The sequence below is a fragment of the Panthera leo genome, chromosome A3, assembly GCF_018350215.1.
Source record: "Panthera leo isolate Ple1 chromosome A3, P.leo_Ple1_pat1.1, whole genome shotgun sequence".
Lineage (NCBI taxonomy): Eukaryota > Metazoa > Chordata > Mammalia > Carnivora > Felidae > Panthera > Panthera leo.
In genome coordinates, this window is record NC_056681.1 from 60,313,079 (window position 1) to 60,457,257 (window position 144,179).

General features: G+C 37.3%; 2 protein-coding genes across 2 annotated transcripts; one reads left to right on the forward strand and one right to left on the reverse strand.

Annotated features, from left to right (window-relative positions):
- Positions 1-536: 536 nt before the first annotated feature.
- Positions 537-96,489, reverse strand: EIF5B (eukaryotic translation initiation factor 5B). The gene is made up of 24 exons (XM_042932012.1): positions 96,153-96,489; positions 63,654-63,779; positions 63,469-63,553; positions 62,151-62,817; positions 53,411-53,628; positions 52,691-52,841; positions 43,085-43,183; positions 42,313-42,402; positions 40,232-40,306; positions 35,105-35,391; positions 26,150-26,257; positions 25,860-25,970; positions 23,218-23,285; positions 22,533-22,674; positions 9,693-9,824; positions 9,099-9,281; positions 8,802-8,963; positions 7,291-7,422; positions 5,943-6,074; positions 5,759-5,835; positions 5,478-5,642; positions 3,500-3,638; positions 1,380-1,541; positions 537-1,007 (listed from the first exon to the last, which is right to left on the reverse strand). Exons 1-24 carry the CDS (start codon positions 96,185-96,187, stop codon positions 900-902), a joined length of 3,654 nt encoding a protein of 1,217 aa, XP_042787946.1. The 5' UTR covers positions 96,188-96,489; the 3' UTR covers positions 537-899.
- An 872-nt stretch (positions 96,490-97,361) lies between these two features.
- Positions 97,362-114,359, forward strand: TXNDC9 (thioredoxin domain containing 9). The gene is made up of 5 exons (XM_042932013.1): positions 97,362-97,541; positions 99,524-99,742; positions 107,607-107,725; positions 111,731-111,985; positions 114,213-114,359. Exons 2-5 carry the CDS (start codon positions 99,554-99,556, stop codon positions 114,328-114,330), a joined length of 681 nt encoding a protein of 226 aa, XP_042787947.1. The 5' UTR covers positions 97,362-97,541; positions 99,524-99,553; the 3' UTR covers positions 114,331-114,359.
- Positions 114,360-144,179: the final 29,820 nt, after the last annotated feature.

Genomic DNA, 144,179 nt, shown 5'->3' on the forward strand with positions numbered 1-144,179 from the left:
TTCCCACATGCTAAAATCCAGTAACTGATATGAACAAGTCAGTTTCTGCAACAACTTAGAAGCACTAAGCCCAAATAGTTCCCTACTTGATTGCCCCATCAGGAAATGTATGCATGGTAGAATTTTTATATCCATCTTGGTTCTAGTGTGTCCTAGAAAATCCTAATGTTAGCGTGTGTTGGTACACAAGGTAGTACACTGAGGCTGATGACTCACTCATGGAGAGAAGCTACGCTACCATGGAAGCCTAAGGGATGTCTGTTTTCTTTATTGGTAGTTCAGAATTGTGCTGATTACAGTGGACTCTCAGGACTATACAAGCAGTAAATAGCAGCCAGCTAGGCTTTACACCATGGTTTCACACAAAGCAGATAAAGAAATAGCAGAGTGCCTAAATTTCTATTTTAAAAAATTCCTAAGGGCATATGGCAGAAGAATGCTGGGGAAAAAAAAATCACTGTGGGAAGGATATGCATAAATAAAGTATTTCTTACATCAAAAGAGTCCCAAGAATCACAAAATCTGCAGAAGCCTGGTTAATCAAATACTGCAGTACTGATTTAATCAGTATAAAATTGAAAGAGCTTTAGATCTGTAATAAAAATCCAAATTTGGGTTAGGGCAAACTTTAAAACAGCAGCCAGTAGAGAAGGATTGGGAAAGGAGTGGGCAGGTGAACAGGCACGTTGGAACTGTGGGGACATGTAATCGACCACTGTCAAACCAGTGTAAGTTTCTTGGTTTCTCATGGAAAACATTTTATACACCTATTTTTTTCCTTCCATACTTAAGTTCATCAGTGTCCAGATACATCCGTTCCATTTTTTTGTCTTGTTTTTTCTTGGTGGTATTATGACATAATATTTCATTTATTCCAATTCCTGCCCCATGTGGAAAAATTAGATGATTTCAAATACTTTCTTCAGCTCCACAATAAGCTGCCAATCACTCTTCTGCATCTCATCTCTGAACCAGTCTTTGAGGGCATCGATGGACTGCCGGCTGATCTGCAAGCCCGAGGCACAAACAGGGTCAACAACAGTGCAACCACCACATGCCAAAAAAAGCACGTGGCCCAAGGCTGACACCAGCTACTGCTCATTAAAAAGAAACCTTGGCCAAAATAACGAATGCCGTACCTGTCTGCCTTTCAGAGTAGTAAATCTCTGCAAGTCCTAGCAGGCACTCTAACTCTGTTAGGAGGCCCCTTCCTCAACACAGAGAAGGCCGCGTTATAGGTCATGCCCTGAAGAAGAATCCAGTCCTGCTGGACTGTAAAAGTTCAAACATCCAGCCCTGAGAGCTACTGTGCAAAGGTAACCAGAGAAGAGTTGACCCCCAATTTCTCTAAAATGGGCCACTTCTATGAAGACACTTACCTTACTGACAAGAATGTCTGTAGCTTCAAAATGTCTTCCATACATTTTGGGAGATTCACCAGGGATAGGTTCTATTTTGACACAGACTTCTTGCCCTTTTTTTGCAACATCCACTTGTTTATGGTTTATTTCAATACTCGTTACTATTCCAATGTCAACAAACTGTAAAATAAGAACTGCAATATAAGCAGAGGAATCATGCCAGTCACAGGCACTGCAACCTGGACAGCGAAAATAAAAACTGGAGCCAAAGAGCCAGTTTAAAAGCCTTGGCTCTGTGACCCTTCTTCATCCCTCATCACAGTGTGTTTCACTGGTAAAGTAGGGATGACCCCACCACACCCCCTGTGCCCTTCACAAGATGACTGCTGTAAACAACTTGACAAGTACCCTATCAATTCAATGTGGTTTATTATCTCTGCTCTACCCTTTCTTATGACAAGTGCCATAATAAGAACTGGCAGGCCTAAAACTTGAATCAGGAATGAGTTTGGAGTGCTCGGTATGGTGAGCAAAGGGATTATGTCAGAGCAGCAGCCAGGGATACATCTTGTGGGGCCAAGTGGGCCGAGGTTAGAGCCTTGGCATTTCATTCTGAGGATGAGAGCTGTGAGCAACCTGATCTCAGTTACAGTACAGGAGAAAACCACTCTGCTGCCTGCTTATGAAGGGACAGAGGAAAGTGAGAATGTGTGACCAAAGCCACAGAGGAGATAATCACTGCAAATAAATGTCCTTCCTCAGTCCACTGAACTGGTATAAAAGCAACAACTCCTAGAAGCAACAAGTCCTAGTGCTCAGATGACTTCTAGGTGCCATCTCCCACTAAAGGAACCAGGTCTGGGGCAGGGAAAATACTAGATGAGCCTAGAGCATCTCACTGCACCAGAAAGGAAGAAGATGCTCCAAGAGTTATGTGTCCAGGGCAGTCTGCAGTAGCTAGTTTGAATGGGGTCCCACTGACCAGAATGGACAAATGGGTATTGGGGGGGATCTCAAAAATACTGGTAATGGATTAGAACATCAGATTTTTAAAAAAGCTAACCGAGTGTGTATGACATAATGAAAAGCTCAGGGGAGAGAGAGATTCTTTACAGAAGTGTTGGTGGGGGGAATCACAGTTTTATAAACTTAGGCAAGGATTACCAATTATTAAATCTACAGGAATAAAAGTTGTTGAAACAGGATATTCACAAGTACTCAAAGTGCCCCAGAGATTACTTAATAATCCAAAGGCAGAAAGATGTGGTTCTAATGGCTATCCTCAGCCAACAGCACCTTACTCAGTAAACGAAGGTGCTGCCACAGTAAGGAAGCCTGTGTGGTGAGGCTCGAGGCACACGGGAGCATCTTTGCATGCAGTATCTGTTCTAATTGTAACTTCCCTCTAACGAGGAGGAAACGGATAGATCCAAGTTGAGAAATGATCTGCAAAAGAACAGGGCTCTCCCCAAAGGATGGGGGTGCTGTTCCTATTGAGACTAAAACCCATAATAACCAATTGCAGTGCACCTTGAAGGAATCCTGGACCAGGTCAGCAGATGGCAGTATTAAAGACACTTGGGACAGAGCACCTGGGGGGCTCAGTCAAGTGTGTGATTCTTGATTTGGGCTCAGGCTGTGATCTCATGGTTCATGAGATTGAGCCCTGCGTTGAGCTCTGTGCTGATGGAAGGAGGCTGCTTGGGATTCTCTCTCCCTGCCTCGTGTGTGCATGCACATGCACTTTCTCTCTCAATAATGAAAAAAGGCCCTCAGGACAACTGGTGAAATGTGAATGAGGACTATAAATTATAGGACATTATTGAGTTAATGTTAATTTTTCTTAGGTATGATGCTAATTTAGGGAAAGGGAATGTGGGCATTCATTACTCTGTTCTTTATTTTCCCCTAGGCTTGAAACTTCAAAAAGTTTTCAAAAGGGCAGTAAGTTAAAGTACCTTGCAACTTTCTTTTGCTGAAGCACCGATAAGAATTAACACTGATTAAGGAACACTCGTAGTTAAGGGATAAATCACAGAAGGTGACAAACTCTTCTGCTTGTTGTCACCACTCCTGGCCTCCCCATTTTACTGATTTTAAGAGACCACACTTGATTTGAAAGTACAACGAGAACTTACATTTTTGCTAGGGACGCACATGGGTGTCCCCTGTTTCACCTGACCTGCTTCCACAGTCACTCCCATCACTATTGGGTCTCGAGAATTAAAAATATACTGGGGGAGGATTTTCATCTTGCAGGGAAATACTGCTATGTGCCTAAAAGGAGGAGGAAAAAAAAAAACACTAAATTTTGAAGCAGACAAAAATCACTTAAACCTAAAAATAAGAATATGAGGCTTCCCCTGTCAGATAAAAGCACTTCCAGGTGGTGCCAGAAAAGCAGGAAGGATGCTGCAGAATGACCTTGGTGGTGTCCACAATGGTCCAGTCTCCGGTCCTGGGTGCATCATCCCCTCGCCATCCCCTTCCCCTCCTTCCCTCTGTGCTGTCACTTCCCAAGTCTTGAAGAAGCTGCATCACAGGAGCATGCGAAGTCTCTGCCCCAAAATTTAGATGGAGCTGAGAACCTCAATAGGACCCACGGTCAGGCACACAGGCAGTTGGCTCTGGGGACCACACAGGCATCAAACCAGCCACCTTCTCTCTACCATGTTCCCAAATCAGGTGACCCAAAGGCCACTTACTGAGCATGAGCTTCAAGTCTTTCACAGTGTCTAGTAGTTTTCTTAACCAAAGTCTTTTCACTTGTGGTTTCATGATTTCAAGGGAGCATATCCCAGTCTAAATCCCAATACTCACCTGGCAGTTCACTTTAAATATGTACCCCAAATTGAGCCATTCTCAGGTCTTGCCTGGAATACTGGGAGCCTGATAAAACTCCTTGCTGCCTCCCTAAAATCCTCCAAGGGGCCTACTGAGTCCCACAACTTCTCTGACCTCATCTCCTACTGTTCTCTGCCAGATTCGATGTGGCTGCCTCCCAGTGCTGTCCTTCTGCCTGGACAACTCCTTGTGTGTCTGGGAGGCTCAAGTCATTCCCTTCAGATCTCTGCTTGAACAAGAGACCCTATGGAGGGAAGCTGTCCCCAACCACACTGCTTGTCACACTGCTCTTCTTCCTGATTTAGGCCTTCCCTGCTCTGTTCTGCTTTTCAGCACTTCACCCTACTTCTCGTGAGTTCATGGCTGTCTCTCTGAGGTGCAAGAGGAGGGAACCCGGTCAAGGTTACTGCTGCCTCCTCAATCACCTGCAGCAAAGCCACCTATACCAGGCAAGCTGTGAGGTCTGCTGGAGGAACAAGCTCTCTTCCCATGGAACACCTCACCTTATTTCATTTCCTCACCTCCCACGTTCTAATTTTGTTCCTTCCTTCCCATGTAATCCCAGATAAGGAACTCCAGCAAGATAATTTTAGCAACTGCTAATCAATAATGAGACCCAGACCTGCCAATTTAAAAATTAAAAAATAAAAGGCTACACAGAGGATTGTTAACACTGCTGGAATGCCTCAGATGGGCATTTATGGTTTATAACACATCATTTCAGGATGCTGCCTCTTCCAGATGAGCAAATGCCATGCTTCCACTGTCCACACACCTTCCCGATACAGGTATCCCCTACATTTTGAAAGGCCACATGACACCACTTTGCTTTTATAAAGACCTATGTTAGTACCTGCTTTCCCTAACCAAAAGAGGAGGATTTGTGCTTTTATGAAAAAAGGCGAAAAGGAAAAATGTTTAGCATTTGTTTTGCAGTGAACCGTTAAAGAGGCGGTGGGCACCCCAGAGTGGCCCCACCAAACTTCTTCCCAAGAACCACACTCAGCATCTCAGTATCATGCTGCCAGGGCTGTGAGCAAGGTCTGTGAGCATCTGGGCTTCATTTCGATTTTATCTGTTATCAAGATGTGTCCTAAGGTATCAGAAGGGAGTGCTCAAAAAATTTTCCATATAAATTAACAGTAATTACTTCTTCACTATATGCCAATTCGGCTTACAGAAGGTTTCACAGGAATGCTCTACTTTCAGATAGTGGGAGAAACCTGTATTTGGCAATTCGAAGACCCAAAATAAGTAAAATCACGAACTTACTTAAATTCTTCTTGTTTCTGTTTCTTGTAGTCTTGTCTATATTTCGTAAAGGCATCAAATAAATGATAAATAATTTCTGCACTAAAAATTCTAACTCCTAAACTATCAGCCATTTCTTGTGCATCCCGTTCAATTCTCACATCAAAGGCCAAAATCACTGCATACCTGAAAGGTTCAAACACATTAAAGATCATTCGATTAAACACAGAATATGTCAGGTAGGACAGGTTGAAGAAAATAGGTAATATTAAAGCCTTCACAGCAGGAGAGAAATTACTTACTGAGGATCATGTTCCAACATCACTGAAGCCTTCATGACATCTTTTTTATGGACTGGACCAATATTAATTCCTGCATACTGTACAAAGGGAGTTTCTGAGCTTAATGGCCTGTGTCAGGTAAAGGAAATAGCACTACAAACCATGACTACCACGGACTCCCGTGGAGTCAGGTAGGATTACTTACGGGCACTTCTGATGTTTTCAGAAATTCAAGTAGAGCTTCCAAAGATCCCAGTGTAGAGGCCTGGACATAGACTCCTTTTTCTTCCAACTTGATAGCATTTAGCGTCTGCTTCAACTCATGGATCAACTCATCCTTGAAAAGAAATTAGATTTGACAAGGTTGTAAATATATCTCTATCAGCAGCTTACAGTAAGGCTGTGTTTCTCTTTTTAATTAAATATTTACCTGAAAACATAAAAGCAAGCCTAAGAAAAAGTAACGCATAGCAGAACCTGTACTGGAATGGAGGAGATTCAGGGCCCATATCTGAAATGTGTCCCATACATCTGTCTTTAGATTACTAATGTTGAAATCTATTTAACCTCTGCTGTACTTGGCAAATAAGGTAGATGGGTGAGCTGAATGAAATGAGAATCTTTTCAAAGTTAAAAAGCATTACATAAATGTAATGTGTTGTGCTAGCCTAAAGGGTCTGCTGGACTGCCTTAAGCCTTAACTGAAATACCCTAACCTCAGCACCCTTTTCCTCAGTCACTGCTCCTTTAGGGATGAAGACATTCTCCCCAGAAATAACTACAACAGCTATGTTCATGCCATAGTTGGGACTGGCCAAAGAGGAATGTGTGCCCTGTTCTCACTGGCTCTAAGGTGGCCACTTCCTTGACGGTGGTGAACTGGTGCTGCCTGAAGAATAACAGTGGTCTCAGCGTAGTAGATGAGCTGTGTGCTCGGAACAGTGCCATCTTCTCTCTGGCAAGCGAGTACATAAACTCAAAGTTTGACTCTGTGTAACTATGCTAGACTCCAGTGGACATCTGCTCCTACAGATAGGCAAATTTTAAAATGACTTCAAGATTATCTTGAGTTCTGTCTGCATATTCTGGTATCTAAAGTTTGTTTATTTTTGAGAGAGCGTGTGGGAGGGGCAGAGAGAGAAAGTGCCAAGCAGGCTCTGCACTGTCAGCGTGGAGCCCGATGCAGGGCTCAAACCCGTGAACTGCGAGATCATGACTTGAGCCGGAATCCAGAGCTGGATGCTCAACTGACTGAGCCACCCAGGCACCCCTGCATATTCTGATCTTAAAAAACATGAACAGCTTCTAGCTTTTGTTTCATTTTTTATTTAAATAAAATGTGTACCTTAAAATTCTAGTCTATATAATATTAATGTTCATTCACAGGGCTGTGTAAACTGAAGTAATCTAAAAGCATCAACTGTTTGCTATGAGCCACCAAGTAAGGCTTCACAAAGACAAAGGTGCCCACTTCATTCATCATTACCAGCATGTGCCCTACTGACACACCAGCAGAACTCAAATAGCTTTGGAGGTTTAAAAAAGTAATTTACTTTAAGAACCGGGATTTCATCTTCTTTATAAGCCACCAGGAGGGGTAAGCCAGCCAATGTCTTCTCCAGGTCTTTTCCAAGAATCTTTACCCCCTGAGCTGCTTCTACTTCTTTATGCTTTTCATACTGGTTCTACAAAGACCAAAATATTTGTTACCACATTTATTTGAAAGTGGTTAATAGTAGAAGATGATGTGAGAGACAGTATTTTCATGACATTGGGATAGGGAAATTTTTCTTAAACATAAAAAGCAATAAACAAACATTTGTTTCATAAGATTCCACAGAAAAGGTAAAAAGACAAGTCACAGAGTAGAAGACGGTACAATACATACAAGCCACTAACAGACTAGTATCCTGACTACATAGACAAATCCCATGACTCTGTAATAAAGACAGACAATGCTGGAACACAGGGACATTTCACAAAGGAGTGAATTTAAATGGCTAATAAACATACAAAATAATAGCCAACCATATTTCAATCAGGCAAGTACCAAATGAAACAACAATGAGCTACCAGACGGGAAAAAATTTTAAACTCTGACAGCATCAAAGAGCTGACAAGACGTGACATAACGAAAATTCTAATATACTGCAGTTGAAAGTATAACTTGTTAGACTTACTGTGGACAACAATATGGCCTTATCCAGTAAAACTGGAGCTAAGTGTAAGTGAGGACTCAGCAATTCACTCCTAGGCATACACCCTGGAGAAACTTGCACAACTACACCAAGAGATAATACAAGAATATTCGTAGGAATGACACTGCTAGTAATAATAGAAGTTTTAAAACTGGAGATAGCCTACACTTTCCATCAACAGAAGAACAGATAAACCATAATATATTCATTCAGTAGAATACTACACAACAACAAAAATCAACAATAGCTATATGCAACAACATGGATAAATCTTAAAAGTATTTTTTGACCAAAAGAAGCCAGATACAAAGGAATGGAAAAGGACTCCACATATATAAAGTCCATACAGATTTTTGAGAACCCCACACTCACGTATTGTTTAAAAAGGATATTAATTACTATCATGGAAATGGAAGCAGTTAACTTTTAGGAATGTGGGGGACTGGGGTGAGGGGTGGGGAGAGGGGAGGGACTAACATCAGTAAGAAGCACACAGGCTTCCGGGATATCAGCAATGTTCTGATTCTTTACCTGTTTGCTTCCTAAAAATTGGTTAAACTTGTCTTCTATGCTTATGGAATTTTGTGTATTAATGTTTTGTTTCATAATAAAAAATGTTAGTAAGAGACTACTTAGCAGTGTAGAACCAAAATAATACACTTCAGTTTTCATGGAAAGCTTAGGTGGTAAATAAAAACTTGCACACATCTCCACTCGGTCAGATGATCCTGTATGCGGGATTCAAAATAAGACAAGGAGCGAGAGCATATTAAGCCAACCAACTCTCGAAGTCAAGAAAGGACCTCAGCAGAACTTATACACAATGTACACATCCCCGTGTGTCAACACTTGCCACCCAGGCTTACCTTCACCCGTAATTCCTTCATAGGAGGAGGTAATAGGAGGCCTCGAATCTGAGTTACAATGGGCCCTTCTACTCCAGGAACGATAATTGTATCTCCTTCCTTCAAACGCCCATTGATCAGTATCACATCTATGGTGGTGCCCATTCCTGGGAGAGCCTTAACCTAAGAGACATAATCGCAAAGGGAGTGAAATATATGCTGCACTATATTGACTGAATCTAAGAGTAGGAAACATCCCCATCCAAGGCCTCCATGTTAAAAACAAAAGGGAAAATAAACTGAAAAGCTGATCATTACCTCCATAACCTGTGCTCTTAGCTCCTCACAATGTGCAAGTCTCTTGCTCAACATGGTCTGAGTTAACTCGACAAGAAGGTAGATCAAACTTCCCATGCCATCACCAGTATGTGCAGAGGTAGGTACCAAGGACACAAAAGTACGGGGATCCTTGTTCTCATAAAACAAAGCTGCATTCAAACCCTAGAGACAGAAAAAGCAAAATCATTCCAAAAGGCCAAACTGGAAGAAGTATCCAGAACAGCATGACTGACTAGCTAATAGATAAGCAAATGACTCATCTTTCTGAAACTCCTCAAAAACACTCCAGATCATGTATAACCTGTAGGTATTAGTTGTATCACAGAAAGTAGTGGCTTTCCCAGTCAACTTTATTTTTAAAATTTAAACATTCAGACTTTACAAAGACAGATCTTTGAAATATCAGCTTTCTAACTTAAAAAGGGATAAGGGAAAAGAATGGAGATCATTACTTGCCATTGATAGGGGAACAGAACCAGTATGAAAATGCTAGCTTTATTATAAGGACAATATAACAAAAGGAAAAATATTCTATAATATAGGCTCTTCACTAAGAAGGGAAAGTTTTCTTACCTGCTGTGCAAATTCTACAATAATAGCCTTTGCTCGCTCCTCAAATTCATCTTTTGTGTTCTTTTTCTGCTTCTTTAAAGTAGCAGCCACATCAGAGTCAGGGCTCTTTTTCCAATCATACAACCTATCAATCTGGACAAAAATTTTTCATAAGAAACATCCTGAAAACATTCAGATTGCTAAGGAACTTAATTAAGTTCCTAAATTAAAGTTCCTAAAAACTCCTAGTATATATTATACATATTCAGAAGAGTGTGAATTACTCAAATATTTTATTATACCAAAAAGCCCATACAACCTGCTTAACTGCAATCCCTTAATTTACTTTCATTTTTAAATTTTTTGTAATGTTTATTTATTTTTGAGAGAGAGAGAACATGAGTGGAGGAGGGGCAGAAAGCGAGAGGGAGACACAGAATCTGAAGCAGGCTCCAGGCTCGGAGCTGTCAACACAGCTCGAATATGGAGCTCAAACTCACAGACTGCGAGATCATAACCTGAGCTGAAGTCAGATGCTTAACTGACTGAGCCACGCAGGTGCCCCTAACTGCAGCCCTTCTTCAATTAGAAACTTCTGAGGTAACAAGCTGCCCATGAGCCTCCAAACCAGTTCATGAGAGGCTGTCATTTGTTTGCAAAAGATGAGATCCTAGAATTATCCTGACACTATTAGCATATGTTGCTGGAATTCCAAAATGGTTTTGTTTAGTAAATAAAAATAAGAAATATAGCAAATATCATCACCAGGAAAATTACAGCAAAAAAAAAAAAAAAAATAGTAATAATTGCATCCTATTTCAGAGAACAGTCCATTTTAATTGTTTTATTGCTCACATTAGATTTACTCTGTTAAATAAATCATGTATTTTCTTTCACTTTTCAAAAGTGTGATAAATGGGTATAGACAGGAAAACTAATTAGTAGGAAAAAGAAACGAGCAAAATCCATTTCCTAAGTCTAGGGTTACAATATAAAGAAGCTTCCTCAATCTGAATGCTACAAAGGAGAAACATTAGTAAGTAGAAACAGATCCAGAAATGACAAAGTTGATATAATTAGCATACGAGATCCTTAAAACAATTATTATAAAATATGTGACTTTAAAGAAAAAATATGAAGAGCTTTAAAAAACACATAATATGAAATAAAAATTTACTAGATAAGCTTAACAGTAAATTACATATTACAAAAGAAAAGACTGAAGGCCTTGAAGATATAGCAATAAAAACTCCCAGCTGAAGCAAAGAAAAAAGAATGAAAGAAAACCTTAGTCACTCATGAAAAATCTCTGAATAACCTAATTTTTGTAAACAGATGAAGACTATAAATCCACAGATCTAAGAAAATCATTACAAAATCTCACTGATGAACCTTTAAAAGGAAAGTTCTTAAAAACAATCACAGAAAAGGATATATTATATACAAGGAAACGAAGGACTATTAGAGATAAAAGCCATAAAGCAGTAATGATGAAGGAAAAAAATATTTTTTAAACCTGGAATTCCATATTCAGAAAATTATTTGATCTAAATAATAAAAGCATAAAATATGTAAGCAGTGCTTGTAACAGTGAGCTAAACTTACCCTCAAATATTTCTAATAGATAAGAAAAAATATCTGAAATCAACAATCTAAGATTCCACCTTAAGAAGTTAGAAAGGAAGAGGACAGGAAAATCAAAGCAGAAAGAAGCAAATGATAACATTAACACTGGAAATCAATGAGATATAAAATAAAACAATAGAGAATATCAATAGAATAAAGAGCTGGTTCTCTGAAATACAAATTTCTATACTGATAAGAGACAAATAAAAAACCTAAATAACCTGTACCTGTTTAAGAGATTCTATGCAGATATGGCTTCCTAGTGAATTCCATCAAACATTTAAAAAGATTCTATCATTTCTATACAAACTCTTTCAGATCATAAAGGAGGAAATACCTTTCAACTCATCCTACAAAGCCAACATTACGCTAATATCGAAACCAGACAAAAGACAGTAAAGCAAAACTATAAAGCAAAGTCACTCATGAATACAGACACAAAAATCATCAACAAAAACTTATCAAATCAAATCAGGCAATACATGAAAAAGATAATGCATCATGACCAAGTAAGTGGGGTTTATTCTAGTAATGCAAGGCTGGTTTAACATTTAAAAATCCAAAAGTAATCAACAAATAGTGAACAACTGAACATGCACATGTTAAAAAAAACAACTTAGACACAATACAGGCCTTCCACTCTTCACAAAAATTAACTGAGAATAATCACAGACCAAAATGTAATACATAAAACTCTAAAACTTCTGGAAGATAAAACTGGAGAAAATGTGATGACCTTGGCTATGGTGAGGACTATTTAGACACCACAACCAAAGGCATAATCCATGAAAGAAAGAATATGATAAGCTAAACTTTGTTAAAATGATAAGTTTCTGTGAAAATGAGTCTAGGGAATCAAACAAGAAGCCAGACTGGGAGAAAACATTTGCCGAAGACCCATCTGATAAAGAACCTATATCCAAAATACAGAAAGAACTCTTAAAACTCAAAAATAAGAATATAAAGAATCCAATTTAACAATGGGCGAAAGAATTTGACAACTCAGAGATGGCAAATAAGCATATGAAGAGATGTTCCACATCTTATGGAAACACAAATTAAAACAACAACGAGATACCACTACATACCTACTAGAATGACTAAAATCCAAAATTCAACATCAAATGTTGGTAAAGATGTAGCAACCCTCATTCACTGCTGGCGGGATAGCAAACCGTTACAGCTACTTGGCCAGTTTGTTCCAAAACTTAAAACTCTTACCATAACAATCCACCATCACACTCTTTGATATTCACCCAGAGAACCAGAAAACATATGTTTATACACAAAACCTGCACAAAGAGGTTCATGGCAGCTTTTATTCCTAACTGCAAAACCTGAAAGCAACCAAGATGTCCTTCAATGGGTAATGAATAAACAGTAAGTAGTGTATCCAGACAACGGAATGAATTATTAAGCAAAATAAATGATCTTAAAACTAAAAAATGAGCTACCAAGCCATGACAATACATGGAGGAAACTTTAATTCTTATTTTTAAGTGAAAGATGGCAATCTGAAAAAGCTTACTGTAAAATCCTATATGATTCCACCTATGACACTCCGGAGAAGGCAAAACTATGCAGACAGTACAAAGATCAGAGATCTTTTTGCCAGGGACTGAGAGATGGGGTGAGAAACAGGAAAAGTGGAAAGGATTTTTAAAGCAGTGAAAATAACATGATACCAAAATGTTGGATACATGTCATTATACATCTGTCCAAACCCACAGAATGTACAACACCAAGAATGAACCCTAAACTATAGACTTTGGGTGATAATGATGTGTCAATGTAAGTTCATCAATTACAACAAATGTACCACTCTGGTGTGGGAGGGAGGGTGCTGATATTGGGAGGCTATGCATACGTGTATGTGGGAAATCTCTACCTTCCTGTCAACACTGCTATGAAATCTTAAATGGCTCTATAAAAAAAAAAAAGTTTTCATAATAAAATGTTAGTAAAGTCTCCTCAAAATATCAACAGTAACTCATGTTACAGAATAAAGAGGAAAAGCCACATGAATATCTTAAGAGAAGCAGAATAAGCCATCTGACAAATTTTAACATCTCATGACTTAAACAAGAGTAACACTTTAAGCAACCTACTGCTGACATCACATGTAATGGTGAAAGATCAAGTACTTCCCCCTAAGGTAGGGCAGAAAGCAAGAAGTCTGTCATTACTTCTATTCATTGTTCCAGAAGGTCTAGTTAGTGCAGTCAGGAAGAAGAAAATTTACAGAGCACACGCATGAAGGGAAAAAGTAAAACACACCCTTTATTTGCAGATAACATAATCATATAGATGGAAAATCCCACATGATCTACAAAAGAAGCTTCTAGGCCTAATCAGTGAAATTAGTAACATCACAAGATTTAAAAATAAATACATAAAAATCAACTATATTCCTATATAAATTACAAACCCCAAAATTTTAAATGTTATTCACAACAGCATCAAAACCATGAAAATACTATGGATAAATTTAGAAAAATATGTCCAACACATGGACAATAAAGGTACAAAATATCACCAAGAAGAAATAAAAAACTAAGTAAATAAATATAGAGATGTCATGTTCACTTATCAGAAGACTCAATTTTGATAAAATGTCAACTCTCACAGAATTTACCTACAAATTAAATACAATCCCAAACAAAATTCCAAAAGTCCTTTTGTAAAAACTAAGCAGATTCTGAACTTTATATGAAAATTCAAGAACCCTAAAATAACCAGAACAATTCTGAGAAACAAAAAGTTAAAATTACCAATACCTGCTTTCAAGACATTACTATAAATTATAATAACCAAAACAGGGTAGTAGTGGCATAAGGATAGATATACAGGTCAATGGAAGAGAAGATAAATACCAAAAAGGGACATATGTACATGGTCAATTAGTAGTCAACAAAGATTCAAAAGTAATTCAGTGGAGAACTGCTGGTCCAAGATGGCAATATATAGGGAGACACTGACCTCACCACCTCCAGGGACACACTAAAACTATACCTATTTACAGAACAATTCATCCTGAAGAAGAACGGAGAGCTAACAGCTTCTGTACAACAAAGACCATGTAGAGAATGGCAAGAGAGACAGAGACATAGAAACGAAGAGGACCCCCATCAACACTGCAAACTTCTGTGTGGAAGGATAGTACTGAAGGACTGTGAGTAGATTCATCTGCCCTGGGGTGCAGAAAAAAAGCTGTGGTTTGCGAAGACATCTAGAATATAAAGGAACCAGCTCCAGAACCCTGCCTAACAGCAGGGGAACTGCTGAAACTCTCTCCAGGTCAAGAGGAACTGTCAAGTGCCTCCACCCTGGCAGCATGGACAGGAGCAAGGTCCAGGCATTCTAGATGGCCTAACACCTCAGTCAGCCCTGAGTCCCTAGCCCACACCCGACCCAAGCCATTCCATCAAGATGGCTCCTGTGCGGTGCAGCATACCAGGACATGCCTAGCCAGCCTCACTGCATGCCTCACTACAGCTGCAGCTGTCCGTCAAAGTGACACAAACACAAAGCACCCTAGAACACTCAGGCCCACACCACTGCAGCTCCAGACAACTTGCCAGGACTCCCCTGGCTCAGAGCATATTAGAACCTCCCAACCCACACCAGCTTATACTCCAGACAACTCGCCGGGGAATCTCCTTCATGGAGTGCCCAAGGCACCCCCAGTCTGTACCCACCTTGGTTCTAGCCGCCCTGCCAGGACACCCCTGTGTGCAGTGACCCAGGACAATCCTTGCCCATACCTGCCTTGGCTTTAGTCACCCTACCCTGCGTGGAGAGCCCCAGGAGCCCTAGCTCGCATCCACTTCAGATTCAGCTGTACTCAGAGTGCCTTCAATGCAGAGTGCCACAGTACTGCCCCAGCCTGTGTCCACTCAGTTTCAGCTATCCTGTCAGTGTTCTCTGCAAGGAGAGCCCCAGAATCCCCTTGGTTATACCCACTTCAGCTCTAGCTGTGATGCTAGGGTGCCCTCCATAAAGAGAGCCCTGGGACCCCCTGGCTTTCACCCATTTCAACTCCAGCTGTGCTGCCCTCTGGGTGAAGAGCCCCAGGAACACCTGGTTTGAACCCACTTCATTTCTGACTATCACACCAGGGTGGCCCTAGCATGGAGAATGCTAGGATCCACAGTCCATAAACACAACAGTCCAGATAGCCACCCCAACTCACCAAGCACATTCTACACAGGAACCCACACTCAAGATCATTCCCTCTAGTTAAGGAAAAATAGCCGTTCCACCTAATCCATAGAAATAAACAGAAGAAGTAAATCAAAATGACAAAAAGAATATACTCCAAACAAAGAAAAAGATAAAACTTCAGAAAAAGAATTAAATGAAATGGAGATCAGCAGTATGCCTGATCAAGAGTTCAAAGTAATAGTAATGAAGATGCTTACTGGACTGGAGAGAACCATGAATGAAGTCAGGCAGAACTTCAAAAAAGACATATAAAATATAAAAAAGAAGGAATCAGAGTTGAAGAATAGCAGATGAAAAACACATTAAAGGGATTCGACAGACTTGAGGATGAGAAGAATGGATCAGTGATTTGGAAAGCAGGGGAATGGAAAGCACCAAAGGGGGGAAAAAAGAATTTAAAAATAATTATAGAGTAAGGGATCTGGTGGATAACAGGGTAACATCAAGCAAACAAACATTCATGTTATAAAGGCCTGATAAGGAGAAGACTTAAAAAAAAAAAAGGGGGGGGCAGAGAACTTATCCTAAGAAGTAATAGCTGAAAAACGTCCCTACCCCTGGAGAGGAAACACATTCAGATTCAGGAGGCACAGAAAGCTCCAAACGAGATGAAGCCTCACAAGGCAATCAGCTGATACTTCAGCAGAAATTTGCTGGCCAGAAAGGAGTAGAAAAGAACCACAATCAAGAACACTACCCAGCAAGATTATCATTCAGAAATGAAGGACAGCTAAAGAGTTTCCCAAACAAAAAGGAGTTCTTTGCCACTACAACAGCCTTATAAGAAATGTCAAAGAGACTTCTGTAAATGGAAAAGAAAAGGCCATGAGAGAACAAAATTATGAAAGAAAAGAAGCCTGACAAAATAAAAAAGATGCAAAATATAACAATATATATTTAATATGTAGAGGAGGTAAATAAAAATGAAGTTCTTCTAGACGATGCTCAAACATAAGTGACCATTAACAGACTGCTACATACTTGGGATGTTATATACATGAACTTCATGATAACCACAAAACCATTAATAGACACACCAAAAAAATCCAATCATGACACTAAAGAAAATCATTAATCACAAAAAAAGAGAGCAAGAGAAGAAAGGGAGAATTACAAAAACAACCAGAGAACAATTGAAAAATGGCAATAAGTACATCCTTATCAATAATTACTTTAAAGGTAAATGGTCTGAATGTTCCGATCAAAAAACATAGGGTGACAGAATGGTTAAGAAAACAGAACCATTTGGGGCACCTACGTGGCTCAGTCAGTTAAGCGTTCAAACTCTTGATCTTGGCTCAGGTCATCATGATCTCACAGTTCATGGAGTTCGAGCCCCACATGGGGCTCTGTGCTGATGGCACAGAGCCTGCTTAGGATTCTGTCTCTCCTTCTCTCTGCCCCTCCCCTGCCTGTGGAGTGCTTGCTCTATCTCTCAAAATATATAACTAAGCTTAAAAAAAAAAAAAAGGAAAGAAAATAGAACCATTTGCTGCCTACACTTTAGCCCTGAACATATACAGAGTAAAAGAAAGGGGATAGAAAAAGCTATTCCACGTACATGAAAGTAGAAAGAAAACAATAGCCAGGGCAGCAATGCTAATATCAGACAAGAGACTTTAAAGCAAAGACTATGACAAGAGACAAAGAAGGACACTACAGAATAATGAAGAAATCAATCCAACAAGAAGATACCACAATTGTAAATATTTATGCACCTAAATAAATAAAGCAATTATTAACAGATGTAAAAGGAGAAACTGCAAGTAATACAAGAATAGTAGGGGGCTTTAATACCCCACTTACCTGAATGGACAGATCATCCAGGTACAAAATCAATAAAGAAACAGTATCTCTGAATGACACATTTGACTAAATGGACTTAACGGACATGCACAGTACATGCCATGCACACACAAAAGAATACATTCTTTTCAAGTGCACATGGAACATTCTTCAGGAAAGATCATGTTAGGCCACAAAATAAGTTTCAATAAATTTAAGAAGACTGAAATAATATCAATCTTTTAGAATCACAACAGTATAAAAATATAAATCAATTACATTTTTCTAGAAAAAAGAAAAAAAACTGAAAACAAACAAACATGTGGAAGCTAAACAACATGGTACTAAACAACCAGTAGGTCAACGAAGACATCAAAGAGGAAACTTTAAACATAACTTGACAAGGGGCACCTGCGTGGCTCAGATGGTTCACTGCCCAACTTTGGCTCAGGTCATGATCTTGCTGGTTCAGAGTTCGAGTCCTGCCTGGAGCCTATTTCAGATTCTGTGTCTCCCTCCCTCTCTCTCTGCCCCTCCCCAGCTTGTGCTCTGTCTCTCTCTCAAAAATAACATTCAAAAAACTTTTTTTTAATTAAAAAAAAATATCTTGAGACAAATGAAAACAAAAACACAACAGTCCAATATCTTTGTGATAACAGTGAAAGCAGTTCTAAGAGGAAAATTCATAGCAATACAGGCATATCTCAAGAAGCAGAAAAATCTCTGATGGGTACTGAGGAGGGCATCTTTTGGGATGAGCACTGGGTGTTGTATGGAAACCAATTTGACAATAAATTTCAAAACAAGAAGTAGAAAAACCTCAAGTAAACAATCTAACCTTATACCTAAAAATGGAAAAACAAAAACAAAAAAAGCCCCAAGTTAGTAGAAGGAAGGAAATAATAAACATCAGAGAAGAAGTGAATGAAAGAGACTATAAAAAAAAATAGGAAAAGTCAATGAAACCAACAGCTCATTTTTTGAAACGAAAAACAAAATTAATAAACCTTTAGCTAGACTCATTGACAAAAAAGAAGACTCAAAATCAGAAATTAAAGAGAAGTAACTGACACCACAGAAATACAAAAGACTATGAGTTTATTACAAAAAAATTATATGCCAACAACTTTGACAACTTAGAAGAAATAATAATGGAAAACATACAGTCTTCTAAGACAGAATCAGGAGGAAACAGAAACTCTAAACAGACCAATTACTAGTAACAAAATTGAACCAATAATGAAAACAGTCCCAATAAACAAAACTCTAGGACTTCTGAAACCAAATGGCTTCAAAGATGAATTCTACCTAACATTTAAAAAACGGTTAATAGCTATTCTGCTCAAACTATTTCAGAAAATAGAAGAGGAAGGAAAATTTGCAAATACATTCTATGATGCTAGGATTACCCCAATTCCAAAACCAGACAAAGACATTACAAAAAAAGAAAACTGCATGCCAATGTCTAATGAACACAGATGAAAAAATCCTCAAAATATGAGCAAGTTGAATTCAACAATACACTGAAAAGGATCATTCACCACAACCAAGTGGGATTTATTCTAGGGATGCAAAGATGGTTCAATATCCACAAATCAATCAAGCTGATACACCACATTAACAAAATGAAGGACAAAAATCATAAGATCATCTCAACAGATTCAGAAAAGGCATCTGACAAAAGCCAATATCCATTCATGATAAAAACTCAACAAAGTGGGTTTAGAGGGAACATACTGCAACATAATGAAGGCCATATACGACAAACCTTCAGCTAACATCATATTCAGTGGTGAAAAACAGAACTTTTCTTCTTAGATCAGGAACAGGGCAAGAATGTCTGCTTTTGCCACTTTTATTCAATATAGCATGGGAAGTCTCAGCAGTAGCAATCAGACAACAAAAGGCATCCAAATTGGTTAGGAAGAGGTAAAAGTGTCATTATCAGTACATGACAGGATAATACATACAGAAACCCCTAAAGATTCCACCAAAAAATTATTAAACTACATTATTTCAATAAAGTTGGAGGATACAAAATTAATATGCAAAAATCTCTTGCATTTCTATACACTAATAATGAAGTAGGAGAAAGGCAAGTTAAGAAAACCGTTCCATTTACAGTTGTACCAGAAAGAATAAAATACCTAGGAACAAATTTAACCAAAACTGTGAAAAATCTGTACTCTGAAAACTCAGAGACACTGATATAAGAAATGGAAAATGACACAAATAGAAAGAAAGACCACACTCATGGACTGGAAGAATACTGTTAAAACATCCATCCTACCCAAAGCAACCTACAGATTCAATGCAGTCCCAATCAAAATACCAAAAGCATTTTTCACAGAACTTTAACAAATAATCCTAAAATCTGTACAGAATCACAAAAGACTCTAAACAGCCAAAGCAATCTTGAAAAAAAATAACAAAGCTGGAAATAACACAATCCCAGATTTCAAGCTATAGTACAACACTAAAGTAATGAAAACAGAATGGTACTGGCACAAAAACAGACACATAGATCATTGGAACAGAACAGAACTCTGAAATAAACCAATGCTTTAGGGTCAATCTGTTACAAAGGAGAAAGGAATATACAATGGGGAAAAGTAGTCTTTTCAACAAATGATGCTGGGAAAACTGGACAGCTATGAAACAATAAAACTGGACCACTTTCTAACACCATACACAAAAATAAACTTAAAATGTATTAAAGACTGAAAGGTAAGACCTAAAACCACAAAACTAGAAGAGAACAAAGGCAGTAATTTCCCTGACATCAGCTGTAGCAGCATTTTTCTATGTCTCCAAAGACAAGGGAAACAAAAATAAAAATAAACTATTGAGACTACACCAAAATGAAAACCTTTTGTACAGTGAGGGAAAATTTCAACAAACAGAAAGGCAACCTATGGAATGAGAGAAGGTATTTGCAAATGATATAGCCCACAGAGTTAACATCAAACATAAAGACCATCTACCGCGCTATACCCCCAAACACATATGATCCAAATTTAAAAAAGGGTAGAAAACCTAAATAAACATTTTTCCATCCATAAGACATCCAGATGGTCAAGAGACACCTGAAAAGATGCTCACCATCATTAACCATCAGGGAAACACAAACAAAACCACAATGAGATATCACCTTATTACAGAGTTAGAATGGCTAGTATCAAAAAGACAATAAATAACTAGTGTCAGTGAGGATGTGTAGAAAAGGGAGTCCTCCTACACTGTTGGTGGCAATGTAAATTGGAGCAACCAATGTGGAAAACAGTATGGAGTTTCCTCAAAAAATTAAAAATATAAATACCATTACAATCCAGCAATTCCACTACTGGGTGTTTACCCAAAGAAAATGAAAACCCTAATATGAAAACAGAGGCACCCCATGTTTGCTGCAGTATTTACAATATCCGAGATATGGAAGCAACCTAAGTGTTCAATGACAGTTAAATGGATAAAGATGTGGTATGTACATGTACACACACACACACACACACACACACACACACACACACAATGGAGTATTACTCAGCTATAAAAATGAATGACATCTTGCCATTTACAACGTGGACAGACCCAGAGGATATTATGCTAAGGGAAATAAGCCTAACAGAGAAAGACAAATACCATATGATTTCTTATATGTGTAATCTAAAAAGAAGAAGAAAAAAAAAAACAAGCAAACAACCAAAAAGTAGGAACAGACCCATAAACATAACAATGCGATTGTCAGAGGCTGGAGGTGGAGAGGCATGGGTAAAATGGGTAAAATGGGTAAAGGGGAGTAAGAGGTATAGGACTCCAGTTACAGAATGTATAAATCACAAGAATGAACGATACAGCATAGGAATATAGTTGATGCTACTATAATAGTAGAATATACAGTGACAGTAGCTACATTTGTCAGCACAGCAAAATAATGTAGAATATAGTAATCACTATGTTGTACACCTGAAACTAATGTAACCTTGTGTCAACTATACATCATTATAAAAAGAAATCAAAAAAGAAAGTATAATCTTTCCAACAAAAGGTTTTGAACTGGATATTCGTAGAAAAAAGTGTACCCTGATCCTTAAATTATACTATACACAAAAATTAACTAAAAATAATCACAGACCTAAATGTTATCTATCTAGAAACACTTAAAAATTTTCTTCATAAACTTGGGGTGGTTAAAGATTACTTACAGAGAACATAAGAAACACAAATTATAAAGAATTCCCACACATCAGACTTCACCAAAATTAGAAACTTTTGCTTTTCAAAACACATCATCACGAAAATGAAAAACCAAGTCCTAGACTACAAGAACATACCGGCAATACGCATAACTGACAAAAGACTTATATCAACAATGAAGAACTCTAAAAATTCCACAAGACAACAATCTAATAAAAAATGAATCAAGATTTTAAAATAGTTACTTCACAAAGAGAGAGATGGCAAATAAATACATGAAAAGATTCCTGATGCCATTAGTCATGACAGAAATGCAAATGAAACCATAATAATTTAGCATTATACACTTACTACAACGGCTGTAGGTAGAACAAATGTTGGCAAGAATTTGCAGAACTGAAATCCTAAAATATAAAGTGGTATGATCTCTTTGGGAAAATGTCATTTTCTAATTAAGTGAAACATATAAATACAGCAGTTCTCTTTTTAAATAGTTACCCAAAAGAAATTTCAACCCAAAGACCTGTGGAAATGTTCATAGCTGCTTCCTTAATAAGCTAGAAGTGGAATCAATGCAAATATTCTTCAATTTGTAAGTTGGATGAAGTGTGGTATTATTCAGATGATGAAATATTACTCATCAATGAAAAGGAACCACTAATGGTATATGCAACATGGATAAATGCAAAATAACAAGTGTGTGGAAAATGCCAGACTCAAAAGATTACACACTGTGTAATTCCATTAATGTGAAATAGTCTGTTTTATAGACTGATCTGATGGGAGGATCAGTGTTTGGGCTTGACAAAGGGGGTAGGCTTACTGTAACAGAATACGAGGGAACATTCTGGGAATATGGAGATGGTCTATGTTCTGATGGTAGTGGTTTTATACGTGTGTATAAATCTGTCAAAATACATTTAACTTGGCATGAGTACATATTCTTATATGAAAGTTATACTATGGCACATTTGTTTAATCACAAAAATTTAAGAACCATGTCTTCACATTTAATTTTTCAGGGGAGCTTACCTTATTGAGTGCAACAATGAAGGGACATTTTTTAGATTTCAGAAGGTTAATAGATTCAATTGTTTGGGGCTCCAAACCATGCATAATATCAACGACTAAAATAGCAATATCACAAAGAGAGCTTCCTCTGTTTCTTAGATTACTGTTGAAAAGAGGGGAAAAGATGAATAAGTATAAATCTTAAAATTACTATTTTGCTTAAACAAATTTTTAATTTCTTTGTAAAACCTACAGAAAAAAAAAAAAAAAAAAATGAAGCGCATGCATTAACATTCAAGTGCCATTAGCCCTTAACTTGTCAAATGCTTATCTGACACAGTGAATTGACATCAGCTGGAATGAGTTAGTTCCAGAAGTTACTCCAATATTTCTGCAAATTGTACTGGCCAAGTTTTTTGCGCTAAGGAATATGGCCAAGAGGCAACAGGATAAATTCCACCTATAATGGGTTTCACAGGAGACAGACCAAGTATGTATTAGGATTTGGTCTTTCAAAGTATAAAAGATCTCTACAAAATACAAGTATCCAAATAAAGTACTGCATATTCAGTAAGGCACAGATAAGGATCAACAGTGGGACCACATATCTTAAAATACAACCCAAAAATTGATTAATCAGACGTTATGACTCACTGAACTTTTAGACTTAATCGTTTCAAGCAGTTTGGTTTCAAGTTGCTCTTACCTGAAAGACTCATGCCCGGGAGTATCAATAATCAGCATCCCTGGAATTCGTACATTCTCTCTATCAAACTAGAAAAGGTGAAGAAAAGTGGAGAGCTTAAGGAAGCCAAACTTTATAAAGTTTCTTATAAAAACAATTATTCTGCCATGAAAACTTAAAAATATCACCACTTCCTTTTCTAAAAAATGGTTTTAAAACAGTGAGTCAAGCAGCAAAGCACAACAGTATTTTCATTAATATCAAAAGGAGTTTTCCAAGTAAAAAAATGAAATAAGAAAACATTCTTTGTTAAGGTCATAAAAATTTTTGAGATTATCAGTAAGTAATAAATGACAGCAGTCATCTTAGAGTGACTATCTATAAAAAGGTGACATGCAAGAAGAGGTTCTCGCTGTTTGAAAAATGTATCTGTTCCAACTTTAAAGCAATTCTAAGCTTTGAAAAATATCCTAAAATACATTTTAAAGAAAATTTACCTCATCAACCTGAAATATCTTTAAGAAAGACTTCATATGCTGCTTTATTTAAATAACATCATAACATCATAAACACTTAATTTTCTGGACAAAAGTTCATTAATGAATGGAAAAAAATTACAACATGCCTGATATGCACATTCTCCTTTAACCTAAAGTGTGGCACTGACCAACAAATCTCTCTCTCACACACACAAAACTTTTACTTGTTTATCTATACTTTTTGTCAATCTTCAAATGATTTTTCAAAATCTTATCTCCTGTTCTATGTCAAAATGATTCATCATGTAAAACCTCATATTTGCATACTGGTGATTTTAAATCAACATTCACTGGGCACCATAATTATTTCTATTTTGTATTTCTGGAATACAAAAAATAGAATTGTCATATAAAAGTTATCCTGAGAACTTTAATATACGTCTAATAAAAATCGTGCTCTTTAACTGTGTTCTAAAATAAAACCAGATTTCAAGTTCTGGCAACTAGTGGAATGAGCTGTTGAAAAATCCCCAATGACTAACATAGAAATACCAGATAAATTACAACCAAGATAAATTCTAAATTATGAATTTAAAAAACTATAATTCAAGAAAATGGTGCTCAAATATTTTAAACTACATACTGAGATGGAACTGGAAAATTTCCACATAACTGGAAAACTGACCTGGAACAATCAACACCAAGATGCAGAAAGGCCACATTACTTATAAAAAGATGAAAACCAGCTTATGATCAAACTTGAAAGGCAATAATTTATGTGAGAAGAAACCAGCGTAACATTTAAGATATTTAAGGAAAGAAAATGAGAATCAAATATTTTATATGGAGCCAACTGACTTTCCAGGATGAAGGCCACAAAGTATGCAATATTCAAAAATTCAAAGAATATTATTCCCATTATTCCTTCCTTAGGAATCTACCAGAAAACAAGCTTCATAAAACATAATCTCAACCAAACCTCCCTTCCTCAAACTGGAGACAAATTTGTAGACCCTTTCTATATACTAAACTAAGACAAAATAAGGAGTAAAGACACATTAGCATGTAATAATTTATCATGTGTGTCATTTATCAATTTTATTACTTCTCAGTTCCAAATTTACCCTTTTTCACCTGCTCTAGGATAATGGAATTACGGATTCTTTCTTTTTTTTTTTTTTTTATAAGGCCCAGTTCCAAGACTGGAGCATGGTATGTAGATGAGCCTAGAAGATTCTGCTACACCAAACAGCATGGATGCAACCAAACACTACTAAAAGCGAACCAAAAAGACTCAGTAGCCAATCAGTAGATGAAGATGAGACTATCTCACCGCAAGAATAAATGAATTAAAACACAGTAAATATGTTTCAATCCATGAGTTTACAGCAATACAAAACCGAACAAAATTAGTCACTCTTTATTTTAAAAGTTAGTAAATAAGGTAAAGGATTAGGCATTTATTCTGCCTTCACGATACATATTATCCTGAGTAACCAAACAGCAAACCAGGCAGTTTTCTAAAGAAGTAATCCAATAAAAAAACACAATAATAGGCTTAGAATAGGAACATTTTGCAACCTCTAACACATTAAAGGTAGAGATTACTTTAAAAGTTCCTCCTGAGTAGAAGAGTGTTTTGATTGGAAAGGGACATAAGATAGGTCTTCTGAGGTAATTGCCAAGGTTCTATCTCCTAACATGGATTACACTAAGGTTTTGCTTTATAATGATTCATTAAGTTTTTACCTTAATCTTATGTGATTTTCTTTATTGTGTTATATTTTGGATAAATAAGCTGAATATCTCCAAAGTAGAGAATATAAGGGAGATAAAGAAAATACAATCAATTTGATAGAAGCTAAAAAGGGTGTGGGAGGAAACAGTTTTTAAACATGGAGATCTATGGTGAAAGTGTTAAAACATGTAGGCGAAACATACTCTAACTTCAAAATAGTGATTGCCTCTGGGAGCAAGAGGAAAGGAAATGAAACTTGAGGGCTCCTATTCATCTAATGTTTTCTTTTGGGGGTGAAAAAAAAGATCTGAAGCAAAACAGAGCAAAGTGGCACAAATGTTAATTATAAATAGTGAGCACGTGGGTCTTTATACTAACCTTTTTTCCTATATTTGAATTTTTGTTAGAGACTGAAACATGCAAAATACATTTACATTTGTACTTACATTTTTAATCATCTTAGTCTGTTCATTAATAGCTTCAAGGGGAACATTGGTGGCCCCAATTTGTTGCGTAATGCCACCTGCTTCACCATCTTGTACATGTGTGTGACGAAGCTGGGATAAGATAGCAGATTCAGATTTGTATTTCAACATATAAAAAGAAGCAAAAGCAGTAAGAAGGTAGCAACCTATTTAACAGAACTGCCTATATGTGCTATGGTTTCTATTAGCTTTTTATAAGATATCATTCACTTACTTAAGAAGTTGTATCAAAGCTAACAATATTTTCTTACTTTATCTAGAATTTTTGTCTTCCCTGTATCCACATGTCCAAGTACACAAATAACAGGAGCTCTTAGCTTTTCTGTATTTACATTTTTACTGTGTTCAAGTCGCCGTTTCTAGGAATGAAAAAAAAAATCACAAAATTATTTCAAACCTTGACTGCCATCATCCTTTAAATTATGTTGCCTTAGCAAGAGAATGCCAGAACCTTCATCCAAGGTTCTCTGCTGATTTAACTACATGTAACTGCACTTTACAATGTAAACTTTACAATCTAATTCCCTTTACAGTACCTTTGAACAAAGGGAAACCTGCTAAAATAGATTTCAGAGCAACATTATTAAATTAAGAGTAAAAATCATGTAAAATTTTGGCTCCAACTTTCTGAACACTATTGTACATTGCTTATTTAATGGAATATAAGAAATTGATCTTCTATCATACTTAGTATACAGTACAACCTCTAACTTATGTGGGGATTTATATAAAAGGAGGTATATATACTCTTGCATTCAAACAATTTCATTAGAACTTCAAAACTATAAAATAAAATATTTCAAAGCAATTTATTTGAAAACTTTGATAGTGTACAAACGCTATAAAACCTTTCAATTGAGGGGCACCTGGGTGGCTTAGTCAGTTAAGCGTCTCTTGACTTCAGCTCTGGTTTATTAATTTGAGCTCCACATCAAGCTCTGTGCTAAAAGCCTGGAGCCTGCATGGGAATCTGTTTCCCTCACTCTCTCCCACTTGCATGTGTGCGCTCTCTGTCTCTCAAAATAAGTTAAAATAAACTTTACCGAAAAAACTTTCAATTAAGAGAGGGTATATAATCCTCAGCCTAAGATGTCTAATGACATTTCCTACCTTAAGATACCACTCATCAAGCCTGAGAGGCATGTCCTTGGATCATGTGTTTCTCTTGTAGCATATACCTAGCTACTTCAGCTGAAAACCAAACAAAAACACACATGCCAGCAGCTCCTTGAAAGGCCAACTTTTTGAGTATAGTAAACTGGGCATTTAAAGGAGATAAGACTTCTAACAAAATTTTGATGTGATTTATAAAACTATTTTCCATCTAAAAACCATTTTTGTAAAAATTACTTTCTACCACTAGACACTGGATCTTTCTACAGAAAATGGAATGAAAAAACATTTTGGAATGTCAAAAGTCAGATGTATTTACTAACAAGGAGTCATACATAAGAACCTTACACTCTGTAAGACTCAAATATAGACATCATGACCTTAGTTAGGATCTGAAATGGTTGAAAATTTGCCTTTTCTCCCACACTTGGTGTAGCATTACAATTTTCTGGAAGGCAGTGTAGTTTAGACTTTAACTCAGAAATTCTACCTGAAAGTATCTGTCCTGAAACAATGACATAAGCATACAGAAATGCATATGTACAACCGTGTTTGTTCACTGCAGTATTGTTTTAGAACAGCAAAAATTAGTAACCACTTAATCATCTGTAGTTGGGGGTTTCTTAATGAATATTTCCTCAAACCCAAGGCTGAAACCTAGTGGTTGCATAGAATCATTTAGAGACTCCTTCCACAATGGAGATTCTTATCCAAAAGTCTGCTATGGATTTTAGAAAGTTATATGTGGCAAGGTTTTGGAATCATGAAATGTTATGGACTGAAGTGCATCTCTCCCAAATTTATACACTGAATTCTTAACTCCTAATGTGACTATATTTGGAGATGGGGCTTTTAACGAGGCAATTAAAGTTACATGAACTCATATGGGTGGGGCCGTAATCCAATAGGACAAGTGTCCTTAAGAGGAGAAGTTTAAATTAAAAAAAAAAAAAAAAAAAAAAAAAATCTCTCTTTGAGCCTGCACAGGGTAAAGGTCATATGAGGACTCAGTGAGAAGACAGGCATCTGCTAACCAGAGAGAGCCCTCACCAGAAAACCACCGTCTGACTCTTTAATCTTGAACTTTTAGCCTTAAAAGCTATCAGAAAATAAATTTCTGTTGTTTAAGGCACCCAGTCTGAGAAATTTTGTTCTGGCAGCTCAAACAGACTAATTAGGATCTTTCCATAAGATGGAGTACAATTTGTAGCAGTAAAGGTACTGAGGCAGGACTTCTTCAATGATGAAATGAATGGCTCAGCAAATCCTCTCCCCCAAAAGGAAACAAAACTGAGCAAAATAACCAAAACAACCACCACTGAAAGACTCTAGAAACCAACCAAAGGCAACATAACAAACTGAGAAAACATTAATTCAAGAAAATCTATTGCCCACCTGTGAGAGTAACAGAAGCCTATGAAGTTTTAGACTAGACTTGTTCCATCATACTCCCCACACTCCCACAGCTCCATGGGGTGAAGAGGTATGAGATAGAGGAGCAGGGGGTTTCATACCTGAAAGCACTGTCTAAAACAGGAGAGATGTCAATGGCAAAAAAAGAGAAAAGGCTAAAATCGCAACTAGACTAAGGTCTCAATAGTGGTGGGGCAAGCAATAACCTGGAAGGATCAATCAGAAATTTAACAGAGGAGTATATGGAACAAGACAGCCAAAGTAGGCACTGCTAAGATCCTATCTATCACTGGTACTCTAGAAAGCTGTGTTCCTACAGAGGGCTGTCAGAAGAAACCAGACAGGTCCTTAGTAAATTACTCATTACCGGCTCAACAAGAGGCTTACAAATGCATAAAGAGTGGACTAGTAAACTGCCAGATCCACTGGGAAATGGTGGAATCCTTACCAGCTCCAGGTGTTTAAGCACAACCACTGACAAGTCACTTGGCTGACCACTAGGATTAGCAATCAGGTACAAGCCCTAAGAAGCCAGGCTTAAGAAACATACCAAAAACAAACAAATACCTGAGAAGAAACATCATCAGCATCATACTACAGAAGCAATCCACAAGACTCAATGATCAAGTAAACAAAAATAGCTAAAACCACTACATTTGTAAGGAGCTAAAAGAATTCATATATTCTCTAAATATACAGATATATCTAAATCTATAGATATATCTAAATATATAGAATTGCTATATTCTCTAAAATGTCTACTTATAAACAAAAAATTACAAGACATACAAAGAAACAGCAAAATGTGACCTATAAAAGAAAAAGTGGTCTACAGAATGTCAGAAACCTTGGGGTGCCTGGGTGGCTCAGCTGGTTAAGCATCCAACTCTAGATTTCGGCTCAGGTCATGATCTCAGTCAGGGTTTATGAGTATGAGCCCTGCATCAGGCTCTGTGCTGGCAGTGTGGAGCATGCTTGGGATTCTCTCTTCCTCTCTCTCTTTCTGTGCCCTTCCCCAGCTCATTCTCTCTCTCTCTCTCTCTCTCTCTCTCTCCAAGTAAATAAACTTAAAAAAAGGTGAAAAGCTCAGATATTAGACTTAGCAAAGACTTGAAAGCAGCTAATATAAATATGTTCAAAGGATTAAAGAGAACCATATTTAAAGAAATAAAGGAAAGTGTAATGATGACTAATCAACAGAAGACATCAACAAAGAGAAAACAAATCACTATAAGTTAAAAAATTCATTAACATATTAAAAAAAAATCACTAGAGGGGCTCAACAGTAGATGCAAACTGGCAGAAGAATCTAAAGTCATAGATTAAGAGAGGTTATATAATCTGAACAATAAAAAGAAAAGACAACTGGGAAAAGTGAAAAGACCTCAAGAGACCTGTGGGATACTCTCAAGTGCACCAATGTGCATATAATGGGAGTCCAGAAGGAAGGGAGAAAGAGAAATAGGCAGAAAAAATACCTGAAGAAATAATGGCAGAAAACTTTGCAAAAATGGATGAAAAACCTTCATCTACATATCTAAGACACTGAATAAACTCTAAGCAGAATAAATACAAATATATCCTCATCAACACACATTAAAGTTGTTAAAAATCAAGGTTAAAAAAAATATCTTCATATAGAAAAATCACTCATTGTGTACAAAGGCACCCAAGTAAGATTAATAGCTTAATTTTCATCAAAAAAAAAAAAAAAAAAAAAAAAGGCCAGAAGGCAATGGGGTAACATATTCAAAGGGCTAAATAGAAAACCAAAAACTGGATCTCTGAGATGATCAAAAAGGTGGAAAACCTTTCACTAGATTGACGGGGGGCGGGGGGTGAGGATGGGAGGAAAGACACTGGTCACCAAAATCAGAATCAAAAGAGACACCACTAACTTTACCGAAACTGAGAAGACTGTAAAAAGATACAATGAAGAACTTCATGCTCACAACCTAGATAAAACACAATAGCTATTAGAAAGACAAAAATTACTGAGCATGACTCAAGATGAAAAAGAAAATATGACAAAAAGATAACAAGAAATTGAATTAGAAATTTATAAATCTCCCCACAGAAAAAAGCTTTGTTAGTAAATTTTGCCTACCATTTAAAACAGAAAAAACAATGTTTCACAAACTCTTGCAGAAAAAAAGAGGAGGAAGACTTCCTGACCAATCCTAAGGAAGCTAATTTTAAATTGACACCAAAGCCAGACCAACATATGATAAGCAAAGCTACTGATCAACATCACTTATAAGTATAGACCACAAAAACCTCAGCAAAATATTGCCAAATCCAGTAACATATAAAGAGAATTACATACCAGAATCAAGTGGGATATATTCTAGTAATGCAAGTGTTAGCTTAACATTTGAAAGCTAATGTTAATACATCATATATTAATACAAAAAAAAAAAACAAACCTCAATACATATCATACAAAAAGTACCCATATCCATTTATGATATAAACTCTCACAAATTAGGAAAAGAAAGGAAGTTCCTCAAACCTATAAAGGGCACTATTAACATCATAGTTAATGGTGAAAATCTGAATGCTTTCCCCACAAAGAATGTGTTAGCTTAACACATAACACACATATTATTAGAATAAAAAATATTTCAGTATAGCTACAGGATACAAGATCAATCTATAAGACTCAACTGTATTTCTTTATACTGAAAAATGAAAAAAAAATTTTTTCAATTGTGATCCCATTCAATAGTATCAAAAACAGTAAAATACCTAGTAATAAATTTAAAAGAATTACAAATCTCAAACTATGAAAACTATAAGACACTACTAGAAGAAACTGTAAAAGATCCAACTGAATGTATAATCATCAGCCTATTTCAATAATATTAAAATAGATAATTCTCCCTAAATTGACCTATAGATTCAACACAATCACCAGCTAAATCTAAGCAAGATTTTTGCAGAAATTGACAAACTGAACATAAAATTTATATGGAAAAGCAAGTGACCTATAATAGCCAAAATAATCTTGAAAAGGAATAACAATGGAAGATTTCCCTATCTTAAAACTTACTATAAAACTATAATAAAGAGAGTGTGGTACTAGCAGAAGAACAGATAATACAGGTGAATGAAACAGAAATGAAAGTCCACAAATAAACCTTCATATTTCCGACCTATTGATTTGTCAAAGATGCCAAAGCAATGGGAAAAGGATAGCTTTTTCAAACAATGATGCTAGTTAAATTAATAAAAAATGAACTTTGTCTATGACCCCACATCATGCATAAAAGGTATCTTAAAACAGATCAGAGGGGCGCCTGGGTGGCTCAGTCGGTTAAGCATGCAACTTCAGCTTAGGTCATGATCTCGCGGTCCATGAGTTTGAGCCCCACATCGGGCTCTGTGCTGACAGCTCAGAGCCTGGAGCCTGCTTTGGATGCTGTGTTTCCCTCTCTCTCTGACCCTCCCCCACTCACATTCTGTCTCTCAAAAATGAATAAATATTTAAAAAAATTTTTTTTAATTTATCAGAGGTAGCGCTAAAGACAGAAGAAACTGAAGGTATAAATTTAGAAATAAACAGGACAAAATATTCATGACATTAGGTTAGACAAAGATTTCTATACTACAACACTAGAAGCATGCTCTATAACAGCAAATTTTGATAAACTGACGTTAACAAAATTTAAAAAAACTAAAAGAACTCTTACAACTCAATAATAAAAAGACAAATAATTTGAATACATGTTTTACCAATGAAGATACAGGAAGGGCCAATAAGCAAACTGAGAAATGCTCAACATCAGAGAAATGTAAATTAAAACCACAATAAGATATATACTATTTCATATCCACTAGAATGGCTATAATTGAAAAGACAAAGGTTAACAAGTATTAGTGAGGATACAGAGAACCTTCAACTGGTTGGAATCTATAATTGTGCAGCCACTTTGGAAAAGAGTTTAACAATTTCTGAAAAAGTTAAACACAAATTTACCATATTATCCAGCAATTTCACTCTTAGGAGTACATACTCCCACCCTTCCCCCCCAAATGAAAACACATTTCCATACAAAGATTCATATGCAAATGCATGTATATAACAGTACTATTCATAATAGCCAAAAAGCAGAAACAACTCTGTCCTCTAGTGAATAGATAATAATAAAATATGGTATATTTATACAGCAAAATGCTATTTGGCAATAAAAATGAACAAAATTCTGATACAGCTACCACACAGATAACCAGGGTAAGTAAAATAAGCCAGACACAAAAAAACACATATTATATGACTGAATTTACATCTGTCCCTCCTTATCCAAGGGGTGGTGATACATTCCAAGACCCCCAGTGGATGCCTGATACTGCAGATAGTACCAAACCCTATATATACTACATGTTTTTTCTATAGAAAAACTACATGTTTTTCTATACATATCAATGATAAATTTGTAAACTAGGCACAGTAAAAGATTAATAATAACTAGTAATAAAATACGAGGATAACAATATACCGCAATAAAAGTTATGTACATATGGTGTCTCTCAAAGTATGTTATTGTACTGCACTCACCCTTCTTCTTATGATGATGTGAGATTATGAAATGCCTATGTAATGAGATGAAGTAAGGTGAATGACATAGTGTTAGGCAACTACTGACCCTCTGACAATACATCAGGAGGAGGATCATCTGCTTCCAGAATGCAACTGACCACACCATGGAAAACAAAACTGTAGATGAGGGGACAGGGAGGGTGGGCATAGGAACTGCTGTATATGTAGGACTAGGAACAGGGAATGACGCAAATTGGTGTCCTGGGGTGATAAAAATACTCTAATGTTGAGTTGTGACAATAGATGAACAACTCTAATTTACAAAATTGTACTGAATTGTACACTTAAAATGGATCAATTCTTTGATATGTAGATATCTCAACAAAGCTGCTTAAAAAAACTATTGTGCTAAGAGGTCCATAGCATATTATGTGAAGAAAAGAATATGTATCTACAAAATTTATTATCTAACTTCGTTTTTTTTAATGTTTATTATTTTGAGAGAGACAGTACAAGTTGGGGAGGGGTAGGAAGAGAGGGAGGGAGATGGGGAGAGAGAAAATCCTAAGCAGGCTCCACACCGTCAGCAGGCAGCCTGATGCGGGGCTCAGTCTCACAAACTGTGAGATCATGACCCAAGCTGAAATCAAGAGTCAGATGCTTAACTGATTAAGCTACCCAGGTGCCTCTTAGTTTTAATTAAACATTTTAAAAAACTTGAACATGTGCAGAACTGGGAAGTGAGATAATGGGGAAACTTTTACTTTCTGCTTTATACCCATTATTTTTAAATGATCACAGTACAAACTGTCTCTCACAAATGGGTATAGAGCAAGACAGTTGGCTTGAGTAGGTGCTATGGGAAGCTGCAGTTATAATGGGAAAGAGAAGGGAATGCCACTGGTATCTAGTGGGTGGGGGGCAGGGATGCTGTATAATGTCCTAAATGAAGAGGACTATCCTCCAAAACAGAATTATATTGCCTAAAACTGTCAATAGTGATAGGGTGAGAAATCGAACTTAAATCAACAGACCTTCTTAAGAAATTCTGAAAATGTATCCCTTTGTAGGCTTCACAGAGGAAAGAGGCAAACACTGACATACAGGTTATCAAAACAAAAAAATTAAAAAATTAGGATTATAAATAAAAAAAAATATATTATTATTATTGTTGTTATTATTATAGAGACAGAGAGAATCTAAAACAGGCTCCATACTCAGAGCAGAGTCTGACACAGGACTCAATCCCACAACCCTGGGATCATGACCTGAGCCAAAATCAAAAGAGTTGGCCACTCAACTGACTGAGCCACCCAGGTACCCCTTTTAACAAAGAAAAGCTAAAATAATTTTTAGCTTTAAAACAGTTTAGCACCCTCAAGAAAACTAGTTTTTATTGTTATTATTTATACTAAGCTGACAGAATTGAAGAAAACTCTCAAGTCTACTGCATTACATAGGAAAAATATACTAAGCCTGGTAGGTATGTACACTTTACTAAATAGAAAGATGCCTCAGTAACCCACCAGATTTAAACAACTAAAGTGATCAGATGCCTCACAGCAACTACCTAAAATATACAAGGCAAACACTAGTTTAGTGTTTATGACTAGAAGGTATGTGCTCAGAGTAAACCAACACTCAAAGAGCACATAAAAATTTAGAGAAAACAAGAAATAACTGATGAAGCAGTATACCATTATGACTTAGGTCAGGGAGTAAGGTCCTTGGGTTAGATCAGTGTCAAAGACCTGTTGTCTAACCCAAAGTCATAAATATTTTGCTCTGCATTTTTTCTAAATTCATACCTTTAGTTTATTACATCTTTAGCTCTATCTCTGATCTAAGATTACTTTTAGGTATGATGTGGGGTCAGAGACTAAACTTTTTATTAATTTAACTAGCATCATTTGGTTGAGAAAGGTATCCTTTTCCCACTGAATTGCTTTGGTATCTTTGACAACAAATCAATAGGCCAGAAATATGAGGGTTTATTCTTGGACTTTCAGTTGTTTCATTCACCTGTATTATCTGTTCTCATACCAGTACCACATTGTCTTTAGTTCAGAGGATAGTTCTAATGATCCTAGAGGAGTGGGGAGGAAAGGAGTAAAGAGAAGACAAACGGGAAAATAAATACCTCAATCCTCCGTTTGGCTTTGTCATAAGCCCTTTCTTCTTTAGTTCGATCATCATCAGAGTCGTATTCAGATTCTGAACTCATTTCTTTACTTGGTTTTTTATCTAACATTTTCCCCGCTTCTTTCTCATCAGACACCTTTTCATCTTCTTCATCACCTTCACTGCCTTCACTTTCTCCTTCCTCTTCCTCTTCCTCTTCACTTTCTTCCTCTTCACTCTCTTCTTCCTCCTCCTCCTCCTCTTCTTCAGGGTTTTCTTTTACTTCTATATGCACCGTGTTTTCTTCTTTTAGTAAAAAAGATTTTAAAATAAATGAAAGTTAAAAATGGAGATTTCTGTCAAGATTAAGGGGAAATACTAAGGGTGCACTAAGTAAGGCAGTAACATTATAAAACATCATTAATGCTAAATTGTTTTCATGCATCATAAAAGCAAAGCATTGGTCAACATGTTACAATGAAGATTGCCATTTAACAATAAAAACTTAATATATTACTAAGACAACCTAAAGACAGAAAAGGAACACAATAAGGGGAACAAAATGCTTACAATTTCTTTCCCTTGGAGTCATTTGCTGATTCTGCACTTGATCTTAGCACAAAGGAAGAGAAGCAATGGTCATTTGCTGATTCTAGAGAAGGTGAGCTTAAGCAGTGCTTAGGGGTCCAGGTATTGGGCCTATTAAGGACTCAGAGAGGTAAGGTTGACTACTCTTTATTGTGGAGTAAAATCCTGGAGAACTGCACCCTAGCAGTTAGAATGAATAGAAAATAAACAGGACCTCCCTGTTATTGGCCAATCACCTCCAGATTCTATCAATTCTAAATTTGGAATAAGATGATTCCATATTGCTAGTTCATTCAGACTCCTGGTGGATTGTACACATAAATTTTCTCTGGAGAAAGAAAACACCATCCTTGACCTCAAATTATTTTGCAGTTTTACAAGTATAATATCCAGCACAATATATGAAAATAATGAGTCACATGAAAAAACGAATCACAGGATGGAAGCCAGCATACAGAAACCCACAAAATGTCTATACACTGAGGTTATAAAACCAAAATTTAAAAATGACTATGTTTCTAACATCCAGGGAGCAAAAGATTAAAAACTTTAGAAAGTAAAGAACTATAAAAAATAGTTAAATGGAATATCTAAAACTAGAAAACACTGGAGACAAAACTAGGAACCCAAAAGATGGGTTTAACAGGACAGGAGAAACAGCTGAAGAGAAAATTAGCGAACCAGAAGACAGATAAGAAGAAACAACCTAGAAAGAACCATGGAAATTCAATTATGTGAAAAACACAGAAAAGACGACACATTGATATAACAGGAAGGTATATCATAGGCATAACTAGAATCCCTGAGAAGAAATAATGGTTCATAACATTGTAAAATGGATAAAAACATAAAACCATACATTGATAAAGCTCTATAGGCAGAATAAATAAAAGGAAACTGAACCTGGCCACATCATAATAAAACTGCTGAAAGCCAAAGACACATGAAAACTTTAGGCTGATATCTGACTTCTCAAAAGAAACCATGAAAGCGAACACAAGGGAATAGTATCTTTAAAATGTTAAAGAGAATTTCAACAAAGAGGTCCTCACCCAATAAGTATACCCTTCAAGAATTAAGATGAGATAATGGTATTTTTAGAAAAGCAAAAATGGAATGCCTCACTAACAGATTCATACTAAAGGAAATTCTAAAAGGTGTTCTTCAGGCCAGGAGAAATAATCTCAAATGGAAGGTCAGAGACACAAAAAGAAATGAAACACAACAAAAAGCTTACAATATGAATAAACTTAAGAAGCTATTATGGGATTTAAAACAGAGAATTAAAATAAATGAGAATAATGATATATAAATTGAGAAGTAGATAAATGTTCTTCATGTATTCTGTGGTATGCATTGTCCGTCTGGAAAGAGGGTAACATTAAACACTAATAGTTCAAATATCTTTGTTAAAAAGGATACTTTTATCCTGGAGTAACCACTAAAAGTAAGTGGAAGAGTATACAACTTCCAAGCTCATGGAAGGAGGAAAATATGGAATTAAAAACAAAACAAACAAAAAAACCCAATCCCAAAAACGGTTAGAAAGGAGAAAAAAAGAAACAGAATAAGGACTAAATAAGATAAAGATAATAAGTATACTTCATTAATTACATCAAGGGTTAAATGTAATGGGCTAAGTGGTCTAGGTAAAATATAAAGATTGACACTCTGGATTTAAAAATCTCAAATATGCGCTACTTAAGGAGACAGAAAAATAAAAATAGAAAAATATCATGTGACTCAAAGCTGGTATAGCCATATCATGTATACTTTAAGGCAAAAAGCATTACTAGAAATAAATAAAAAAATAAAATATAAATAAAACATAATAGAATAACAAATCAGTGCATCAATTCATCAAAAAATGAGTGTACTCACCTAATAATAAAGTACTAAAATATATTAAACAAAATTAACAGAACTCAAGGAGAAACAGACAATTTACAATTAGGGCAGGAGATTTTAACCCACCTCTCTCAGTAACAGAGAAAAAACGCACTCCAGAAAAAAAAGAATAAAAAACACTTGAGCAAAATGATAAACAAATCTGATTAAAAACAGTTTACCCTTGAACAATGTGGAGGTTAGAGATGTTTGTCGCCCTGCAAAGTCAAAAATCCATGTATAACTTTTGACTCCTCAAAAACCTAACTACTAATAGCCTACCACTAACCGTAAGCCTTAGTAATAACATAAATAGTTGATTAGCACATATTTTCTATGCTATGTGTATTACATACTATATTCCTATAATAAAATAAACCAGAGAAATAATAATGTTATGAATAAAATCTAAAGGGAAATATATTTATAGCACTGTATTTATAAAAAAAAAAAAAAAAAAAAAACTTTGCATGTGAGTGAACTCCTGGAGTTCAAATCCATGTTGTTCAAGGGTTAACTCTATAGAGAACAAGGCACACAGTACTGCAGAATATAAACTCCTTCCAATCACATATTAAACATTTACAATAATCAACCATGTATTAGGTTGTAAATTAATTCTCAACATATTTCAATTTTTTTAATGTTTATTTATTTTTGAGAGAGAGAAAGAGAGACAGTGTGCAAGGAGAGAAGGGGCAGAGAGAGAGGGAGACACAGAATCTGAAGGAGGCTCCAGGCTCTGAGCTGTCAGCACAGAGCCTGATACAGGGCTCAAACTCATGAACTGCCAGATCATGACCTGAGCCGAAGTCAGATGCTTAACCTACTGAGCCACCCAGGCGCCCCTCTCAACATATTTCAAAAAGATACATTTATGTTCTGTGATCTCAATGAAGTAACAAGAAAATAATCAGAAAATCCCACTTTTGTAAATTAAAAACTACATTTCTATAAATCAGCTAAAATATATTAAAATGGAAATTACAAATATCATCAGAACTTGTGAAATAGGACTAAAGCTTAAAGAAAAATTTAGTTTTAAAAACATATATTAAGTGTTGGCCAGGATGTGGAAAAAAAGGAACCCTAGTGCACTGTTGGTGGGAATGCAAACTGGCGCAGCCACTGTGGAAAACAGTATGGAGATTCCTCAAAAAGTTAAAAATATAACTATCTTACGATCCAGTAATGACACTACCGGGCACTTACCCCCCAAAAATACAAAAACACTAATTCAAAGGTATACATGTACCCTTATGTTTATAACAGCATTACTTACAATAGCCAAAATATATAAGCAGCCAAAGTATGCACTGATAGATGAATGGATAAAGAAGATGTGGAATATATATATACAACAGAATATTATTCAGCCATAAGAAAGAATGACGTCTTGCCATTTTGCAACAACATGGATGGAGCTAGAGGGTCTAACACTAAGTGAAATACATCAGTCGGAGAAAGACAAATATCATGATTTTACTCATATGTGGAATTTAAGAAACAAAACAAATAAGCAAAGGGCATATGAAAGACAGAAATAGAAAAACCAAGAAAAATACTCTTAACTACAGAGAGCAAACTGATGGTTACCAGAGGCTGGGGAGAGGGTAGGGGTGAATTCAATAGGTGATGGGGATTAAGGAGTGCACTTGTTATGATGAGCACCAGGTGATACACAGGATTGCTGAAACATTATCATACACCTGAAACTAATATAACACTGTATATTAACTGTAATTAAAATGAAAACTTCCAAAAAAAAAAAAAAACACATATATTAAGGAAAAAAACTCTAAATAAACAAATATCCATTTTAAGAAGTTAGTGGGACGGCTGGGTGGCTCAGTCGGTTGAGCATCCGACTTCGGCTCGGGTCATGATCTCACGGTTGGTGGGTTCGAGCCCCGCGTTGGGCTCTGTGCTGACAGCTCGGAGCCTGAAGCCTGCTTCTGATTCTGTCTCCCTCTCTCTGCCCCTCCCCTGCTCATGCTCTGTCTCTCTCTGTCTCTCAAAAATAAATAAATGTATAAAAAAAAAAATTTAAGAAGTTAGGGGGAAAAATCAGGAAATTAAAACCAAAGAAAGTAGACTTTAATAATAAATGACAGAAAGTAATGACAAAGAAAAATTGTTTATTCACATTGATTAGGTACCATTTACTTGCATTATCTTTGTATTATGTTTTAAGTTAAAGGGGCTTTTGGTAGGCTACCTTTAATAACCTAATCCCATTTATAACATCATACTGAAATATATATACATATATGTATACATATTTTAAAGTTTATTTTTGAGAGGGAGAGTGTGCACACAGGGGAGGGGCACAGAGAGAGGCAGAGACAGGCACCCAATGTGGGGCTTGAACTCGTGAACCATGAGAACACGACCTGAGGTAAAATCAAGAGTTAGGACACAACCAAATGAGCCATCCAGGCGCCACTGAAAAAATGTATTTTAAATCCTAGGATCTTCTGAAAAACCATTTATTCATAAAATGAGGATCCACATAAGGATTTAGGAACCATGGCAATGGAGAAATCAAGACTGGTTTTTATTCTCAGAAATGTTCATATGGCTTTCATCATCAGAAGACTGACCATTCCTTTAAATATACACACCTCTAATTACCACGAGATTTATCAATGTGTACTTATAAGCTATTCACCTTTTTCTCTCTCCTCATCACTGGCCATAGCTTCCCAATCATCCAATCCAGCATCTTCAGTTTCTTCTTCCTCTTCTGTAAACAAAGATTTTTGTTAGAAATCATCTAGAAATAGGGAATTGCTTTTAGAAAAAAGTAGAAAATTATGCTGACATTAAAAATGTTTTCATTATGCAAAAACACATATACAATCTCATTATCTTTGAATTATTTTTTTCAATATAGCTAGCATGTTATAATTTACTATTACCAAATGCTGCACAATTACCCAGAATTTTGAATACATGAAATTACACTTAATCCAGATTTCATATTTGACATAATTAAAATATTAGAAACTCAGACATTTAAATGTTTTGTTAGATTCTGAAAAGGGTAGATGGTCGTACTCCTAGGTTCTTGAGCAAAAATGAAATTTCACAAAAGTCCCCTCACCTTATCTAGTCTTGCTTTCTGCATTTTCAGTTACCCACAGTCAACTGTGGTCTGGAAGCAGACAATCCTCCTTCTTAACATGGTCAGGAGGTCAACAGTAGTTTAACATTACATCACAGTGCCTACATCACTCATCTCACTTCATCTCATCATGTGAGTGCTTTGTCATATCACATCATCACAAGGAGAGTACAGTACAATATTTTAAAAGAGAAAGACTACATTCACATAACTTTTCATACAGTATATCATTCTGATTGTTCATGTTATTACTCATTACTGTTCTTTTCTTACGTGCCTAATTTATAAGTTAAACTCTATCACAGCTATGTATGTAAAGGAGAAAACATAGTATATACAGAATTCAGTACTATCTGCTGTTTCAGGCATCCACTGGGTGTCTTGGAGCATATCCCCTGCAGATAAGAGGGGACTTACTGCATCTCCATTTTGATGTTTCAAACTTCTACCTCATACCTAAGAATTTACTACTTATTTTATTGCTTTAACCTCTACAGATACATACAAATACTACTTAAATTATATAGCTGTAGGTACAAAGCTACACCTCTACTCCAGTTGAAAATAAGAATAGAATATCTGCTGACAATCCAAAAGTATCCAGAAAGGTATAATTTTGAATTCAAGATTTAATATTCTCAATATTAATGACTGTTTTTTATGAAATCCAATAAAGCAAAACTATTCTCAAATCATAGGACATGTGGTATTTGCTTCCCTGTAATAATTATTACTTGACAACAAGTTTGGTTGAGTCATCCTGAGGAAAAGGAAATGAGTCAGGTACACGTACCCAAAACATCCTTTTAAATTAACAATTCTTTCTACTGCTACAAATGTCACCTAAAATAATGGACTGCTATTAAGTGTATCAACCTGAATTCCTCTAATGTCATCATGTTAACCTGAGTTGTGCCAAGTAAATGATCCATTTTATACCAAGAACAGAAGGGGAGAAAGAAGGAAAGGAACCAGAAATGATATCTTTCACTAGTGTGGGTCAGTCTTGACATTCTCTTGCTTTTTATTCCCAATCCAAACTTTACAATATGGAGCTTCTCTTGATATTATTACCACACATTTAGTTAACCTCTGGCTCTATCAATATGTAGTCTAATGAATTAGAACAATGTTTATCTTAAACAAAACAAAAAAAAAGCCAAAGATTTTTCTCCAACCTCAAAACACACACACACACACAATGAATAAACAATCCTCTTATTGATTTAGTAAATAGAAGTTGACCTCCAAGGAGGTTTAAAAATGCCAATTTTTATGACTCTTAAATAGTTCTCATTAAAATGCTACCAATTTGTTTCCAAAGGATTAAATAAAGAACTTCAGGTCTTCTTGGCACCACCTAAGATTTCTGACCCATAAATGAAAACATCAGAAAAAATCTAAAAACTTCTATCCTCTCTACATTTTACTGATACTATTAAAAAGAAACTGATTCAAATCTCCTACACTTTTTCAAAATGGAAATGGAAAGGAATGATTTAGAGAAAAGAAGTATGAAAAAGACCATCCTGACAGATATTTGGTTTCCCCACACTAATAATGACTAGACAACTTCTGACACACCAATGCTATTTAATAGGAAGCAATTAGTCAGTGCTACTGGCCTGGTTCAACAGGAGGTGGCGTCTCTTCCTTTTCTGGTACTCCTTGTTCTACCACTTCTACAGCAGCATTTAATTCTATTGGTTCAGACACTGAAAACAAGGCAGAAACCAAGTTAACAATACTTTTTCAGTGCATAATTTCTGTTAGGATACTGTTAAGTACTGAATAAAAACCAATAGTACAAACTTGAATTCTTCAGCACGTTTAGAAAATGTTTAAATATCAGTCATATATTTTACAAGAAACAGAGTTTCTTTCTATTCAAGGAATAGAATGGAAAATTACAAAAAGGTTGAGAAGGAAACAAAGAAAAAATAAGAATAATTAAGAATAGTTTTTGGGTACAATCTAGGTTTTTCGAACAAAAGCACTTTTCCATTAACCTGTCATTTAAATCAGCTGAGAATGATTAACAATAATAGGAAATAAGGTATAGTAAGTTTCAATATGTAATTCTGATTTCCAGTTTCTTTAAAAGACATTGTTTTGAATGCTGTAGGAGAAAGTCAAACAAAATTTAAAAAAATTTTTTTAACGTTTATTCAGTTTTTGGTAGAGAGAGACAGAGCGTGAGTGGGGGAAGGGCAGAGAGAGAGGGAGACATAGAATCCGAAGCAGGCTCTAGGTTCTGAACTGACAGCACAGAGCCCGACGCGGAGCTTGAACTTACCGTGAGATCATGACCTGAGCCGAAGTCGGACGCTTAACCGACTTGAGCCACCCAGGCGCCCCCCAAATATTTTTAAGTCATAGGTCACTTTGTATACAAACCTTCTTTATTTTCTAGCTGCTGTAGTGTTTTTTTCTTCTTTTTATCTTCATAAATTGGCCTTTTCTTTGGCAAAGAGTCTTTTGATGGCACTTCAACACCTAAGTGATAAGAATGAAAAACTTTAGATTTATGCTATTTGCATATCATTTAAGAAATGCTACTTGAAAAGGTAACATTTTATTCACCCCAGAGATACATACCCTGAAATATAAAAGAACATTCATGGAAAAATCTTTTTTATATAAGATATTGTAAAATATACACACACTAAAATTCTACTTTCTTGGTGTCCAGTTCTGTGACTTTTGACAGATGAGCAGAGTTATTAAACACAAGATGAAGAACAATTCCATCACCCTAGGCTGTTCGGTGTAGTCAAACCCTACTTACATCCTTGCAACCACCTATCTGTTCTCTTTCCCAAAAGATTTTTTTCCAAAATATCACAGAAATTAAACCTTATAGTCTGGGCTGTTGTCATCATAATGGATCTTAGAGTCATCCTCATGTGTACTAATACATTTCTTTTTATTGCTGAGTAGCATTCTATTGTTAAGTATATACTACAGTTCCATTATCTTTTAGACAACTGATGGACATTTGAGTTGTTTCCAGTTTTGGACAATTACGAATAAAGCTGCTACAAACATTTGTATGCAGGTTTCTATGTGAACATTTCTTTGTGGTAAATATTTTGAAGTGGGAATGATGGGACATTATGTAAATAGGTATTTAATTTTGTAAGAAACTGCCAACTGTTTTCCAAATTGGCTTTACCGTTTTGCATTCCAACCAGTAAAGTAGGTGAGTTCCAACTGTTCTGTATACTTGCCAGAAAAAGATGTTTTAAATGTAAGTATTTCAATAAATATGTAGTGAAACCTCATGGTGGTCTTAATTTGAATTTCCATAATGACTAATGTTAAACATTCTTTTCATTGCTTATAGTTTAAGTTTCTGTTCAAATCTTTTGCCCATTTTTAAATAGGGTTGTTGCTTTTCTTATTGTTGAATACAGAGTTATCTTCTCATATTCTGCATATTAATCCTTTGTCAGATACGTGATTTTGAGGTACTGTCTTTGAACTGTCTCAATGGTGTCTTTTGCTGAACAAGTTTTTAACTGGACTTCCTCAAATTTGTTCCTTTTATGAATTATGCTTTTGAAGTTAAACTAATCACTAACACAAGGTCACAAAGACTTTCTACTATGTTTTCCCCTAAAGTTTTATAGTTGTACATTTTATATTTAGATTTATGATCTTTTTTGTGTTAATTTTTATTTAATGAGATTTAGGATGACGCTTTTGGGTTTTTGTTTTTGCATACAGATTCCCAATTGTATCAGTTGTTGCAAATACTGTATTTTACTTAATAAACTGCCTTTTACCTATGACAGAAAAAAACAAACTGACCATATACAGACTATTATATTGATCTATTTGTCTTTATTGCTGCTTTTGCCATTATCACACTGTACTGATGACTGCAGCTTTACAGTAAGTCTTGAAATCAGGTACAATATTCTGAGTTCTTCAAGTATATTCTTTTCAAAATTATTTTGGCCATTCTAACTCCTTCATCTCTTCATACACACTTTAGAAATAGCTTATAGATACTCATAAAATATCCTACTGCTGACTGGGATTGCACTGAATCTACAGATCATTTCGGAGAACTGATTATCTTAACAATATCAAGTTTTCCTATCCATGAATACAACATTTCTCCATTTACAAAGTTCTCTGATTATTTTCATCAGTGTTTTTTTTTTTATAGTTTTCAGCATATAGGTCCCACAAATATTAGAATTATAACTGTTTCAATGTATTTTTGGGGTGGGGTGCTACTGTAAATAATACGGTTTTGATTTTCAGCTGTTAATGGCTAGCATACAGATATACAATTGGTATTTGCATGCTGGCCCTATCTATAACTTTGTTAATCTCACTTATTGGTTGTAGGGTTTCATGTTTTTTCAGTGGTATTTCACAGTAGTTTCTATGTAAACAATTGTCATCTGTAAATAGAGTTTTACTTCTTCCTTTCAATCTGTATGTCTTTTACTTTTTTTTTCTTTCTTTCCCCTAATTACAACTCTAGGATGTTCCAGTACAATGTGGAATGATTGTGGTGAGAATGGACATCCTTGCCTTAATTACAATATTAGGGTTTAGCAGCCATAATTCATCATTAAGTGCAACAATTGTGTATTTTTTTTTGTAGATCTCTTTTAGCAAAATAAGGAACTTTTCTACTTTGTGAATTTCTATCATATATGCTTACTGAATTGTGTCAAATGATTTTTCTGCATCCATGTAGTTTTGCTTCTTTAAACACATTTACTGATTTTCAAAATGGAACCAGCCTTCACTCCCAGGATAAAATCCACTTCATCATGATAGATTTTAAGTTTTGATAGTTTGTGTCTTTTAAGGAATGGCCCTATTTTATCTTAAGCTTTTCAATCTATTAGCACAGAGCTGTTCATTATATTGCTTTATCATTTTAACACCTGGAAATCTGTAATGATGATATATCCCTCCCCACTCTTTCCTCATGGTATCAGTAATTTGTGTCTTGTCTCTTTTTTCTTCTTAGCCAATCTAGAAGTTTATCATTTTTATTGATCTTTTCAAAGTACTAACTTTTGGTTTCAATGATTCTCTATTAAGTCTTGTTTTATACTACATTGTTTTCTGCATTTTTCTTTCTGCCTTTTTTCCTTTTTTAGTTTAAATGGGAAGCTTAGACTATTGATTTGAGACCTTCTTTTTCTAAAACAAGCATTTTAATACTACAAATTCCCCTCTAAGAGCTGCTTTAGCTGCACCCCACAAATTTTAATATGCTGTGTTTTCCTTCTTTTTTTTTTTCTTCTAATTCAAGATATTTTCTAATTTTCAGTAAGAGTTTCTCCTGGACTCAGGGGTTAATAAGAAGTGTGGTTTAATTTCTAAATATTTACTGATTTTGTAGATATATTTCTATTATTCATTTCTAGTTTAATTCTGTTTTGGTCCCCCAGAAAACACTGTAAGATTTCAAATCTTTTAAATGTTTTAGCATTTATTTTATGGCTCCCCAAAAATGGTCTATTTTGGTGAATGTTTGTGAACCTGTAGTTAGGTACACATAAGATTGTTATAAAGTTATGAGGCATTCACTTTTTATCATATGCAATGTAGGTCTTTATTTTGGTAATTTTACTTGTTCTGAAGTACTTCAGATTAATATAACAACTTCAGCTTTCTTTTGGTATCTGTTTTTACCATTTTATCTATATCAGTACACTTAAAGTGGATTTACTGCAGACAGCACATAGCTAGCTGGCTCTTGGTTTCTGACAGTCTCTTTTAATTGATATCTTTAGACTATTCATATTTTAATTATTAATATAGTTGGTTTTAAGTCTATCATTTTATTATTTGATTTGTTACCTCTGTTTTCCATTTCCCTTTTCACCTTCTCCTGCTTTCTTGTGGATTATTTGAATATACTTTAGATTTCCTTTTTAATTTATCTACTATTAGTTTTAATCTTATTTAATGGCTGCTACAGAAATTAGAACATTTATAACAGACTTTCCACAGTATACTTAGAATCAGTATTTTACCTGGTACATACATGAGCCATAGAGGTAAATCTGGGTCTTGGGCACTGGTTTATACCATGGATTAGTTCTTAAAGTTTTGACTATCCTTCTTTGGGTCTCTTCTAAACACACAGAACTATATAGTAAGCCTAGGATTTATGTCCATTCATCAACAGAATTATAGGATTCTTCTGTCACTTCTCCCCCACCTGCAATTTCCCCTACACTCTCTGGCTCCCAGGAGCCCCTCTCGTCCCTCTGGCCAAAAATATGAGGTACTCTCAGAACTTTACCCTTTATGTTTTGAAGTTCCATTTAAGTGGAGCTGCTATTTGGCCTCAAAAGTTAAAAAAAAAAAGGGGGGGGGGGGAGTCCCTTCAAACTCTTCAGATATGAGAGACCCCTTTCCCTGACTCCTCTCTTCAAAAAGAAGTAACCATGTGTGCACCACTCTGTTTTAAAAATAATGATCATTCGGAACGCCTGGGTGGCTCAGTTGGTTAAGCATCCGACTTCAGCTCAGGTCATGATCTCACAAGTTTGTGAGTTCGAGCCCCACATTGGGCTCTGTGCTGATAGCTCAGAGCCTAGAGCCTGCTTCAGATTCTGTGTCTCCCTCTCTCTCTCTGCCCCTCCTCCACTTGTGTTCTCGTTCTCTCTCTCTCTCTCTCAAAATAAATAAATATTAAAAAAATTCTCACTAAAAAAAAAAATAATGATCATTCAACAATGTATGCAATTCAAAGTGAACAAAGAAATTTAAGAATTTTACAGCGGTGCGTGGATGGCCCAGTGGGTTAAGCGTCCAACTCTTGATTTGGGCTCAGGTCATCTCATGGCTTGTGGGATCAAGCCCTGTGCAGGGCTCTGCGTTGACAATGCAGAGCCTGCTTGGGAGTCTCTCTCCCTGCCTCTCCCCCGACTTGTGCTCCCTAACTCACTCTCTCTCAAAATAAATAAGCTTTAAAAATTTTGTAAAAATAAATAAAGAATTTCACAGCTGAAAGGACAGAAATTCTACAACTCCTTTTCCCACATCTCCCACAAGGTCCACAAAAACCTTCACTAGCTCTACTTACTCCATAAATTTTGGACTATGAACTGAAACAGACAATAAAAATTAGAAAAGCCAAAATGAAGCCACAGTTGAAAAAAAGGTAAATTCTACCTTTAACCTATCCTTTTCACTTCAGAATAAATGCCTCTAACAATCTGACAGAAACAAGAGAAATTAAAAGTAGATCCTAATTTTTTTTTTTTTAACGTTTATTTATTTTTGAGACAGAGAGAGACAGAGCATGAATAGGGGAGGGTCAGAGAGAGGGAGACACAGAATCTGAAACAGGCTCCAGGCTCTGTGCTGACAGCTCAGAGCCTGACGCGGGGCTCGAACTCACGGACCGCAAAGTCATGACCCGAGCCGAAGTCAGCCGCCCAACCGACTGAACCACCCAGGCGCCCCAGAGTAGGTCCTAATTTAACACTATTCTTCCAAATACTTTAGTAGTAATGAAAAATATGCTACTATTTATATGCCTTTTCATCATCAATATAATTAATCAGCCTTGTTTGGCTTGAATTCCCCAATTTAAGCACTAAAGTAACCAGACATGGCAAATAAATAGCATCAGGTAACCTCCAGCACATTTCAGAGTAATATGGTCACTGATCTCTATTTAAACATTTAACATAAACATATTTAAAAATCTGTATTTTGGTCTTTGAAAGATACAGTGAAATCATGACACTCACAAAATGTTTTCTTTGTAATGAACTCACAAATAAGATGAAAATTAAGAGCATAGTAAACAGAATAATGCCTCCCCCTGCCCCAAAACATCCAGGTCTTAATTCCCAGGACATGTGAATATGTTACCTAACATGGCAAAAAAGACACCGCAGATGTGAATAAGCCTAAGGACTTGAGATGAGAGACATTATCCTGGATTACCCAAGTGAACCCAACCTAATCAACTGCATGAGATCCTTTAAAAATGAAGAACCTTTCTCTGAGGTACAGGCTGAAGTCAGAGGATGATGTACCCATGGAAAAATAGTCAGCATTATGCAATACTGATGGCTCTGAAGATGAAAGAAGGGCATCATGAACCAAGTAATATGAATGCCTCTAGAAGAAAACAAGGGAATCAGTTCTACCCTAGAAACTCCAGAAAGGAATGCAGGCCTGCCAACACCTTAAACCAGTGAGACCCACATCAGACATCTGATTTAGAGAATTTCAAAATAATAAATTTTGTATCTTTTTAAGCTACTAAATTTGTTACAATACAAATAAAAAAACTAATACTAAGTATAACAGAAGTTTCATTACCATTACAAAACAAAGTCATTAAGTTTACTTTTTTTCAACTATGGCCAGCTTCACAGCTGGTCAAAAGCTGGTCAAAAGTAAGATTCAATGAGAAAGTGACTTATCCAAAATGAAAAGGTTAGTGTCAGATCACAAATCTGTTTTTATTTGAATTCATGGTTCTTACTATCCAGTTTTGAACACTTCATATTTTCTCTTAAATAGAGCAAACAAATAAATTTTGTCAAATTAAGACATGGCAGTACAAACCAATGTCAAATCTGATCTGCAAGTAACATTACTGAATCTGAGGAGAATACATCTTCATCAGCCAACAGTTACTAGTAAATCCCAGACATGGAATGGTTCTCTATTACAATCCTTCCTCTCCATTCCTATAACAAACTCCTAAGAGAGGATACATTCCATTTGCTGGATTACTGACACAGTCTCACATAGGGCAGAAATTTTATAAAACAATAAAAACTATTTACTGTGGGGTCTTGAATGAAGTCATTAACAGAAGGAAATCACTTAAAATGTTCTTAACTTTAAAGTACTGAATGAATGCATGTATGTAAGTAATGAGATTGGCCAGAATTATAAAATCAGAGCTATCATTTGGTAAGACAAACTAAAATAAAAGGATAAAGCCAGCTGACAATGTGGAGATAATCCAGTTGACCAGAGATATCCCTGCCCAGCAGCCTACCCCTAGTAAGTAAAAGCAGGGACCTGGGAGGGGAAACTGTAAGTTAGATGAACTGAAGGGTGGTCACAACAACACTGCAGACTTAATCAACAGACTATTCTTCGAGTTAGGGAATGTTTAATAAACTGTTATATTTGTAGTCAACATCAACATGTGTGTTCAGATATTCCATTCACCTTGCAAACTGAGATTATTACAATCAAATTCACACAGAAACTCTTTGCCTGAAGTGAATTAATTTCAAATTATTTGTAAAGTACTTGCTATATGGTTAGTAGTTAATAGGCTAAAGGCTATAGAACTGACTGAAAATGCTATCTGCTACACAATTCAGAGTAATTATCAGAAAACACTGGCAGATACCTACACTCTCAAACACATTTTGGGCTCAATAAATAAGTTTTATATTATTCTAGGTAATGAATGTGGTACCTGATCTTTACCCAATAAGGTAGCTTTGAAAGATACGGTGAAACAAAACACTGTAGCTTCTTTTGTGATGACTCAATGAGCATACTGTGGAGGCCTTTAATATCAAGCTAAGGAGCTTGGACTTTTTATCAATACATAGGGAATCAGTAAGAGGACAGATATTGAGCAAAATTATGAAAAATAAGAGCCCAAGGGGAGAGATGCCACTCGAGAGACCATCTCTTCCAAACCCATCCTAATGATCATCATCTTAAATGACAGGGGGGGTTCTTGGCTAGTTCTTGATCTTAGGGTCATGAGTTCAAACCCCACATTGGGGGAAGTGTCTACTTAATTATAATTTTCATCTAATCTCATAAGTACAAGTCAAACTACTCCATAAAACATTTCTAAGAATGGAAAATTATTCCCTGCTTGGTCCCATCCCAATTTCTTCATGAGTGCTTTTAGACATCCAAATAGTCACCAGTCAAATCTCGTATCTGGGTGCTAGTTGTACTCATATTTGTTCTCTAATTTCATCTTTAAAAAACTACATCCCCAATTAAGAATAAACTTTTTGATCCAAGTACTGTGTTTCTCTACATTTACTGCTGCCAGCTGAACATATAATGCATAATAAAGAGGTGGTCACACAGATCAGTTTAAATCTCAGCTCCATGACATTGGGCAAACAGTTTAAACTTGGAGTTTGGGAATGAATGATGGGAATGAAAATACCTATTAGATTCTTATAAGGAAAGAGACAATGTCAAAGGTTTATGACAGTATCAGTTACTTAATAAATATGCAATAAATGGTACCTATTACTGTAATTATAGCAAAAGCACCAAAATTACTGTCATATAAAAATCTGTGAAATGTAAGAACAAGAAATTAAGAGAGGTCTTCTTCTCAATATTCTTCTCAATGGAGCAGAGAAACTATTTTAAATCATCTTATCTGTCAGAAACATAATTACACGTCCAGATTATGGTCTCTAAACTAAAAGAACTAGGGCTCCTTGTATAAACAGGTGATTTCAGGTCTAGGGCAGAAAATGTGTAAGATGTACCACAGATACCTTGTTGTGTTAGAAAGTGAGGTAGAGGTCAAAGAATACTGTGGTTGTGTGGAAAAAATCAGAGGGACCAACCTAAATGAGGTCCCGCTGGCCAAAGATGGGACAATTTTGAGTATTAAAAAATATAAATGATTTCATGAGATAAAAACATGTAAATTACATAAAACCCCATTAAAATAATACAGATCCAAAAAACAAAATTACACTCACTGATCACCTTTGGAAGTTGCTAAGACATCAATTTATTATCCTGAGGATTAATGAAGGAAAATAATTAAGCATTTATCCTGGCTTTCCTGCATGAACTGTATTTCAGGGAAAGTTTTTCTTTAAACAAAGATTATAGCTAATAAATGCAAAAGGAATGACAGTATATCACAACTCTGCAATTCCTAATGAGCTCCTTGATACAGGCAATGATCACTAATTGGATATTAAATTATTAGGCGAAAAATCAGTGGATTACTTGTATAATGGACAAAGCTGCCAATACCTAACCCAATAATCAATCTTGGTATCACCAAAAGTGAGACAACCAGATCACATGCCTCCGGACATGAGGCAACAGGAAGTACATAGTACCACTTGGAAAAGCCAAGCTGCTAGATATAGGAAATTTTAACAGATAGAGAAGTTTATTAGCCAAGACTAGGAGAATGCAATTAGACAAATTCAGAATATGAGAAATTCCAAATAACCCAGTATCTACAACTAATAAATGGTATACCAAAACCAAGAATGGGTAATAGTATCAGTGAGAGACAGACATATCAACCAAAGGCAACGTGTGGATCTAATCTGGATCCTGATTTAAACAAACAAATTATAAAAAACATTGTGGATATAAGGGGAAAAACTATACATAGACAACCAGATGCTATCAAGAAATTAATTTTGTTATATGTAATACAAAATCTACTTAATGTAAAAAAAAAAGTCCTCATTTGTTAGTAAAATAGGAGTAAAATAATAAAGTAAAAAGGAGTAAAATAATATCGTGTTTAAAATTCACTTTAAAATACTTGAGGAAAAAAAGTCAGTGGAGAGAGAAAACAAGAATGGTTAAATACTGACAATTGTTGAAACTGAGTAACAGATACTTGGTGATTGATTTTACTGTATTCTCTATCTTTGTTTATTGTGGGGGAAACAAAAACTTATTTACAGACATACTATCATTTACACATAAATTTTCATCATCATATAGAAGTCACCTCCCTAAATAATGTAATTATCTTACCTATTCTTTACACTTTTCTTTAAGTAAGCTCTATACCCAACCTGGGGCTTGAATGCATGCCCTGAAACCAAGAGATGCATGATCTACCAACGGAGCCAACCAGGTGTCCCTATTCTTTACATTTTTATTTGACTTTTTCCACAGCATTTTCACAGAAATTCTCTGACTTCTACTCTCCTTTTGACCATTACAGACCTATAACTGCATGACAGAAGCTTCTAGACTATTCAGTTAGTTAAAAATACTACTTACCCTGAGCTTGTAGAAGTTTAAGAGTAGCTTCAGCTCTGGCTCTGGCTTCTCTCTGGGATTTAGTTAAAAGTTTCCCTTCTTTTTTCAAGCGTTCTTTTCGTTCTTTTTCTTTTTGCTTTTTCCTTTCTCTCTTTTCTTGTTCTAGTCTTTCCTGCATAGGAGTACATATCAGACAAAAATTGTATTGACATAATTATGAAATTTAAATGTCAAGAACACAAATTCAAACAAAGCTCTTGAAATACATGCGAAGTATTACATTATGAATACCCAAATGAAAATAAATATTATTTTTTAGATGTTTACTTAATTATGTTTGAGACAACACAAGCAAAGGAGGTGCAGAGAGAGAGGAAGAGAGAGAATCCCAATGCAGGGCTCGAACCCACCAACTGTAAGATCGTGACCTGGGCTGAAATCAAGAGTTGGATGCTTAACTGACTGAAATACCCAGATGCCACAAATGAAAATACTTCAACAGTGTACATAATAACTATTAATTAACATCATATGAGAGTAGACCAAGTATTGGAGTGGATATATAACCAACCTCTGCACCTGAGTGAATAAAGGTAGAGTTTTCTATATTGCTTCATCTTATTGTTTACATCTGAATAATAATGTAATTGAATTACTATACAACTATGACATTTTTAGAATAAGAAGATTAAAGATATCTTACAGAGCAGAGACTTTAAACACAACTTCATGAAAACATACCTCTTCTTTACGTTTAGCTTCTAACTCTTCAAGCCGTTTTATGCGTTCCTCCTCTTCTCTCTTTTGTCGTTCTTCTTCTTCTTTAAGCTTAGCCAGAGCTTCTTGCATAGCTTTAACTGTGGCTTTGCTAGGTCCTTTTTTCTTCTCCTTCTCTTTCTCTTCCTTTTCTCCTTTCTTTTTCTTCTTATCTTTTTTCTTTTTGTCTCCTTCATTATCATCTACCAAAAAAAACAGAGGCAAAGTGTTTTTTAAAAAGTGGTTTCCTGGGGCGCCTGGGTGGTTCAGTCGGTTAAGCGGCTGACTTCGGCTCAGGTCATGATCTCGCGGTCCGTGGGTTTGAGCCCCGCGTCGGGCTCTGTGCTGACAGCTCAGAGCCTGGAGCCCGTTTCAGATTCTGTGTCTCCCTCTCTCTGACCCTCCCCCATTCATGCTCTGTCTCTCTCTGTCTCAAAAATATAAACATTAAAAAAAAAAAAATTAAAAAAAAATAAAAAGTGGTTTCCTAACACAGTGATAAGCAGCCCCCAGAATTCAAAGACCATATTGGGCTGAGGTTGATGCCAGCAGCAGGGTAAGGTTTCTCGAGAGGTACAGAACAGCTCCAAAAAACGGAGTTGGCTTCAATGCTAGCATTGCTCTAAATTGTCCTGGGATACCCAATAAGACAGGAGGATTCAGTCAGCAGGAAGAAGATATACTGTATCTAATGTATCACTTAATCCATGGTATCTTAATTCCTGCTGAAATTTAGTAGATAGTTTTACTTCTAAAAGAGGATGGGGGCGCCTGGGTGGCTCAGCTGGTTAAGTGTCTGACTTCAGCTCAGGTCATGATCTCACAGTCGTGAGTTCAGACCCACATCAGGCTCTGTGCCAACAGCTCAGAGCCTGGGGCCTGCTTCAAATTGTGTCTCCCTGTCTCTCTGCCCCAACGCCGTTCACACTCTCTCTCAAAAATAAAATAAAAACATTAAAACAATTTTTTTTTTAAAGAAGAGGAGGATAGAGGGTTCCGGAAGATGGCGGCGTAGGAGGACGCTGGGCTCACAGCGCGTCCTGCCGATCACTTAGATTCCACCTACACCTGCCTAAAGAACCCAGAAAACCGCCAGAGGATTAGCAGAAGGGAGTCTCCGGAGTCAAGCGCAGACTAGAGGCCCACGGAAGAGGGTAGGAAGGGCGGCGAGGCGGTGCGCGCTCCACGGACTGGCGAGAGGGAGCCGGGGCGGAGGGGCGGCTCGCCGGCCAAGCAGAGCCCCCGAGTCTGGCTGGCAAAAGCGGAGGGGCCGGACAGACTGTGTTCCGACAGCAAGCGCGACTTAGCGTCTGGGAGGTCATAAGTTAACAGCTCTGCTCGGAAAGCGGGAAGGCTGGAGGACAAAGGGAGGGAGAGCTGCTGAGCCCCCGGACGGCAGAGCTCAGCTTGGCGGGGAACAAAGGCGCCAGCGCCATCTCCCCCACCCATCCCCCAGCCAAAATCCCAAAGGGAACCAGTTCCTGCCAGGGAACTTGCTCGCTCCGTGCAAACACCCAACTCTGTGCTTCTGCGGAGCCAAACCTCCGGCAGCGGATCTGACTCCCTCCCGCTGCCACAGGGCCCCTCCTGAAGTGGATCACCTAAGGAGAAGCGAGCTAAGCCTGCCCCTCCAGCCCCCGTGCACCTTGCCTACCCACCCCAGCTAATACGCCAGATCCCCAGCAACACAAGCCTGGCAGTGTGCAAGTAGCCCAGACGGGACACGCCACCCCACAGTGAATCCCGCCCCTAGGAGAGGGGAAGAGAAGGCACACACCAGTCTGACTGTGGCCCCAGCAGTGGGCTGGGGGCAGACATCGGGTGGGACTGCGGCCCCGCCCACTAACTCCAGTTATACACCACAGCACAGGGGAAGTGCCCTGCAGGTCCTCACCACGCCAGGGACTCTCCAAAATGACCAAACGGAAGAATTCCCCTCAGAAGAATCTCCAGGAAATAACAACAGCTAATGAACTGATCAAAAAGGATTTAAATAATATAACAGAAAGTGAATTTAGAATAATAGTCATAAAATTAATCGCTGGGCTTGAAAACAGTATACAGGACAGCAGAGAATCTCTTGCCACAAAGATCGAGGGACTAAGGAACAGTCACGAGGAGCTGAAAAACGCTTTAAACGAAATGCAAAACAAAATGGAAACCACGATGGCTCGGCTTGAAGAGGCAGAGGAGAGAATAGGTGAACTAGAAGATAAAGTTATGGAGAAAGAGGAAGCTGAAAGAAAGAGAGATAAAAAAATCCAGGAGTATGAGGGGAAAATTAGAGAACTAAGTGATACACTAAAAAAAAATAATATACGCATAATTGGTATCCCAGAGGAGGAAGAGAGAGGGAAAGGTGCTGAAGGGGTACTTGAACAAATTATAGCTGAGAACTTCCCTGAACTGGGGAAGGAAAAAGGCATTGAAATCCAAGAGGCACAGAGAACTCCCTTCAGACGTAACTTGAATCGATCTTCTGCACGACATATCATAGTGAAACTGGAAAAATACAAGGATAAAGAGAAAATTCTGAAAGCAGCAAGGGATAAACGTGCCCTCACATATAAAGGGAGACCTATAAGACTCGTGACTGATCTCTCCTTTGAAACTTGGCAGGCCAGAAAGGCTTGGCACGATATCTACAGTGTGCTAAACAGAAAAAATATGCAGCCGAGAATCCTTTATCCAGCAAGTCTGTCATTTAGAATAGAAGGAGAGATAAAGGTCTTCCCAAACAAACAAAAACTGAAGCAATTTGTCACCACGAAACCAGCCCTACAAGAGATCCTAAGGGGGATCCTGTGAGACAAAGTACCAGAGACATCACTACAAGCATAAAACATACAGACATCACAATGACTCTAAACCCATATCTTTCTATAATAACACTGAATGTAAATGGATTAAATGCGCCAACTAAAAGACATAGGGTATCAGAATGGATAAAAAAACAAGACCCATCTATTTGCTGTCTACAAGAGACTCATTTTAGATCTGAGGACACCTTTAGATTGAGAGTGAGGGGATGGAGAACTATTTATCATGCTCCTGGAAGCCAAAAGAAAGCTGGAGTAGCCATACTTATATCAGACAAACTAGACTTTAAATTAAAGGCTGTAACAAGAGATGAAGAAGGGCATTATATAATAATCACAGGGTCTATCCACCAGGAAGAGCTAACTATTATAAATGTCTATGCACCAAATACCCGAGCCCCCAGATATATGAAACAATTACTCATAAACATAAGCAACCTTATTGATAAGAATGTGGTCATTGCAGGGGACTTTAACACCCCACTTACAGAAATGGATAGATCATCTAGACACACAGTCAATAAAGAAACAAGGGCCCTGAATGATACTTTGGATCAGATGGACTTGACAGATATATTTAGAACTCTGCATCCCAAAGCAACAGAATATACTTTCTTCTCGAGTGCACATGGAACATTCTCCAAGATAGATCATATACTGGGTCACAAAACAGCCCTTCATAAGTTTACAAGAATTGAAATTATACCATGCATACTTTCAGACCACAATGCTATGAAGCTTGAAATCAACCACAGGAAAAAGTCTGGAAAACCTCCAAAAGCATGGAGGTTAAAGAACACCCTACTAACGAATGAGTGGGTCAACCAGGCAATTAGAGAAGAAATTAAAATATATATGGAAACAAACGAAAATGAAAATACAACAATCCAAACGCTTTGGGATGCAGCGAAGGCAGTCCTGAGAGGAAAATACATTGCAATCCAGGCCTATCTCAAGAAACAAGAAAAATCCCAAATACAAAATCTAACAGCACACCTAAAGGAAATAGAAGCAGAACAACAAAGGCAGCCTAAACCCAGCAGAAGAAGAGAAATAATAAAGATCAGAGCAGAAATAAACAATATAGAATCTAAAAAAACTGTAGAGCAGATCAACGAAACCAAGAGATGGTTTTTTGAAAAAATAAACAAAATTGACAAACCTCTAGCCAGGCTTCTCAAAAAGAAAAGGGAGATGACCCAAATAGATAAAATCATGAATGAAAATGGAATGATTACAACCAATCCCTCAGAGATACAAACAATTATCAGGGAATACTATGAAAAATTATATGCCAGCAAATTGGACAACCTGGAAGAAATGGACAAATTTCTAAACACCCACACTCTTCCAAAACTCAATCAGGAGGAAATAGAAAGCTTGAACAGACCCATAACCAGCGAAGAAATTGAATCGGTTATCAAAAATCTCCCAACAAATAAGAGTCCAGGACCAGATGGCTTCCCAGGGGAGTTCTACCAGACATTTAAAGCAGAGATAATACCTATCCTTCTCAAGCTATTCCAAGAAATAGAAAGGGAAGGAAAACTTCCAGACTCATTCTATGAAGCCAGTATTACTTTGATTCCTAAACCAGACAGAGACCCAGTAAAAAAAGAGAACTACAGGCCAATATCCCTGATGAATATGGATGCAAAAATTCTTAATAAGATACTAGCAAATCGAATTCAACAGCATATAAAAAGAATTATTCACCATGATCAAGTGGGATTCATTCCTGGGATGCAGGGCTGGTTCAACATTCGCAAATCGATCAACGTGATACATCACATTAACAAAAAAAAAGAGAAGAACCATATGATCCTGTCAATCGATGCAGAAAAGGCCTTTGACAAAATCCAGCACCCTTTCTTAATAAAAACCCTTGAGAAAGTCGGGATAGAAGGAACATACTTAAAGATCATAAAGGCCATTTATGAAAAGCCCACAGCTAACATCATCCTCAACGGGGAAAAACTGAGAGCTTTTTCCCTGAGATCAGGAACACGACAGGGATGCCCACTGTCACCGCTGCTGTTTAATATAGTGCTGGAAGTTCTAGCATCAGCAATCAGACAACAAAAGGAAATCAAAGGCATCAAAATTGGCAAAGATGAAGTCAAGCTTTCGCTTTTTGCAGATGACATGATATTATACATGGAAAATCTGATAGACTCCACCAAAAGTCTGCTAGAACTGATACATGAATTCAGCAAAGTTGCAGGATACAAAATCAATGTGCAGAAATCAGTTGCATTCTTATACACTAACAATGAAGCAACAGAAAGACAAATGAAGAAACTGATCCCATTCACAATTGCACCAAGAAGCATAAAATACCTAGGAATAAATCTAACCAAAGATGTAAAAGATCTGTATGCTGAAAACTATAGAAAGCTTATGCAGGTAATTGAAGAAGATATAAAGAAATGGAAAGACATTCCCTGCTCATGGATTGGAAGAATAAATATTGTCAAAATGTCAATACTACCCAAAGCTATCTACACATTCAATGCAATCCCAATCAAAATTGCACCAGCATTCTTCTCGAAACTAGAACAAGCAATCCTAAAATTCATATGGAACCACAAAAGGCCCCGAATAGCCAAAGTAATTTTGAAGAAGAAGACCAAAGCAGGAGGCATCACAATCCCAGACTTTAGCCTCTACTACAAAGCTGTCATCATCAAGACAGCATGGTATTGGCATAAAAACAGACACATAGACCAATGGAATAGAATAGAAACCCCAGAACTAGACCCACAAACGTATGGCCAACTCATCTTTGACAAAGCAGGAAAGAACATCCAATGGAAAAAAGACAGTCTCTTTAACAAATGGTGCTGGGAGAACTGGACAGCAACATGCAGAAGGTTGAAACTAGACCACTTTCTCACACCATTCACAAAAATAAACTCAAAATGGATAAAGGACCTGAATGTGAGACAGGAAACCATCAAAACCTTAGAGGAGAAAGCAGGAAAAGACCTCTCTGACCTCAGCCGTAGCAATCTCTTACTCGGCACATCCCCAAAGGCAAGGGAATTAAAAGCAAAAGTGAATTACTGGGACCTTATGAAGATAAAAAGCTTCTGCACAGCAAAGGAAACAACCAACAAAACTAAAAGGCAACCAACGGAATGGGAAAAGATATTTGCAAATGACACATCGGACAAAGGGCTAGTATCCAAAATCTATAAAGAGCTCATCAAACTCCACACCCGAAAAACAAATAACCCAGTGAAGAAATGGACAGAAAACATGAATAGACACTTCTCTAAAGAAGACATCCGGATGGCCAACAGGCACATGAAAAGATGTTCAACGTCGCTCCTTATCAGGGAAATACAAATCAAAACCACACTCAGATACCACCTCACGCCAGTCAGAGTGGCCAAAATGAAGAAATCAGGAGACTATAGATGCTGGAGAGGATGTGGAGAAACAGGAACCCTCTTGCACTGTTGGTGGGAATGCAAATTGGTGCAGCCGCTCTGGAAAGCAGTGTGGAGGTTCCTCAGAAAATTAAAAATAGACCTACCCTATGACCCAGCAATAGCACTGCTAGGAATTTATCCAAGGGATACAGGAGTACTGATGCATAGGGGCACCTGTACCCCAATGTTTATAGCGGCACTCTCAACAATAGCCAAATTATGGAAAGAGCCTAAATGTCCATCAACTGATGAATGGATAAAGAAATTGTGGTTTATATACACAATGGAATACTACGTGGCAATGAGAAAAAATGAAATATGGCCTTTTGTAGCAACATGGATGGAACTGGAGAGTGTGATGCTAAGTGAAATAAGCCATACAGAGAAAGACAGATACCATATGGTTTCACTCTTATGTGGATCCTGAAGAACATAACAGAAACCCATGGGGGAGGGGAAGGAAAAAAAAAAAAAAAAAAAAAAAGAGGTTAGAGTGGGAGAGAGCCAAAGCATCAGAGACTGTTAAAAACTGAGAACAAACTGAGGGTTGATGGGGGGTGGGAGGGAGGGCAGGGTGGGTGATGGGTATTGAGGAGGGCACCTTTTGGGATGAGCACTGGGTGTTGTATGGAAACCAATTTGACAGTAAATTTCATATATTAAAAAATAAAAAAACAAAAAGAAAAAAAAAAAAAATAAAGAAGAGGAGGATAGGAATGATGCCTACCTTAAGGGGATATTAGAAAGATAAAATATAGGGGCACCTGGGTGGCTCAGTCGGTTGAGCATCCGACTTCAGCTCAGGTCATGATCTCACACTCCGTGAATTCGAGCCCTGCATCGGGCTCTGTGCTGTCAGCTCAGAGCCTGGAGCCTGCTTCAGATTCTGTGTCTCCCTCTCTCTCTGTCCCTCCCCTGCTCATGCTCTGTCTCTGTCTCAAAAATAAATTAATAAAAACATTTAAAAAAAAGATAAAATATAAAAATATAGATAACTATCTTCCGAGAACTCTACAGCATTATGCTAAAGAATTAAAGTTTATGAAGCTACTTTTGTGGTATTACTCTTCAAAGATGTCCAGATAATACAAATTTGGTTTAAAAAGATATGTCAATTTTTCCATTAAAAGTTTTCTAGTCTTAAAAAAAGCTGTATGAGGGGCACCTGGGTGGCTCAGTCGGCCAAGCGTCCGACTTCAGCTCAGGTCATGATCTCGCAGTTTGTGACTTCAAGCCCTGCGTCAGGCTCTGTGCTGACAGCTCAGAGCCTGGGGCCTGCTTCAGATTCTCTGTCTCCCTCTCTCTCCGCCCCTCCCCTACTTGCACTCTCTCTTTCTCTCAAAAATAAATAAACATTAAAAGAAAATTTTTTTGAACAAGCTGTATGAATCATTTGATCTTTATTCTTCTGAAAAAGAAGAATTCTAGCTAGAAAGCTTACTTTTCATTAATTGGTTCTACCAAAAAAGAAAACAAAACTTGGCTCACAGTTGCTTGAAAGATGTTAATTAATTGTAGCATGTTTTTGCTTTTGTATTTCATAGATTAAATTGGGCTTTTAAAAACAGGAAAAGAATTCATTATCTGATACTGAGACATCAAAAGGAATATATCACTTTAGACCTTCCAGTATTTGTCAGCACTGAAACTGTTTTCACAGTGAAATTCTATAAAAATCCTAGTCTGTACACAAACCATTTTAGACATTTTATACTATATATATATATAAATGTTTAACAATGAAAATCAAAAGTACTTACTTACTTAATTAATTAAAGTAAGCTTCATGCCCAGCTTGGAGTCCAATATAGGGCTTGAACTCATGACCCTGAGATCAAGAGTTGGATGCTTAACCCAATGAGCCACGCAAGCATCCCTAGATATAATTTTTAAAAGGCTTCTTCCCACCTGGGTGGTTCAGTCGGTTAAGTAACTGACTTCGGCTCAGGTCATGATCTCACAGTTCATGGGTTTAAGCCTGGCATGGGGCTCTGTGCTGACAGCTCAGAGCCTGGAGCCTGCTTCAGTTTCTGTGTCTCCCTCCTTCTCTGCCCCTCCCATGCTTACGCTGTTTGTCTCTCTCTCTGTCTCTCTCAAAATAAATAAACATTAAAAAAAATTGTTTTAACGCTTCTTCTTACAACTTAAGTCCCTTTACAACCAAGGACAAAAAACAAAATTTCTGGGGCCACCTGGGTGGCTCAGTCGGTTAAGTGTCCAACTCTTGATTTTCATTCGGCTCAGGTCATGATCTCACAAGTCGCGAGATCAAGCCCTGGCAGTGGGCTCCACGTTTACAGCACAGAGCCTGCTTGGGATTCTCTCTCCCCTCCACTTCACCCCTGCTTGCACACATGTGAGCACACACTCTCTCTCAGAATACATAAACTTAAAAAAAAAAATGACCTTGGGGTGAAACTCAGACTGTGAGTCCAAGCCTACAGCCCTTTCCTTAATAATATTACCAACCTTCAGCAGCCGTGGGAGTCTCTCCTTTCTCTTCAGAAGTAGGGACTGCTTCAAGGGTCACTTTGGATTTTATAGTTTCTTCTTCAGATTTCTTTTGAGATTGTTTACTCTGATCCTTTTTCCCAGTCTCTAGCTCTTCTTTTTCTTTCAGCTTCCGCAGTTTTGCTTTTTCTTCATCTCGCTTTTTTCTTTCCCGTTCTTTCTTTTCCGCCTTCTTTTGGGCCACTGTCTTAATTCTGAAGGAAGAGTCGTCATCTTCATTCCCACTCTCCACATTAGGACCTGGCTTATTTTTTTGATTTTTTTTCTGTCCTTTTCTAGACTGCAAAAATTCATCTGATTCATCACCACTTTCACCCGAAGAATTTACTCTGGAACGCTCTTTAATTCTTTTACTGTTATCCTCATCATCTTCTGAGCCATCCCCTTTTTTACTTGATTTCTGAGCTTTCCCTTTAGCTTTTTTAGAAAGTTTATTAAAATCATCATTATCATCATCGCTCCCAGAGTACATTTCCACTTTTGGCTTTGCAGATTTTTTCGATTTTGAATCTTTATCTTCCCATTCTTCACTATCATTATCATCAAAACTTTGTTTTTTGCCTTTCTGTCCTTTCTTTTTTTTATCTTGTTTTGAAGTGGATTCTTCTTCATTATTTTCTGTTGGCTAAAACAATTCCATTGTTAAAAATATTAACAGTTATATTTTATGTTTTAAAATAACTGAGACTCCTCAATCATGTACTTTATTAAGTATGCATAGAAAAAATTCTCCAAATAACTTCAAAATAAGGTCATTTTTTTCAAGAATATAAAACTCAATCAAGTACCAGAAGCTAGCCTAGACCTCAGGCACATTTCGCATTCACTGTAAATTTCAGAATCCAGGTGCTCTGAAACAAGTACTAATCATCAGTCCACATTTACTACCTTCTTCAAATGGTATACAAAACCTACAAGGAAGCTGAATGAAAAAAAATATGTCTATCACTTTCCAATTACTTTAGGTTATCCAAATTCAAAGAATGAAAAAGAAGATCAAAGAACACTGGAGATAGAGACAGGAACATTTTATCTCCAAATGTACCAATTGTGAACGAGCAACATATCACAAAATACCTCTGAAATCCCAAATAAAATGTCTTTGTATCTGTGTTGGGTTTTACAACATATTTCTTTCTTAAAAATTGTTTTCCCCCTTTGGCAGCAGAATCTATAGAAACTTTTAATTAACATATTCACACTGCTCGAAAGCTTCTAAAAGGCAGCTCCCTAAAACTGGCACTAGGATGCAGAATAGGTAACAAGGGTCTTTCACCTTTACTGCAGCACTTTCTCTGTCAGCTTTGATGCCTTGAGCTTCCCAAGACAATTCTTCCAGTTCTTTCAGGATATCATCTTCACTAGAAAGGATTAAAATATATTTTGAGGCACCAAATTAATTTAATAAGTGAATCTAATACCAAAGCTAATAAAAATCAAATATATTTAAAATATACTTACTCAAAGTCTTGCCTTTTTTTCTCCTTTTTCTTTTTCCCCTTTGACTTTTGAGGTTCCTGTTCCTTGGCAGCACCAGCTCCTTCTATTTCTGCAGCCAAGGCATCAAGATCAATGTCATCCTTGGCACTTAAATGAAAACAAAGAAGACCTAAATGTTACTCAAGGGCAAAATAATCTACCACATTAACAGAGAAATATATCATTTTGACTTTTCTCATTAGCAGCCCAGTGAGAAAAATCATTTGGCAAGTTCTTTCATGACAACACTTGAGTTGTATCTACTTATCAGCCTCCTGCATCTATTTCGATAACACACTCAAATCAGAAAGAACTATAATCAGGAGGTCCAGGAAAATCTAGGTAAACAGGAGAAAGAAATTAACTTTTGCTGATAACAAAGTTTATGTGTGCCTAAAGGAATTATTTATAAAATGGAGAGAGCTTAAAAGATAAAATGAGTCTTATTACTTTATTTGTAATAGCAACAGCTAAATATTTGAACACCTATTCAATTTTTACTTGGAACAGCAAAAATTTTAGAGCTGGAAGAAACTTTAGAGACCATCTAGTCTCCCACTTTACCAACAGGAAAACTAAGATGCACAAAGTTTGAACGCCTTGAGCAAGACAACCACACATCCAAATCTAAATGAATTAGAAATGATTCACTAAATAAAACACAAAAACATCTAAAACCCCAGAACCAAATCTCACAATGTTTTACATTCTTGATTTCATTTCTGGTTCTATCCCACAATGTCCTCACCTACAAATACTGGAATAAATCAAACTAAGTTCCGGTTAAAAACTACAGAAAATCCAGGAGGTCCAAGATGTACAAATATGAAAGGTGGATGAATCCAAATAAATGATACAATAAGAAAACAAAGACTTGATGCATCATGACCCCCACTCTGCACACCTTGTTATAAAGATGTTTCATTTCAGTAAAGAAAATTTCCCAAAAGAATAACTTTTAGATTTTAAGATTAATAATTTTAATACAATTTTAAGATTTACAAGACACTGAAGATATAAAATTTATTCCCAAGGATCTTAGAAGAGACAGCAAATCAGTAAGCCAAAAATTTGCAAAATGCCAAATGCCAAGCAGTGAAGAAATTTATGCTTTTATAATAGTTGTCTACAACAAATATATTACCTTTTTCCTATATTTTAGACAGTGTATTTGAGGAAGATTATAGAACACTGAGCACTAGAGAGGACTTCCTAAAGCACGAAATCCACAATCAGAAAGTCAGACCCTTCCCGGTTGAGGACAGACCTGGAACCAAGTACTGAAGGAGGAACAAGAGTTAGCTGGACAAAGTAGGTGTGCCCATCAGACACAAGGAGTACAAAAACCTAAAGACAAAGTGCATGGTATCTTAGGAAGACTCATAAAGGGGTATCTGAACCAACTGAGATGTTTTTCATAAGTTATGGATTTCGTGATCCAACCCAAGATCAAGGGACCCAGTAATGGGCTAGGAGTTTAGCAGTGTATCTTTAGCCATCTTTCCAGGTGACTGTGGGTTCGATGTGAAATATTCTTCTTAATAAATGTAGAAACCAAGGTACAGAGAATTTAACTTAGGATCACACAAGGAAGAGATGGAATTTGAACCCAGAAGTTCTGATTCTACTGTCAGAGCTCTTAACTCTGCTTACATAGTCAAATTTGCATTTTAGAAAGCTACCTTTGGTATGAGTAGCAGGGCAGAATCCCAACTAGTTAGGAAGCAGGAAAACCAGTTGGTAGGAGCTTTTATAGTTAATTATAATGAGAAATGATAAACACCTGACTTGTAGTAGTTGCAAGCAAGATTACAGAAGATGAATATTAAGGGGATCAATCAGTAGCACTTAAGTGACCAACTGGATGTATTGTATATAGAAGGGAAAGAATCAAGAACCATCCTTAGGTCTCATTAAGTAACAGAAACCAAAGCCTAGCCAAGCTCAACCAGCACTCTCCAAAGGCATCTCTGCCACTATGTCACACCACAGCAGCTTATAAAAACAGGGTGAGATGGGAAGATGGTTAATGATTGAAGCTTGTCACCTCACCTCCAAAAATTTGCCATCTCTTACCTGAACTATATTCATTTCATCAGAATAGCTTGTGACTGGATGTATTTCCAGACCACTCATTAACAAACATCTCCAGAGTAACAGTATATAGGACTACATCTGTATGCTGTTGAGTTTGAAAGGCTTCTTCTGGCCAGTTATAAAAGACTGACAATTTTTGAGTGCTTATCATATAACAAAGCACTGTACTGTTCAACCACTAGACATACTATATATCATTTACTCCTCACAACAACTCTATGAAGTTAAGCTTAAAGATAAAAAGAATTTACAAAAGGCTAGAAAGTAGTATGCCAGGAACTCAAGCCCAAATCTGACACCAGAATTGTGCTGCCTTCTCTAAAAATGGGAAATAATCAAGTGTCTGACATTATTTGAAAAATTCAAACATAGCTACAAAATATATCAGTGATATATAACAAAACTTAAGTCTTAACCACAATGGTTTCTCAAGTGTTCCTTTGATATGTACTGAACTTGCTGCTCCAGACTCAGGAAAAGGTCCTAAAGAGTAAACCATATTACAATGTCAGGACATGAAAACAACATACCTATCATATTAGTGATTTAAGCCAAAACATTGAAATTCGGTTTTTAAAGTTTATTTATTTATTTTGAGAGACAAAGAGCACGAGAGAGAGAGAGAGAGAGAGACAGAGAGAGAGAGAGAACGAACCCCAAGCCGGTTCCGTGCTGTCAGCACAGAACCCAACGTGGGGCTTAATCTCACGAACCATGAGATCATGACCTGAGCCTAAATCAACAGTGGGTCGCTTAACCAAATAAGCCACCAGGCGCCCCTAAGCTGAAACTTTAGAGTATACCTACATTTTCAGTGCTACTCCTATACCTACCCACTATAAACTACAGCTTACGATTTCAATAAACTTAAGAGTCAAACCTAAAATGCAGCCATGGTGATAACAAAAGCTTTAAAAGCTTTAAGGAATCTGTAAAAAATATTTTTCTGTAGGTATGTCTTTCTGCAAACCACTTTTTCCTTTAATAAGGCTGTAACAGTCCTAATAATGTTTCCTGTGACAGCCCCCAATCCTTTATTCTAAACTTATTACCGATTTACAGAAATAAAAAGCAATTTCTATTGTACTCGACTCATGTTTTTACAAGCCACATTTTTCCATCAAGACCATAAAAATGTTATGACTTAATGGCCTTAAAAAATAAAGGTATTAAAAATACTGTTATGTGTAGATTTTTAAGAACAGCAAAGCTACTTTCTAAAGTGGGTTTACCATTTAATATTCACACCAGCAACGTATGGAGATAACCATTTTTTTTTCACATCCTAGTCAGTATTTGATATTATGGCTACTTTCCCTTTAAGATACTCTAATAAATTAAGTGGTAATATCTTAATAGTTTTCTTTTCTTTTTTTAATTTATTAATATTTATTTATTTTTGAGAGACAAAGAGAGACAACAAACGAGCAGGGGAGGGGTAGAGACAGGGAGACACAAAATCAGAAGCAGACTCCAGGCTCTGAGCTGTCAGCAGAGGCGGATGTGGGGCCTGAGATCATGACCTGAAGTGAAGTCAGACACTTAACTGACTGAGCCACCCACGTGCCCCATAATAGTTTTCATTTGCATTTTCTTAAAGGATAGGTTAATTACCCATTTTTTCATGTGTTTGTCATTCATAGTACTACTCTGTGAAATGTCTGTTCATATTGTTTGCTCATTTTCTAATAGCACTGAATGTTGAATTTTGAGAACTCTTTTTATGTTCTCTATGAGTCATTGGTCAAATATGGTTTATACATATGTTCTTCCAGTCTGTAGCTCACTTTTTCATCCATTTAACAGCATTTTTATTAAAGGAAAAAAAAATTAATTTTCATGTGGTACTCTTTACCAAGATTTTATGAATCATGCATTTGGTGTCATGACTAAGAACATTTCATCATGCCATAGGTCTTGAAAATAAAACCTTTATCTTCTAAAAGTTGGGTGCTTTAATGTTTTATATTTAAATCTATGATCTATTTTAATTTTTTTCACCTACGGGTACTCAACTGCTCCAGCAACATTTTACACTAATCATCTTACACCTTCACCAAAAATCACTCAGCTGTACTTGTATAGGGCTATTTCTGAGTCCTCCATTCTGCTTTACTGATCTATGTGTCTTTCCTTCAGACACTTACATTGTCATGATTAATGGAGCTACATAATAAGTTTTAAAATCAGGTGGAATGATTTCTTCCCCTTATTAATCATTATGAGAATTGTTTTATCTATTCTTAACTTTGACTGTTGAAATATATTTTAGAATAATCTTGTATACATCTACGAAAAGTATCTTGCTAGAATTTGAATATAAATTGTGACTTCATTATGTTGTCTTTCAATCTATGAACACAGGAAGTTTTTCCATTTATTTAAATCAGATTTCTTTCATCAGTGTTTCAAAATTTTCACAAAACCTGTATTTAAAAAAATTTTTTTTAATATTTTTTAGAGAGATAGAGAGAGCATTAGTAAAGGAGGGGCAGAGAGAGAAAGAGAGAGAGACACACAGAATCTGAAGCAGGCTCTTCGGAGCTTCTTCTTCAAGCTGAAGAAGTTTCCCTCTATTTCTAGTTTTCTGAGTTTCATCATGAATGGGTGATGTATTCTTGTCAAAAGCTTTCTTTTTCACATAAAAATAACCAAAAGAATTTTTTTTAAGTTTTCTGCATCAATTGGTGTAATCACAAATAATTTTTCTTCTTTCACCTGTTAATGTGGTAGATTACACTTACTGGTTTCTGAATCATGAATCAGTCTTGCATCACCTGAATTCATTCCATTTCTTTTTCTTTTTATTTGTCAAGATGTATGTGTATTCAATTCTATTTGTTAATATTTTTAAATTTTTTTAAGTATATTTATTTATTTTTGAGAGTGAGCGAGCACAAGCAGGGGAGGGCCAGTGGGGGGGGGGGGGGGGGAGACACAGAATCTGAAGCAGACACCAGGCTCTGAGCTGTCATGCAGAGCTCAATGCAGGGCTCAAACCCATACATTATGAGATCATGACCTGAGCCAAAGTCAGATGCTTAACCAATTGAGCCACCCAGGCGCCCTGTCTATTTGTTAATATTTCATTAACAATTTTTGCAATCTATATTTATGAGGATATCAGCTTGTAGTTTTCTTTTTTGTGTGTACCACTTTTGACTGGCTTTGACATCAGGGTAGTACCAGTTTCATAAAAAGATCTAGAAGGTTCAGTCTCCTCTCCTATATTCCAGAAATGATTATAGAGCATTGGTGTTACTACCTCTTTAAACATTTGGTAGAAAACTCCAGTAAAGCCATCAGAGTCTGCAGACTTATTTTTCAGGACTTCTTTTTTTTTAGTAAAGGGGATGGCAGGGGTGGGGAGAAGGAGGGAGAGAGAATCCTAAGCAGACTCCACACCCAGCAGAGCCCAATGTGGAGCTCAATCTCATGACCTAGGACTGAAATCAAGAGTTGGGACACTTAACTGAGCCACCCAGATGCTCCCATGACATTTTAAATTATGAATTCAATTTCCTTAATAGGAATAAGGCTCTTCAAATTATCTATTTCACCTTAGTGAGCTTTGATAGTTTAAGAAGTTAGCTCATTTCATTTAAGTTCTCAGATTCATGTGTACAGAGTTGTTCACAGTATCTTTTTTTCTTTTTGATACACATCTATAATAATATCCCCTCTTTCCTCCTTAAAGGCCTGTATCTAGTCAACAAATTGAGTCAGTAATTTGTAACCTTCAAGCAATAGGTCCAGGTAATTTTACTAGTATAGCATTTAAGAAAGAAGTGATACCATTTCTCCACAATCTCTAGAAAATAAAAGCAGACTTTTCCTAACTCATTCTGTGAAGCGAGTATCACCCCAGTACCAAAACGAAAAACAGTATAAGGAAACTACAAATATCACTCATAAACAAAGATGTCAAGATCCTCTAAAAAATATATTAGAAAGGCACCTGGGTGGCTCAGTCAGTTGAACATCTGACTTTGGCTCAGGTCACGATCTCATGGTTCATGAGTTCGAGCCTCACATCGGGCTCGCGGCTGTCAGCATGGAGCCTGCTTTGAATCCTCTGTCCCCGTCTCTCTCTGCCCCTCCCTGGCTCACATGCTCTCTCTCAAAAATAAATAAAACATTTCAGAAAATTAGCAAATTAAAGCCAACAATGTATAACATGAATTATACACTACAACCAATTAGAATTTATTTCAGATATGCAAGATTTGAATACAGGAAATACTGTGAAAATGCAAACAGATTAAATAACTTAGATGAAATGGACAAATTCCTAGAAAGACAAACTATTAGAACTGATTCAAGAAGAATTAGAAAATCTGAATACACCTTTAGTAAGTAAAGTAATTGAGTTATTAATTAAAAAGTTTTCCACTAAGAAAAGCCTAGAGCCAGATGACTTCACTGGTGAATTCTATGATACATTTAAAGAAGTAACATCAATCCTTCACAAACTCTTTTGGGCGGGGGGAGGGGGGCAGGGAGAGAGAAGTGAACACCGAGACCAGTATTACCCAGATAACAAAACTAGACAAAGACATTAGAAAGGTATAGAAGAGGCAGTTGTAGAACATTGTGAATATACTTAATGCCACTCAATTATGTGGTTAAAATGGTAAATTTTATGTGTATTTTACAATAAACAGAAAACTATCCCCCCAAAAAGGTACAGATGAACATTTGTGTGTACAAATATTCTCAACAAAATACTATCAAACCAAATCCAGCCACAGATTAAAGAAATTATGCATCATAATCAAGTTGAATGTACTCCAGGAACACAAGGTTGGGTTTAACACACAACAATGTTATCAGGGCACCTGGGTGGCTCAGTCGGTTACACATCCAACACTTGATTTCAGCTGAGGTCATGATCTTGTGGGTCATGAGATGGAGCCCCATGTTGGGCTGTGTGCTGACAGCACAGAGCCTGCTTGGGATTCTCTCTCCCTCTTTCTCAGTCCCTCCCTCATTCTCTCTCAAAATAAATTGAAAAAAAAAAAAAAAATAGAAAAAGCAATGCTATCAACTACATCAATAGGCCACAGGAAAATAAATATAAATATGTGTGTGTGTGTGTGTGTATATATATATATATATATATATATATACATATATATATATATATGATCATATTAACTGCCATAGAAAATACATTTTACAAACCCAACACCTATTCATATAAAACATTCAGCAAACAAGAAATAGAGATCAAGACCTAAACAAATAGAAAGATGTTCCATGATCATGAACTGGAAAACAATATAGTTAAGATGTCAATTCTTCCCACCATGATCTACAGATTCAACCCCTTTGCAAACACCAACAAACTGATTCTACAGTTTAAAAGGAAAAACAAGGGGCGCCTGGGTGGCGCAGTCGGTTAAGCGTCCGACTTCAGCCAGGTCACGATCTCGCAGTCCGTGAGTTCGAGCCCCGCGTCAGGCTCTGGGCTGATGGCTCGGAGCCTGGAGCCTGTTTCCGATTCTGTGTCTCCCTCTCTCTCTGACCCTCCCCCGTTCATGCTCTGTCTCTCTCTGTCCCAAAAATAAATAAAAAACGTTGTAAAAGGAAAAACAAGACTTTGAATAGTCAACACAATACTGAAGAACAAAGCTGAAGGACTCTATCCTATTTCAAGACTTACTTAGGGGTGCCTGGCTGACTAAGTTGGTTAAGCATCCAATTTCAGCTCAGGTCATGATCTCATGGTTCATGAGTTCAAGCCCCATCTTGGGCTCTGGGCTGAAAGCTTGGAGCCTGGAGCCTGCTTCGGATTCTCTGTCTGCCTCTCTCTCTCTGCCCCACCCCCTCTTAATACGCACGTGCGCTCTCTCTCTCTGAAAAATAAACATTTTTTTAAAATGTGTTTAAAAAAAACACTTAAAGCTTACTATCAAGGCAGTAGAGTTAAAACAAAAAAAGATGCAGAATCTGTGCACCCTGGGTTTGGCAATAAGGTTTAAGATGAAACAAAAACCAAAAGCAGAATTTATCAGAGAAGAAATGATAATTTAGACTTTATTAAAATTTAAAATTTCTGCTTAGAAGGATACTGATAAAAAAATGAAAACACAAACCACACAATAACAGAAAATGCTGGCATACCTTCCTTTATTGTACTTCACAGATACTCTGAACTTTCAAAGCAGTCCATGGATCAGAGTCATTTCGACTTTCAAGTCTCATGATGTAAAAAATACACTTTGTAAGGCTATAGCTGCCATAGACAGGGATTCCTCTGATGGATCTGAACAACAACAACAACAAAACTGAAAACCTTCTGAGGAGGATTCACTATTCTAGGTGTCACAAACACATTTATGATTTATGGGGAGGGATCAAAATATCAACATTAACAGGAATTTGGAAGAAGTTGGTTCCAACCGTCATGGATTACTTTGCAGGGTTCAAGACTTCAGTGGAAGAAGTAACTGTAGATGTGGTGGAAATAGCAAGAGAACGAGAACTAGAAGTGGAACCTCAAGATGTAACTGAAATGCTACAATCTCATGATAAAACCTTTAACAGGAGCTGCGTCTTATGGATAAACAAAGAAATGATTTCTTGAGATGGAATTTACTCCAGGTGCTGTGAAAACTGTTGAAATGACAATGAAAGATTTAGAATATTACATAAACTTAGTTGATAAGCAGCAACAGGGCTTGCTGCAATTTCGAAAGTTCTATCATTGAGTAAAAATACGTTATCAAACAGCATTGCATGCCACAGAAATATCATTCATGAAAGAGTCAATTAACCAACTTTATTGTTGCCTTCTTTTAAGAAATTGCCACAGTCACCCCAAACTTCAGAAACCACCAATGTGATCAGTCAGCAGTCATTAACATCAAGGCAAGACTCTACTCCAACAACACAATTATGAATTGCTGAAAGCTCAGATGATGGTTAGTATTTTCTACCAATGCAGTATTTTAAGTTAATGTTACATACATTCGTTTAGACATAATGCTATTATTTGCACACAGTAGACTACAGTATACTATAACATAATTTTCATATGCACTGAGAAACCAGAAAACTGATCTGACTTGCCTTATCGCAGTGGTACAGAACCAAATATGCAGTATCTCTGAGGTATGCCTGTATTTGCAAAATACTACTGACTAAAGGACTTGTATCCAAAATATGGGAAAAGAAATTTAAACCTGATAATAATAATAACAATAATAATAGAGAACCCAATTAAAATATGAATAGGGGTGCCTGGGTGGCTCAGTTGGTTAAGGTTAAGCATCTGTCTCTTGATGTCGGCTCAGGGGTGTGATCTCATGGTGTGTGAGCCGGAGCCCCGTGTCCGGCTCTGTGCTAAAAGTGCAGGGCCTGCTTCGGATTCTCTCCCTCTCTCTCTGCCCCTCCCCTGCTCACACAAGCTATCAAAATAAATAAACTTAAAAAATAAAAATACGAATAGAGATTTTAACAGTCACTTGACCAAAAGATACATAAATGGCAAATACAAAAAGAGATAAAATGGTTATAATTTGTCATTAGGGTAATACAAATTAAAACAAGGAGACAGCACTTCATACCTATCACAATGACTAGAATCCAAGAAACTACCAATATCAATTGTTGGTGAGAATGCAAAATAGCAGATTCTGGGCTTGAGGTAAGTCTGGATCACTGTGTAATACTAGAAAGCAAGTGATTACCATCTTTCCCTACCCACCCCTGCCCAAAACAATGAGTATAACTAAGAACGGAGGGACCAAGCAAAAGAGCACTCAACTGGCAACAAGAAGAACAAATTAATTTCTTAATTAAAGCAACAAATTAATATAGTATTAGATTTTAAACTAAAATATAAAATATTGCCCCCAAGTCCACACTGATGGAGATGAATGAATGAATGAATGAATGGGGATGAGACAAGTCTCCCATGCAGAATTCTAAATAAGTTATTCAGACATGCCACCATTAAGGAAATGGATAATTTCCCACTTAAATGTGAGCAACACACAGTGATTTACTTCCAAAGAGTACAGTATGGAAAAAAGGAAGAAGAGAGTAACTTTATAATGTAAAGCCTGACAAATACAGCCAAATGATCTGGGTCAACATAAGTGATTTGTTGAAGTCTTCTCAAAGATAAGAGGAGTCCAAGGAAAAATGACAATCATTTACAATGACTCCAAAGAAAATGCTTTGCTATAAATCTAACAAAACATGTATAGAATTTGTAAGCTGAAAATCACAAAATGGTGATAAAAGGAATTCAAGACGAACTTAATAAAATGGAAATATACCATGTTCATGAACTAGGAGATTCAACACAGTAAAGATGTCAATTCTCCCCAAAAATGACATTCAAATTTAAGCAATTCCAATAAAAATCCCAGCAAGATTTTTGGGACATAGCCAATATACACAAGACTACTCCAAAATGCATATGGAAAACAAAACAAAACAAAAAAACCCAAAAACTAGAATAACTAAAACATTCTAGAAAAAGACTTAAAAAAAATGACTTCAGGGGCACATGGGTGGTTCAATTGGTTAAGCTGACTCTTGATTTCAGCTCAGGTCATGACCTCACAGTTCATGAGATTGAGCCTCGTGTGCTGTGCTGACAGCATGGAGCCTGCTTGAAATTCTCTCCACTGCTCTCTCTCCTCCTCCCTGGCTTGTGTATGTGCTCTCTCTCAAAATAAATAAACAGGGGCGCCTGGGTGGCGCAGTCGGTTAAGCGTCCGACTTCAGCCAGGTCACGATCTCGCGGTCTGTGAGTTCGAGCCCCGCGTCGGGCTCTGGGCTGATGGCTCGGAGCCTGGAGCCTGTTTCCGATTCTGTGTCTCCCTCTCTCTCTGCCCCTCCCCCGTTCATGCTCTGTCTCTCTCTGTCCCAAAAATAAATAAAAAAAAACGTTGGAAAAAAAAAATAAAATAAATAAATAAATAAATAAACATAAAAAAAAATTTTATAATGACTTTAGCAGATTTTGAGAATAACCAAAACTGTGGTTCTGGCAGATGGACAGACACAGATATCAACAGACACAGATATCAACAAGAAGAGGGAATCTCAAATTAGCCCCTACAGAAGTATGGCCAACTGATTTTTGACAAAGGTGCAAAAAGTAATTCAAGAGAAGAAAGACAGTCTTTTCAACAAATGATGCTAGGGCAAATGGACATGTATTCGTCCAAAAAAAAATGAATTCCAATCTCATTACTTATGCAAAAATGAACTCAAGATACATGACAGACCTAAATGTAAAACACGAAAATATAACTTTTACAAAAAATTTTGGGGGATCTAGCATTAATCAGGTTTTAAGACTTCCTGAAATTAAAAGTACAATCCAAAATAAATTGGACTTCATCAGAATTAAAAACTCTGGCTATGCAAAAGACCTTATGAAGGGAATGAAAAGGGGCACCTGGGTGGCTCAGCTGGTTAAGTGCCCAACTTCAGCTCAGGTCATGCTCTCTTGCACTTTGTGAGTTTGAACCCTGTGCTGGCTCTGTGCTGACAGCTCAGAGCCCGGAGCCTGCTTCAGCTTCTGTGTCTTCTCTCTCTCTCTCTCTCTCTCTCTCTCTGTCCCTCTCCCATTAGGTGCTCTCTCTCAAAAATAAGTAAACATTAAAAAAAAATAATAAAAAAATATATCTTTGAAGGGAATGAAAAAACAAGCCACAAAGAGGGAGAGAATATTTGCAAACCACATTCTGAAAAGGACTAGTATCTAAAGTATACAAATAACTCTAAGAACTTAACATAAAAATCCAAATAATCTAAATTAGGAAATGGACAAAGGCATAAGAAGACATTTCACTGAAGAGCATTTACATATGGAAAATAAAGGATATTCCACATCATTAAGGCATTTGGGAATATCACTACGCACAAATCAGAATGCCCTCTCTACAAAAAAAAAAAGTGATAATAACCAATGTTGGTAAGGATGTACAGGATCTGGATCACTCAAACATTGCTGGTGGGAATGTAAACTGGTATAGCCACTCTGAAAAACAGTCTGTCATGTTCTTGTAAGACTAAAAATGTACTTACCATTTGGCCCAGCAATTGCACTCTTAACACATTTATCCCTGAACAATGAAACTGTTCTCATGCACAACTTGTACACAAATGTTTATAGTGGCTTCATTTGCCATAGCCAAAAACTGGAAACAACCCAATTGTCCTTAATGGGTGAATGGTTAAATAAACTGTGGTTCATCCCCATTCCATAGAATACTATTAAGCTATAAAATGGAAAGAACTATCAATTCATGCAACAAGTGGATGAATCACAAGAGAATTAAGGCTGACTGGAAAGAAGTCAATCCCAAAGATTACATATATACATGATTCCATTTATAAAACGTTTTGAAAAGAAAAAATTTTACAAACGTAGAACAGATTCAACGTTACCTGGAGTAGGGATGGGCAAGGAAGGGGAGGTGCACAGAAAGGAGGTGAATATGGTCACACATGAACAACATGAGGGATTCCTACAGTGATGTTCTATACTTTGACTCTGGTAGTGAATACACAAATCTACACAGGTGATAATACTGTATAGTACTAAACACAAACACAAATGAAACTGGGCAAATCTGAATATGGTCAGTGAACTGTATATAGGCCAATATCCAAGTTGTGGTATTGCATAATTTTACAAGATGTTACCATGGTGGGGAAACTGGGTAAAGGTACAAGGATCTCTCTGTATTGTTTCTCACAACTGAATGTCTACAATTATCTTAAAAGTTTCATTTGAAAAACCAAACACTGTTAAAATAAAAAGGCAAGGCTGACTGAGTAGTTTCTTTTCAATGCATATATACCTGATGAAGAATTTGTGTTATTTAAAAACTCCTACAACCCAATATTAAATGATGTTATTTTTTAAATGGGCGAATGATCTGAACACTTAACCAAATGAGATTCAAGAATGACAAACACATAACAAGATAGTCAATGTCACAAATGTAAGAAAATATAAATTAAAGCCACAATGAGATGCCACTACACAGCCACCAGGATGACTAAAATTAAGGACTGATAATACTAAGTGTTGAGAGAGGATGTGGACCAACTGGAACACATCCCCAGAGGGAATGTAAAAATAGCACAGCCACTTTGGAAGAGACAGTTTGGCAGTTTCTTAAAGTTAAACATACACACTTACCATAGGACCCAGCAATCCCACTCCTAGGTATTTACCTAAGAGAAATGAAAACATATGTCCACACAAAGACTTGTACTCAAATATTCATAGCAGCTTTATTCATAATCACAAGAAGCTGGAAACAACCCAAACATCCATCTACCAGGTAATTTATAAACAAATTGTCATCTATCCACACATTGCACTACTAATCAATGATAAAAGAATTAATGTTACGTATACTGACATGGATAATCTCAAAAGTATTATATTAAGTGACTCAGCCAGCCAATAAAGGCTACAAACCCTATGATTCTACTTTTACGAATTTCTGGAAAAGGGAAAACTACAGTCACAAAAATAAAAAAATAAAAACAAAAAAACCAGTGATTTCTGGCCAAAAGCCAATTCGTTGTAGGGAAAAAGTATTGACTACAAAGGGTCATAAAGGAACTTTTGGACTAATGGAAATATTCTAGATCATGACTGCAGTGAAGGATACACAACTATACACATTTATCAAAACTTATCAACTGCACCACTTGAAATCTGTTATATCAATACCTTGAAAAATGTTAATTTGAATTTCTAGTAATACTCTAACAATAGTTTAGAACTTAGAGTGCATTTATCAGTTTAAACAGTCATGGTTAAAAGCATGTAAACCTAATATAAATCATTTACCCATTTTTATAAGTTATGAAAAATAAGAATAAAGCTATAATATCTTCTAATACTGTAATTTCTATTAACATGATATAATGTATAACTAAAATGATGTTACAATAAAAGAATCTTTTAAAAACATGGTATTTATTAATTGTGTGTGCAGGCATATACTCAACTTTGGTATCTGGCTTTTTGGAATTAAATAAAAATCATATATAAAAATAAAGACATACTTCGTTTTGAGATCAATATAGTAAAACCTTTAACGATACAAAACTCTATCCAAAAAAAGTTCACTGAAAAAAAGTAAAAGGAAAATTAACCTTATATGCAAATCTCTCAATCTCACACTTGGCAAATTTCATTTAATAATGACAGGCATTTTCCACTAAAGTCTAACGTAAAGGTAGACAAGTATGTAGAAAATGCAACCCTTGCCAAACTATTTCAGAATTCAAAATCTTCAAGCTTCCTAAGACTTTCTCCTACCAGCCCCTCTTCACCCCCTGTGGAAGTTTTAAAACCTGGCCCCAAATTTCTCTGACACTCAGAGACAGTGCTCTGCAACCTTCACTTTAACTTGGGGCTACTGATCAACTGACTATGGTAGAAATGATGCTATAGTTCCTGGGCCCATAACCTTCCCTGGCAACATCTACTTCCTGACTTTTGAGATGTTCACTGCCAAGCTAATAAGAATGTCCAGACTACAGAGAGATCAAATGTAGATGTTCCAGCTAAAGTCCCAACCAAGAACCACCATGATGATCCACCAGAAGTGAGTGAGGTGCCAGGTAAGGTAGCCTTTAAGATGACTCCACCACAGCCACCATTTATCTTTTTAACAAGATCCATAGGTTAATTACATGCACATTAAAGTTTGAGAAGCGCTGATTTAGAATCGACAACACAGTCATATCATCTTTCATGTCAATGCTACAAATTTGAATGTAAAAAATCTTCTATTTCTTACTATTTGATAGAAGAGTATTTTGGGTCTCATACTTTCGCAAGAAATACAAGTTTTATACTTAGTATTATCCCCGTAGATATGTATAGACACTATTGATAACTTAAGCCAATATTCTGAATTAATATCTTAAGAAAGGACACAATCTAAACTCTAAAATAACTGATCAAATTGAGCACATTCAGAAAAACACAAACAATTTGAGTACATTCAGCACTCACTGAAAGTGAACCTGTAGTCTATATTCTGTACAAGTAACTCTGGTCCTTTAATCACTGTCAAAGGTATAATATCCACTGGGACCCCTGGGTGGCTCAGCTGGTTAAGCACCCAACTTCAGCTCAGGTCATGATCTCGCATTTCATGAGCCCCACGTCAGGCTCTGTGCTGACAGCTCAGAGCCTGGAGCCTGCTTCGGATTCTAAGTATCCCTCTCTCTCTGCCCCTCCCTAGCTCGCACTCTGTCTCTGTCTCTCTCTTAAAAATAAACACTAAAAAATTTTTTTTGAAGTATTATTTCCACCTAATATACTTTGGTATAGTACCCAGAATAACCAAATAGACATCAATAAAATTTTTATGCAGGAAACTACTCTCAGGAAAGGGTACTTGTCAATAACCAACTGGCTGGACAACACCATCAGTAGAAAGAGCTGGCTGCACCTGTGTACAGAATTACTAGGCAATAGAGAAGCAAATGAAGATCTAGGATATTCTTTGTCATCCACCCTGGTAACTCAAATATACAGCACACTCCTTTTCCTGTTCGTTCTGATCTGGCCTGCTCTGAGGGAAGTTTTAATTAGAAAGGGATCTGAAAGACACATATATAATAACTTTGGGAAGCAAAACTGCAATCTGAAGGGTGGCACTCCTAGAAACTAAACTCCACATTCTCTCTGCATCTCCTCACTGTATTATCTGTGCGTAAGAATATTTGTTCCATTAAAATGTAAGATCCTTTTAAACTCCTTTTTTTATGCCCAATTCACCTCAATACCTTCTACAACTAATAATGACCAGGAAATTTAATACATTCCAAATAGGCATTATTAAATAAAGAAAAAACTCTATTCTGGAATAGCAACTACAACTTTCATACAATTGGGAAGGCAGGTTCATCACAGCAGCTTAATAAAAACCACACTACCGCAATAACAATTACTGAACTTTTATTTTGATCACAGAACTTCCAAATTGAATTTTCTGAAACAAATTCAAACAGTTAAAAAAAATCCCATGAGAGAAAAGTACAATGACATTTCATTTATCCAAACACAGACAAGGATTCTACTGTATGTGAAATTTCCAAATGAATGGAAATGCACCACTCTTTAAAATTTAAGATGTAAATCTTTCTTATGTTGATTATGTAACCTCCTGAAATACTATTTACAAATGTCTGAGGCTGGGGCGCCAGGGTGGCTCATTCGGTTAAGCATCTGACTTCGGCTCAAGTCACAATCTCCCAGTTCATGAATTTGAGCCGGGCATCCAGCTCTGTGCTGACAGCTCAGAGCCTGGAGCCTGCTTTGATTCTGTGTCTCCCTCTCTCTCTCTCTGCCCCTCCCCTGCCTGCACTTGGTCTCTATCTTAAAAATAAACATTAAAAAAATTTTTTTAAATGTCTGAGGCTGTTTCAAAATGATGAGGAAATAAAAGAGTAGGTAGAATATAGATGAAACAAGATCATCCATGAATCTGTAATATTTGAAACTGAGTGATGGACACATGTGGATTCATTATTCTACTTCTGTATGTGTTTGAAAATTTTCATTTAAGAAAATGTATACTACAGCAGTCAAAACAATGTGGTACTGGTATAAGGCTAACCACAGACCAAAGGAATAAAAAATCCAGAAATAAATCCATTCATCCATGGTCAGTGGACTTGACAGCAGTGCCAACACCAATCAACAGTCAAAGAAATAGTCTCTTCAACAAACGGTACTAGGTCTAGATGTTCACATATAAAAGATGTTGAACCTCTAATTCACATCATATACAAAAATTGACTGAAAATGGGTTAAAGACATAAATTTAAGTGCTAAAACATAAAATTCTTAAGAAAACATAAAAGTGAATCTTGATGGCCTTCGACTTGGCAATAAGATTCTTAGCTACAATACCAAAGGTACAAGCAACAACAGCCAAAAAAAGAAGTTGGACTTCATCAAAATTAAAATTTTTTTGTAAAAGGGACACTATCAAGACAATGAAAACAGCCCATATAATGGAAGAAAATATTTACAAATCATACATCTGATAAAGGTCAAGTATCCAGAATATATACAGAATTCTTAAAACTCGACCTTAAAAAAACAATTTAAAAATGAGTAAAGGACTTACACAGACTTTTTCCAAGGACATGCAAATGGATAGTGAATACATATGTGAATACACTGTGAATACATGTGAATACAGCATTAGTAACCAGGGAAATGCAAATCAAAACTAGGATGGGACACCATTTCACAACTACTAGGGACACCATTTCACAACTACTAAGATGATTATTAAACATAAAAACAAAGGCCAAGATACGAAGAAATTAGAACCCTTTCACACTGCTGGCAGAAATGTAAAATGGTGCAGCCACTATAAAAAGTTTGGTGATTCCTCCAACATTTTTCACAAAACTAGAATTAATACTAAAATGTATATGGAACCACAAAAGACCACAAACAGCCAAAGCAAACTTGGGTGGGGGAGGGGAGAGAGGGGGCATGGGCAGGAGAGATATATCACAATCCCTGATTTCATGATATACTACAAAGCTGTAGTAATAAAAACAGTATGAAACTGGCACAATAGACATGGGTCAATGGAACAGAATGGAAAGCCCAAAAGTAACATTTATATGGCCAATTAAATTATGACAAAGGAGGCAAGAATCTCTTCAATAAATGGTGCTGGGAAACCTGGAAAGCTGCATGTAAAAGAATGACACTGGACCAATTTTTTTTTTTAAGTTTATGTATTTTGAGAGAGTGAGCGAGCAAACAAGGTAGGGGCAGAGAGAGATTTGGGGAGAGAGAGAGAATCCCAAGCAGGCCCTGAACTGTCAGCACGGAGCCCAAAGTGGGGCTTGAAGTCATGAACCATGAGATCATGACCTAAGCCAAAGTCAAGTCAGACGCTTAACCAACTGAGCCAACCAGGCACCCCTGGACTGCTTCCTAACACCATACACAAAAATAAACTCAAAATAGATTAAAGACCTAAATGTAAGACCTAAAAACATAAAATTCCTAGAAGATAACACAGGTAGTAATTTCTCTGACATAAGCTATAACATTTATCTAGATATGTCTCCTCTAAGGCAAAGAAAATAAAAGCAAAAATAAACTACTGGGACTATATCTAAATAAAAAAAACTTGTGTGCAGTAAAGGAAACCCATCAACAAAACCAAAAGAAAACCTCCTGAATGGAAGAAGATATTTGCAAATAACATATCCAATAAGGGATTAATATCCAAAATAAACACAGAACCTCTACAACCCCTCAAATAATCCGTTAAAAATGGGCAGAGAACCTGAATAGACATTCTTCCAAATACATATAAAGGGTCATCAGAAACATGAAAACATGCTCAACATCACTCATCTGCAGGCAAATGCAAATCAAAACCACAATGAGTTATCACCTTACAACCGTTCAGAATGGCTAGTATCAAAAACAGTAGAAGTAAGTGTTGGCAAGGATGAGGAGAAAAAGGAACTTTTGTGCCCAGTTGGTAGGAACGTAAATTGGTACAGCCACTGTGGAAAACAATATGGAGGTTCCTCAAAAAATTAAAAATAGAAATAAAATATGATCCAGTAATTTCACTACTGGATATTTACCCAAATAAAACGATTAACACTAATTCAAAAAGATACATGCACCAATGTTTACTGCAACATTACTTACAATGGCCAAGATATGGAAGCAATCCAAGTATCCATCGATAGACAAATGGATAAGGAAGTTGTGGTGTACATATACAATGAAATTATGCAGCCATTAAAAAAAAGGATGAGATCTTGCCATTTGTGACAACATGGATGGACCCAGAGGGTACTATGTTAGGTGAAAAAAGTTAGATTGAGAGACAAATACCATATGATTTCACTCATGTGGAATCTTAAAAAAAAAAAAAAAACATAAATAAACAAAACGCAGAATTAGGGGCACCTGGGTGGCTCAGTCGGTTAAGTATCAGACTTCAGCTCAGGTCATGATCTCGTGGTTTGTGGGTTTGAGCCCCACATTGGGCCCTGTGCTGACAGCTCAGAGCCTGGAGCCTGCTTCAGACTGTGTCTCCCTCTCTCTCTCTCTCTCTCCCCGCTCCTCCCCGGCTTGTGCTCTTTCTCTCAAAACTCAATGAACGTTAAAAAAATTTTTTTTTTTTAAAAAGCAGAATTAGACTTATAAATATGGAGAACTGATGCTTGCCAGAGGGGAGGGGATAGGCACAATGGATGAAGGGGAGTGGGAAATACAGGCTTCCAGTTATGGAATGAATAATATAGTCAGTGATATTGTAATAGCATTGTATGGTGTTGGATGGTAGCTACACCTCTGGTGAACATAGCACAACGTATAAACTTCTCCAAACACTATGTTGTACACCCGAAACTAACATATCATTGTGCATCAACTATACTCAAAAAAAAAAAAAAAAGTTTGGTGGTTCCTCAAAACATTAAACATAGAATTACCATATACCCACCAATTCCACCCCTAGGTATATACTCAAGAGAACTGAATACAGGGACTCAAACACCTGTACATAAATGTTCATAGCAGCACTTTTCACAACAGCCAAAAGGTGCAAACAATCAAAAATGTTCATCACTGGATAAACGGATGAACATTATTTGGCATACATATACAAAATGAAATTATTCAGCTATAAAAACAAAATGAAGTACTGACACATTCTACGACATGGATGAACCTCCAAAACATTATGCTAAGTAAAAGAGTCCAGACACAAAAGGTCATATGTGGTATAATTCCATTACATGAAATATCCAGAACAGGTCAATCAAAAGACATAAAGTGGATTAGTTGTTGGTTGCCAGGAGCTCAGAGGAGGGGGAAATGGGGAGTGAATGCTTAATGGGCACAGATTTCCTTTGGAGGTGCTAAAACATTTTGGAATTAGAAGAAATAGCAAAACTTTGTGAATGTATTAACTGCTACAGAATTACATTATTTAAAATGGTCGGGGTACCCAGGTAGCTCAGTTGGTTAAGCATCCAACTTTGGATCATGTCATGATCTCACTGTTCGTGAGTTCAAGCCCATGTTGGGCTCTGTGCTGACAGCTCAGAACCTGGAATCTGCTTGAGTTCTGTGCATGTGTGTGTCTCTCTCTGCCCCTCCCCCAATGGCTTGCTCTCGCTCGCTCGCTCTCTCAAAAAAAAGAAATGAAACATTAAAAATAAAATTAAGTTAAAATGATCAGTTTCATGTTATGTAAATTTCACCTCAAAAAAACTTCACAATACTGATTACATATTTCATATTAACCCAACTAAGAGTGAATTAATATAACAACACTCTATTCCTCTTTCAGTAGTAGTAAGTTTGCAGGCTTTCAAAACGATTTTGTCCTTAAACCAAACAGGACAGAATGCAGTTACCACTTATCAGTTTAATAATTCCTTTCAATTCTAATTACCAAGAGACTGAGATAACCAAATTTTGAGAATTCTAAATAAGTTCAAAATGAGAACATGAAGAGAAAATCTACACAAGAAAAAAAAAATTTTAGCCAGATACCTATAACACAAGCGTGAACTTAAAAAATTATGAGCTATACCACTATGAAATGCAGTGTAAACCTTGAACAAACTGTGAAAAGCCACTGTGCAGCTAGAAATTTGACATATGGACTGAATATTAAATATTAGAGGATTTGTGTTAATTGCACTAGGTGGGATAAGGGTATTGTGGTTATATAAAAAAAAAACATTCAGGGAGAAATGTCAAGATATTAATAAAATACATGACAAAAATGGAGACAAAATTCTATTTACAATTAAATCTAGGTGGTAAGTATATGGGGTTCATTATATTATTCCTTCAACTTTTCTGTGTGCTTGCAATTTTTATATTAGAAGTTAAACTTCTATATTTAAAACAATTACAGGGGCACCTGAGTGGCTCAGTCGGTTAAGAGTCTGACTCTTGATTTAAGCTCAGGTCATGACCTGAGCGTCATGAGATCAAGGGCCACATCAGGCTCACGCGGAGCATAGAGGTTGCTTAAGATTCTCTCTCCCCCTCTCTCTGCTCCTCCCCACCCCCACTCATGTGCCCTCCTTCCCACTCCCTTTCTAAAATAAGTAAAATAAAAATTAAAAAATGAGTAAAAATAAAATTTAAAAATTACAAGCTTGCATAAACAAAAGGTAAACTTTGGAATGAATCGGGCACCTATTACTTTGTCTCATAATTTTTGGAGTTTGGAAAGGTAATGCCTTCCCAACATTTCATTCCTTTAAGACTTTGTTAATTATTAATGTGTCTAAAAAAAGAAATTGGTTTTCATTATTTTGAGTTTAGAGCAAATTAAATTCTTGAGAACTGAAAATCCACCAAGTACATACCTTTTTTTCTAGGTTCAGTCTTGACAAGTCACGCATTTAAGTAATATCTAAACTTAAGTAAAATGTCACTGACCTGGACTGAAGGATTATAAATTAAAATGAAAATATGAGATAACAGCACAACTGTCCCTGTACTGTTTTACACAGCATTAAATACTATCTATATGCAAGGTAAAATTTCAAATCTAACCATGTAAAAAAAAATAGAAATAGCATGTACAAGTTCCAACCTAGAATAAGAGGGAAAAAAACAGAAATAAAGCATGGCAGAAGTGGCACAAACGAAAACAAAATCGATGGCTGAAATAAAGTCAAATCTATCATTAATACAAGCAATGTAAGTGACTTTAAATCCTTAAAGATAGGCTGTAAAATTCTATTATAAAAATTCAATGTTACGCTGTTTACCAAGACAGACCCAAAACAGCTACACAGAAAGGTTAAAAGGGAAAAGATGGAATACTCAACAAAACACTAGGAAACCAAATCCAAAAACATATAAAAGGGATTATACACCATGAGCAAGTGGGATCTATCCCAGGATTGCACGGTTGATTCAACATAGAAAAATCAATTAACATAATCCAACATATGTGAATAGAAAAAAAGACAAAACCACATGATCGTCTCAGTAAATGAAGAAACAGCATTCAACAAAATCCAACACTCTCATGGTAAAAACTTTCTACAAATTAGAAACAGAATGGAAATTCCTCAATCTGAAAAAGGGCATCTAGGAAAAACACAGTTAACATCATACCAAATGGGTAAATACTGAAAGCTTTTCCCCCTAAGGTAAGAAACAAGACAAGGATATCCACTCTCCCCATTTCTAGTCAACATTATACTGTAGAATCTAGCCAGAGCTTTAAGCAAGACAAATAAGCCAAGAACATTTAGACTGGAAAAGGAGGAAACTATCTGAACTTGCAGATGACATGATTATGTCCACAGAATACACATACATACATACGTACACACACACACACGTCAAAATATCATTAGAGCTAGTAAATGAGTTCAGTAAGATTACAGGATAGATCACTATACAAAAATTTTATTTAAACTATGCACTAGTAATAAACAATCTGAAAATGAACTTAAAATAATTCTACTTGCAATAGTGTAAAAAAGAATTAGATGCTTAAGAATACTTTTTTAAAGAACTGCAAATGTTGAACTCTGAAAACTAAAAAAAGAAAAAAATCACTGAGGGCATTCACTTTCGAATGTCCCCTCTGTAAAGAGAGCTTTCCTACTATTCTTCCTTTTTAAAAAAAAACCTTTTTAATGTTTATTTTATTTTTAAGAGACACAGAGCATGAGTGGGGGAGGAGCAGAGAGAGAGAGGGAGACCCAGAATCTGAAGCAGGCTCCAGGCTCTGAGCTGGCAGCACAGAGCCTGACGCAGGGCTGGAACCCACAAACTGAGAGATCGTGACCTGGGCTGAAGTCGGACGCTCAACCGACTGAGCCACCCAAGCGCCCATATTATTCTTCCTTTCTAATCTTATATTGTAATAAACATTTGCCTGCTGCTGGCACAAAAAAAAAAAAAAAAAAAAAAAAAAAAAAATCACCGAAAGTAAAGACCTAAGTAAGTGGAAAGACATCCCACACTCATGGATCAAAAGGCATAATATTGACAATACTCCCAAAATTGATCTACAAATGAAATGCAATCCCACTCAAAATCCCAACTACCTTTCTTTCTTGTTGCAGAAATTGAGAAGTGACCCTAACATCTGTATGGAAATGTAAGGAACACACAATAGCTAAAACAATCTCAAAAACAAGTTAGAAACATCACACTTTCCAATTTCTAAACTTACTACAAAACTAATGCAATCAGGAGAGTGTGGTACTGCCATAAGGACACAAAGATCGAGAGAACAGTATTGAGTCCAGAAATAAACCCCTACACATATGGCCAATTGATTTCAACAAGGAATTAGAGAGAGAATAGTCTTTAACAAATGGTGCTGGGACAACTAAATATTCACAGGCAAAAAATTAAGCTGGACTCCCACCTCACACTTAATAAAATGTAACTCAAAATAGTTCAAAAGCCTAAATGTAAGAGCTAAAACTACAAAGCTACAAGAAAAAAAAAAGAAACAGTAAATCTTCACGCCTTTGGATTTGGTAACAGTTTCTTAGATCTAATACCAAAAGTACATGCAACCGAAGACAAAATAGATAAATCAGACTTCATGAAAATTAGGAACTTTTTTGCTACAAAGGACAACGTCAAGAAAATGAAACAACAGGGGCACCTGCTGGCTCAGTCAGTAGAGCACGTGACTCTTGATCTCAGGGCTGTGAGTCTGAGCCCCACATTGGGTGCAGACATTACTTAAAACTCAAAAAAAAAAAAAAAAAAAAAAAAAAAAAAAACCAGAAAGTGAAACAACAACCTCCTAAGGCAGAAAATAACCCACAGAATGGGGACAAAATATTTGCAAATCATATCTCACTAAGGATTTGCATTTAGAATATATAAATAACTTATATTCCTCAACAATAAAGAAGTCAATTTAAAAATAGGCAAAGGATCGGAATAGAAAGTTCTCCAAACAAGATATACAAAGATCCAAAAAGCACATGAGGACATACTCAAAATCTTAAGCTGTCACGGAATGCAAACCAAAATCCCAGTAAGACACCACTTCTCACACCTACTAGAATGGCTATAAATCAAAAAGTGAGAAGATAGAAAGTGCTGATGAAGAGATGTAGATTCTTTTGGAATTCTTTTCTTATAAACATTTTTTTAAATATTTGTTTATTTTTGTGTGGTGCCTGGGTGGCTCAGTCGGTTAAATGTCCAACTTTGGCTCAGGTCATGATCTCACAGTTCATGGGTTTGAGCCCGGCATTGGGTTCTGTGCTGACATGACAGCTCAGAGCCTGAGCCCGCTTCAGATTCTGTGTCTCCCACTGTCTCTGCCCCCTCCCCGGCTTGCACTCAATCTCTCTCTCTCTCTCTCTCAAAAATAAATAAATAAATAAATAAATAAATAAATAAATAAATAAATAAATTTTAGTGTTTATTTTTAAACACTCTCAAAAATAAACACTAAATATATACGCATATATAAATATATACTTACTTATTTTTGAGAGAAAGAGAGAGTGTGAATGAGGTAGGGGCAGAGAAAGGGAGACAGAGAATCCCAAGCAGGCTCCTTCCTGTAAGCACAGAGCCCTCCCTACATGAGACTCATATCCACCAACTGTGAGATCACAACCTGAGCCAAAATCAAGAGTCAGATGCCTAGCTGAGCCACCCAGAGACCCCAAGAAATTGGAAATCTTCTACATGGTTGATTGGAATGTAAAATGTAGCAGCAGCTTTGGCAGCTCCTGAAGAAGTTAAATACAGAGTCACCCTATGACCCAACAATTTCACTCCTAGGTATAAACACCAAAGAACTGAAAACATATGTCCACACAAAAACTTGTACAGGTATTTTTATAGCAGTATGATTCATAATAGCCAACAAGTAGCACCCCAAGGTCCATCAAGCGATTAATAGGAAAATAAAATGTAGTATATTCATATAATTGAATTTTAGAACACATGATTCTAGCCTTAGAAGAAATGCCAACCACAATGTCATCAGTCTTATCTATCAGCGTCACAAAAGCTCAGTACCTGAAACCTAATGACATAAATCTGAATTAAAACAGTACTCAATTTGGGGCGCCTAGATGGCTCAGTCAACTGAGCGTCAGACTCTTGACTTTGGCTCAGGTCATGATCCCAGGGTCATGGGATCCATGTTCAGCACAGAGCCTGCTTAAGATTCTCTCTCTCTCCCCCTCTGCCCCTCTCCCTTGCTTATAAAATAACAACAACAACAACAACAAAACCAACAGTGCTCAATTGTATTTTTAGGGACTGCTATCCAAAGTTTATGGTTTGAATAAAGTTTCAGAAACAGAAAAGCCACATATTTTAGACCTCAGTGAAAAGTACATGTCTATCACCAATGTACTTGGTGTACACTTGGTGTATCACCAATGTAATTGGTTTTCCTAATTATTCTAAAAAATTCTAAAATTCTAAATTTTCTAATTCTAAAAATTCTAAAAAATTCTAAAAAAAATTATTCTAAAAAATGACTGCTACCTGGGTGAAAAATAGGGATTTCTCTTAAAGAACATACCTGAAATTTTACATACCATGTCTGAAACAGGAAGGACTGAAACATTAAATCATCATTGTTTTCACTTTAAACATACAGGCTAAGAGAAAAGCAATTATGTAATTGGTTGATAGACAAAGAAATTCTTTAAAGAAATTTTGGCACTGATTAACCTATAGACAATGGCTGTCGTTCTTCTATTCTCCTTTTTTGAGTCCTTAATCTTTAATAGTTGTTTCACCAATAAAGACCCTATGAAGATATTAATTTTTCATTGGAAAGTCTGTATTTTGGAATATCAAGATTTCTTAAATCAGCTAGGACAGCACAGTGAAAAGCCACAGGTTCTGGGGTCAGAGTCTACCTACCAGCTGAAAGACTCTAACCACAAACATATTTTTACGTTAAATCCCACTTTCCCCTTATCTGTATTTACATAATAGTTCTTGAATCTCTATACGTTTCCCTTCCTCCTAGATTCTCAAACTAGTTACAATGTGGTTATTGGTTCTAAATTAAGTTCTTTCGTTAAAGTTACATAAATATGTGGTTACTGCTAGGGCAAGCTGGGTTACTATGATTATTTCAATACCGTTTTAATAAGGGTTCAAAATACCTGTGTATTTTGTACTATAATTTCTCAACAGTTCATATTTGTCACAGAGCATAAATTAGAATGGGAGAGGAAAAGAAGTCATTTGAATGCTGCTGCAATGTAATCCTCTCCCTGTTCTCCCCCTTTTCACTATTTACATATTATCACAAATTAATAACCTAACCACAACTTAGGCCTCACCTTTTACACTATTTCTAGTAACAAAGTTCAGTGAGTTGGTCAGACAAAAGATAACCATCTTAAAAGTTTTCTTATTAAACAAAAAAGAAAAATTACATAAACAGCAACCAAACTGTTAAGATATCTAGGAATAAGCCAAACGAGAAATATCCTAAAGACTCAAATAAAAAAAAAAAAAATTTTACTCATCTACAATTAAATTAACCAAATAGAGAAGCATGTCTTATCAGCAATTTGTTTACCACGTTATTTCGATCACCTAGGACAATAGCTGGCACTTAAGTGATTAGGCAGACAATACATTTCTTGAATGAGATAATTCAATATCATAAAGATGTCAAGTATACTAAATAATCCAAAAACTTAATGGGACTTAGAATTAAAACCAATCCCAACAGATTTGTAATAGACCTTGATAAGTTCACCTACTGCATAAAAAAAAAAAAAATCATAAGAGCATGAACATGACCACAGATGTCTTAAGTTGTCTTTGAGCAGTTCTCAAACATTTCTATCATCTGTTAAAAAAAAACACTAATGATGGTCCAACAGCTTAGAAAATGTCTCACACATGCCCAAATCTAGTTTAGGAATCCCTAAATCAGCTGTTCTCAAAGTAGTCCCCAAGACCTGTTCAGGGGGGTCTAAACTAATTCAAGAGATCAAATCTATTTTCAAAATAATACTAAGAAGCTATTACACTTCTTTATTCTCATTTTCTTACAACTGTAAGGTGGAGTTTTCAGGAGGCCACATGACGTGTGATACTGCTCCAAGAATGAATGCACAAACATATGAGAATCAAGTTCTCTTCTAAGCCAGACAGTAAGGAAATTTGCAAATATGTTTGATACCTGTCCTTTCATTACTTTTTGAAAATGATTACTTAACGCTACTTATGTTAATATATAATGTGTTCATTAGTTTTTTCTTTAAGATTTTAGTTTTTTAAGTAAACTCTTTGCCAAGGTGGGGCTCAAACTTATGACCTCAAAGATCAAGAGTATCATGCTTGGTGGCTCAGTCACTTAAGCGTCTGGCTCTTGATTCTGCTCAGGTAGTGATCTCAGGGTTCGTGAGATCATGCTCCACATTGGGCTCTGTGCTGACAGAGTGGATGGAGTTGGCTTGGATTCTCTGTCTCCCTCTCTGCCCTCCCCAGTTCACATTCTATAAAAATAAATAAACATTAAAAATAAAAAAGAGTCCTACCAACTGAACCAGCCAGGCACCCCGAGTTTTATTTTTAAATTAATAACAACTATTTTAAGAACTTTTAATTTGTAATACAGTTAAGTATTGATAGATATAACCCACATAAAAACGTTTTTAGTTCCTTAGGAAGTTAAGAATGTAAAGGGGTACTAGGACCAAAAAGTTTGAGAACTGCTGTTCTGACCTAACCACTGACACTCAGTTCTTCAGCTAAACAATGCTTTGCCTGCCTTACAGATCAAATCCAAGAAGGAAAGAAACTTAAATAAAGCACAATTAGTAGGCAAGCAACATCAAAAATAGCTGCATCAGCTCTCCAGAGATCACCACTATAGAAAGCTAAAGTTATTACAAGCTAACAACAAAAGTTTATCATCTGCTTTCTCATTCATGTATGGCAAACTATGACAAATATCACGTATCAATTTCCTAAAGTATCAGTAAGGGAACAAGGTAAGCCAATAGAACTCTTGGATTATACATCTTTTTTATGATCAAATATATGAAAACACAAGGTTTTTAAAATTTTTTAATGTTTATTTATTTTTGAGAGGAGGGGGGAGGGGCAGAGAGAGGGAGACACAGAATCCCAAGCAGGCTACAGGCTCTGAGCTGTCAGCATAGCTGGACATAGTGCTGGAACCCACGAACTGTGAGATCATAACCTGAGCTGAAGTCAGACGATTAACCAACTGAGCCGCCCAGGAGATAAGAAGGTTTTGTTTTATTTTGTTTTGCTAATTTAAGTATATACAGATGAGAAATAAATGCCTTTGTTGAACTAGACTATTTGGACTACTTGTTACTTGGTTTACTCCCTCTCTAGGCAGCTCTAGAGTATCTGATATACTCGGAGCTCCTTCTGAGCAGGTTCCTTAACTTAAGCAGATAACCATGTTTTCTACCACAGGGGAGGGACCCTGCTACCCTGATCATACCTGATTGAGTAGGATAAATGTCTGACATTAGAACATTCCTAAAGGTGAGGAAACTATCTCAAAGACAGCCAGAACTCCCATGAAAACAGGGAAATTGCCAGTAATAACAGGAATATTACCTGAGTTAAAACAACAAATAGTGGAGTCACTATACTGGCAAATTTACTGGTGTAGAGAATCACAGCAAGAAATAACCTGATGGTGAACATACCCTAGAACTCTACGGAATCCTGAAAGACTTTCTAGCTCCTGAATGACATCCCCACCGCCATGATATCTGATGCTGGGATAGATGAAATAATTATCTTCCTTCTCTCTGTATCCCCCTCCCCTTTTTTTTTTTTGCAGGGAAGGTAATTAATACTACTAATGTGACACATCAACTCCCTTATAATCTGAAATTTATAACTACCACACTTAAGGGGATCAAACAAACAAAAAAGGGACCAGAATGAAGAAACAAAGGTTAACTACGAAAAACTAAATAATTTAGATCCTTTTTCTTTACACACATCCATAAGAAAATCAATTGTATTGTGTAAATGGAAAAAGTACGACGTCACTAGAACACACAAGATCCCATAAGGTCCCATTACATAAACTGAGGACTGTGAGAATTATGAGCATATTGGCCTTGGGACGCCTGGGTAGCTCAGTCGGTTAAACGTCTAACTCTTGATTTTGGCCCAGGTAATGATCTCATGGTTTGTGAGTTCAAGCCCCACATGGGACTCCACTCTGACAGCAAGGAGCCTGCTTGGGATTCTGTCTCCCTCGCTCTCTGCCCCTCCCTCCCTCTTCTCTCCCCCTGCCTCCCTCCCTCCCTCTTTCAAAAATAAATTAACATTAAAAAAAAAATACTGGCCTTATGTTTTGTATGATTTATAGATATTGAATCCTAGCCCTTATCTCATCAAGAGTTTTTCCAGTTGGGGCACCTAGGTGGCTCAGTCAGTTAAGCATCCGACTTCAGCCCAGGTCAATGTCTTGGGTTCACAAGTTCGAACCCCGCATCAGGCTCTCTGCTGTCAGTGGAGCCCTCTTCAGATCCTCTGTCTCCCTCTCTCAGTCTGCCTCTTCCCCCATTGGCTCTCTCTCTCAAAAATAAACAAACATTACAGAAAATTTACACTAAAAAAAAAAGTTTATCCAGTCAATTGAAAAAAAGCAGGAAAACTTGAATACCTTAACAAAATCTCATTCTCAGAATTACCCAAGCTGTAAAATTTTAGAACTTAGTTTTTGAACAAAAGTCAGTCACTGGTAAGATAACATGCGACTCAAATAAAATCAGACACTCAGATGAAATAAAACCTAATTTTAAATGAACAATGAGTGACTGAGAAATTAAAATAAGGATTAAACATAAAGAAGTAAGAATTAAAACAAGTATTTTCTCTGTTCTTTCCAAAACCTGAAAAGTGACTCAATGCCCTATCTTGATTAACTAGTAAGCAGCTGCTCATTTCTCACCCAGTTCTACCTGGCCAGAAACATTTTCAATTTAGCATAGCTTGAAAGGGAAGGGCAGGTGGAATGAATATAAAATCATTAAAAGTGGGGATTTTTATACAAGAGTAAAACCAGACAAATATCTTATTTTACACAAACAAGAACGTTAATCCTAACAGAGGGCTCTCTCCTTCTAGACCTGCTTCCCAGTCTGTTTTTCTCTCTTTTACAAATATTCAAAATATCCTTGAAAAAGACAGTATTCAACATACAGAAGGTCAAAGCAAACTAATTCACAAGTAGTGGAACTTCTCTGGTCCCCGCCTCCCTGCAAATATCTTCCCAGTCCCTCCTTTCCACTAAAATATCTTACGTGGAATGCCAAAGTAAAAAGGCCAAGCAGTTCTGGTCCAAGGGGACCTCTGCAAAACCCTGGGATTTCTTACATTATTATCTGAAAGGCATTTAAGCAAAGGAGGCCATGAAACATTGGGGGGGGGGGGGGGGGGGGGCGGGGAGGACCTAATACTAGCACATGAGAAAATAAAATTTTCAATTACATTGACTTCACTTTCCCTTCAAAATGAGCCAAAATATAAGACAACAGATTAGTCTGGGGCTGGGGGGGGGCGAGGAACCAGTAGTAGCATTCCTCCTATACTTCCAAACCAATCATTTAACAAGAGGCTCCAGTGTTTGCACTTTAAACTTTACATCACTCATGAAAATCTTTATAATCAGTAACAAACACTTTTTTTCTAAAAACACACAAACAAGTGTCTCCCCTATGAATAGCTTTTTTCCATTATGAAAGAACTTAAAAAGTAAAGGATTAACATACATTTTTTTTTTTAATTTAAAGGACTTCTGTAATCCTGAACCAAGCAAACCAATTGAGAAAAAAAAAAAAAACTTTTTAAATAAGACAGTGGACAGCTGAGTGGATACTCCACTTAATATTCCCTAGACTTGATGATAAAATTGGGGTTTTTTTCCCCTCAAGTATTTATCTTTCAGATACACTTGAAAGATTTACACATGAAAGGATTGAAATGGCTTTAAAACATCCAGCAGGTGGATAAAACAGAAATGGTCATGTAATAACCATGGGTAATTGGTACACAAAGCTTTATTATACTCATCTATTTCTTCCACACGGTTGAAGAAAAAATGCAGCCTATGCGTCAAAACATCCGGCCAAAAGCAAAGAAATTTTTGTCCCACGAAATCACCCAGAATTCTGCTTATTTTCTCTAATTTACCTGGTTTGATTAGCAAGTTCTAGTCTGCAAGCCAATTAACTTCCTCCAATTCCAAGATTCACCTTGATGTCTTTCAATTCCACTCATCAGCTAGGTGACTGCTAGGTAACTGTCAGGTGAGCACACAACCCAGAATTCCAAATTATAATTAGTAATCTTATTTTAACTTCAAGACCTGATATCCATTTTTGAGTCAAAATGACTATTACAGATGGTTGTCATGGTTTTTGTTTTAGTTTTACCTTACTCTCCCCCTAATCTCTGAACTAGTTTGGTGAGTGGTATACAAAGCTGAAATATAACAGATGTTGTTCCCTCCCTGGGAGTAAACTTTGAGAAGAGTGAAAGAATTCAATCGAATGTGACACACAGAAATGTTGCAAAAATTTCGGGGTAGGTAGCTTTATGATATATCCTTACACTCCCTCCCCCCAAAAACCTTTTAAATGGTTAGAAAGGAGAGACCCGGTTGGTTGGCTTTGTCTCCTCCCCAGTTTTTAGGGGGAGGTGCTTAGAGAGCAAAGAAATGACCAAAAGACAGGCCGGAAGAAGGAAAGCTTTGAAAAGCACGGAATCTGGACAACCAGTCCTTAAATAATTGAGACCTGTCCCCAAATACAATAAAGGTTAAGAGGGAGTTACCTGTTAAACACCTCCGGGTAATTCCAACGCACCTGAGCGGCTCAGAGTTTAAAAAAAAAAAAAAAAAACTAGCTCTAGGTGCACATATTCGAACTCTCCTCTCCAAGTATTCATAGGTACAAAAGCACAGAAAGAACTCTTCCTCACCGTCGCTAATAGTAGCGCCGCAAAAACAACTCTCTCGCCCTGGCCACGATGGCCGGGCCGTGTCCGGCCCAGAGAAGCGTCCTGAGCCCCTACCCCTGGGAACCCCGAAACCACTGCCCTGCTCCTGTGGAGGGAGACCCCTCTTTCCAGGCCGGGAGAGAAGTAGCCACGGGACCAAGTATCGACTGGAAGAACGCCGCCGAGGCCCTCCGCGCCCGCCCGGAACTGGGGTCTTGGCCCCGCGCCGTCCCATTCTGGGCTCAGGCCCGAGGCCCCGCGGTGCCGGTCGCGAGCCTCGCCCCCGGTCCACCCCGCGCCGGCGGAACCCGCGCGAACCCCTGAGCTGCGCCGGACGCCGCCGTGCAGACCCAGTCACTGGCTACCTGTCTTCGCTCTTGTTTTTCTGCTTCTTCCCCATCGTGTGTCAGCGGCGCTCGTAGTCCCAGCCCCTCTATTCGGTCTCTTACAGACCCAATGTCCCCCAGCCGACTTTGGTCTCTGTTCAGCTCCGTTCCCCTCGCGCTGCCGCCTCTCGCACCCGGCTCTCCACAGACCCGCGCACTGGGACAGGGCACATATGGTGTGAGCTCTGAGTGCGCAAGCGCATCGCCCAGCCGCCTCGGCGTGAGGACGCAGGGCGCGGCTCATCGAGAGCTGCGCTTTGGGTAGAGCGTCTCCAGTTCACCCGCCCCTCAGGCGGGAGCCCGAGCGCCCCCTTTCCACAAGCGTCCTCCGCGCAGCGATAACCGCGGGGTTCTAGAACCCTGACACAGACAATGAGGCCGAAAATTACCCTTGTCAGCTCCATCTCTAAGGGGGAACGCGGATTTGGATGGTTGGAGCTCATTTCAGAAATAAACCTTGGGCTTTCAGTCCACCTCTGTATCTTTGTATTCTCAGACGCACGAAGTTCAGTAAAGAACCATGATGAACAAACGATAGGCACTCTGCATGATAAATCCAGGACAAATTGTAACTTTCGGTAACATCCCTGAATTATGAAGTCTGTTGAGTCACTAAAAAAATAATTACAATAAAATAAGGACACACCCATTCCCCAAAATAGATCTTAATCTTTACATTCAAAGCGAGAGCAAGTTCTAAGAATTTGTGTTAGGGAAGGTAAAAGGAACCTACTAGGGTGGTAAGCATATTCAATACCTGGATCTGGACGGTGATATTATGGGTATTATCTATGTAAAAACTAATCATGCTGTGTAAGTTATACCTCAACTTTTTAAAAAAATTTACATCCAAGTTAGTTATCATGTAGTGCAACAATAATTTGAGTTATACCTCAACTTTTTTAAAAAAAAATGTGTTCATTAAACACAATGCAAGGGAAGTTGGAGTGTCACTCTGGAGCAAGACCATAGCTGTCTCGTTTCTGATGTAACATTACGTGTCCTAAGGCTCAGAGCCTAAGAAAGTCCGACAAGGCGAGGTTGAGCACTTATAAACTACAACTTCCAGCGTACTTTGCTCCCTCCTCCGTGGGCCGTTTACTTCGAAGGAGGCTAGTAATCGGAAACCTGGGGGTGGAGAAATGGGAGGTGCGCACGCGCAGAAGCGCTCACCGCACGCACGCCCTCCTCCCCCGCCCAACTTCCTTGAGTGTCGCAGGTTGTGTCGCGGGAGGGCCGCAGCTAAAGAGGAGGCGGAAGTGACGGCCGGTTCGCAGCTACCGGCAGCTGCTGTGAGGGTGAAGGCACAGTGGACTGCCTTTCTGGAGCGACTGGTTCCTCACTTCTCAGGTATCCCCGAGAGCTCAGGTGAGGCAGCGGATGGTGAGAAAAAGCCGGCCACCGCCTCCCGGTGCTGATGGACACTTCACTCAACATCCGGCCAGGGCGGGGGATGGGCGCTGCCTAGATGTCGGTGTCAGTGAGGTGGAGGCGGCTTTGGCGCATGCGCCCCGGGAGGTGTGGAACTCGCGGCCACCTGAACTCGGCCTTCATCTGTTCCTGGGGGCTCAGGGAGTGGCGAGGATGCTTTTGGGAAGGTGCCTGGGGAGCATTTAAGGTTGTTCTGGCGGGTGCATGGAAGAGAGTCAAAGAAACAGGTAATTTGAGGTCAGACAAGCCCCTTCCCACCATTCTCGATGAACTGAAAAAGAGTCAGAGGTTTGTGGTTTGAAGAATGAAAAGTTATCAGAACCGCTACACCCCCTCCTTTCTTTCCCTTTTGTAAATGCGGTGACCACCGCCACCTGTCCCCTGAACAGCTTTTATTAATCACTTCTGTTCCCAATTATTCCAGAATTAAATTCTGAATTCATCTTATAAAACTCTAGGAATAAGCATTTTCTATACCTCTAATAAAAACAGGTTCTGACATGTAGGTCAGTCTCTTAATAACCAATTTTCTGCTTATCCGGCCACAACCCTAAAGGAAACAATCTTACTGACATTTTTCTTTGGAGGTAGGGAGTGTGAAATTATTTTACCATATTTGAAATGCCGCTCCTTGAAAGTTTATAGCATTTATGAGGAACTTACAGTTTGGTTTTTAAAACTCAAATACCTTTGAAACTTAATGATAATTTGACCAGAAACTAGGCACATATTCATTCAGTATTAACACATTTTTTGAGCAGTTAGCCCTGCTAATTCTGGGATGAAATCAAGTGTGCTTTTCAACTACTTTTCCTGTGAAGAAAGATGAATCAAAAGTGAAGTTTGCAAGAAGATTATTACTTCTTTCCAGTTCAGCAGTTTAGACGGTTTGTGTGGGCTAGGCTGTATATATAAGTAAGGGGATCAGTGAGTTCATGGTTTATTAAGATGTTTTAAGGTTCTTCAGTAGTATTTTCAACTGTGTCGTAGTTAATTGGGATTCAACATCTTTCTGCTTTGATAGGCAAATTATAAATTATATTTCTGTAGTAATAACCCAGGGATACACCTAAAATTTACATCTGATTGTTGCCGGCAGAAAATACTACATTGTTTAAAATGTGTACTTGAGATAGAGCTTCCTTTCCTATCTGGATTAGATTTTGTTTTTAAACTCCTATTTTACATTAAGGAGTGATGGGAAAATCAATATTTTTAATATTTGTTGTGATACTGTTTTACATCAAAGTTAAGAACACTGTCAGTAGATTAACACCAGTATCTTTGTAGCCTCATAGAGTGTGTTAGATTATAGGCGAATAGCAGCAAAAACTAAAGTTTAGAGAACACCAAGCACTGTTCTTTACATAAATTGTAGTGTGCTTTCTCAGGGATTAAATAAAAATCATTTATGTAGAGACCTTTGGCTCTCTATATCTTTGGCTCAACTCCACTCTGTATTGAAGCAAAGTTTGTTTTGTATATGTAAGTGTAAAACCTTAGTACAGTTAAACTTTACTGTTATTCACAGTCATTTCTGCTTTCTCTTTTCTTCTGGTTTAAAAACAACAACAACAACAAAAAAACCCTGTCAATATATGTCACTAGGTATAACTCCCAACTACCCATTTCTCTCTGGTCTTAAAGACTTGTCTTTGCTTTATTGTAGTGAAACAATGTAAATCAGAAGCACCTAAACTTTGCTGTAAGTAATTTTTGAGTGGTTTGACTATAACCTGTTGAAAGTTCAATTTAAAAGCATTTAAGTAAAAATGTTTAAATGTAACATGAAATGCTGGGTTGTCAGAACACTTTGTAGACTACAAATTTTACACTTGCTAGAAGTTTTGAAAATGGGAGAGGAAACTTTGTCTTTTTTTTTTTTTTTTTTCTCACAACTTTGCAAACTTTCTCCCTAGCACCAAGACTAAACTGTACCATTTAGAAGAATGGAAGCTAATACATCTGTTGACATGTTTTCAAAAGTCCTGGAGAATCAATTGCTTCAGACTACCAAACTAGTGGAAGAACATTTGGATTCTGAAATTCAGAAACTGGATCAGATGGATGAGGATGAATTGGAACGCCTCAAAGAAAAGAGACTTGAGGCACTAAGGAAAGCTCAACAGCAGAAACAAGTAACCTCTCTGCCCTGCTTTCTGAAATTACTTTAACAGTATGCTCCTAACAACTTATATATACATGTGCTGCAGTAGTTACATTTCAGGCCTCATTTTTAAGGTTTTTATTTTTGGGGGTTAACTTCAAAGTATGATCACTGTTAACAATTTTCTGGGAAAAAATTAGTTTTAAAGAGACATTAAAAATTAGCCTACTCAGCATATTAATCCTCAGTCAAGTAAAAGAAACATGTGTCCAAGGTCATTTTTTGAGCTCAGATTTATTGGGTGAGGAGGAAGTAAACTAGGAAGAACACTGGGAGTACAAGGAGCCAGTCATTCATTCCCCTTTTGGGTAGTTGTAAAGCCAGGTATACTTCAGTTGTGATCAGTGTAAGTGAGGTAAGAGCTGTAAGGCAATTTACATTGAAGAAATTTTCAGGCTTTGCCAGTGTAACAAATACATGACTTATTTATTCAAAAGAATGCATATTGGGTCACAAAGAAGGGTGGCCACAACGCTATCCTTGTTGTTGGTCTCTTTAGAGTGTGAGTGTGAAACCAACTTGTAGACTCTGGTCAAAACAAATTGGGTTAAATCCGTAAATTTAATTTGGATTGAAAATGTTTACATTGCTTTACATTGAAATAGATTATTACCAATTCTGGTTGCTCTTCAGTTGGCTATGACTAAAACATGAGCTTTAAATTTTCTAGAGAAACAGTGAGTTTTGTTTGTGCTGCTACAGCATCTCTTTGATAATGTTTATCCCCTCACAATTTAGAAGAGTTGCTACAAAAGGAATCTTCTATAATGTGACTGAGTTTCTAGTTTTATATTTTGAGTTTTCTACAATAGGGTGTGTGTATATGTATGTGGATTTGAAACCAGGAGACTTTAATATAATGCTAATCATTATCTCAGGTAATACATGATGAGATTCTGCTACACATTCCTCTTTTTCATGACAACAGGTAAATAACACTACTAATTGCTAATGTTCAACTAACAAAAGTTGTCATAACCAGGATGTTTTTCTACAAAGACTGAATCTACCTGATTTGCAGTAAGGAATATACATAATGGCTTAAATGAAATTGTCAGCAGTTAAAAACAATATTTTGAGTATCATTAAAAATCATCTCAGGCATGCAGCCTTTATGGATTTTTTAATTAATATGCAAATCAATTTAAAATGAATTTGTCATAGAATAAGTGAGAGGGTCTTGTTTTAGAGCTTTCACTGCATTTAATCTTTTTTTTTTAATATGAAATTTATTGTCAGATTGGTTTCCATACAACACCCAGTGCTCATCCCAATAGGTGCCCTCCTCAATACCCCTCACCCACCCTCCACTCCCTCCCACCCCCCATCAACCCTCAGTTTGTTCTCAGTTTTTAAGAGTCTCTTATGTTTTGGCTCCCTCCCTCTCTAACCTTTTTTTTTTTCCCCTTCCCCTCCCCCATGGTCTTCTGTTAAGTTTCTCAGGATCCACATAAGAGTGAAAACATATGGTATCTGTCTTTCTCTGTATGACTTACTTCACTTAGCATAACACTCTCCAGTTCCAACCACGTTGCTACAAAAGGCCATATTTCATTCTTTCTCATTTCCAAGTAGTATTCCATTGTGTATATAAACCACATTTCTTTATCCGTTCATCAGTTGATGGACATTTAGGCTCTTTCCATAATTTGGCTATTGTTGAAAGTGCTGCTGTAAACATTGGGGGTACAGGTGCCCCTACGCATCAGCACTCCTGTATCCCTTGGGTAAATTCCTAGCAGTGCTATTGCTGAGTCATAAAGTAGATCTATTTTTAATTTTTTGAGGAAATTCCACACTGTTTTCCAGAGTGGCTGCACCAGTTTACATTCCCACCAACAGTGCAAGAGGGTGCCCATTTCTCCACATCCTCTCCAGCATCTGTAGTCTCCTGATTTGTTCATTTTAGCCACTCTGACTGGCATGAGGTGATACCTCAGTGTGGTTTTGATTTGTTTCCCTGATGAGGAGTGACATTGAGCATCTTTTCATGTCCCTGTTGGATATCTGGATGTCTTCTTTAGAGAAGTGTCTGTTCATGTTTTCTGCCCATTTCTTCACTGGTTTAGTTGTTTTTCGGGTGTGGAGTTCGGTGAGCTCTTTATAGATTTTGGATACTAGCCTTTTGTCTGATTTGTCATTTGCAAATATCTTTTCCCATTCCGTTGGTTGCCTTTTAGCTTTGTTAATTGTTTCCTTTGCTGTGCAGAAGCTTTTTATCTTCATGAGGTCCCAATAGTTCAGTTTTGCTTTTAATTCCCTTGCCTTTGGAGATATGTCAAGTAAGAAATTGCTGCGGCTGAGGTCAGAGAGGGTTTTTTTCCTGCTTTCTCCTCTAGGGTTTTGATGGTTTCCTGTCTCACATTCAGGTCCTTTATCCATTTTCAGTTTATTTTTATGAATGGTATAAGAAAGTGGTCTAGTTTCATTCTTCTGCATGTTGGTGTCCAGATCTCCCAGCACCATTTGTTAAAAGACTGTTTTCCGGGGCGCCTGGGTGGCTCAGTCAATTGAGCATCCAACTTCGGCTCAGGTCACGATCTCGCGGTTCGTGAGTTCGAGCCCCACGTTGGGCTCTGGGCTGATGGCTCAGAGCCTGGAGCCTGCTTCCGATTCTGTGTCTCCCTCTCTCTCTCTGCCCCTCCCCCGTTCATGCTCTGTCTCTCTCTGTCCCAAAAATAAATAACCTTTAAAAAAAATTAAAAAAAAAAAAAAGACTGTTTTCCACTGGATTTTCTTTCCTGCTTTGTCAAAGATTAGTTGGCCATACTTTTGTGGGTCCAATTCTGGGTTCTCTATTCTATTCCTTTGGTCTATGTGTCTGTTTTTGTGCCAATACCATGCTGTCTTGATGATTACAGCTTTGTAGTAGAGACTAGTCTGGGATTGTGATGCCTCCTGCTTTGGTCTTCTTCAATATTACTTTGGCTATTCGGGGTCTTTTGTGGTTCCATACAAATTTTAGGAATGCTTGTTCTAGCTTCGAGAAGAATGCTGGTGCAATTTTGATTGGGATTGCATTGAATGATTGATTGTAGATTGCTTTGGGTGGCATTGACATTTTAACAATATTTATTCTTCCAATCCATGAGCATGGAATGTTTTTCCATTTCTTTGTATCTTCTTCAATTTCCTTCATAAGCTTTCTATAGTTTTCAGCATACAGATCTTTTACATCTTTGGTTAGATTTATTCCTAGGTATTTTATGCTTCTTGGTGCAATTGTGAATGGGATCAGTTTCTTTATTTGTCTTTCTGTTGCTTCATTATTAGTGTATAAGAATACAACTGATTTCTGTACATTAATTTTGTATCCTGTGACTTTGCTGAATTCATGTACCAGTTCTAGCAGACTTTTGGTGGAGTCTATCAGGTTTTCCATGTATAATATCATGTCATTTGCAAAAAGTGAAAGCTTGACTTCATCTTTGCCAGTTTTGATGCCTTTGATTTCCTTTTGTTGTCTGATTGCTGATGCTAGAACTTCCAACACTATGTTAAACAACAGCAGTGAGAGTGGACATCTCTGTTGTGTTTCTCAGGGGAAAGCTCTCAGTTTTTCCCCATTGAGGATGATATTAGCTGTGGGTTTTTCATAAATGGCTTTTATGATCTTTAAGTGTGTTCCTTCTACCCCGACTTTCTCGAGGGTTTTTATTAAGAAAGGTTGCTGAATTTTGTCAAAGGCCTTTTCTGCATCAATTGACAGGATCATGGGGTTCTTATCTTTTCTTTTAGTAATGTGATGTATCACGTTGATTGATTTGCGATTGTTGAACCATCCCTGCATCCCAGGAATGAATCCCACTTGATCATGGTGAATAATTATTTTTATATGCTGTTGAATTCAATTTGCTAGTATTTTATTGAGAATTTTTGCATCCATATTTATCAGGGATATTGGCCTGTAGTTCTGTTTTTTTACTGGGTCTCTGTCTGGTTTGGGAATCAAAGTAATGCTGGCTTCAAAGAATGTTTCTGGAAGTTTTCCGTTCCTTTCTATTTTTTGGAACAGCTTGAGAAAGATAGGTATTATCTCTGCTTTAAATGACTGGTAGAATTCCCCAGGGAAGCCATCTGGTCCTGGATTCTTATTTGTTGGGAGATTTTTGATAACTGATTCAATTTCTTTGCTGGTTATGGTCTGTTCAAGTTTTCTATTTCTTCCTGTTTGAGTTTTGGAAGTGGGTGGGTGCTTAGGAATTTGTCCATTTCTTCCAGGTTGTCCAGTTTTTTGACATATAATTTTTCATAGTATTCCCTGATAATTGCTTGTATTTCTGAGGGATTGGTTGTCATCTCCCTTTGGGTCATCTCCCTTTTCTTTTTGAGAAGCCTGGCTAGAAGTTTATCAATTTTATTTTTTCAAAAAACCAACTCTTGGTTTCATTGATCTTCTCTACAGTTTTTTTAGATTCTATATTGTTTGTTTATGCTCTGATCTTTATTATTTCTCTTCTTCTGCTGGGTTTGGGGTGTCTTTGCTATTCTGCTTCTATTTGCTTTAGGTATGCTGTTAGATTTTGTATTTGGGATTTTTCTTGTTTCTTGAGATAGGCCTGGATTGCAATGTATTTTCCTCTCAGGACTGCCTTCGCTTCATCCCAGAATGTTTGGATTGTTGTATTTTCATTTTCATTTGTTTCCATATATTCTTTCATTTCTTCTCCAATTGGCTGGTTGACCCATTCATTCTTTAGTAGGGTGTTCTTTAACCTCCATGCTTTTGGAGGTTTTCCAGACTTTTTCCTATGGTTGATTTCAAGTTTCATAGCATTGTGGTCTGAAAGTGTGCGTGATATGATCTCAATTTATCATAGGATAACTGAGAGGGTCTTATTTTAGAGCTTTCATTGCATTTTAATCTTTTTTATTAAAATGCTTCCTAAGGAAGTAGATAAGAAGCCTTAATAGATTTTATAGATACTCTTTTTCAAAGAGTAATATAGATTGCATAGTAATTTTGATTTACTGATCTATGTGAGTATCAGGAAATCAGTATAAGCAGTGACATAAGCACTTAATAGGCCTACGTGAATCAATATTCCTCAGTCAGCCAAGCACCCTCCTACTGTTATGACAGCTAGTGACATATGAGTTGGGTGGTGAAAAGGACAGGTGAGAAATAGGAAGAGCCCATCCAAAGGCTTGGGTTTTAGCCACTAAGTGAGAGCAAAATGCTGCCCACTGCCAGCCCTTGGGTAGGCTCAGCCTGCACCGTGATCTGTGCCCATCCTGCTTGATTCCATTCAGCAGATACTTGGGGAGCACATGCTCTGTGAAAGAAACTATGCTAAGAGCACAGGGGTGTGCTGAGTGTCTTGGGAGAGATGCCATGTGTTGGTAGAGGTTCAGAGTGGGCTTGCCTCCCTCTTAAGAACTTGGACAGGTTCAGGTCTTTGGCCTATTGGTTAAACACATGGGAATTAATAATAAAAAGAGCTTTTAAAAAAAATTTTTTTTTAATGTTTACTCATTTTTGAGAGACAGAGACAGAGTGTAAGCAGGGGAGGGGCAGAGAGAGAGGGAGACACAGAATCCAAAGCTGTGCTGACAGCTCAGAGCCCGATAGGGGGCTTGAACTCACAAACCATGAGATCATGACCTGAGCCAAAGTCAGATGCTTAACTAACTGAGCCACCCAGGCACCCCAATAAAAAGAGCTTTTTAAAAAATATTCTTTTTTTAAGGGCACATGTTATTGGTCAGTCAAGAAAAATCATGAAATGTGACATGCTATTAAGGAATTGTATTTGAGAGTTTAAATTGTTTATAGAAGCCTGATTGGGGGTGCCTGAGTGGCTCAGGCAGTTAAGTCTCCAACTCTTAATTTCAGCTCAGGTCATGAACTCACAGTTGTGAGATAGAGCCTTGTGTCGGGATCTGTGCTGAGCATGGAGTCTGCTTAAGATTCTCTCTCTCCCTTCCTGTCCCTCCCCCGCTTGTGCAGGGGTGTGCATGCTCTATCAAAAAAATGTTTTTTTTAATTTTCATTTATTTATTTTAAATGTTTTAGAGAGAGAGTGCATGTGCACATGCACAATCAGGAGGGACAGAGAGAGAGAGAGGAATAGAAGATCCGAAGCAGGCTCCATGCTGATAGCACAGACCATGATGCGGAGCTCCAACTCACAAACTGTGAAATCATGACCTGAGCTGAAGTCGGATGCTTAACCAACTGAGCTACCCAGGCACCACTAAAAAAATTTTTTTTTAAAAGAAGCTTACCAAAGAAATATCACATAAGGAGAAAACACCAGGGCCTCCTGTGAGTGTTAGCTCAGCATTAGTCAATGTGAAATGGAAACCAAAACTATTAATGCTGTCTGTATTAGCTTAAGTCCAGAAGAAGAAAAGAGATGGCACTCGTGCCCCTTTTCTAGGCAGACCACTTCTGGAGGGCTCTATTCACACCTCTGCCACTTTTTAAAAAGATGAGGAGGAATTAGTCTCTGATCAGAGGAGGATAACTAGAAGAGTAAGAAATGTAGAGATCATTTCATCTGAGAAACAGCCAAAAGGAAATGAAGGGGGAGGTAGAAAAGAAAAGACATAGGTGAGATAGGACATCTGAAGGGCTGACATGTGAAAGATAACAACTTTTCTCTCTAATCTTCTGTCCAAGCTGGGACTCACAGACCAAAGTTACAGTTATACTGTAGTTCAGGGTGAGAAAACCCTTCTAAAAGTATAAATGCAGATGCTTTTTAAGGACATGTGCCAAACACTATTGCAGTTATTTTCATGTTGATGGTCTTATTTTCACACCTTAGTGAGATAGTTGCTTTGTGATCTCCACTTTACAAATAAGGAAATGGAGACTCAAAAAGGTTAATTAGAATTCTTAGACTAATAAATGGTAGAACAATTTTTTAAGCCCATACCTTCTGCCTGCATGCCCAGTGGTCCTTTTTGTAAAAATCAGTTGCCTCAAAAAGGAAGCAAGCTACCAGTTGAGATGATGAATCTTTCCTGTGGCAGGAAGCTTGAGAAACAAAAAGGTCTGTCAGGCATGGTTGATAAGGGTTGATATGTTGGGTCGAGAAGTTGGATTAGATGACTTGTGAGTGCTGTATTGTTTCTGGACACCATATGAGAAGACAACTTTTTCTATCTAGTATACTACCCATTGGTGACCAGTATAGAAGTGGTTCCTGCCTCTCTGAGCCCACAGGGCTCCTAAGCTACAAAGCTGCAATAACCACTGCCTGTGTCTTCCCCTCCCCTACAAAGACCAAGTAGCTTTATCTCATGAGCATTATTTTTCAAAGCTTTGCAGTAACTTGGATCTAATGCTTCTGATTTTAGTAGTTTGAGCGCAGCGAAATTAAATGGATATTTACTTTCTTTTCATTTTATTTATTTTAGAGAGAAAGTGAGCATGAGTGGGGGAGGGGTAAGAGGGGGTAGAGGGAAAGAGAGAAGCAGGCTCCACACTGAGCATGGATCAAGGGGCTCAATCCCATGACACTGGAATCATGACTTGAGTCGAAATCAGGAGTTGGACACTCAATTGACCGAGCCACCCAGGCACCCCTTATGTCTCTTGAGTCTAAATTTTTATTTTTGAAGTTCTAACAAAACATTTGTGTGAAGGTACCAAGACAGACGATTGTTTTAAACACAAAGCATGCTGAAAGATAATCATTGCCCACAGACTGTGTTTGCGCTGACACTGGAAACATATGAAAGTAAATCACTAAGAGGAATTCATTTCCTTCTACAAGATAAAATCAACTTCATTACAGAATATTACAGTGATTTAGACCCAAAATGTGAAGTGGTACTGGAAGAGATATTTCAAGTGTGTAATATTTCCCTTTTCTCCAAATTAGGAATGGCTTTCAAAAGGACATGGAGAATACAGAGAAATACCTAGTGAGAGAGACTTTTTTCAGGAAGTCAAGGAGAGTAAAAAAGTGGTTTGCCATTTCTACAGGGACTCCACGTTCAGGTAACTTTGTTTCCATCAGTGACTTTTTAAAATTTTATTTATTTTTGTTAATGTTTGTTTATTTTTGAGGGAGAGTGAACGCAAGTGGAGGGTGGGGAGAGCAAGAGAGAGGGGCACAGAGGATCCGAAGCAGACTGCACTGATAGCAGCGAGCCCAATGCAGGGCTTGAGCTCACGAACTGTGAGATCATGACCTAAGCTGAAGTTGGACACTCAACTGACTGATCACCTAGGTGCCCCAAGTGAGTTTTTAAAAATATGATGAGATCTTTGAATAGAGATATGCTACTAACATAATAGAGAAATTAAGAAAAATAAGAGGAACTGCTTCTTAAGTTCTTTGTACTTGTGTACAAATCTCCATTAAACAGTTGTTATTTTGAAGATTAATGTAAAACCTGTGATACAAAAAAGTATAAATGAACATTATTGAAATTCAAGATTATTTCCACAGAACTAGCTATTTTCTGAATTATATTTCCACTAGATAACTTTAAAAACATCTAAGAAACATACATGTAAATTTTCTTTTTGTCAACACAAGAATTATTTATTTATTTATTTATTTATTTTGGTGCTGTTATGATACAGGTGTGATGTGGGGAGTGGGGGCCAACCTTTGAACACCAGCTTTGAATTCACTCCTCAGCTAGCAACTCATGGGGAGACAATGGTTTGGCCAAGCCTTTCACTAGAAGCATCGCTGGGACTGCCAGCCTTGGCCGAAAGCAGAGGAAAGTGATTTATGTTAGAGAGGCCAGGTCTGCAAGCCTCTCTATGGAGGCAGAATCCTTGTACAATGAAAATACCCCTAGAAGAGATTATATCTTAACTCAGAGGACTCATGCCTTTCTTTCTTTTAACCCCAAAATTTGATTAGTTGCCAACTTTTAGAAATTGAGAGATACAGTTTTTTTAATCCAGATTTCAGAATTTTAAAAAAATCGAATTAACTTAATAGCAAACCTAGAATTCAGTATGAAAGCAGTTTGCTAATACTGAAGATCAGCTGCCTCCCTCAGACAGATATACACTCCAGTGTAGAGTCTCCATCATTCACTGTTGTCTCAGCCCTGCCCTCTTCCCTCATTTCAGTAACCCACCCAGCCCTTGTCTTAAACTCACCACCCAGTAACTTGGTTATTAATTAACATTTTTCATGGATTGATTACCTGGGATTTGTGGACTAAGGTAATAAAAAGGAAAGAAAATGTTGAGATTGTGAAATCTGTATGGGAAAGTGGGAAGGAATTAGGAAAGAAAAGAATATCAGAGAAACCTTCTGCCACCATGGTACTCTATCATCTCCCATTGGCACACATTTCTCAAGTTGCCAACTTCTGACATATATGATGAGGTGATGTGTTAATATCATATTACTCTCTAAGATTGATATTATATGATGTTTATTAGATGTATTTGTCCACTAAATTGTTAGGTTTGTGAAAGCAGAGAGTTTGCCTCTATTGTGGTTAACTGTGCTCCCCAAGTTCCTAGCCTTAGAGCAGCAATGGCTGACAACACATACTAGGTGCTCAGTAAATATATTTGATGGGGGTATAAACAATGCAATACCAGGAGTACTTACCTTCAAAACGAATGAAAAATAAGGCGTGCCTGGCTGGCTCAGTCAGTAGAGCATCTAACTTGATCTTGGTGTCTTGAGTTCAAGTCCAACATTGGGTATAGAGATTGCTTTAAAAAAAATTAAAAAAAAAAAAGAGAGTGCCTGAGTAACTCAGTCAGTTAAGCATCCAACTCTTGATCTCAGTTCAAGTCTTAATCTTACAGTTTGTGAGATCGACCCCTGCATCGGGCTCTGCTTTTAGCACAGAGATCTCTCTGTCTCTCCCTCTCTCTCAAATAAACTTTAAAAGAAAAGAAAAATCAAAGATCAAAATGTTTTATATATAGATCTGATATAGGTATCAAAGTTCTTGGCACATAGTAGGCTGGATACTTGATGTGTAAAATCCTGGAACATTAACAATGACCCTTTCAGGTAAGTAGGTGTAATTCCAGTGCTTTATGTGTGGAGACCAAGACTTGGAGAAATTAAGTAACTCACCTAATGTCACTCATCTCCTAAATGATAGAAGACGATTTAAACCCAGGATTTAAGCCTAATGCTGTTTTAACTACACCATGATTGCTGCTTCTGGGTTAAAAAAAATGGATTAATTTAAAATATGTTCCATATAACTCCAGTAAAACCATGGAGTTGATTTATCTACAAGTTTTCAAGAACATGTTTCTCATATAATGGTTCATTTATCATTTGTGCTTCATTCAGAAACTAATTATTAATTTGTTCTCTCCTACCATTTTTCACTAGTCTCATTGCTATACTACATGGGTGATATATGAAAAGATACTTTCAGAGGTAAAGTGATGAGGCATCCAGGTTACCAGAAACTTGCTGGACCCAATCCTAATTCAGGAATAAGTACACCAAGAAGTGCCCAGAAAGCCTGCTAATAACAACTATGAAACATTTGATGTCTTCATCATCTAAAGCAGTAGTTCTCAAATTTATGGGGCATGAGAGTCACCTGCCTGTTTCCCAGCTCCACTCCCAGAAAATTTTGGTTTGTCTATATGTTTTAAAAGTTAATTTTAATAAATACCTGTGATTAAAAACTATTGCTCAAGGGGTCCCTGGGTGGCTCAGTCAGTTAAGTGTCTGACTGTGGCTCAGGTCATGATCTCATGAGTTCAAGTCCCACATCAGGCTCTCTACTGTCAGCACAGAGCCCACTTCAGATCCTCTTTCCCCATCTCTTTCTGCCCTTCTCCTGCCTCAAAAATAAACATTAAAAAAATTAAAAGAAAAAAAAAAGAACTACTGCTCAAGAAGATTATTATTAAGAGTAGTCTTTTTTAGGAACCCTAGAGGATTGACCAATTTAAAATGCATTTTAACTTACAGGAAATGTCATTTCCATTTTTCTTTTCAAAAGAAGGTGGCTTAATAAAAGTTACTCCTGATATTTTTCATTTCTTTAGAACCTTATGACCATATTTATAGCCCTTAACCTTATGCTTTTTTTTTTTAATTTTTTTTTAATATTTATTTATTTTTGAGAGAGAGAGAGAGAGAGAGAGAGATGACATGAGCAGGGGCAGGGCAGAGAGAGAGGGAGACAGAATCTGAAGCAGGCTCCAGGCTCTGAGCTGTCAGCACAGAGCCCAATGCAGGACTCGAACTCACAAACTGAAATCATGACCTGAGCCGAAGTCAGACACTTAACCGACTGAGCCACCCAGGCGCCCCTTAACCTTATGCTTCTTAATGAAAGTTGCACAATTGGGAGAGTTCTTTCTCAATGACACCATTCAGTCTTAGTGACTTCCAAATAAGGCACTGTATATACATTTCTGATTCTGAAAAGTCTCTTCTGAGTTCTGTCAAGTTCAGTTTTGTCACCTTTCAAGTTCCATGTATGAGACACCAGTAAACAAAGATAAATGACAATTTTTTGTTCTTACCAAGAACATGACAACTTCATGAACCACTTACAATTAAAGCATATATTTAATATTTTGTTTTTTATGAATATAATTAGGACACATCTGACTTCTAGAATACTGGATTCTTTTTCTCCCTCTTATATCATTTAGCTAACCTATGAAAGAGAAATGAGGTTATCCGACACAAGCATGCGTTGGCTGCCAAATTATATTCAAATAGAAAAACTATAAAAATAGATGTACCTTTATGATATTTATTTTAGGGGCACCTAGGTGGCTCAGTCAGTTTAGCGTCCGACTTCGGCTCAGGTCGTGATCTCACAGCTCATGAGTTCGAGCCCTGCATCGGGCTCTGTGCTGACAGCTTGCAACCTGGAGCCTGCTTCAGATTCTGTGTCTCCCTCTCTCTCCGCCCCTAACCCACTTGCATCCATCCTGTCTCCTGTCTCTCTCAAAAATAAATAAACATTAAAAAAAATTTTTTTTAAATAAGTATGTTTAAGCTTTTGATTTTCTACATGCTGTTGTTTGCAGGTGTAAAATATTAGACCGACATTTGGTAATATTATCCAAGAAACATCTGGAGACCAAATTTCTGAAGCTGAATGTGGAAAAAGCACCTTTCCTTTGTGAGAGACTGCGTATCAAAGTCATTCCCACACTAGCACTGGTAAAAGATGGAAAAACACAAGATTATGTTGTTGGATTTACTGACCTAGGAAATACAGATGACTTCACCACAGAAACTTTAGAATGGAGGCTGGGTTGTTCTGATATTCTCAATTACAGGTAACTTTTAGCAAAACAATTTTAATTCACATATTCAGTTGATGTTTTTAGAGAAGTTTTTTTATGTCAACATTTATGGAGCTAAGTTTTCTGAAACAAAAAGTTTCACAAATGAAAAATGTATTTCTTAAAGTACATTATTACTTTAAACAAAATCCATTAGATCTTAAAACAAAATCCATTAGAGATAAAATTGAGTCTTGGAGTACACCTAGCTATAAAAGTTTTCAACCTAGATCTTATCGAACTAATTTTGTATTAGTCTAGAAACCCAAAATGACATTGAACATCAGATTTTTTAATGTAGCTATTCTTGTCTTGTAGAATCTGATAAAATGTATAATCTGGTATCTGATTAGCTTAAATGACTTACCATGAAGAACAGTCTCAATTTGAAAACAATCAAAAATGCAACTTCCATTTTTCATTCATCTCCTTGTCTGCTTCTCCAAGTAATTTATCTAATTCCATAAACCATATCATCTAGTCTTCTGTGCCTGTTTTTGATTTGCAAAATTAACAGATAAAATTATATAATTATCATTCCACAGTCCTAGTGCCTTTCAGTAAGTAGAAAGTTCTCTCCTCTTTTTCCTCCCCCTTTTTCTCTGAATCTCCCCTACACCTGCCTAAATTATCCCTACATTGGAATTTTAGGTTTTACTTTTCTTAATACTAAGTAAAACATTTTTTTGAAATGAATTTTGAAATGATTTCAAACTTTAAACAAGTTGGAAACTAGTACAAAGAATTCTCATAGACCTTTTGCCCATATTTCTCAAGTTTTACAAAGTTTACATTTGCTTTATCATTTTTCTGAATACATAAATACTGTTTTCAAAACCCTTTGAGGAGGAGTTGGAGATGTATTGTCCCTATACTCCTAAATATTTCCTTGTGTATTTTCTAATAAAGACTTTTTCTTATATAACCACAGTAGAGTAGTTAAGATGAGAAGTGTTTTATAATATGTAGACCTTATTCAGATTCTACCTTTGTCCCAATAATGTCCTGCATACTAAAATGTTGCGTGTAGTTACTGTGTATTTTTAGTTCCATTAACCTGTAACAACTTGTCATTTTTCAATACTTTGACATTTTTGAAGAGTACATGTTATTTATTTTGTAGAGCATCCCTCAATTTGGGTTTGTCTCATGTTTCAAGATTAGGTTTGGACTATGCATTTTTCATAGGTACATGATGGAAGGGATGTTATATTCCTTCTCAGTATATTGTAGCAGGAGGTATAGGATGGTTTGTTTGTTTCATTTCTGGTGGTAATAACTGAGCATTGGTTAACCAGTTGTCTACCAACCCAAATGATGATTTAGGAAGAACTTTTCCATATTACACATTAATTCACTTTTTCATTTATTTATATTAGAATGGGCAGTGGCTTATCTTATCCATTGGGTTATATTTGGTTATTAATATTATTTACTTTGAAGCCCAGATTGCCCCAGTGTGGTCAGTGAGAGCCCCTCTTATGGAGCCTTCTTTGTCTTTTCCATGTGTCTCAATAGTTCTTTAAGTACTTGCTTTCTGGTGCAAATAAGATGTCTTAGAGAGGGACTCATGTAGTACTTTCCCTAGAATTGGCTGTTTCTTCAGGGAACCATGGTTCCTCTCAGTGGCAAATGATATTTCAAAACCAGAATCTAGGTGCCAGACATCTTCCCAGATATTTTTGAAAGAAGTTGTTTTCTCATTTCATATATTTCTCAAGCATCATTGAAGTTTCATACCAATTCCAGGTTAATGATAATGAATTCCATGAGTTTTCTTGATGTTTATCTAAACATTATAAGATATTAAACAGGATCAAACCAGCCATAACAAGCTATCAGAAATAGAGCACCATTTTCTGTGTCATTCTTACAGTGACAAGAATCTAATCCAAGTTCAGCATATCCAAAACAGATGGAAAAACAATTTCATTTCTTTCTATGCTTTTCAGTCAGAAATTCTATTGGTACATCCTCTGAGATGTTAATCAGTAATTAATGCTAAAAGAGAAAATAAAACATTGATATAAGAGACTTAGTAATACAAAATAAGGTTTAAAACTTTTAACCATAATTGTGAATAATATACCTCTTCTGTAACACCAGCATTAAAGAAAACTTTATTCCACGTTAGGAAGAAAAGAATTTTTTGTGCAGGTTAGCATACCAACTGTACAAAATTATAAAGAGTAAATGCTTTTCAAATTTGCTTTATTTTTAGTGGAAATTTAATGGAGCCACCATTTCAGAGCCAAAAGAAATTTGGAACAAACTTCACAAAGCTGGAAAAGAAAACTATCCGAGGGAAGAAATATGATTCAGACTCTGATGATGATTAGAAATTAATTATAATTCTTTGTAAATTGTCTTTTTATTTCTGCTTCAAAATTAGATGTGTTTTCTAAATTCAGTTGGTTTTGATACATTGGTCATCTAATGGTCATATTCTAGAGTTTTGTACAGTTTCATCACATTGAAAGACATCTTTAATATTTTCTGTGTGGCACTTGTGTTGAAGAAAACTGAGTTCTTAAATTATCCAGCAAGGGTCTGGATTCTCTATTTTTGAGATTGATTTTATCACAATATGATTCTTAGGTCTTTATACCATTCACAATTGTGTTTTTAATCTACTGGATTGGAAATAGGAATTCAAATTATTCCAGGACTAATTCTTACACAGCATCATTTCCTTTATACAACAGGTCAAATTACATTTACTGGTGTAACAGACTCACTTGTAAATGAATTATAAACACTCTTTACTTCTGGAATATATTTAACTATTAAAAAACTGCTTATTTATTCTGTAGGCTGTGTGTTGATGTTGAATGAACTGATGGCAGCAGAAAGTTTTTTCAGGTTTTGAACATTTTGCCTTAGAATTCTGATTACTTGTATTTTAATACATGCATTAAAAATAATCAGGAAGCATGTTTGGAATGGCAACATGAGATCTGCACACTCCTCAGTGAAAATAACTGGTAAATATATATATGTATATATTTTTTCACTTAAAGTCTCTGGGAATTGTCATAAAAGCATACAACAAACAAAAACATTTGTTACAGAAACATATATTCAAGAAAACACTGAAGCTTGGTAAGAATAGTGAATCCCTCTGGTATTTGAGCCATGACCCCATACCCTTCTGCCCCTAGCTCCCCACTTCAGCCTACAGTTTCTCCCTAGGATGAGTAGACTCCTAGCATTTCTCATGCTACCCACCCCCACCCCCACCATGTCACAGTACCAAAGAGGTCTGGACCTTCCTTCCTCTACCCAGTCCCCACTTACAGCACTGAACATCTACACCAGAAATGGCAGACCAAGAATACTGTTTTCTAATCACTTGCCCCAGCTTATAAGTGGATCCATGCCAGGAGAGGCAAACACGACCAGGAGCTATCACCCACAGCTCTATTTATAGACCACAGGTATCACTCCTATAAAAGCAGGCTACTGTCCCCAGCCTTGACTCTAAGGGAGTAGCAAGCTATAAAAACAGCTTCCATAGCATCCTCTAATGAGAGGTTAGTTCAAACCTAAGGGTGCTGCTGTAGACAAAGGAAATTTGGAGTGGGAGTAGACAGACAAGAGAAGACTGTAACTCCATGATAGCTACAAGCAAAAGGGAAGACCAGTGATAAGTCTAACAGAGAATGAAAGGCAGCTAAGGGTAGTCCTAAGGCTAGAACAAACCTCAAAGAGTCTACAAGGGCATGAATTTAATTAGATCAAACTCTGTAGCAATTTATGCCCCAGGGCATTGTCCAAAATAATAAGTCCACCAGTAGTTAGTGGATGTTAATTCACAGTGTGATAACAGTAGAGGCAGACAAACTGGACCTCTTAGAAGGAGATCAAGGAAAGAAACCGTAAAAACCCAAAAACTGTCCTTGGGTTTGGAGGGAGGAGTCAGGGTGATCCCACATACCCAGGCTGTACCCTTTGCAAAGGAGCATCAGAGGCTGTACAGTGCAAGGCAAATGGATTTAAATAGGCTAAGTCACTAAATAAGCCCTGGGGAAGAGGGAAGGATGAGTTTCCAGAGCTGCTATATTATCTAAACTCTAGTTTTCAACAAAAAGTTACAAGATCTGTAGAGAAACAGTAAAGTGTGTGCCATAGACAAAGGGATTTCAAAACAGTAAAAGGAAACTGCCCTTGAATGGGCCCAGAAGTTGGAAGCAGACAAAAACTTCAAAGAAACCATGCTGGAGATAAAGGTATGATAATATTTCATCAACTAGAGAATGAAGAAAAGTATTTTAAAAGAACCAAATGGAGATCTCTGGACTTGAAAAGTATAACTGCAATGAAAAAAATCATTAAAAGGACTCAGTAGATTTTAGCTTACAGTAGAATCAGGAAATGTGGAGACTTATCAATGCAGATAATACAATCTGAAGAACAGGAGAAAAGGGAATGAAGAAAAATAGCTTCAGAGAAATGTATCAACATATGTGTAATGGGAGTGCCAGAAGGAGAAAAGGAAAACAGAAAACTTGTTAGAAGAAATTATGCTTAAAAATTCCAAATCTGGTATAAAAAAAACTGAGAAAATCAGTAGTTTCTTACATAAAGTGGAATGGTCTGTACCCACATACATGTCAGACTAAAAATACTGAAAGACAATTCTTGAAAACATGTATAAGAAAATCCCATTAACAGATCAGAAACAATGGAGGTCTGAAGGCAGTGGGATGACATGCAGAGTACTGGAGAGGAAAAAAATGTCAACCAAGAATCTTTTAACAAAACTATCAGAAATCAAGGCAAAATGAGGACATTCTCAGATTTTAAGAATTCATTACTAGGAAACCAATCTTACAAGAAATGTTGAAGTTTTTTAAGCCGAAAGGAAGTGAAACCACATAGTAATTCAAATCCTCACAGGAAAAAAAAAAGCCAGTAAAGGTGATTATGTAGGAAATTATAAAAAGACATTGTAATAACCTATTCCCCCTCCCTGAGCTGATTTAAAAAGCAATTCTGGGGAAACCTGGGTGGCTCAGCTGGTTGAATGTCAGACTCTTGGTTTTGGCCCAGGTCATGACCTCACGGTTCATGGGTTTCAGCCCCGCATTGGGCTTCATGCTGACAGTGCAGAGTCTGCTTGGGTTTTCTCTCTCTCCCCCCCCACCCCCCCACTCGTTTTCTCGCTCTCTCTCAAAATAAAAAAAAACAATTCTATAAAACTATGTATATAATTGTGGTGTTACCTATAACAGAAATAATTGTGACACCTTAAAGCAGATGGGAGCAAAGCTATATTTCAATAATAAATCCACAAAAAGAAATGAGAATAAGAAATGGTCAATAAAAAGGCTAATGTAAAAAACTATAAGTGTATACTTGTTCTTTCAACTCTTAAAACAATCACAAAAATTACAGCATGTATTGAGATATTTTTAACATATTAGAGATGCAGTATGTATAACAAAAAAGAGCTTTATAGGAGTAACATTTATATACTTCACTGGAATTAAATTATAAAGCTAGATTTTTTTTTTTTTTTTGAAGTTTATTTTGAGAGAGCATGAGCAGGAGAAGGGCAGAGAGGGAGACACAGAATCTCCAGCAGGCTCCACGTCATTAGTGCAGAGCCTGACATGGGGCTTAAACCCATGAACCGTGAAATCATGACCCAAGCTGAGATCAAGAGTTGATGCTTAACCAAGTGAACCACCCAGGTGCCCCACTAAAGCAAATTCTGACAAGATGTATACTTGTAAGGCGTAGAGTAACCACTGAGAAACTAATCCAAAAAAATACAAAAAATTATTAAAAGCAGAATCAAAATACTACACTAGAAAGTAGTTGAGAAAGAAATGAGAAAAATAACAAAGGAAAAAAGATATGACATACAGAAAACAAAAAGCAAAATACATAAATCCAACCATATAAATAGCAACATTACATGTAAGTGAATTAAACAATCAAATATTAGACTGAATTACAAAAACAAAATCCAACTAAATGCTGTCCACAGGAGACACACTTTGGATTCCAAAATTAAAATGAAAAAACTATACCATTCAAATAACCATCAGAGAGCTGGAGTGGCCAGACAAAAAGATTTGAAAATAAAAAGGCTTCTACAGAAAGATGCTCATTTTATAGTGATAAAAGAGACTCCATCAGAAGCCATTAACAATTTTAAACATCTCTGCACCTCACAACACAGCCCATAAATTCTTGACAATTTTATATTTTGCTGTCAGAATTCTGAAGCAAAACTTCACAGAATTGACAGGAAAATAGATAATTTAGCAGTAATAGAGATACGACTCACTTTTCAACAATGAATAGAAAAAGTATGCAGAGGATCATCAAGAAAATAGAAGATGAACAATACTGTAAACCAACTCTACCTAACATATTGTATCTATAGAACATTCTCACACCAACAGCACAATTCTCAAGATCACATGGAACATTCTCCAAGACAGATCAGCCCACAAACAAGCCTCAATAAATTTAAAAATATTAAAATAATAAAAGGTATGGTTCTCTGATCACAATGGAATGAAATTACAAATAACAAATCTGGAAAATTCAAAAATGTGTAGAAATTAATGCACTCCATAAATAACCAATGAGTCAGGGAAAAATCACAAGGTAGGAAATCCTTTGAGATTGTATGAAAATAAAAATGTAAAATTCCAAAGCTTACGGAATGCCACTAAAGTAGTACTTACAGGGAAATAGCAGTAAACATCAGTATGAAAGATACAAAGATCTCAAATCAATAAACCACCTTAAAACATTGGAAAAAGAACAAACTAAAAATGGTGAAAAATCTTAAAGCTGCAATAATTGAGACTGTGGTATAGCCAGGCATAAAGATAAACCTATAAACCAATGGAGTTGAATTGAGTGTCCAGAAATAAACTCTTAACAATTTTTAGTCAATTGATGTTTGGCAGAGGTGCCAAGACAATTCAAGTGGAAAAGAATAATCTCTTCAACCATTGACTTTGGGACTATTAAATATCTATAAAGGATGAAGTTGAACCTCTTCCTCACACAATATACAAAATTTAACTTAAAATGGACCAAACACCTATATGGTACTGAATAAGGTACTGATGTGTACAACAATATGGATGAACCTTAAAAACATGCTAAGTTTAAAAAGCCAGTCACAAAAGACTACATGTATGATCCCATTTATATATGAAATGTCCAGGAAACTCATATCTATAGGAACAGAAAATAAATTAGTAGTTGCATAAAACAAGAGGGTTGTCAGGGGATAGGGAGTGATGGATGTTGGTATGGGGTTTCTTTGGGGATGGTGAAAATCTCCTAAATTGATTTGGTGATAGTTGTAAAACTCTGTGAATATACTAAATTGTATACTTTAATAGAATGAATTGTATCTTTTGTGAATTACATCTCAGTAAAGCATTTAAAGGTGATAGAAACTATAAAGGAGCAATGAATAAAAAAGTGACAAGACAACAGGAGGATATGAAAAAGAGCTAGGAAAGAAATAAACATTTCACAAATAAAGGAGAAGAAATAACAGGAGGAAATAGACAACAGTTAAAAGGACTCTAGGAAAAATGTTAAATATGGAAGCCAGGCAAAGAAGATCCACCATAATTATATATTAATTTGTGAAGAAGAAAACCAAAGGAATTGAATAGGAAGACATTCCCAAAATGATAATTTGATAAAACTCTACTGAGGTAAAAGATTCAAACTTACATGTTGGAAAGGCATCCCACATACTTGTAAAATTGAGAACAGCCACTACTGAGAAATACTCCTGTAAAATTCCTGGCTTTTAAAGGAGGAGTAAAGTAAGGTTTTGGTCATTCAGGCAAAAAGGCCAGGTCACTTATATGAGAAAAAAAATTGAGTTAGCATTGGAATTTTATCCACACTTTATGCCACAATACAATAAAATGGCATGTTTAATATATTTAGGGGAGGAAAATGTGAACTAAGGATTTAATGTATTTTTTAAAGTTTATTTATTTTGAGAGAGAGAGAATGGAGGAGAAGAAGAGAGAGGGGGAAAGAGAGAAAATCCCAAGCAGGCTCCATGCTGTCAGCATGAAGCCCGACGCAGGGCTCCAACTCACAATCCATAAGATCATGACCTGAGCCAAAGTCGGATGTTTAACTGAGAGAGCCACCCAGGTACCCCAAGAATTTTATATTCTTAAGAAATGAAACCATATGTAAAATTATGATTATGCAAGAAATTAGAGAATGTTGTAATGAGTAATCTAAACAAGCTTCAGACAACCAGGAAACGATTGGAGAAATTCCAATATAAGGCTTGGAAGTATTTAGTATATTTATCCTTAAAACTAAGTCTAATCCTGGTCAGCAAAAATTGTAGAGTAGGCAATTCCAAGGGCACACTCTCCCCTCCCCACCCCACCCCCCGACAACTGAAAAAAATCCAGCATAAACTGTCAATTAGCTTTTACATAATTATGGAAAACTGTCAAAAGTTAACAACCAAGGAAATGCTGAATCAAGAAAAAAATTTAAAAACAGTAGGAAATCTTTTTGGCATTTTTTATTTGCCTTTGTCCCACCCCCTTTCTGAATGTTTGGTGGTCTTGAAGACAGCCTGCATTCACAGTGTGGGATCCTACTCCCTGATGCTGGAGAAAGCAGAGTAGACTTTATTCTCAAAGAATTGTTTGTTCTTACCTGTCTGGGCACTACTTGAAGGACTGACACAGGGAAACACATATTTGTTTTGCCTAACTCAGAACCCCAGGAAGAAAAGCAGCAGGCATTCCTCAAAAACTTCTTAAGGTAAATGGGCAACATGCAGCCACTTGGGACAAAAGATTATATAATTGAAGCATACAATAGAGCACCAAAGCCTGTGAAGAAAAGCTGATGAGAGAATTTCTTTGGGAATATTAAGACATTCAAAGTTGCACTTTTACACTGAAGAATTTCAGGAGTCTTGTGAATGTCCAAGGTAGAGTGCATGGTCTGAAAGGACCAGAGAAGACTCTAAGCTTTCACTTCAGTGTAATCTCTATGTTCAGTCAAAGCAAGAAATAAAAGCTAAGGCAGAGGTGTAGATATTCTGACCAAGCGTTGTACAAATACCCCAGTACAGAGTCCATCTGAAGAGTGGCATAGGCTTTTATTTGTGTCTTTTTACCCCCTCCTTCCTCTCACTCTTAGGGTATTCAAGGAAAGTTCATTAAAACACTAGCTGAACACAAGCTAAAGGTATAGAAGCTTCAACTTCTTTATCCATTCATCTGTCAATGGACATTGGAGCTCTTTCCATACTTCGGCTATTGTTGATAGTGCTGCTATAAACATTGGGGTGCATGTGTCCCTTCAAAGCAGTACACCTGTATCCCTTAGATAAATGCCTAGTAGTGCAACTGCTGGGTCATAGGGTAATTCTATTTTTAATTTTATGAGGAACCTCCATACTGTTTTCCAGAGTGGCTGCACCAGTTTACGTTCTCACCAACAGTGCAAAAGAGATACTCTTTCTCTGCATCCTCGCCAACATCTGTTGTTGCCTGAGTTGTTAATGTTAGCCATTCTGACAGGTGTAAGGTGGTATCTCATTGTGGTTTTGATTTGTATTTCCCTGATGGTGAGGGATGTTGAGATTTTTTTCATGTGTCTGTTAGCCATCTGGATGTCTTCTCTGGAGAAGTGTCTGTTCATGTCTTTTGCCCATTTCTTCACTGGATTATTTGTTTTCTGGGTGTTGAGTTTGATAAGTTCTTTGTAGATTTTGGATACTAACCCTTTATCTGATATGTCATTTGCAAATACCTTCTCCCATTCTGTCGATTGCCTTTTAGTTTTGCTGATTGTTTCCTTCACCGTGTAGAAGCTTTTTATTTTGATGAGGTCCCAGTAGTTCATTTTTGCTTTTGTTTCCCTTGCCTCTGGAGACGTGTTGAGTAAGAAGTTGCTGTGACCAAGATCAAAGAGGTTTTTGCCTGCTTTCTCCTCGAGGATTTTGATGGCTTCCTGTCTTACATTTAGGTCTTTCATCCATTTTGAGTTTATTTTGGCAATTTTTTATAAAACTAAACATGCTCTTACCATATAATCCAGAAATTACCCTCCTTGGTATTTACCAAAAGGAGTTGGAAACTTATTTCCATAGCAAAATGTACACATGAATGTTTACAGCAGCTTTATTCATAATTGCTAAAACTTGGGAGCAGCTATGGATGTCTTCAGTAAGTGAATAAATAAATAAACTGTGGTACATCCAGCCAAAGAGTAGTATTCAGTGCCAAAAAGAAATGTACTATTAAGCAATGAAAAAACATGAAGGTAATGTAAGTGCATATTACAAAGTGAAAGAAAACAATTTGAAAAGGCTACATGCTACATAGTGTATGGTTTCAACTACATGACATTCTGGGGAAACAGTATGATGAAGACAGTAGAAAGATGAGGGATTGCCAGGGGTTAAAAGGGAGGGAGGCATGAAAAGGTAGAGCACATTTAGGGCAATGAAACTACTCTGTTTGATACTATAATAATGACTACATGTCATTATACATTTGTCCAAACCCATAGAAAAGTCAACACCAAGAACGAACCTTAATATAAATTATGGACTTTGGATAATAATGATGTGTCAATGTACGTCATCAGGTGTAACAAATGTATGACTCCAGTGGGGAATGATGATAATGAGGGAGGCTGTGCATAAGTGGGAACGTGGAATATATGGGAGACCTCTATACCTTCCACTCAATTTTCCTGTATACCTAAAAGTGCTCTAGGGGCGCCTGGGTGGCTTGGTCGGTTGGGCGTCCGACTTCGGCTCAGGTCATGATCTCACGGTCCATGAGTTCGAGCCCCGCATCGGGCTCTGTGCTGACAGCTCAGAGCCTGGAGCCTGTTTCAGATTCTGTGTCTCCCTCTCTCTCTGCTCCTCCCCTGTTCATGCTCTGTCTCTCTCTGTCTCAAAAATAAATAAACGTTAAAAAAATTAAAAAAAAATAATAAAAGCGCTCTAAAAAATGATTTCTATTTTTAAAAAGAGAGAATATCTCAAATTAAGCTAACATTACATCTTAATGAAGATTGTAAAGGAAGAGCAAACGAAACCCAAATCTACCAGAAGGAAATACACAAATGTGTGTACCTGCATGTTCACAGCACCATTATTCATAATAGCTAAAAGATGGGAAGAACCCCAAAATCCATCAATGAATAAATGGATAAACATTGTGATTCATGTATCCATTATAGTATTATTCAGCCACAAAAAAAATAATGAAATACTAATACAAACTATAACATGGATGAACCTCAAAAGCATTATTCCACATGGAAGTAGACACAAAGGTAACATATTGTAGGCTTCCATTTACAGGAATCCAGAATAGGTAAATCCATAGAGCACACAGGTGTTTGCAGGGGACTGGGGGAAGAGAGAATGTGTAATGGGTATGGAGTTTCTTTTTGGGGTGATGAAAACATGAAACTAGATAGAGCTGTTGGTTGTATAACATTTTGAATGTACTTAATGTCACTAACATGTACACTTCAAAATCATTTTAATAGGAAGCCGGAGTGGCTCAATTGGTTAAGCATCCAACTCTTCATTTTAGCTCAGGTCATGGTTTCACAGTTCATGAGTTTAAGCCCCACATTGGCTCTTCACTGGTGGCAGAGAGCCTGCTTGGGATTCTCCCCTTCTCCGCCTCCCCTGCTCACACATGTGTGTGTGCGCACTCTCTCTCTCGCTCTCAAAAATAAATAAATAAATAAATACATAAATAAATAAACATTTTTAAAAAAATAAAATCATTTTTATGTTATGTGAATTTCACCACAATTAAAAAAAACTAAATTCAAGTTGTGGAAATAAGAGCTACAGAACAGTGTGTAATCATTATGTGCTCTGACAATATAGATACAATACACTTTTTAACATTTATTTACTTTTAAGAAGCAGAGAGAGACAGGGCATGAGTGGGGGATGGGCAGAGAGAGAGGGAGATACAGAAACTGAAGCAGGCTCCAGGCTCTGAACTGTCAGCACAGAGCCTGATGTGGGGCTTGAACTCACAAACTGTGATATCATGATCTGAGCCGAAGTTAGACACTCAACAAACTGAGCCACTCAGGCGCCCTGATACAATACAATTTTTAAAATGTTTTATTTCTGAGAGAGAGAGATTGCAATTGAGAGCACACATGAGCAGGGGAGGGCAGACAGAGACGGAGAGAGAGAAATCCAAGCAGGCTCCATGCTGTCAGCACAGAGCCTGACATGGGGCTTGATCTCACAAAGTGTGAAATCATGACTTGAGCTGAAATCAAGAGTCAGATGCTTTACTGACTGAGCCACCCATGTGCCCCACATTACCCTTTTTAAAATAAGGAAAGGATAAAGAGTATCTAGAATAAACTTACTAGTTGCCTTATAGGTGGGCATTAGTTCAAATTAGAAGCTCAGGGAAGGAAAGAAAAAAGATTATTACTGCCTAACTTCAATGTTGTTCAAATTAGGGAAACAACAGTCACTAAAAGAGAAGAATGAAAGGTCTTATATAAAGGTTTATACGAATAACCATGAGAACAAAAATACAAACATTTCTTTTAAAATGTTATATTTTATTAGTTATTTTTATAATTGAAGTGTATTCAGGATTTCTCTTTAGGAATATTGCCATATATGAAAATCCCTTTGAGTTATATATTAAAAATTTCCTTCTCTTTCCATTTTCTTTATAGTCACTAATTATGCCTATGTATGTACTCTGTATCTATAATTTTCTCTCTAATCCTTTCTGTTTAATTCTGTTTAATACACTCCTCTTTCTCAATTTTGTCCTCCACAGTTCTTCCCAACTTTTCAGAATCTCTTTTTCTGAACCCAATATGCCATTTTGACAGGTTAAAGATAGCTAAATGTCTTTGCTTTGATACCCCTCCCTCTAAGAGGTGAAGGTCTCACTCTCTTAATCTTGAAGCTGGGTGAGCTTTGTAAACTACAGTTGACCCTTGAGTAAGGTGAGGACTAGGGGCACCAACTTCCCATGCAGAAGATTCACATATAACTATGTGAACTATATAACTATATAACTATAACACATATAACTACTCCAAAACTTAACTACTAATAGCCTACTATTGACCAGAATCCTTATCAATAACATAAGCAGTTGATTAACACATATTTTGTATGTTATATGTACTATATCCTGTATTTCTATGATAAAGTAAGCTAGAGGAAAGATATTTTAAAAATCATGAGGAAGAGAAAATACATTTACAATACCACACTGTATTTATAAAAAAAAAAAAAATCCACATGTAAGTGAACCCATGTAGTTCAAACCCATGTTGTTCAAAGGGTCAGCTGTATTTTGACCAATAGAAGATGAAGAAGTAACCCTGCAAGTTTCAGGTCTCAGCCTCTTTTAAGAGACCAACAGCTTCTACTTTCTAACTCTAAATGCTTGCTTGCTTGCTTGCTTTTAGAATATGGCTACCATGTTGTGTGGACACCTGCAGGCCATAGGTCCCAGTAGTCCTGTGGAGAGACCCATGCAGCCAACAAACCTGGCTTAGTTTTCAGCCACCAGCTAGTAGAAAGTTGCCAGCCATGTGAGTGAGTGAGCCATTTCGGAAGTGGATTCTCCAGTTCGGTTGAACTGCCTGATCTGATGCCTCATGAAGAAGAGATAAGCCAACTCTGTTGAACCCAGAAAAATTGCAGATTTATAAAAGCATTATTTTGTTGTAGTTTTAAGCTTCAAAGATTTGGGATAACTTGTTATACTGTAACAGACAACCAAAACACCCTTCCTTTTATTTCACTCTTCAATGTGTTAACCTCATTTCTGACAGAGATCTCATTTTTTTAAACCAGAATTTATTTTCCTAAGCCTGTCTCTGTTTTTGCCACTTGTTTTATAAGTGGTAACTTGTAACCAACTTCAAATAACTTATTAAAAGATTTAGAATATGTGAGGATAGGATCGTTCTAAGTTTTTATGGTTTTGATGATTTAAAAAAAAAATTTTTTTTAATGTTTTATTTATTTTTGAGACAGAGACAGAGCATGAGCACTGGAGGGGCAGAGAGAGAGGGAGACACAGAATCCGAAGCAGGAGCCAGGCTCTGAGCTGTCAGCACAGAGCCGGACGCGGGGCTCGAACTCACAAACCATGAGATCATGACTTGAGCCGAAGTTGGACGCTTAACCAACTGAGCCACCCAGGCGCCCCTTGATGACTTTTTCTGATGAAAGATCTTTATCTGTCATTTGTTTTTCCTATTTTTTCTTTTATTATTAATTTTTTAGATAGAGAGCAGGAATAGGGGCAGAGAGAGAGAATCTTAAGCAGGCTCCACACTCAGCACAGAGCCTGAAAGGGCTCAATCCCACGACCCTGGGATCATGACCTGAACCGAAATCAAGAGTAGGACGCTCAACTGTCTGAGCCACCCAGGAGCCCCATTATCTTTTTCTTTTCTTTTTTTTTAAACCCTGTGTTGATTCCTTTCTAACAATTATCTTTAAATAGAGGAATTCTTGAAACTGTTCTTTGCAGGAGTTTTAGAAGAGACCGGTACTGGGTTGCAGGCTAGCAAGAATAGGATACAAGATTGTGTGTATCAATGACATATATTCACTTTCCCTTCTCCCAACCACAAGAGATTAGTATCTCTCACACTGTTTACAATGCAGAATCTCTGTTCCAGGCTGCTTTGCTTCCTGCACAAATGGTCTCAGTGTGTCATTTATCCTTGCCTCTTCCACGTCTTTTTGGTAATAGACTAAGTCGAGGGAGGCACATGACACCAGGGTGGTTGGGGTTTCCCACCAGGTGTTTTACCACCCTTGCTGGGCCTTTTCCTGCAGCACATACTGAGGACTTGTGTGCAGGTCATTCCCAGAAGCCGCTGCTGCACAATCTTCATTTCTTGGACATTTATATTAAAATTTTTAATGCATCTTAAATTCTTTACAATTTTGAATCATCTGTGTTTATCAAATACCCATTTATAATGTAATACTCTAGGGGCGCCTGAGTGGCTCAGTTGGTTAATCATCTGACTTTGGCCTAAGTCATGATCTCATCATTCCCGAGTTCAAGCCCCATGTAGGTCTCTGTGTTGACAGCTCAGAGCCTGGAGCCTGTTTTGGATTCTGTGTCTCCCTCCCTCCCTCCCTCTCTCTCTCTCTGCCCCTCCACCACTCACACTCTGTCTCTCTCTCTCAAAAATAAACTCGAAAAAGAAAAAGAAAAAAGGAAAAAATTTATAATGTAATACTCTATTTGTATTGTAAATGAAGGGAAGCCAAAATATATTGGTTTTATGCTTAGTTCAGACTGTAGAAACATAAGAATAAAAGAGTAATTGTACTAGGTAGATTAACTGGAACACTCAGCTGAGGAACAATGAATCGGCTTGCCATAAAGACTAATACCTTCACAAGAGTTGAAGTCCCTTATTCACTCGTGCCAGTATCACCATCACCTAAATGGTGACCAGGCTGAATCCTAGTGCCAAGTGTACCTAGCCTTTCATTGTGCTGAAGTGCTTAGTAAGGAATGCAGACAGGAATAGTCCCAACTTCTTAACACAGACTACTATTCCAGACTTTTGCTTGATCTCAGTTGAAAAGATAATGCTAACACCAAATTCTTTCTTATTTTTTTTCATATTCTTATTTTGTTATTTAAATTCAAGTTAGTTAATATACAGTGCAGTATTGGTTTCAGGAGAATTTAGTGATTCATCACTTACATATAACACCTGATGCTCATCCCAACAAGTGCCCTTCTTAATTCCCATCACCCATTTAGCCCATCCCCCAGCCCACTGCCTCTCTAGCAACCCTCAGTTTATTCCGTGTATTTTTAAGTCTCTTAAGGTTTACCCCCCCTCTGTTTTTATCTTATTATATTTTTCCTTCTCTTATGTTTATCTAGTTCCATCCACATTGTTGCAAATGGCTAGATTTCATTCTTTTTGATTGCTGGGTAATATTCCATTGTGTATATAGATATAGACATAGATATATGTATATATAGATATATACTGCATCCTTAAAACATTTTTTTTTAGTATTTATTTTTGAGAGAGAGAGAGAGTGTGAGCAGGGAAGGGACAGAGAGAGAGACAGGGAGTCACAGAATCTGAAGCAGGCTCTAGCCTCCGAGCTGTCAGCACAGAGCCGGACACGGGGCTTAAACCCACAAACTGAGATCATGACCTGAGCTGAAGTCGGACACTTAACCAACTGAGCTACCCAGGCACTCCAATATACCACAACTTCTTTATCCATTAATCAGTGGACATTTGGGCTCTTTCTATACTTTGGCTATTGTCAATAGCGCTGCTATAAACATTGGGGTGCATGTACCTCTTTTAATCAGCATTTTTGTATCCTTTGGATAAATAACTCAGTGAAATTGCTGGGTCATAAGGTAGTTCTATTTTAATTTTTTGAGGAACCTTCATACTTTTTTCCAGAGTGGCTGCACCAGTTTACATTCCCACCAGCAGTGCACAAGGGTTCCTTTTTCTCTGCATCCTTGCCAACATCTATTGTTGCCTGAGTTAATTTTAGCCATTCTGACAGGTGTAAGGTGGTATCTCATTGTGATTTGGATTCATATTTCCCTGATGATGAGTGATGTTGAGCATCTTTCAACGTGTCTTTTATCCATCTTGATGTCTTCTTTGGAAAAGTGTCTATTCATGTCTTTTGCCCATTTCTTCATTGGATTATTTGTTTTTTGGGTGTTGAGTTTGATAAGTTCTTTATAGATTTTGGATACTATTTTTTTCTTATTTTTAAGCTCCGTTTTGCTTTAATAGCTGTAGGTCTCAACCCCAGCACACCTGAGGGATATGCCACATCTGTCAGTGCATTTGCTAACTGTTACAGTGACTCTTAATCCCAAGTGCACGTTTTTCAAAGTGTGTTCCACTGCTGTGTACATGCAACAGAATCTTAGACAATACTTAGGACAGTATTGTAGTCAATTGTTAAAGACTTAAGACATCACCTCAGGTGTACTGGATCAATCTTTAGGGTTGAGATCAGGGAATGAGCCCCTTTAAAAAAGTCCGTGGTCATCAAGCTCCACTTTGAGAACCATTGCCTGGGACATTGTATCGGAGTTTGAGAAGTTGAGACTGAAAACTCTCACTAGGCAATTATTATCTTCACCCCTATCTCCACCTCTGTCAGCTGAGAATCAATGACAATCAATGCTCTGAGCAAGAGTTTCTCTTTTGATAGCTCTCAGTCATCTCCGAAAATCTCCACCAGTCTTCCGTTTCCCCAGTTCATCTAGTGCTCAGCAGTATGTTCCCTTGTCAATTTGTGTGGAAGTTGAATATGTAGCCAAAACATGATTTTCTGAACTCAGCAGTGTCTGATTCTTAAGGTGCAAACTTGAGATTCTTCATCGATTCCTATGAACAGAGTCCGCTGCGTTCTTGAAAGTTGTATTAATGTTATTTTGTAATGTAGCTAACCACTTACTCCTTAATAAAAAGTAAACTGAACTTTAAAAAGACAAATTGCTTAAGTACTGGCACTTTTATTTATCTTTGATAAAGAGCCTACGGGGACTTTCCCAGAGAAACTTAATCATCAAAAGGTTGATCCAACTCAAAGAAAAAAAGCAATGCAGAAACTACCTAAAAATTCAGAAATCTAACAGGTAATAAAATGAAGTTATAATATATCTAATATTCCACTGTAGCATTTAAAGGCCATGCTTCAGGTTTGCCACAGTTCAGTTCTATTTTAAGCTTCCTCATCTATTTTTCTTTCTTAGGAAGGGACTCATTTGCTTTTGTTACAGAGTTTTGCTCTTTGCGGATAAATATTGCCATTCTGTTCCTTGGTAATTGCACTCTAAGAACATGATGTAATCAATTGCATTAGGTTTGGAACTATTTTTACACAATATTTGCATTTACCCTGGCTCTCTGGTGTTGACAAGTGATATTTTGTTTACTTTTTGAGAAAGAATGACAGGGGGAGGGGCAGAAAGTTTGCGGGTGACAGAGAATCCAAAGAGGGCATCAGCAGCAAGCCCCAATGCAGGGCTCAAACCATGAACCATGATAATCGTGGTCTGAGCTGAAGTCAGATGCTCAACTAAGTCACCAAGGGACCCCTTGTCAAGTGATTTAAATCAATGCTATTACTCAGTGTGGGCCAAGACAGGCAGCATCAGCATCACTTAGGAGCTTGATAAAATTGCAAATTCTCAAGCCCCACCCCGCACTTACTGAATCAGAATTTCAGGGAGGCAGCAGTCTGTGTTTCAACAAAGCTTCCAGGAGGTCCCAATACATGCCACAAGTGTGATTCTAGCAATTGTGAAAGGATTAAGCCTTGCACTAAGAAAAAGAATATCTACACTTTCCAGTTGATAGTGTATCTGTGTTTTGAAAATCTCATATTTGGGAGCACCAGGGTGGCTCAGATGGTTAAGTGTCCGACCCTTGATTTTTGTTCAGGTCATAATCTCATGGTTGGTGAGTTTGAGCCCTGCAACAGGCTCTGAGCTGACATCTTGGAACCTGCTTGGGATTCTCTCTCCACCTCGCTCTCTGCCCCTCCCTCACTCACGCTTGAGCACTCTCTCTCAAAATAAATAAATAAACTTTAAAAATCTTATGCTCGGCCAGACCAATAGGTTTCCACTTTAGTGCCAACTCTTTTTTTGGACAAACTTTTTGGGATGGGGGATACTGTTCAAAACACTTTATTCTTTTCCCCAGTGACCAGAAATTGGCAGCATTGAGATATAATTCATATACCATACAATCCACCTATTTAAAATGCACAGTTCAATGGTTTTTAGTGTATTCACAGATAATTGCACATGTGGATAAGCAACCATCTCTATGGCCAACTCCCTTTAATTGGTAGGTAGCAGCTGACTAGAGCATGGTAATAAGATTCAGAGGTCATATCCAATCTTGGCCAGAAAGAGTGCTGTGATTAATGAGCCATGTCTGCTTTGGTTATGGAGTTGAAGAATTATGGCATTTGGGGACATTTATTTGCCATAACTACAAATACCCTCATTTCGAATGCATTTAGGAAGGCAGCAGAATTTGGTTTGGGTGAAGAAAAAACAACAAAAATCCTGAAACAATACCAATAACAGCAGCAAATACCTGTGCCTTCAGGCCACAAAAGGAGGCCAGCCCTAATGTTGATGATTCTTGAGGAAATCATAAATGAGATTGAGTTGACCCAGAACATGTGGTCAATGCTTATGCTAACCAAAGCTCTGATCTACTGTGTTTATATACCCTCAGTATCATTTGGCTTCATGAAAACAGGTCTTGAACACAGAATGACACTAAATGAAATTTAAGACCCCAGTTGTTTTTGAAGTGTGTATAAGGTCCTCTAAATGCCTGTAGATTTATTGGAACAAGGGTCCTACCCCAAAAGCTATTTGTTGAACACATGGAAAGTGCCCTTACTTGGTGATTTCATTCTTCTCCTGACATATATATGCTCGAAGAATCAGGGGAAAAAAGATTTTAGGCAAAGAATAGTGACTCGGAACTACTTTTACATATACCATCAGTGTAAGGGGAAATTGCCTGGGGAAATACTCCATTAAATTGCACAAAACAAGAAATATTAATACAAAAGAATCTATTCTGAAAATGAGCTGATCCACATGTTTAATTCTTGGATTCCCATTTTCAACTATTTCAGAAGTCTGTAAATAGACTTTATACCAAAAATATACTGAACATTGCTTAGTGTTCACATTTATAATTCCAAGAGTTTTAGACTTTGCTCCTCTGGTCATTATTATAAACACCAATTATCTCTGCATATTATTAAAGAAAAACAATTGCTAATTGCTCATTTCAGATTGTGCGGATATAATCTATCTTCATATTTAAGAGTACTGTGATAAAAATTATTATCTATATGGTTGTAGAACTTTTACTTCAGAATAAACTTAATAAAAATATATATATATAACATATATATGTAATATATATTTTTAAGAGGGACAGAGAGAGTGTGTGCACATGGCTTGAGCACCAGTAGGGAAGAGGCAGAGGAAGAGAGGGAGAGAGAGAATCCCAAGCAATGAATTTAATCTTGGCTTGGTATATGGCTATGTAGTCATAGCAATAAGCCCTATATATGGCACAAAAACAGACACATAGACCAATGGAATAGAATAGAAACCCTAGAACTAGACCCACAAACGTATGGCCAACTCATCTTTGACAAAGCAGGAAAGAACATCCAATGGAAAAAAGACAGTCTCTTTAACAAATGGTGCTGGGAGAACTGGACAGCAACATGCAGAAGGTTGAAACTAGACCACTTTCTCACACCATTCACAAAAATAAACTCAAAATGGATAAAGGACCTGAATGTGAGACAGGAAACCATCAAAACCTTAGAGGAGAAAGCAGGAAAAGACCTCTCTGACCTCAGCCGTAGCAATCTCTTACTCGACACATCCCCAAAGGCAAGGGAATTAAAAGCAAAAGTGAATTACTGGGACCTTATGAAGATAAAAAGCTTCTGCACAGCAAAGGAAACAACCAACAAAACTAAAAGGCAACCAACGGAATGGGAAAAGATATTTGCAAATGCCATATCGGACAAAGGACTAGTATCCAAAATCTATAAAGAGCTCACCAAACTCCACACCCGAAAAACAAATAACCCAGTGAAGAAATGGACAGAAAACATGAATAGACTTCTCTAAAGAAGACATCCGGATGGCCAACAGGCACATGAAAAGATGTTCAACGTCGCTCCTTATCAGGGAAATACAAATCAAAACCACACTCAGATATCACCTCACGCCAGTCAGAGTGGCCAAAATGAACAAATCAGGAGACTATAGATGCTGGAGAGGATGTGGAGAAATGGGAACCCTCTTGCACTGTTGGTGGGAATGCAAATTGGTGCAGCCGCTCTGGAAAGCAGTGTGGAGGTTCCTCAGAAAATTAAAAATAGACCTACCCTATGACCCAGCAATAGCACTGCTAGGAATTTATCCAAGGGATACAGGAGTACTGATGCATAGGGGCACTTGTACCCCAATGTTTATAGCAGCACTTTCAACAATAGCCAGATTATGGAAAGAGCCTAAATGTCCATCAACTGATGAATGGATAAAGAAATTGTGGTTTATATACACAATGGAATGCTACGTGGCAATGAGAAAAAATGAAATATGGCCTTTTGTAGCAACGTGGATGGAACTGGAGAGTGTGATGCTAAGTGAAATAAGCCATACAGAGAAAGACAGATACCATATGGTTTCACTCTTATGTGGATCCTGAGAAACGTAACAGAAACCCATGGGGGAGGGGAAGGAAAAAAAAAAAAAAAGAGGTTAGAGTGGGAGAGAGCCAAAGCATAAGAGACTGTTAAAAACTGAGAACAAACTGAGGGTTGATGGGGGGTGGGAGGGAGGGGAGGGTGGGTGATGGGTATTGAGGAGGGCACCTTTTGGGATGAGCACTGGGTGTTGTATGGAAACCAATTTGACAATAAATTTCATATATTAAAAAAAATAAATAAAAAATAAAAAAAATAAAATAAAAAAGTAGAAACAAAAAAATAAGCCCTATATATATGTAGATATCTTTTTAATTTTAAGTTTTCCCATTTGGGCCTCAAAAAGTGTGTTATGTAATTAGGGCAAAAATTATCACCCCCATTTTGCAAATGAGAAAACTGAAATGCCAAGAAATTAAATCTTTTATCCTGTAAGGTATCTACTTCTGGCCTCCAGTTTGCTCATCTGTAAACAGGTTGGTGTTGAGGTGGGAGTTGGATGGTCTATAAACTTCTTTTTAATGTTTATTTTTGAGAGAGAGAAAGAGAGCATGAATGGGGGAGGGGCAGAGAGAAAGGGAGACACAGAATCCAAAGCAGGCTCCAGGCTCTGAGCTGGAGCTAAGCTCAGCACAGAGCCTGAAGGAGGGCTCGAACTCAAGAGCTGTGAGATCATGACCTGAGCCAAAGTTCAGATGCTTAACCAACTGAGCCATCCAGGTGCCCCTGTAAGCTTCTTTCCTTTAAAGTAAGCTTATTTCCTTTAAATATGTTAGGGTTTAGTTATTCTATTTCAATATTCAAAGCAGCCCTGCAGAACACATTTTACTTGATGCCAGAGCAAACATAGCCAAAGTCTTCACGCTTTGGGTAAAGGTTCACTATGCTAATAAAAGCAAAGTTGGTTTGAGTCAGGGTTTTTCAACCTCAGCACTTTTGACATTTGGATTGGACAATCCTCTGTTATAGAGGAGTTGTCGGTCCTGTGTATCGTTGGATATAGGTGCACTGAGGGCGTAGACATTACTCCCTATCCCCCTCAAGACCAACTTAATAAATAATGTGGCTGAATAAAAGAAAGTAACATGCTAAGAATGCAGACAACTGACCAGTGAACCTTTCAGAGACCAGATGAGGAAATACACCTTGTTCCCCTGCACCTGAGCCCTTGCCCAACCATTTTATATTGTCTTATCTGAATTACACTAACAGAGACAGTTTGACAATGTTTGCCACAATTGTGAGGCAGTATGTATTGCCATTAAAATATTATTTTCCAAATAGGTTTCCTAAGAGTATTACCCAATTCTTAGTTAACAATGAAAAGAGTTCCTTCTCAGTCCAAACAAAAGCCACAGGAAAGTTCTAATACTGACTTAACCCTAACTTGTTCAGTCATATCCACTGAGACAAAAGGATACCCCTTTGGCCAGTCCAGTTAACACAGTGGAAAGGCTGGAGACTGTAGGGTTCTGGAACTGGCTCCTGAGAAACCTGTCTTATATTCCTTAATGCTCAAACCAGTTCTGCCCATTGACCCAGGTCTTCAGACTTTATATGATATTTGAGTTTGGATAACTCACCTGTCCATTTGACTGTTTTTCTACTTTTTCTGTTCAGCTCTAGAGGAGAGGTACCCCTTTATATGTGTGGCCAAATAACTACTCTGCAGTTTTAGTACTGATCAAAGAGAGACTAGAAGCACAGTAGCGAGGGATGTAGGTCTGAGTGAGGGCAGTACCAGAAAACATGGAAGACAACCAAGAAAGTTGCAGGAGATCTTTGGGAAAAGGGTGGGGTATGGGGATTGATTGGATGTGGTGCTCAGGTGATGGAGGTGGGAAGAAGGAAAGGGTAGTTTAAAATAACTCACCTGAGTACTTCTTAACCAGTCTAGGAGATCCAAGGAAAGAAGTGGTCATGAGGCAGGGAGAGAAAAGAATACAAGAGGAATTTTTTAAAAATTAAGCATTTACAGAGGAAGGAGGGTGTAGATTTATGAAAACTAAGAAAATTTGAAAAAGGAGCATTTAATTAGCAGTTCTAAGTGCTGCAAAGGAGTTAAGGTGGAAGAAGTCTAAGAAGAGGCAATGCAAAAGTCATCAGCAATTACCAAGGGAACCAATTCCACAGTGCCTATTTTCATTACCTGCAAATTGAAAAACATGGCCACATGATGGATTTTGATTGAGTTATGAACCTATTTATATGCAGTCTTTTCAATGGTCCCAAAGCAAATCATATGTGTTTGATGAATCACTACTATTGAATAAAAATATGTAATAAAATGTAACTACCCTGGAAAACCCATATTGTACTGTCACAATTGTGACTGGGACAGAAACCAAATATTGAGGGATTATAGGAATGAACTCAGGCGCAAGAAGGGAATAGGTAAGAGATATGAATAATTTTAGAAAAATTTAAAAGGGACGGGAGAAGCCACTCCCCAGGTTGTCAGAGGCAGGCTGGAACTGCTCTTGCTGAGGGGGATCTGAGGTACCCTGCAGAGATCAGGATAGTCTCTGCACTTGTTCACAGAATATGCTGTTAATAGGCAACCTGAACACTTTTCATCAGACTAACAATGATTTTGATGGTTGATCTGCTGAGAGAAGATAGACATTTGAGGGTAACATTGAAATAATTGAATTTGCATGATCCAATTACTATATCTTAAATGCCTAAAGGAAAGTGGGGTGGGGAAGACTTGATTGGCCATTTTTATTGTTAATTATTTTTCTGGTTACAAGAGCAAGAAGGTAAACAACAGTCAATCATAGAAATATGAAACATGACAAGGAGGAATGTCCTGTAATCTCCTCTTTCACTGATTACGTCTTTCAAGATTTGGTGCATTTTCCCCAAAATTTTCATTTTATAAACACATACTAACTTTTTATTAAAAATGGGATTATTCGGTACTTTCTGTTCTGCAACTTGCTTTCACCCCATTCAACTATATAGTTTGTACGTTTTCCCACATCAGTACATGTAGAGTTGCCTTTCTTTAATGAATGCAAAGTATTTTGTTGTATAGATACTGTATATGAAAATATTTCTTAATCAGTCCAGAATCTCTGGACTTTTCAACTTAATACCCCAAATTCCTTATTTATGAAGAACTTGTCCTGTGTCTTTGGCCCCACAGAAGTAAAATGTGGAGCTCTGAGCTGGCAAGATGGGCAGTGCTTTTCTTCCCTCTCTTTCACAAGAGAGGAAGGTGTAGCTAAGTCTCTAAATAAGACCTCTCCATTAAAAAAAAAAAAAAAAAAAAAAAATCTTAAAAAAAAAAAAAAATCTTGATCATAGCACCAGGTCTTGTGTGATTATAAAATGTAAAGCACATATTACACATTATGAAATAGACTGAATAGCTATCTTAAATTTAATTGTATGCTTAAAAAAGGAAAACACTGAATATACCACTCCCACTGAAAAGTCTGAGGGTGAGCATAAAAATTCTTCAGCACTTCCAGTTCTAAAGTATGTTCCAAGTAAGAGGATTACTTGGGAAGCCATCCCACAGAATAAAGGATATGGATTAGCTTCGTGGGAAGGGGTTGGTGAGTTGAGAGAGCACATGTGGCTCCCTTTGATATTTCTTTGGTGGTACAGATCATTGAGGCGGCTTCCCTTCCCTCAGAGCTGACTGCCAGGGTCTTTCCTCACTACTTTCCACTCCTTCTCTGAGTGGCCCCACACTCTTTAGTCTCCTCCTCCTCCTCCCAGTTCCATCCAAGCAAACAGTTAAGATGTCCCCCCTTTCATGAAACTATCTGATTTTGTAGTCTTTCTTCCATTAAATGTATTGTGCAGGGAGGGGGGGGGGTGCTCTTTTGCCCTTTTTTTATTATACATAATATAAATTCTTACTTCATGTATTTTTAAAACAACTGGCTTAAATTTGTACTAGTCCTTAGCATCCTTATGGAGAAACCCATTTTATTTAGAACTGTGTTTTCTAGGGGCACCTGGGTGGCTCAGTCAGTTTAGCATCTGACTTCTGCTCAGGTCATGATCTCATGGTTTGTGAGTTCCAGCCCTGCGTCATGTTCTGTGCTGACAGTTCAGAACCTGGAACCTGCTTCGGATTCTGTGTCTCCTCCTCTCTTTGCCCATCCCATGGCTCATGCTCTGTCTCTGTCTCTCAATAATAAATAAACATTAAAAAAATTTTTAACTGTGTTTTCTAGGTTTTAAATTACACAATAAAAATAAGTTTAATCTTTTATAAAAACAAAAATACAATTAGAGCAGGCTGAATCTAATAAGGGGAAAATTCTCATCAAGAAAACTGGAAACAGGGAGTGACATCAGCAACATAATGGGCATAAGATGTCCCCCAGTTACTTTCTTTCTATCTATCTATCTAGAGAGAGAGAGAGAGAGAGAGAGAGAGAGAAGAGAAGAGAGAGAGAGGGAATCCTAAGTAGGCTCCACACCCAGCATGGATCCTGATGCGGGGCTCAATCTCCTGACCGTGATGTCATGACCAGCTGAAGCCAAGAGTCTAATGCTCAACTGCTCAACCAACTGAGCCATCCAGATACCCCTCTCCCCATTTAAACAACTAATTAGGTATCCATCCATGAACATAAGTGCCACTTGTAAATTGTGGTATCCAGCACCCCATACCAAGGGACTTGGGAGAAGTCGGTAATAGGCATCACATTCAGTAATAGACAGACTGTCTATTTTCTACAGGTTGTGGAGCTAGCAGGAGCTGGAGAACCTGCCCCAACCCCTATCACCCACGGTCAGGTAAAATTTGGAGAGTGCTGATGGGAAAGAACCCTCAGGCAAGACAGACTTTGTAGAAGTCCAGCCTTCCTGAGAGTTAGATTCTAACATATTGTTGGATAAATAAAATTTGCAGATTTGGATACACTCCAGAAGGTAAGAGGAATTTTGCCAGTGCTGTCCTCCCAAAGCAATACAGCATGGGGCTGAACTAGTTGGTAGTGAGCTCTCCCATCAAAGGTAAAGTAGAGTGTTGAGTGCCCAGCTACCCCAGCTGTGTAGCATACTGCTGGAAAAACCCATTTCTCTACAACAGCACCAAGAATACAGAGGTGGGACCTCCAAAACTGGGGGGAAGCAAAGAGATCAAGAAGGCAGATAAGAATATCAAAGGGGGTTGAAAAGGGTATGAGCCCCTGGAAGAATCTCACCTAGGATTTCCCACTCAGCCCATAGGCAACTGCCATCACCCAGAGTGCTGAACTTCACTCTGTATCGAGCTCTTAGTGTTTGTTCCTGAGTACCACAGCCAGAGTGAGCTCCAGTATATAGAATGCTCTCAGAAAAATCAGGCCAATCTGTGGACTAGGGAGAAACCACAAACTTGGGCGGTAATGCCACCTTCTGGCAAATAAAGGAGAGGTTTCCAACAGCCAACCTGGTTAGTTCAAAGAACCAGAGAACATCAAAATGCTTAAGAATTCTGCCACAGTGGGAGTAAGAAGTATGGAGCAGGTGTATCCAAACAAAGTTAGAGAAAACCCAGATATAACAGGGCCAACAGACAGTATATCCCCTCTGAAACTAACTAGTAAAGATTTGAGGAGTTCTGCTACTTCAAATGCAAAAGCAGCAATGAAAAACTCTTAAGGAGCATCATGAATGAAGCAAACATGTCATCATCTAAAGATAATAATCCTCTAGTAACAAATCAATTACATGGAATTTCACAATCAAGCTGATAAAGAATTCAGAGTCACTATTCTGAGATACTCTATGAGCTATAAGAAAACACACAACAACTTAATGAAATCAGGACTACATAAACAGAATGATAAATTTAACAAAAAGAAGTCATAAAAAAGGATAAAACAAATTCTGGAGCTGAAAAATTCATTGAATGAATGAAATGGGAAAAAAATGCCATGCAAACCAAGGGAAGATGGAATAAGTGAGCAAGAGGATAGGAACTTGCAAATAACCCAATCAGAAGAGAACAAAGAAAAACAAATGAAAAAGAGCAAAGAAAGCCCAAATGATCTATGAAATCCATCAAACATATAAATATTAGAATAATTAGTATTCCGTAAGGAGAAAAGATGGAAAGAGCACAGAAGTTTATTTAAATAAAGAGCTGAAAAGTTCCCAAACCTGGGAAAGACTTGGATGTCCAAGTTTACTAAGCTAATAGATCACCCTATTATCTCAATGAAAAAGAGATCTACCCCACAACTATACAGTCAAAGCAAGAAAGAATATCCAATGGAAAAAAAGACCATCTCTTCAACAAAATTATGTTGGGAAACCTGGACAACATGCAAAAAAAAAAAAAAAAAAAAAAAAAAAAGAAACTATACCACTTTCTTATTCCATACACAAAAATAAATTCAAAATGAATGAAAGACCTAAATGTGAAACAGGAAACTATCAAAATCTTGGAGGAGAATGGAGACAGTAACCTCTTTGACATCAGCAATAGCAACTTCTTTCTAGATAGGTCTCCTGAGGGAAGGCGAAACAAAAGCAAAATAAACTATTGGGACTTCACCAAGATAAAAATTTTCTGCACAGTGAAGGAAACAATCAACAAAACTAATGGACAACCTACACAATGGGAGAAGATGTTTGCCAATGACATATCTGATAAATAATCCAGTTTTTTTTAAAGGAAGACAACACAAATAGACATTTTTCCAAAGAAGACATCCAGATGGCCAACAGACACATGACGACTGACGTTAAGCATCTTTTCATCAGGAAAAGACAAATCAAAACTACAATGAGATATCACCTCACACCAGTCAGAATAGCTAAAATTAACAACACAGGAAACAACAGAGGTCGGTGAGGATTTGGAAAAAGGGGAATCCTCTTACACTGTTAGTGGGAATGAAAACTGGTGCAGCCACTCTGGAAAACAGTATGGAGATTCCTTAAAAAGTCAAAAATAGGGGACACTTGGGTGGCTCAGTCAGTTAAGTGTCTGACTTCAGGTCATAATCTCGCAATTTGTGGGTTCGAGCCCCATATCGGGCTCTGGGCTGACAGCTCAGAGCCTAGAGCCTGCTTTGGATTCTGTGTCTCCCTCTCTCTCTCTGCCCCTCTCCTGCTCATGCTCAGTCTCTATCTCTCAAAAATAACAAACATTAAAAAATTTTTTTAAGTTAAAAATAGAACTACCCTAGGATCCAGCAATTGCACTACTAGGTATTTACCCAAAGGATACAAAAATACTGATTCGCAGGGATACATGCACCCTGATGTTTATAGAAGCATTATTAATGGTAGCCAAATTATGGGAAGAGCCCCACTATCCATTGACTGATGAATGGATAAAGAAGATGTGATATGTATATACAATAGGATATTACTAAGTCATAAAAAAGAATGAAATCTTGCCATTTGCAATGATGTGGATAGAGATAGAGTATTATGCTAAGCAAAATAATCAGTCACAGAAAAACAAATACCATATAATCTCACTCATATGTGGAAATTAAGAAACAAAACTGATGAACATAGGGGGAAAAAAGAGAGAGGCAAACTAGACAACAGACTCTCAACTAATGGAGTGTTATGGGAGGGGAAATGAGAAGTGGCATGGGTTAAATGGGTGATAGGTATTAAGGAAAGCAGTTGTGATGAGCATTAGGTGTTGTATGAAAGTGATGAACAGCTAAATTTTACACCTGAAACTAATATTACACTGCATGTTAATTGGAATTTAAATGAAAATTTTAAAAAAGAAAAAAAAAACAATCTCTAGGGCAGCATACTGAAAATTTTAGGATAGCATACTGAAAGTTCAAAATGTGAAGGCACACCATGCCATTTCTTTGTCCTTGAAGGAAAAAACTCACAGACTAGTGTAATCTTGGCACTGAGCTGTGCTAGCAAGGGTGAGAGGCAAAGAACAGTAAAGTTTATCTGATCTTCTTATCCAATTCAGTGTAGTTCTTCTCAGCTTTGTGCCTGTTTGGCATATTGCAACCTCTGACAAGGATTTTGACCTCTAGTAATGGCATTTTTGCCCTTAAAATATCATTAACTTAAACTGATGGTTATCCGAAGGGGTGGATTGGGGAATGAGTTAAATAGGTGACGGAGATTAAAGAGTGCACTTGTGATGAGCACTTTAAAAAAAAAAAATTTAATGTTTATTTATTTTTGAGACAGAGACAGACAGACCATGAGTGGGTGAGGGGCAGAGAGAGAGGGAGACACAGAATCCAAAGCAGGCTCCAGGTTCTGAGCTGTCAGCACAGAGCCCAATGCGGGGATCGAACCCACAAACAGTGAGATCATGACCTGAGTCAAAGTCAGATGCTTAACTGACTGAGCCACCCAGGCACCCCTGTAATGAGCACTTTCTATGGAAGTGTTGAATCACTATATTGTACACCTGAAACTAATATTACACTGTATACTAATTAGCTGGAATCTAAATAAAAACTTGAGAGACCTACTCTAACACACATTATAATGAACATGTCAAAAATCAAAGATAAGGGGCGCCTGGGTGGCGCAGTCGGTTAAGCGTCCGACTTCAGCCAGGTCACGATCTCGCGGTCCGTGAGTTCGAGCCCCGCGTCAGGCTCTGGGCTGATGGCTCGGAGCCTGGAGCCTGTTTCCGATTCTGTGTCTCCCTCTCTCTCTGCCCCTCCCCCGTTCATGCTCTGTCTCTCTCTGTCCCAAAAATAAATAAAAAATGTTGAAAAAAAAATTAAAAAAAAAAAAATCAAAGATAAGCAGAAAATCCTAAAAGCAGCCAGAGCCGGGGTTGGGGGTGGGGAGGCACTGCTCAGTGGGGGAGAAGGAGACAGAGAAGAAAGAAAAGATTGTAACCTACAAAGGAACCCTCCAGTTGGGCTATCCGCTGATTTCTCAACAGAAACTCTACAGACCATGAGAGAGTGAAATGACATATTCAAAGTGTTGAAGGAAAATTGCCAACTAAGAATAACATGTCCAACAGAGCTACCCTTCAAATATGGAGAAATAAAGGCTTTTCCTCAAGCATACTAACATTTGCATTATGGGGGTCACAGAAGAAGAGAGAAAGGGACAGTAAGCTTGTTTGAAGAAACAATAGCTGAAAACTCCCTTAACTTGGGAAGGAAACAGATATTCAGGTCCAAAAAGCAAAGAGAGCCCCAAACAAGATAAACTCAAGGAGGCTTATGCCAGAATATATAACAATTAAAATGTCAAAGATCAAAGATAAAGAGAATCTTAAAAACAGTAAGAGAAATGCAACTAGTTACATACAAGTGAAACTCCATAAGGCTATCTGCTGATTTTTCAGCAGAAACATTGCAAGTAGGAAGAGAGTGGCTGGATATATTCAAAGGAAAAATATGAAAAGGAAAAAGACTACAAACAAGAAGACTCTACCTGGCAAGATCATCATTCAGAACTGAAGGAGAGATAAAGATTTTGTCAAACAAAAGTGAAAGGAGTTCATCACCATTAAACCAACCTTATAAGAAACATCAAATAAACCTTATAAGAAACATTAAATAAACCTTATAAGAAACATTAAAGGCCTTTACAATATAGAGCTTACAATATAGTGATTCAACACTTCATAGAACACCCAGTGCTCATCACAAGTGCACGCTTCAATCCTTCTTTAAGCAGGAAAGGCTGTTATTAGAAGAAAATTAGGAAAGAAAAGAGGTTCACAGGTAAAAATAAACATATAGTAAAGGTAGTAGATCAATCGTTTATAAAGCTAGTATGAAGATTAAAAGGCAAAAGTAGTAAAATAAATTATATCTAAAAATGAGTTAAGGGATTTACAAAATAAATATTGCAAAAGATGACGTATACATAAAAAGTGGAGGCAGCAGTAAAAATGTAATATTTTTTTAAGTTTATTTTGAGAGAGAGAATGAGCAGGGCAGGGGCAGCAATAGAGGTGGAAAGAGGATCTGAAGTGGGCTCTGTGCTGACAGCAGAGAGCCCAATGCAGGGCTTGAACCCATGAGCCATGAAATCATGACCTGAGCAGAAGTCAGATGCTTAACTGACTGAGCCACTCAGGTGCCCCAAAATGTAGTATCTTTGGAATGTGTTTGAACTTAAGTGACCATCAACTTAATACAGACTGCTGTATACTTAGGATATTATATAGGAACCTTAAGTAACTAGAAATTGTACAAAAAATAAAGAGAAAGGAATCCAAGCATAAACACCAAAGGAAGTCATCAATTTCAAGAGAACAGAGAATAATGAGAACTACAAAAACGACTAGAAAACAATGAACAAAATAGCAGTAAGCATATATCTATAAATAATTTTCTTCAAATTTTTTATTTGGAGAGAAAGTGGGGAGGGGCAGAGAAAGAGGGAGACAGAGGGAGACTGCCAAGCAGGTTCCACACTGTCAGAGCAGAGCCTGATGCAGGACTTGAGCTCATGAACCATGAGATCATGACCTGAGCAGAAGTCAGATGCTTAACAGACTGAGCCACCCAGGCGCCCCTCAAAAAGTTCTTTTTGTGGGACTTGAACTCATGACCTTGAGATAAAGACATGAGCTGAGATCAAGAGTCCGACGCTTAGGTCGGTTAAGCATCCTACTTCAGCTCAGGTCATGATCTCACAGTTCGTGAGCTCAAGTCCCATGTTGGGACTCTGTGCTGACAGCTCAGAGACTGGAGCCTGTTTAAGAGTCTGTCTCACTCTCTCTGGCCCTCCCCGACTCGTGCTCTGTCTCTGCCTCTCTCTCTCGAAAATAATTACACTTTAAAAAATTTTTAAAAAGAAAAGAGAGTCAGATGTTGAAACAACTGAGCCACCTGGCTCCCCTCAATAATTACTTTAAACATGAGTAGACTAGGGGCGCCAGGGTAGCTCAGTCAGTTAAGCGTCCAACTTCAGCTTAGGCCATGATCTCACAGTTCGTGA

Coding starts and splice junctions, on each gene's coding strand:
- EIF5B (XM_042932012.1), bottom strand. CDS start 96,187: ATGGGGAAGAAGCAGAAAAACAAGAGCGAAGACAG. Junction 63,554..63,653: donor AAAAAAAGGCAAGACTTTGA/GTAAGTATATTT, acceptor AATCCTTTCTAG/TGAAGATGATATCCTGAAAG. Junction 43,184..52,690: donor TAAACTTCTACAAGCTCAGG/GTAAGTAGTATT, acceptor CTTATCACTTAG/GTGTTGAAGTGCCATCAAAA.
- TXNDC9 (XM_042932013.1), top strand. CDS start 99,554: ATGGAAGCTAATACATCTGTTGACATGTTTTCAAAAGTCCTGGAGAAT. Junction 99,743..107,606: donor AAGCTCAACAGCAGAAACAA/GTAACCTCTCTG, acceptor TCTCCAAATTAG/GAATGGCTTTCAAAAGGACA. Junction 111,986..114,212: donor TCTGATATTCTCAATTACAG/GTAACTTTTAGC, acceptor CTTTATTTTTAG/TGGAAATTTAATGGAGCCAC.